Source organism: Chionomys nivalis, chromosome 14 (assembly GCF_950005125.1).
Source record: "Chionomys nivalis chromosome 14, mChiNiv1.1, whole genome shotgun sequence".
Taxonomy (NCBI): domain Eukaryota; kingdom Metazoa; phylum Chordata; class Mammalia; order Rodentia; family Cricetidae; genus Chionomys; species Chionomys nivalis.
In genome coordinates this window covers 19,090,371-19,234,549 of record NC_080099.1, presented here as the reverse complement: position 1 = coordinate 19,234,549, position 144,179 = coordinate 19,090,371, and the positions used below count along the sequence as shown (strand labels likewise).

Here is a 144,179-nt window from a genome sequence, read left to right as displayed (position 1 = left end):
TGTTTTTATGCCAATAACAAGCTATTTTTATTACTGTAGCTTGAAGTCAGGGATGGTAATGCCTCTGGTGGTTCCTTTATTGTACAGGATTGTTTTGGCTATCCTGGGTTTTTGGTTTTTCCATACGAAGTTGATTATTGTTCTTTCAAGGTCTGTGAAGAATTGTGTTGAGATTTTGATGGGGAGTGCATTGAATCTATAGATTGCCTTTGGTAAAATTGCCATTTTTATTATAGGAGCTCAGTTCTTTAGGAGGTTGGAAGATAAGAACATTGAGAGCAGTGCAGAAGATGGAGGACTGGTTTCTGAAGTTTCAGAGCGAAGTTTAAAGACTCTTATTGGGGTCATTTGTTATTTTAAATTAAGATTCTGTGGTTCTGATTAGCCAGGGCTGAAGAAGCAGCTGTGATTAAGAGGATACCAGAACTACCAAAGCAAAGCTTTGCTTTGCTGGGATACGTGATGCTAGTCGACTGGAGCTAAGAAATTAGCAGTGATTAAGAAGAGGCCAGCATCACTGAGGTGAAATCTGGGAAGTGTTTCCTGAGAGTGCAGAGAAGCTGTGTTGTAGAGGCAGCCAAGAATGCACCTCGTGCTGGCAGTGGACTTGATAATGTGTAAGGGTCACCCAGGTGATACTGGTTTTAAAGGCATGAAAGGATCATGGGGAGCAGCTGAGACTTGGCACTGTGAGAGGCCAGGAGAGGCCATTAATGAAGGTACAGCCTCAGTGGCAGTTGAAGGCCTAGGACTGAGAGATCATGCAAAAATGTTGAGGCTTGGCACCATGAAAAGAGCCTATGAGAGGCTATTGGTGAAAGTGCCCCCCAGTTGCAGCAGAAGACCCCAGCACTTCGGAGAAGCCAGTACCATGGGATGCCCACCAAGAACAGCAGCAGTGGAGTGGAGCCAGCCGGAGCCTAGAAGACAAGCTGTGTGTGCTGCAGAAGGCAGAGCTGGAGAAGTGCCCCAAGGTCTTTGGAGAAGTCCAGAGACAGTGAGACAGCCATTGTACAGTTGGAATTTGGTTATACTTTGATTTGATTGTGACTCTGCCCCGATTTTTCCCTCTTGAAGAAAGAAAGTAATTTTTAAAGGAGCCCACAGATGAAAGACTTGAACTTTTAAAAAAGGTTAGATATTTCAGACACTGAAATTTTAATGTGTTTGTATTTGTAAAAGATGTGGGACTTTTGAGATTATTTATGATTTTAATGTGAGATCTTGGGGATAAGAAAGGAAGAACTGTGGCTTAATGGTGATGTGTTTGTGTGTCAAGTTGACAAGGGGTCAATAGTAATGCGTGGCTTTGAGTCAACTTGGCACAAGCTAGAGTCATCAGAGAGGAAGGAGCCTCAGTGGAGGAAATGCCTCCATGAGATGTAACTACAAGGCATTTTCTCATTTAGTGATCAATGAGGAGGGGGTAGGGGAGGGTCCAGCCCAAGGAGCATGGCACCATCCCTGGGCTGTTGGTCCTGGGTTCTATAAGAAAGCAGACTAAACAAACCATGGACGCAAACCAGTGTGCAGCACAGATCCATGGCCTCTGCATCAGCTTCTACCCTGGGTTCCAGTCCTGCTTGAGTTCCTGTCCTGACTTGTTCCAATGGACAATGGTCTGGAGGTGTAGTTGAATAAACCCTTTCCTCCCTAACTTGCTTTATGGTCATGGTGTTTTGTCACAGCTACAGAAATCCTGTGACAGTTGATCTCAATATTATAAATTTTAACTCCATTAAATTATAGTAGATTTTATGATTCCATTTTTTTTAGGATGAATAGTGTTCCATTTTATAAGCTTATCAGATTTTCATTGTCCATCCATCTGATGATGAACTAGATCAGTGCCATTTTCTTGCTACAGTGAATAGAGCAGCAACAGACAGGGTACAAATATGGCTATGGTAGGGTATGGAGTTCCCTGGATACATGCTCAGAACTGAAATTGTGGGTCACATAGTAGTTCTATTTTTAATTTTTTGAGGTCCCCACAAACTGATTACCATAATGGTTACCATTAATTTTCAGTCCCATCAACAGTGAATAAGGGCTCCTCATTCTCCACATCCTTTCCAGTACTTGCTGTCAGACTTTTTTATGCTGTATACATCACCATCATCATTATTATATTTTGTTATTTAAAATATTGATGACAGCCATCTTGACTGGGGGTATCTCAACATAGTCTTAACTGCATTGCTCTTATGGCTAGGGATGTTGAAGACTTTTTAAAACGACTACTAGTCTTCCTTTTTTATTTTTTTATTTAGTTCATTATCTTCTTGATTGACAGTTTTATTCTAATTTTTTTCAGTTAGATTCTATATATTATCCTTTTGCTGAAGTACAGCTGGTAAAGACTTTCGTCTAGCCTGAAGACTGTCTGGGCTTAACTGTTACTTTCTTTTGTTGTGTGGGTTTTTATTTCTGTGTTGTCAAGATACGTGGGCTAGTTCCTACTCTAGGGCTCCATTCAGAAAGTTCTGGCCTCTTCAGTAATCTTGAAGAATAATCCTTATTCCTTCACCTCAAAGTGTCAACATTTCAGGTTTTAAATTAAGCTCTTTTCTATATTTGGAATTGATGTTTGTACAAGGTGAAAGACACAGATTTAATTTCATTCTTTTGTGGTGGATATCTAATTGCTAGGACCATTTATTGGATGGACTATCATCTTCCCAATATGTTTTTCTCTCCTTTGTCAAAAATTAGTAGGCATAGCTTTATTGGTTAATTTCTGGGTCCTCCCTCTATCCTATCCCATTGGTCTACTTGTACATTTTAATGGCACAATCGCTATTTGCCTCCATTTGATATATCACTGGCTGTAGGTTTGTTGTATATAGCCTTTATTATTTTGCAGCATTCTTCATATATTCCTAACATTTCTAGGAATTTTATCATGAAGCCATGGTGAACATTAGTAAATGCTCTTTCATCATCAATTGAGAGAACTATGTGATTTCTGTCCTTCAATTATGTTTTTTATGTTATATTACATTTATAGATTAATATGTATATATATGTATGTTCACATATGAGTTCATATATATGTTCAATATAATATATATTGACCAAATCTTGCCTTTATGGAATAAAGACACTTAGTTATAATGTATGATTTTGTTAATGTGTTCCTGAATTTGACCAAAGAGCATTTTAATTCCAGATGTTCACCTTCCTGGAAATCCCAGCACCATTAGCATGCCCAGCTCTTCCTCATCTTCTTTCTTTCTGTAGTCTCCTATCTTAAACCTATATCCAAACTACAGCCAAAGGGGAGGAATACTCTGCTAGTTTCTTTGCACTTCTTATGTACTTTTCTTGGTCAGAAAGACTTAGGTAATGTCTGTACTAGGTCTCAGTTTTATAAAAGAACATTGTGTTTTATTTAATAAAGGTATATGCACATCCTACAGAAGCACATAGAAATAAAATAATTAAAAACACAATCCAGAGATGGTCAATTTGTTTCTTGCTTTTTATTTGGGGTGCTGTTTTGAGAAGTAGTGAAACAATGGATTTGAAAAGAACAAAGTGAAATTTCTGTCATACTCTTGAGCCTAGGAGTAATCAACCAATGTCTGATCTGAGTTAAGACCCAGTCCATGAGATGGAACTCATTCTCAACACTGCTCGGGTGACTAAGAGGCAGAGACTAGATAGCCCAGAGACCTGGGGTAAAACTAAATACTACTGGTCTAAAAATGACTCATAATGATACTATGCTAGCCTACAGAACCTGCTTTATTCAGCCATCATCAGAGAAGCTTCCTCCTATAGCATATGAGAACAGCTACAGAGATCCATGGCAAGACATCACACACACACACACACACGGTGGGGGGAGACCTTGGAACACACAGATCTAAGTGGAATATTTCTATTAAATCCCTCCCCTCAGAGTTCAAAGAACCCAATGAAGAGGAGGCAGAAAAAGTGTAAAAGCCAGAAGGGGTGGAGGACACCAAGAGACAGGGCCCTCTAAATCAACAGAGCAAAGCTCCCATGAACTCACAGAGACTGAAGCAGCAAGCACAGAGCCTGCGCGGGTTTGCACTGGGTCCTCTGCACATATATTATAGCTTTCAGTTTAGTATTTTTATGGCACTATTGAGAGTGGGAATGAGTGGGTCTCTGATTCCTGTGCCTTCTCTTATGCTCTTTTCCTTCTGTTGATTTGCCTTGTCCAACTTCAACATGTTGGGTTTTGTTATCTTATATTTTACTTTGTTATATTTTGTTGTTGTGTCTTAGAAACCTGCTCTTTTCTAATGAGAGATAGAAAAGGAGTGGACCAAGAGGGGACAGGAGGTGGGGAGAAACTGGGAGAAGTATGAGGAGGAGATTAATCAGGACATAGTGTATGAAAAAAAGAATCTATATTCTTTATTTTATTATTTATTTTAAGCAATCTTTTCTCATGTTACAGACCTATCTCAGTTCCCACTTACTCCCCTCCTCCCACTCCTGCTCTTTCCCCCACCCCATGCATAATCTGCTCCTCAGAGAGGGTAAGGCCTCCCACGGGGAGTCAACAAAGTCTGACACATCACTTTGAGGGAGGACCAAGCCCTCCCCCTCATCTAGCGGCTAAGCAAGGCATCCTTCCAAAAAGAATGGGCTTCAAAAGGTTAGTTCAAACACTGGGGGTACTGCCCAAGCCACACAACTGTCACCCACATTCAGTGGGCCTAGTTTGGACATGTGTAGATTCCCCACTATCATTCTGGGCCAGTGAGCTCCCACTAGCTCAAGTCAGCTGTTTCTGTTGGTATCCCCGTCATGGTCTTGACCCCTTTGCTCCTATTATTGCTCCTCCCTCTCTTCGACTGGTCTCCGGAAGCTCCGCCCAATGCTTAGTTATGGATCTGCTTCCATCAGTTGCTGGAGTTTTCTTCCTCTTCCTCTTCTCTTCCTCCTTCTTCTCCTCCTCTTCTTCTCCTTCTTCTTTTTTTTAATCCTTTTTTTGGTTTTTTGAGACAGGGTTTCTTTGTAGCTTTGGAGCCTGTTCTGGAACTAGCTCTTGTAAACCAGGCTAGCCTCAAACCCACAGAGATCTGCTTGCCTCTGCCTCCCAAATTCTAGGATTAAAGGTGTGAACCTCCAATATCCAGCCTGGAGCCTATTTTCACTAAAGGAAAAAAATTAAAAATCATCAACTTTGGTTTATTTTAATTTTATTTGTATGAATATTTGATCTGTATGGATATATGTACACTGTGTCTGGTGCCAGAAGAAGGCATCAGATCCCCTGGAACTAGAATTACAGATGGTGCTGAGACACCTCCTAGATACTGGGATTTGAACCCAGGTCTTCTTCAAGAGCAGGAAAAGTTCTTAACCACTGAGTCATTTCTCCATCCTCAAAACAATAAATTATTAAATGCACATTTTTATGTGCCACTGAAAAAGACAAGTGCTACCATTCAATTGTACTATATTTTAAAACATAACTTTGTTGTTTCAATTTATACCATTATTGAAAAGGCTTATTAGACATTTATTTTCTCTCTTTCATTGTGGTGTCTCACTTTCCTGTGAGTATAGTACAAAAAAATGCTAGTGAAATAAATTAAGTTTAATATTCTTGAAGCTTCTTCCCTCAGCCTCATTTTAAATAAAATTTTTAAAGGATTCCCCATAATATAGAGTGTCCTCCAGTGAGCCAACAGCATTGGTGATGTATGTGGTATTGGTTGCCTGACATTTGCCCTGCCTCTTTAATGGACATGCTCTGTTTGGCAGAGGCTATGGCCTTTCGAGGTTTCAAGGGTATTAGATTATTTTTAAAAGTCTGTCTAGTAGAATTAAAATGGATATGGGCTGGGAACCATCCTAAGCTCTTATGCTTCTGTCTCAGAAGGCACGGCATGATATTATCTGAAACAGCACAGCCAAGTTTTACCTCTGCAGCAAAAACCCTGCTTGCATTAAGTCTGGTATTACATAAATTTAAACTCTCAACATGGTGTTTGATATGCTGATCTTGGTGTACATATTCCTGTGACAGAGTTTGTAGTCTCCTGTTGGTGAAGCACAGGGCCAGCAAGTGGTACTTCTTTTCACTGTGCCCGCTCTTTCTTTCTTTTATTTTTTTTTTGGGGGGGGGCATCTGTTGAGACAGGATTTCTCTGTAGCCTTGGAGCCTGTCCTGGAACTTGCCCTGTAGACCAGGCTGGTCTCAAACTCACAGGCTTCGCCTGCCTCTGCCTCCCGAGTGCTGGGATTAAAGGTGTCTACCACCACTGCCTGACCACTGTGCTCTTTTCACCTCATCTCTTTGTCCCCAGCTCTGCTCCCAGGAACAATCACTCTACTCTTTTTTATGTGCTCCTTTTTTTAACCAGACTACACTTGTAAGTGGGATCACGTAGGACTTTTCTTCTTATGTCTGGTTGACTTATGTTTGCTCATTTCGCTTACACTGTCACTCTGACATGCACAAACATGCACACTAACATACACAGATACTATCATACACACATACATATATTAACACACACAAATGAATACACACTAATATAAACACTAACATGTATACTGACATTCACACACAGACACTAATAGACACTAACATACAGACACACATGTTTATATATATGTGTGTGTATATATAGACACACATGCACTAACAGACATGTTTATAATTTCTTACATACTCATCACCAACAGCCACTTGGCGATACCCAGATTAATAGAAATGGGTTAAATTAAAATATAAGCGTTAGCCAATAAAAAGCTAGAGCTAATGGGCCAAGCAGTGATTTAAATAATATGGTTTCTGTGTGGTTATTTCGGGGCTGAGCAGTCTGGAATGAACAAGTGGCCTCTCACTACAAATATACACATATGGATACACACTAATATACACACTGACATGCATACTGACATTCACACACAAACACATACACTAACAGACACTAACATACAAAAACACATGTTTATACACACACACATGCACTAACAGATATGTTTATAATTTCTTACCCATTCACCCTTGATGGACATTGTGGTTATTTTCATATCTTAGCTTTTGTAAATACTGTCCAGTGACCTCAGAATGCAGATAGATATCTTTATGAAGGGATGATTTCATTTCTGTATAGTGTATGCTCAGGAAGGAAATGGACCATAGGGGAGTACCTTTTAAATTTTCATTAGGAGCACCCTTGAGGTTTCCACAGTGGCAAACAATCACGGTAGCACCAGCAGAATGCCAGAGTTCTGTTTTCTCCACTTTTTCGCCAGGACATGTGCATGCGATCTGACAGCTGCTAGAGCTCCTTCCTTGACTTCCCCAAATGATGAACTGTAACCTGAAACGAGAAGCCAAATGAGTGAGTGAATGCTTTCTTCTTCTGTGATTTTTTTGGGGGGGGGGGCGTGTAGGGATATTTTACCACAGCAACAGAAACTAGAATGGTAGAAAGATTTGGGGCATACGTATCGGGTGTTTTCAGATGATGGCCAGTCCTGCAAAGGCACAGGCCACAGAACTGTATTCCTCCAGTAGACACCCTGTCCCTACCCTACTCCTGATTGCTTGAAGAAACATACATGTGAAAAATTAATGTGGTTGACCAATGTCTTACACAGCCACACCTAAACGTGAAGACGTGGTCAGAAGCAGAAGACAGCCAAATAGTCTAGGGAATGGATACACAAGAAAGGAAGAGGGAAGGAAATAGAGCTTGCTCATTCTTGTAAATTTACCAGGACAATGGTTGTGGCAAATAATCTTGATAGGAGCAAAAGATCCTTTCTGGAGAAAGAATTATTCTGTTATCACTCAGCACTTGTGCTGTGAAATCTAAATGCATTGCCCTGGGGAAGAAACAGCCTGAACTACTCAGAGCATGAAAATCACTGCTCAGTTCCAGTGGATAATCAGAATTTTAAAGTCTCCAGTATAAGAACGGCTTCCAGAGCCTAGATTTTTAGAAAAGAGTAGAAAATACTTCTTAAAAAAATCTCCTAGTTCCAAGACAGGGACCAAAAGCTACAGAGAAACCCTGTCTAGAAAATCAAAAAAAAAAAAAAAAAAACTCTATTTTTGAAGACCATCAACCCTAAGCCTAGAATAGTGAACCTAAAAAACAAACAAGCAGAAAGAACTATGGAGAAAATAAAATAACTTGTAAAATTTTGACTTCTCAGGAAGAGAAAAACTGATCTAACTCTAGAACAGAAGGTAGTGCTGGTCAAATGAGGATCTCCGAATTCCTGCCCCAGAGTCTTTCTCTATGGGAGAAGCATAGCTACCTAGAAAGGTTGGGAAACCAGGAAAGACTGGAGTCTTAGTCACTAATCTATTGCTGCAAAGCAACACCACAACCAAGGCTGCTCTTATAAAAGAAGCATTGGACTGGGGGCTTGCTTATAGTTTCAGAGGTTTAGCTTGTTATTATCTTGCAGGATGGCATGTTGGGAGGCCCTGGAGCAGTAACTAAGAGCTATATCCTGATCTGTAGGCAGAAACAGGGAGACTCTGGGCTTGTGTGGGGCTTTTGAAACCTAAAAGCCTACCTCCCAGCACTCTTCCTCCTACAAGGACATACCCCCAATCCTTTTAATTCCTTTAAATAGTGCCACTCCCTAATGACTGAGCTTTCAAATAGATGACCCTATGGGGGCCATTCTTATTCAAACAGCCACAGCTGGCATTAGTCATCCCAGGATGTGGCCTATAGCATCCAGTGTCAGATTATCACGTGTTCCCTATGGCATCCCACATGGCTCGAAATAAAGGCTTGGAGTGCCTGAGTATAATTGCCTCCTCATTGCCACTCACTGGGGCTCACTTGGAGAGGAATCTGTGACTGTTTAGGCTCTAGATGGGAGTGTAAAATACGGAGGGAACAGGGATGGGAGAGAGCAGCCTTTCAGCAAGTTCTCCCAACCGTAAGAGTTACGTTCAGACGTGTAAGAAGCCGCCAGACCCTCTTCTGAAGATGCTCTACCACTTGCCAGCAGTGACTACAAGTCCTATTGCTCCATACCTTCTCCAGCTAGTGACACTGTCAGGTCTTTCAGTGTTAGCCAGTCTAACGGTCCAATAACTCTGTGTGTGTGTGTTTTGCGTTCACCAAAGACAAGTGACTGGCAGTGCCCATCCTTTTAAACCTTATTTTGCCTTCTATGCCTTCTCTGAAAGGATCACTAATTAGTTATTTTCTTCTTTTGAAAATTAGGAATTTTTTCTATGTTTGAGGCAAATCGCCTTTATCCAACAGTGGTTTTGTACCTACCCTCTCCCACAAGTTTGACAGGCCTTGAGGTCAATGCTCATTGATTTGAATAAGAATGTCCCCCATAGGCTCACATATTTGAATACTTGGTTTCCAGCTTATGACACTGTTCAGGAGATTTAGGAAGTGTCCCTGCCGGAGGAAGTCCATCACTTAAAATAGGCTTTGGGAGTTTGTACCTCATCTTACTTCCAGTTTGTACTCTGTTTCCTGTTTGTGATCGAAGGAGTAACTCTCAGTTTCCCATCCCTGCCACCATGGCTGCTGCTTGCTGTTGTTATGAACTCTTACTTCTTCTGAAACATAAGCCAAAATAAACTTTTCAATAAGCTGCTTTTGGCCAGGGTACAGAAATGTCTAATACTCTAGGCAAGCCCTTTAGCAACTGAGATGCATCCCCAGACCCGGGATTTTCATTTTTGGTGACCTGTTTTGTATGAAATTAGCATTGCTACTGTAGCTCTTTTTTGTAATAAGATTGACTTGACGCAGCAAGGCCAACACGTATAAAGTCATAGAGACTATGGAACCATGCATTGTGGGTCCTGCATAGGTCTGAGCCAGATGGTTCCCAGTGCTGAGGGGGAAAGTTGAGACAAATCCCCATCTCTAACCCAGAAGCTATTGACAGCTGGTAACTATTCACAAATGTAAAATTAGTTTTTCCCAACCGAGTCTCAATGGGGATACAAACCACTCTGAAGGCCAGGCCCCATGCTAAGTAGTAGATGGTCAACACAAAACCAGTCCAATGGTATTTTGGGAGGGTTTTGTCTTTGTTTTTGGCTTTTATTTTTGTTTTTGTTTTGGTCTAACAATTCTCTGTCAGAATGTTTTCTTTTCTTCCTTTTTTCCTCTCATTCTCCATGTTGTTTGTTTATATATTATGCTTTCCAGTTTTGTGTTTTTATGGAGTTTTTGTGTTTGCCAATGCATGTGTCTCTGCATTTATGTGCATGTGTCTCTGCATCTATATGCATGTGTCTCTGCATCTATGTGCATGTGTCTCTGCATCTATATGCATGTGTCTCTGCATCTATGTGCATGTGTCTCTGCATCTATATGCATGTGTCTCTGCATCTATGTGCACGTGTCTCTGCATCTATGTGCATGTGTCTCTGCACCTATATGCACATGTCTCTGCATCTATGTGCATGTGTCTCTGCATCTATATGCACGTATCTCTGCATCTATATGCATGTGTCTCTGCATATATATGCACATGTCTCTGCATCTATGTGCATGTGTCTCTGCATCTATATGCATGTATCTCTGCATCTATATGCATATGTCTCTTCATCTATATGCATATGCCTCTGCATCTATGTGTTTCTTGTGCTTTTCGTTGGCTCTTTGTTTTTCTGTTCGTTTAGGTTTTTGTTTGTTCTATTCAGTTTTTTGAACCTTATTTTATCATTGCTTTTTTTCTTTTTAATCTAGATGCCTGTTTTTATTTTTTGTGTTTTCCTAATGAGAAAGAACAAGAAAGGATGTGGATTTTGGGAGGTGAGGCAATGCGGGAGAATCTAGGAGGAGTTGGGAGAGGGGGAATCATAATCAGAGTACACTGAATGAAAAAAAAATCTATTTTCAATTTAAAAAGAATGAGAGGAGAAAAAATTGGTTTAATTTCTCTTTCCTTATCTGGCTACCTTGAACTTAGACATTCTTATTCTTTTAATATAAAGTCCTGCACAGTTAGGTGCTGCACTTGAATCCTCCTGTGTTTGCCTGATGATTCATTTGTTCACATCATTATGTTTAAAGAGATTATCAGCAAGTACTGGATTGGGATCCACCGTGAACACGGCTTTGTTTACCGCTATGAGTCTTCCCTTCTGCTGATTCTGACCTTAGTTAAACTTTATGGTCCCATTTTGTGTTTTCTTAGGGACTATCAATTGCACTTTATATTTTATTATTTTGAGTGTGGATGGTAAATGCCTGTGTGCACATGTGTGCATGTATGCACATGTATTTGGAGACGAGCAGATACTGAATGCCCTTTACTGCTCTCCACTTTTCCCCTGGAATCAGGTCTTGTACTGAACATGGAATCCATTATTTTTATCCTTCAGTCAGGCTGATGTCCAACAAGCCCCAGCAATCTTCTTTCCAACCCTCCCCACCTAGGCCAGGGTTACAAACATTCAGAGTCATTCCCACACTTTTACATGAATGCTGGGATCTAAACTTGGGTCCTCTGCTTGTAGAACAAGAGCCCTTACCCACAGAAAACATCCCTGTTATTCTCCTTAATTCTCAAGCAGGAATTATAACATATATTTTTTGCTTACATTATTGCCTCCAGATAACACTATTCATTTCATGTGCAGTGTATATAGCTTGGAAAATTCTCAGTAGCTCCTCCCATTTCTTATGCCACGTCTACCATTTTACTTAATCTGTTCCCTATACTCATTAATCGCCAGATGCATTTTAATAATATTCATGCTGTCTTATTTTCTTTTACATTCCACCTACAGAGAAAACTGTAGAATTTGTCTTTCTGGATCTGGCTTATTTTGCTAAACTTAATGCTCTCCAATTTCATCCACTTTCTGCAAATGACATAATTTTTTTCTCCTTTTGACTATCTCTTTTTCTTTATTCATTCAATTACGGCACCTGCTTGATTGTGTAGCTCAGCTATTGTGAACATATGCAGGTTGATTGTATAACTCGGCTACTGTGAACAGTGCCAATGTGCAGGTATCGCTATTGTGAGCTGAGTCGGTCCCTTCAGTTACAAAGAAGCTGTCTAAGTGGAGCGTGGGGGTAGTGCTTTGCCCAGGGTTCTGAGACATCCATACGGATCCCCATAGCAGCTGGACTACATTTTCACCAATAGGTTATAAATGTTCCTTTCCCCTACCCTCTCATCAGCATGTTTGGTTTGCATTCACCATCATAGCCGTTCTAACTAAGGTGAGATGGAGTCTAAATGTAGCACTGACTTACATTTTCCTGATGCATACTAACAGAGCATTTCTTAATTATTGGCAATTTGTACATCTTTTTGAGGACTTTCTGTTTAACTCATTGTCGGTTTACTGAGTGGGGCTTTTGGCATCTCATTAAAAAAAAATCACGGTGCCTGGGCATTAGTCCCCTGTCAGGCATATACTTAACACAGATTTTCTCCCACTGTGTGGCAGGTTGTCTCTGCACTCTGATGGCTGTTTCATTCTCTGAGCCTCCTTTGCTGCAGATCCTTCTATATTTACTATTAACTGTGCGTGTGGTTAATACTGGGACCGCCCTCAACTTCCAAAAGGGTTTGTTTGAGCTTAGAGTTCCAGAGTGTGGGGTCTGTAATGGTGAGGATGGTACTACATGATACAGGAGCAGGAAACTCCCCAGTTTGTCCTCACACAGGAAAGAGAGCAGGGTAGAGAGATACACACCCTAGAAGGAGGCTATAAATACAGCCTGCCCCCAGTGACACATGTCCTCCAGTAGCCTGCATGTCCCAAAAGTCCCATAATTTCCCCCAATCAATGCCTCCAACAGGAGACCAAATATTCAAAGACATAAACCTATGGGCACAGTTCTCATCCAAGCCAACGTGCCTTCTGTACGTGTAGGTCTATGAAATTGTTCTTTCATATGCTACACCCTCTCCCTTATTTTATTCAGCTGTTTATTGACTTCTTTAGGGAAAATGATTTTTTTAAAACCATATTTTTGTCAAATATGCACTTCAATATCATTGGAATCTGTTACCAGAAGAACAACACATTTCTGGAGGCATCATGTTGGCTTGGATCCATATCTTTGGTTGTGTTACTGAGATTTGCACATTGGTTAGGATGAAAATCATCAGGTTTTTATGTGATGGTTTTTTAGAGGAAGCAGTTTTTTTCTTGGCATACTATAATAGGATACTGGTCTGTTGTGCAGTACTTAGTTTAATTTCAAGTTGGCTTTATTGTACAGTGTTCCTGTGTTTGGGTTTAATTGGTGGGATTTCATGTAGTGCTGTGTCAAAGCCTGAGTGATCTATTATTCCTGTGGGTCTTGCAAGAGTGGTGTCCCTCTGTAAATTAAGGCAGGGGTGTGGTAAACGACATTATATCTAAGGTCTATATTCTGTGGTTGTTAATCTAGATTTGTTAGCACTGTGGAGTCTGAATTTCTGAAACTTTATTATTTTCTTTCTTCCTGAAGAAAAACATTTAAGATGTCTTATAGTGAGACATAGATTTTGTTTTCTGTATTTCTTATTTTGAGGATGAACTCTGGTTTTTGTTAGGAACATCCTGCCCAGTTATTTACTGCTGCTTTCCAAGTAGCTAGAATAATTATTTTTACATAGATCTTCATTGGGATATTTACTGAAAAAAGATAAAAATATACATATATATGCATATATCTGATATATAAAATATGTATTGTGTACACGGGAATGGGAGGAAGAGAGCGAGGCTAATTCATTAAAAGTATTCAGTTGGATTTTTGTATGTTATAGTTCATAGGAACAAAACAACCTTGGCTGAAACACTAAGGAGAGTGTGTCAATCAAATAGAAACAGGCGATCAAGTCTGGGATCCTGGAGAACACATATGTAAGGGTCTCTAAAGGAAAATTCAGAGAGTAAAGTTGTGGAGCAGTTGTGTGGAGTTTTATCGGACTCATGGTGTAAGAGTGACCTGTGCCCCAGAGGTTCTGGTACCCAAGGATGGAGATGAGGCTGTGGGGTCCAGTGAGGGCCCTAGTGGATGGAAGCCTGAATCCGTCTTGTCCGTATGCCTCACGGGACTGTCACCATGTCTCAGAGCGATTGGATTTCACTGTTGAAAAAAATCCCACTGTTAAAAATCCTTACAAGAAACTGTTGCAGAAAAATGGCCTGATGACTTTACTCTAGCAGCTTTGCTAGTGTTTTTGATGGTTCTCTCCATGAAGGAAGCATGGGAGGTGTTTTAGAGGGGGTGCATAAAAACGGAAGCTTGCTGTGAGAAGCTGATATGTTTCCTCCTGACCCAGAGGCATAGCAGAAAGATTTAGCTTTCTGTGTTTCTGTGACTTTATTTCACTTTGTATTTTCCTATAATGATTAAATTAGGATAATGAAAAACTTACACATGTGAAATTGTTGGAAGAACAGCAGCGCATAAGAGGCAGTCACCCCAAACTCCTAGCGTAGCACTTAGTTCTGTGCTAAGTGATGAGTACACACTGGCTGGCATATGTATTTATCATTATTATTTCTAATTGTTATATATATATCATAATACATTTATCATTATTATATATCATTATCATTATTATACATAATCTGATTTATATTCAGAAATTTTCTGTAAAACAAGATAGTGTGGAAAAAAATTTATTATTGGTAACAGTTTCAATATCCAGAGGCGAGCTGTGCAAAGTTTAATCCTCCATAATTATCACATCCCACACTATTTCCTCTGTAAGCTCTACTCGCTAAACACAGGATGAAGCAGTGATGTTAGGCTGATACTTGCAGTAAGACCTCAGCTGTGACTGTGTCTTGTTTATGGGAAGGCTGCCAAATGTCTCTGAGTGCTTCACAAGACGGAAAGAGTTTTCTCATCAGAGGTGGAAGATTTGGTTTGGATTCATCTGACTTCCCACCTCACCTGCTTTGTGAGCCTGAGCCATGACTTGTGCAATTATACAAGGCCAGAAAGCCACTAGAGGACGGTACGCTCATTTGATGTGCAGACAATAAGAAAGATTTGTTGCATCTCACGCATCCCCATCCCACCCCCGCACCTGGAATTAGATTTTCACATAAGTGATTCGGCTTATGTGACAATGTAACCTATCGTGAATTATTGGTTTCTGTCATAATTGATTCATGAGCCGGTTAGGTGGATGAGATAAATGTTCTCTCTAGAATCTCATTTCGTGTTATCTAACGTTCTTTGCCTTTTACTTTGAATATTTGTTTTCTCACTAAAAGACTGCTTGATATAAGGATTATTTATTTATACAGCTAAAAAATAAAGTCAACAATAGATACCAAAGCTCTACTTTCCTACGAAAAATGTAAGCACAAAGCACGTTATTAAATGCCAGTGGTGTCAACTATAAACAGAAGTGATGTTTCCACATCCTGTTCCGTTCAACCTTTGTATACATCAACCTGCCTCCCCTCAGCCTGGAAACCTGGAAACCTGCCATGCTGCCTTGGCTCCTGAATCAATCACGGTAGATGGTTCATATAAGTGGAATTGTGAGTATTTGCCTCTCTGTGGTCGCTTTGTGTCACTGAACCCAGTACTCGGGGTTCACAGGCGTTACAACATATGACAATATTTCATTATGTGATCAGCCTGAATGAAATTCCGTTACGTATGTGCCACATTGTATGTTCATTGGTCTGTCATTGAGCACTGAAATTCTCTGTCTTGGCCCTTGTAAAAGATGTGCAGTTGGGAGTGTAGAAAGCTCTTGGAGATCCTGATTTCAGTTCTTTTCTAAAAGGACTCAAATGTAAGATTGCTTGGTCACGTGTCAATTCTGTTTTTAGTTTTTGAACGATATTCATAATGCCTTGCCTAGTGATAGTACCATTTTACATTACTTTCAGTAGCACACAAAGGTCCAATCTCTTTAATACTTTACTAACACGTTTGTTTGATTTCTAAAGATTTGTCTTATTTGTGTGTGTTCATGTGTGTACATATGTGTGCATGTGTCTATGGAGTCCAGAAGATAATGTAGGATCTCCTGGAGCTGGAGTTACAGGAGATTCTGAGCTGCCCAGTGTAAGTGCTGGACCAGAACTCAGGTTCCCTACAAGAGAAGGGTTCTTAGCCTGAGGCATCTCTGCCACCCCCATTTCTTTATTCTTACGGCAGTCGTGTTACAGGTGTGAAGCAATACTTCCTTGGAGCTTTACCTTGTATTTCCCTGATATTAGTAGAATCATTAATATGTCTGTTGACCAATGGTATATGTTTGGATGAAGGTCAACTTTTGATGGATGTTCCTAGAAGGCTCTCTTTCCTGAACTGTAGAGGCGCTGGTTTGTATTCCTTGTTCCCTTAGCACATGTGGTTTGGAGATATTTTTTCCTGTTTCAGAGGGTGCCTTCTCACTGTCCCATCTTTCTTTCTTTTCTTCCTTCCTTCCTTCCTTCCTTCCTTCCTTCCTTCCTTCCTTCCTCCCTCCCTCCCTCCCTCCCTCCCTCCCTCCCTCCCTTCCTTCCTTCCTTCCTTCCTTCCTTCCTTCTTTTTTTCCCTTCCTCCCTCCTTCCCTCCCTCCCTCTCTCCCTCTCTTTCTCTCTCTCTCCCCCTCCCTCCCTTCCTCCCTCTCTCCCTTCCTCCCTCCCTTTCTTTTTTCAATTTTTAAAAAATTATTTATTTTCCAGGTGTTGGTGACACATGCCTTTAATCCCAGCACTTGGGAGGCAGAGGCAGGCAGATCTTTGCGAGTTCAAGGTCAGCCTGCTCTACAAAAGCTAGTTCCAGGACAGTTTCCAAAGCTACAGAGAAACTCTGTCTTGAAAAGCAAAACAAACAAGCAAAAAAAAAAGTTTATTTATTTTATTTTCTATCCTGACCACAGTTTTCCTTCCCTCCCATTCTCCCAGTCCAACTCCCCCTTTCCTTCCCCCACTCCCACCTCCAATTCACTCCTCCATTTTTGTTTAGGAAAGAGCAGGCATATCAAGTTGCCCTGTAAGACTAAGCACCTCCCCATGTATTAAGGCTGGGTAAGGCCTTAATATGAGGAGTAGGGTCCCAAAAGCAAGCAAAAGAGTCAGAGACAGCCCCTGCTCTCACTGTTAGGAGTCCCACAAGAAGATCAAGCTTTATAACTGTAACATATATGGAGGGAACCTGACTTGGTCCCATGCAGACTCCCTGGTTGTCAGTTCAGTCTCTGTGAGCCCCTATGAGCCCAGGGTAGACGATTTCGTGTGTTTTCTTGTGGTGTCCTTGACCCCTCTGGTTCCTATGATCCTTCCTGCCCCAAGCGCTGACTAATGGTGTCACACATTTCTTAGGCTGCACAGATGCTATCTAGTTTGAGATAATCACTGGTCTCATTTTCTTTTGTCAGCTTTGTCATCGTGGATCACAGCTAAGAAACAGCCACCAAGACGAATGTCGTGAAAATTCTCCGCTTTTCTCCTAAGACTGTTAGAGGTTCTGGTTTTCTCACCTTTGAGCCTTTGCTCCATTTGAGTTGATTTTTGTGTGTGCTGTGCGGCAAGGGTGTAATCTTATTATTTTCCATGTGGATATCAGTGTTTACAACACCATTTTTTGAGTCAATACTTTACTCGTGTTCATTATATGTGTGTGGGTTTATTTAAGGGTTTTTAAAAAATGTTTTTATCAGTTCTTTAAAAAGGAATTCATGCAGTGTATTTTGCTCATACCCCACCCCCCTAGTTTTTCCCAGCTCTACCCAACCACCCCAGTCTTCTACATTCCTACTGGCACTATCAATCAACTTGAATTAAATGACAGCTCTTGAGTTAATTAAACAATTGAAATAATTGACAATCGAATTGATTACTCCATACAGTTGAAAACCCATTGTCATACAAGAATCCATGTCAGACTGTTATAACAGCTTTATTTCTAATAATCAAAATGTGAATCAAACTGTCCATCAGTAGTAAATTAAGAAATGAGTCCATTTATGGAATGGAATACTGTTCAGTGATATCAAAACCATGTGGAGGCTCAAATGAACCTACAATGACTACTGTGAGTGAAACAATCCATTCTAAAATGCTGTAACTACTATAGTCTTCCGTTTATTTATCTGATATTCTGTAGAAGACAAAAGTAAGACGGCAACACAGCAGTGGCCCCCGCAGCTTTGATGGGAGGAGAGCTGGGGTGAAGTACCAGGGCTTCTTCAGGATGATGAGATCATTCTGCATGGCACTATGCTGTTGCATATATCACAATGTTTGTCTTAAGGCATTTGTGCCACAAAAGCCATTTGAAGTTGCTAAAGACACCTCAAAAGCACAGAATTTCATGCAAACTGTGAAAAGATAGTCATTTAAAATCTAAAATCCATGAACATGATTCACCAGCTCATATAGGGAAATAGGAACTCATCTACAAATTTTTAAATCAATCAATTCTATAAATTGAAAGGATAGATTAACTAAATGTGAGCACTATATTCTGGTTAATAAATTTTTTCCCATTCATCTAAGAATTAACAACTCTGAAATAACTGTATCTGTAATGGAAATAAGAAATGGATGCCTAGTAGTGTTGACTGGATTTTATTATTGGAGTGGGAGAGCATGTGGAAATGGACTAAAACTGAACCAGTCAGTAGGAATTCAAATTTAATTCAATATAGAAACTGATGATCACGTACAAAAATACTCATAATTCTGAGATAGATAGATAGATAGATAGATAGATAGATAGATAGATAGATAGATAGATATGGTATGATATGATAGGTGGATAGATGATAGGTAAATAGATTAGACAGATGATAGATAGATAGATAGATAGATAGATAGACAGACAGACAGACAGACAGACAGATAGATAGATAGATAGATAGATAGATGATAGACAGATCCCCTTGCTGTATGAACTGAAGAGACCTACAATGTTCCAGTAGAAATTTTTATACCTTAAAATTATTTTTCTTTCATTTTTGAAACTATAATGGCATCATTTCCCCCTTCCCTTTTCTCCCTCCAAACCCTCCCATCCACCCCTCCTTGCTTTCTTTCAAATTCATGGCCTCTTTTTTCATTAATTATTGTAATGTGCATATATATGCATATATATGTATAGTCATTGTGCTGGCTAGTTTTATGCCAACTTAACATAAGCTATAGTCATCTGGGAGGAGGATACATCAACTGAGAAAATGCTTTTGTAAGACTAACCTGTAGGTAAGTTTGTAGTGTATTTTCTTAGTGATTAATGGGAGAGGGCCCAGCCCATTGTAGGTGGTGCCAACTCTAGGCTGGTGGTCCTAGGTGATATAAGAAAGGTTGAGCAAGCCATAATGACCAAGACAGTAAGCAGCACTCCTCTATGGCCTCTGCATCAGCTTCTGCCTCCAGTATCCACCCGATTAGAGTTCCTGCCTTGGCTTCCCTCCGTGAACTGTAATTCAGGTGATGTAAGACAAATAAACCCTTTCCTCCACAGCTGCTTTTGGTTATGATCTTTCATCAGAGCAGTATCAACCCTAACCAAGACAGCCACGTTGGTGAGACTGTATGGATATAGCTTCTGACTTTACTAGGAAACACAATCTTATAGCAAATTCCCTGATCCTCTGGCTCATAAAATCTTTCTGCACCCTCTTCTACAATAATCCCTGAGCTCTAGTTGTAGGGGCTGTATTGTAGGTGGATTAGTTGGGATTGAACTTCACATCTTTGCATTTTGATTGGTTTTGATTTTCTGTAATGGTCTCCCTCTGTTGCAACGAGGAGTTTTCTTGATGAGGGGGTGAGGACTCTTTATCTGCAATGTAGCTGTGGGTTATGGTGATTTAGTAAAGTGGCAGTTGTAGTCATGATCTTCCAAAATCTGTGACTTCACTAGCCCCAAATAGCTAGCTAGGTTTTCCAGTACCAGACATGGCTTCCCTTATGTTGAGTGGGTCTCAGATCCAGTTAGAGAGCTGTTGGTTACACCAATGTATCCATGATGCTACTATATCCTTACAGTTCTTGTGCTAGTCTGGTCATTTTTGAGGCTCAGATGCATCCTTTCTGGGTTGGACTATTGATTGCTTCTCTCCTTTGGAATTTTGTGTGCTGCCTTCCAGTACCAAGAAAGCTAGTCCTGAGAGGAGGCTTGTAGGTCAGTTCCGCCTCAGGGGCCTCTGATCCCCATGTCTAAAGTACATGATTTCTCCAGCAATAGGAATTTGTCTTTTACCTTTTGGGGAGAAACAGGGCAATACCAATAGTCTGTAATATTGATCAACAACTGAAAAGCAGGCTTCTCATGCCTAGAATTAAAAGTTTTGTTAGGTGGTCTTGGGCTCTTCGATCTGGGTATTGTCAACCCAGATGAGAAAATTTTTATTTAAACTAAATATGCATATTTATACATAGAATTATGTATAAGTTTTTATTTAGATTAATACTTAGTAGCATGATCCCTTTTGTCTTTTTAGACATCTTTACTGTTTTTGCATCCTCCTCCTTCCTTCCTTCTGTAGTTACCTCTCTCTTCCTCCTTTGAGAATTGCTTATAATGTATTTTGATCATGCTCACCCTCCTTTCTCTTCCAATCCCTCTCAGATCCACCTCACCTTCGTGATACCTACTTCATGTCCATTTTATTATTATTATTATTTGAGATTATAATATAATAACATCTTTTACCCCTTCTCTTTTCCTACCTGCACACCCTCCTATATACCCTTCCTTGCTCTCTTTCAAATCCATAGCCTCTTTTTTTTAATTGTTGTTACATGTAGATATGTATATGTATAAATAATTCATTCAGACCAATCTGTGTTGCTGGATTCTTTATTATTATTATTCCATTGGTCTGTGTCCATTTAATATTCTTTTTCCTGGTACCATACTGTTTCAATTGTTATATATTTGTAATATATTTTAAAATAAAGAAATTTGATGCCTTTAGCTTTGTTCTTTTATAGAGTTGCTTAAACTAGTAGGTGCTTTTCATAGTTCTCTATTAACTCGAAGACTTTTTTTTCTATTTATACTAAATCTATAGACACCTCTGATTAATATGTTTTTAACAATATTTAGCCTTTTATTCAAAAATGACTTTTCATTTGTGTCTTCTTTAATTTCTTTCAGCAATGTAATTTTATCACATAGATTTTCTTTCTCTTGTGTTATTTCCAAATTTGACTGCTCTCTGATAGCACTGCTTGCCCATCAGATAGCAAGCAGGTGACTTAGTCTGTCTGAACCTGGAAGCCTACACAGCATTCTTTCTGCCTCTCCATGTCTTCCAGCAGCCTTCTTCATCACTGTCAAGTCGCTGCTGTTTAATCTTGTTTCAGGAGTCCTTGTCTATACACCCAGAAGTCACCTTATCCAGGCACATTCCAGTATTCACTTCTCATGGATGTCACCTCACAGCTCTCTGGGTATTTATCCATTCTTAAAGATGAGGGTTCTGTGTCCCCTCCTCTCACCCATTTCCAGTACACTTCCAGCATGATGTCCTTTCTAAATTTCGTGCTTCTAGCGTCTTAACCTCTGCTTGGAATCGTTCTTTCTGTATTCTGTTACCCATCTGTTCTCAAAGTGATGAAGTTGACTTATTTTTGATAAATATATTTCTACTTCCCAAACAACAAATTTAGATTCTTTCTCTGTCCAGCCCCAGAGGCCCATCCTTCCAGTTAACTTGCCCAGGTAACAGACTACTAGTGAGCTGCTGTAGGAGCTCCTTCAGATAGTAGCCTTTAAGATACCAGCCCACTTGGGCGTGGCCTCTTATACTATAAATGCCGATGTAAAGCATACACTAGCTCTCTTCAGGCTGCGGAATTTGGTCCCTGTTCCCCGTTCATGCAGAAGACTGTGATCTGTGAATCTACCCCTAAATAAATAACCCTTTATTATACTCAATTCTGAGCTAGTGTGGGATTTCTTTTTAGCGTTCATCTTGACCTGATTCCACATCATTCTTTCACTGCGGGTACACAGACCTTTTCACTTGGTCCCTAGCATACTGATTCTTACTCTTGTAGTTCACTCTCCCAGCCCACTGCCTAGTGGTTAAATTTTCCTTGTAAACCTCAACCCTAGATGAACTCAACTCCATGACTGTTTTGTATCTGCCCACTTGTGTGGACAAGCACAATGAGAAAAGATAAATGCGTACAGTGGGACCTGCTATCTTAATTTTGCGTTTTAGATATGATTTGTATTAGCAACTTCTCTCATTGCTCTCAAGCACCTACGAGAAGCAACTTAGTGAAGGAAAGAGTTAGTTGTTTTGCTCCCAGTGTGGTGTGGAACGCATGGAGCTGATGGCAGTGGCAGCATGGAGCTGAGAGACCGTACATTTCAGTGTGTGAGGAAGCAGAGACGCAGATGAAACAGCTCCCAGGGATAAAGTCCATGCAATGGGGCCACTCACATCCCAGAAAGGCTCTTCTCCTTTAACCAATCATATATCCTAAGGTGTGGCTTACTGCTACTCTAGGTATTCCTTAATCCATTCGAATTTGCTAGCAAAACTAACCACCGCGGGCTTCCAATAGTCCCAGATAACCTAACATTCTTTCTCCTGTGTAATTTTTCTTCTTAAAAAGCTAAATATTGCAGAGAAAACCTGTCTCAACCCCACAAAAGGTTAACTATTACAATCGTTATTATCTATTCTTAGCTCCTTGACTTTTTTCTGCCTAATTTGCTTCTCTGATGCTGTGATAAACACTGACCAAAACCAGCTTGCGAAGGAAAGGATTTATTTCATTTTACTGCTTACAATCTATCACCAAGGAAAGACAAGGTAGGAACCTGGAGGCAGGAACTGAAGAAGAAACCATGGAGGAATACAGCTTACTAGCTTACTCTCCAAGGCTTGATCAGCTTGATTTAAAACAACCAAGAACTACAAGTCCAGGGGCCACAGAGCCCACAATGGGCTAGGCCCGCCCACAGCAGTCATGAATCAAAGAACTGGCCATACAGATGCCCACAGGCCAAGGTGATGGAGAGCTCAGCTGATGTTCCCCCTTCCCAGGTGACTCCCATTTGTGTCAAGTTGATAAGAATCAATCAGTGCAGATATCAAAACTGAGAATTCTAGTCTAAACTGAAAAATGAATTACAGAATAATCACCACACAGTATATTCTATTTTGGCACAAATTTTTAACTTATTTATGTTTGTGCTGTTTTATTTTTCAGTACAACTGAGGGATTAACCTTTACACAATACTTGTACAAATCTTGTACTCTTTTAAATAAATTTGTTCTTATGCCTTTTCTTGTTTTGAATGCAATGCTTCTTTAATAAGAACTGTTTCTAGCTCAGCTTGGTGGCCCAAGCCTTCAATCCCAACACAGAGGTCTGCAGGTTTCTGTGAGCTCAAGGACAGCCTGGCCTACATAGTGAGTTACAGGATGGCCAGAGCTACTAGAGAGACCTTCAAAAAAAAAAAATCCAAAAAACAAAAGCAAAAAAATCAAAATCAACAAAAGAATTTTTTTTTTTATTTTCAAGCTGATAAGAACTGAGATGACACAAAAAGAGGAACATGGGATGTACTCACTCATATTTGGTTTCTAGCCATGAATAGGGGACGTTGAGCCTATTATGCGTGGTCCTAGAGAAGCTAATTAAGAAGGTGAACCCAAAGAAAAACATTTAGGCGATGAAAGGAGACAGAGACAAAGACCCACATTGGAGCACCGGACTGAAATCTCAAGGTCCAAATCATGAGCAGGAGACAGAGCACGAGCAAGGAACTTAGGACCGCGAGGGGTGTACCCACACACTGAGACAATGGGGATGTTCTATCAGGAACTCACCAAGGCCAGCTGGCCTGGGTCTGAAAAGGCATGGGATAAAACCGGACTTACTGAACATAATGGACAATGAGGACTACTGAGAACTCAAGAACAGTGGCAATGGGTTTTTGATCCTACTGCACGTACTGGCTTTGTGGGAGCCTAGGCAGTTTGGATGCTCACCTTACTAGACCTGGATGGAGGTGGGTGGTCCTTGGACTTCCCACAAGGCAAGGAATCCGGATTACTCTTAGGGATGATGAGGGAGGGGAAACTTGATGGGGGAGGGGGAGGAAAATGGGAGGTGGTGGCGGGGAGAAGGAAGAAATCTTTAATAAATAAATAAACAATAAAAAGAAAAAGAAAAAAATATTTTTACAAGGGAAAATAAAAAGAACTGAGATGAGACTTGTGTGTGTGTGTGTGTGTGTGAGAGAGAGAGAGAGGGGGGGGACAGAGAGAGAGAGAGAGAGAGAGAGAGAGAGAGAGAGCAAGCGCAGGAGAACTGAAAGGAGAACGGGGGGGGGGGGATGTGAGAGATTAATCACTTTGTGTCTGATTCTGCATAAGATCTCCTGAAGGGATGAATAATATGGCTCTTGTAGTTCTCCTAACTTTAAAAGTTCTCACCCCATAAATCAGCCAAAGCGATCAAGTGAAAGGTTGCTCTGCTTTTGACTCCTGTGTTACTCAGCTGGAATGTCTAACTTGGTGCATCGTTCTCAGTGTGCAGTTTTGAACTCTCTTCGCTTACAACGCTGACTTTGGAAGTAACCGCCTCCAGGTTTTCATAGGGAGTGGGCAGCACCTGGTGATGAAAAGCCGTGATTGAAACGCTGTATGTAATCAATGCTAATTTTTTTGATTAAGTACTGTACCTCCTGCCCCACTGGAAAGAAATTTTAATGAACTTTTTCAGTGTTCACTGTTTGGTCCTTGGTCTCTGATGTGCTGAGATTGTTCCCTCGTTATTCTTTGTGCATCAGCCGAGAAGCTGAGAGACTGAAGGTCGGATTCAGAGCACTGCTTCCATCTGAGGTGACAATGAACAGATAGATTATCTCAGCAAGGTTAGAAGGTTTACAAGCACACAGCAGAAACAATTGTTTTCTTTTACTGCATATTTCAAAAGGGATGAGGAAATGCACTGGATCAATTAGACACAAATGTTTCTTCTCATAATGGCAGCAGGCTCAACTGCCACATTAAAAGTCCCTATACTGATTTAGGAATAGAAAGGACTTGCCATCCCCTACAACACAAGCTCACCCCCACAGAAAGGCCTTTTCTCTGTCATGTCTTTCTCTTCATTTCATTTCATCTGACTCCTTTTCTCAGGATGCTATCTTTACCCTTTGGTCCTGTCCTTCCTTTTCATGGATCTGAGTCTAAAGAGCACAAGTCCTTTATTCTTACTGAGGACTGGAAGATTTCCATTCTCCCAGATGACTGACTCAAGGAAGCCCCTCAGATGAGTTTGAAGGAAACAGAGAATATAACCGATATTGAAAAGGAGAGCACTTCTCTGAGCCTTGGAAACAAAGCTTTAAAGAAAAGGCTGCCGGGATCTTTCTTATAGCTTCTCATCCATTGCTCCTTACCGTTCATACCTCATCTCAAAGAGAAGGAAAAGAGCAAGCCTGGGAGTGTACTTGAAAGATTTTTTTAAACCGATTTTAAAGGAACAAGCACATATGAAAATGAGAGAAAAGCAGGCAATGCATTAGAGGCTGTGGGCTCCTGAGCAGAGCATGTACAGAGTGTAGATGGAAGTCTCTGTCCTTCCTGGTTCCACTGTCTGTCATTCAGCACCAAATAAGCACACAGAAGCTTATATTAATTATGAACTGTTTGGCCTATTGTTCAGGCTTATTATTAAATACCTCTTACAACTTAAATTAAGCCATAATTCTTGTCTATGTTTAGCCTTGTGGCTTGTACCTTTTCTCAGTAAGATGTTCTCATCTTGCTTCCTCTGCTTCTGAATGATGACTGCATCTCTGCCTTTCCTCCTCTCAGAATTCTTCTAGTCTGGTTGCCCTGCCTAATTCCTGCCTGACTACTGGCCAATCAGCGTTTTCTTAAATCAATATGAGTAACAAATTTTTTTACAGTGTACAAGAGCATTGTCCCACAGCATTTCTCTGTTTTTCTTTTCAAAACAAGAACCCTGAATCTAACCTTTTTTTGTTTAGCCTTTTTCCTGACCGTTATCCTTAACAACTTGTAACCAACAGTCTAAACAAAGACAAACACCCATAATTCATTTTGGGGGGAGAATATGGGCCTAGTTTTCTAGGCTACTTTCTGCTAATTAGGGGTGCTGGTAATCTTTGGGGATCCAAAGGAAATTTAGAATTATGGTCAAGTCCTGATTGGAATATTCTGTGAGGTTTGATCATCTCAGCTAGCAGCCTTGAAGCTGTTCTGGATGCAGAACTCAGAAGAAACTGCAACAGAGGTGCTCTGAAACAATCATCTGGGCCATCTGTTCCCATTGCATATTTTTCAAGGGATCTTCCTTGATCAAATTTTATTTTTCTTAAGCAAGAAAAAAATCCACAGTCTCTCATTTCCTGTGGAAACAAATGCAAAGCCTCTTCTCCAAAGTAACATATATTTTGACTTAAATTTTGAAGTCAAGGCATTTTCAAAATATATAGGTTAGATTAATCCAGCAGCATTTATAATCAAATTCTTTTAGCAACTATTGCTCCTTCCTTAGCAGTCAAACAATTTAAAGACAACACAAGAACATACAATATTCAGATTCCATCTTTATGGGTCTTTAAAAAATTATTTCTTTTACTTTTATTTTTGGTTTTCTGAGACAGAATTTCTCTGTATATCTTTGGTTGTCCTGGAACTCACTCTGTAGACTAAGCTGGCCTTGAACTCACAGAGATCCATCTGCCTCTGCCTCTGCCTTCCAAGTGCTGGGATTAAAAGCTTGTGCCACCAGACCCAACTACTGTATTTCTTTTTTTAAAGAACTTTATCTTTTTTCTCCCAAGCCTACATATATTTTTAAACATACTGTAAATTGTTTAGAGGTTTTTTTTTTCATTTGAATCTGTCTTTACTGTGTATCACTATCTTTTTCTGACCACTTGAATCTTTAATCAGCTAAGCAGTGTGACTGGGATTGAAGCTGTGGCTTTAGCAGCTGGCTCCACCCCATTTCTTAGCTTTTTGAGAGTCTAGCTTCATGGCAGAGGTACTGGCAGGAGCCACATCTATTGATACAACTCTGTGGAGTTTCCAGGTCCATGCAACCACCAAGAAGCCTGATGCCAGTCACTCATAAACACCATTTAAGTGTTTTGTGGCAGAGCCTCTTAAAGGAGCTGCAAGGTTTTTGCCACTAACGCTGAGTCAGGAAGCCACTCTTAAAGGAGCCGTGTCTCTGCTCGCTGCCAGCAAACAGAGCCTACAAGATGGTGTGCAAGATGGTGTGCAAGAGGAGATGGCTGTTAGTAAAGCAAGAGGCTCCCCATTAGGAAGTGGGAAACAACACTATATAAAATATTAACAGAATGAAGCAACAAATGTTCACCAGAATTGGCACAGAAAAAGCATTTGACAAAATCCAGTGACTTACATGATAAAAATCACTCAACAAACTAGAAATAGAAGAGACACTTCCCAGCTGTACGAAGGGCACTATAACCCACAGGTAACATTCCATGCCAAGGCAAAGAACTGAGTGCTTTTAACCAACGATCTGGAGGAAGAAAAGAAAAAGAAAAGGCTGTCATCACTTTTACTTAACATTGTGTTGTGACGCTCTGCCCATGGTTATTAGGGAAGGAGGACAGACAAAGGGCAACAAACTGCAAAGGAAGGAGCAAAAGCCTCTCTACTCAAAGATCATCGGGTCCTCTGGGTGGAACTATGCCAAACAATCTAAACTTTGACAGGTGGGCAGTTAGTAAAGTGGACGTTTTTCTTTTGTCCTTGTTTAGTGGGAATGAGCTGAGATTTAGAGGGAGTGGAGGGTGTATCTTTGAATTTATCAAAGTTTTGAGATATAAGCATGTGAAGATCAGTAAAATTCTTATGTACTTGTTCCCACGTGAATTTTATCTAGAAAACACTTCTTGCTTTGATTATTTGACTTCACTGGTATCTCTGCCCTCTTATGAACGTAAATAATGACAGCAAGGCTGGCAATTAACTGTGATTCCAAAATTATATCATACGCAAGAACCTAGCTGGTAGTCTTAAGTGATAAATTAGGAGTTGGAGATGTTTCAATACAACACTTAAGTTTTCAAAATGGGCAGATGCGGGCTCATAAAGAAGAGCAAACCTGGGTTCTTTCAAAACCTACCACTTCCAGCACGCTGCTTGTGTATATTGATCTTTGGAGCTGAAGGCACTCGAAACCCAGCAGATAAGGAAGGATTTTCTGAACTGCCTCTGTAGACTTTACAGGCAGGTCATTACAATCACAATCAGGAAGATGTGCTACCTGAATGGGAAGAGAACATTTGTTGCACCAGGGAGGGAGTCTCCATAGGACCTGTGCACACAAATGTGTAAAATATATACCCATCAGAAGTCCTTCCCTTCAATAAGCACTCCACAGTTTACTGTGCCTAGCACAAGCTTTTCTTGTCCAGCCTTCAGAATCATCGTGTATGTGTGTGTATGTTAGAAAATGTTTTTGCCTTTCCTTTTAGGACTACCTGTATATATTATAAAAATATACCTGAATCAATATGGATTTCCTTTTATGCCAATATTTTTCCTTTAGTGTACTGCTAACGCCCAAATGTGGACATTTTCCTTCCTATGTACTGTTCTGGTTTGAGAGATTAGTTATATGTGGTTAATGCTGCTTGCAAATTCTCTATTAATATTTAGGAAAAATTTCAAACAAAAATAAAATGTCCACAATGTAATTATAGGGGGATTCATGTTTTGAGAAATACTTGTTCATTTTTTTGTTCCATTCATTCATTGGGTTGGTTACCTTTCTTATTATTTAGTTTTTTTCAATACCTTATGTATTTTAGAAATGGGCCCAACAATGGATATAAATTGGCTTTCATATTATAGTGAGTATGACTGGCAAATTTTCCCTGGCATGCCTTGGACCCTAACACCTTAACTCTGTACTTTTGTGGAACTAATGAGTCTCGTGTCAGTTTGTGGCTCGGACAAAAGTCCCCCATGTGTTTCTGACATAGGATTACTCCCTCTAGATAAAGGTATTTCGTATTTCAGGATGACCTTTTCTGTGGGTTCCCAGGATGTACCCATGCAGGAAGTAACCTATGTCTTTTAAATACATTAAATTGTCTTTTAAAAATGGCTTTATATTGCTTCTTGCTCTATTCAAATGCCTAGAGGGGAGGATTTTGCTGGTATCTGTATATGCCATCTTCAAAATTTCTGTCTGGTTGGAATGCAAATTGTCTACCATTGCTTGTGCTTTTCTTTAGACTTACTATATTTATTTTTAGTTTATGAATATGGATGGTTGTCTCTATGAAGATATGTGTGTCATGTGCTTGCTGTGTGCCCAAAGAGGCCAGAAGAGGGTCTCAGGCTCTTACAAGCCACTGTATGAGTGCTTGGAACTGAATCCTCAGCAAGAGCAGGGCTCTTAACTGCTGAGCCATCTCTCAAGCTCCCTGGTTGTGCTTCTTGAGTTTCTGTTTTGTTTCTGTTTCCAATTTGACCTCTTTCCTTCTCTTTACTTTCCAGGGTTGTTTATTTCATTCTCTCTTTCTCACTCTCAATCCTCTGTAAGTTATCAATGTTGATTTTCTGAGCTTGTCTGCTGGCAACCATGGTTCCAATCCTCTGATGTTGCACTCTGAGGCAATTGGTCCCCTGTTGAACCTTCTGGAACATAACCCTGAACTCCCTCCTGTTCTGTTTTCTAGAGTTTCCATTCTCTCTTCACTATTGAAACATTTTTCTACCATCACCTTCCTCATAGGACACCTGTTTCCAACCACTGCATAATTCACTGTCCAGCAATTCTGGTAGTTAATATGGTGGGTGTCATGCACTATCTTTCAAGCCCATGCTTATTGTCAGTATATTCAATTCATGGTTACTCACCCATATGATTTTTCTGTAACTACCTCTGGCCCTCCAGTTCTACTCATACAGTGTCACGTGACTCTGATTCTGTAGCACCAATGTATACTGCTAGAGAAATCCTGCCCTTCTATCACCATTGCATCCATGGACCTTAAAGTTGCAGCTCAAAAAAAGTCACAGCTCCAAGGAAAGGTAACTTGGCCTAGTTTTGTCTCAGCTGGGAAATGCTTCCTATACAAAATGAGGGCCTGTACTCAATCCACTACTCCCACATAAGATGGGAATGGTACCACACACTTGCCGCCTCAGACAAGAGCTGGGAATGTGGAGAAAGGAGGATTCCTGAGGCCCTCTAGCCAGCCAACCTAGCCTAATTAGAGTAACAGGTCTCCGTGAGAGGCTCTGTCTCAGAAAACAAAGTGACACAGTAGAACCCAAGGTTGTTTTCTGTCCCTTCCACACACACACACAAGAAGAAGAAGAAGAAGAAGAAGAAGAAGAAGAAGAAGAAGAAGAAGAAGAAGAAGAAGAAGAGGAGGAGGAGGAGGAGGAGGAGGAGGAGGAGGAGGAGGAGGAGGAGGAGGAGGAGGAGGAGGAGGAGGAGGAGAAGAAGAAGAAGAGGAAGAAGAAGAAGAAGAAGAAGAAGAAGAAGAAGAAGAAGAAGAAGAAGAAGAAGAAGAAGAAGAAGAAGAAGAAGAAGAAGAAGAAGAAGAAGAAGATGATGATTATGATAAGCTTTATGCTCACAGCCTTTTGCTTACTTCGTGGGACTTCAGCATTATCCAGACACTGGGTTTGTTGACAAAAACTTAGAGATAGACAATGTAAGGTAGGAAAGGTCTGTGGTTGGCAGTCAATATTTTGTTGGTTTGTTTTGAACTCCTGATTGTTTATGCAGTAGAGGGGAGTTGTGATGTAGATAATTCAAACACCATTTACTTTTGTCTTTCTAGAGGACATTGGTGTTACAGGGCTACGGACAAGTCAGATTATTCTGAAATTCAGAACTGTTTGGAAAGTATATTCTATTTACTTCTACTGTAAAAAAAATATTTTTGAGGAAAAGATTTATCCTACTAACCCAAATTCTGTTTTCCACATCAAAAGTACAGTGGCTTGGAGAGTGTCACCTTCCACTTCCTTTGATTCTTCCTTTAAACTCACAGTCATTTTAACCCCCACTGGCCTGGCTGTAGACAAACTCACTGGCTCTAACTTACAAGGTTGAACCTGGTAGTAGTAGCATTAGTAGCCAAGCTTGCACTATCCCTACCTCTTGTCAACTTGACTTAAATTTTTACTTAAGTTCAAACACAGTTCTTATTTAACAAAGACTTCACATAAGTAATTTCTTACATAAACAGCACCAAATGTTTCTCTAAGAAGAGGAATGTACCTTCCATTGTTTCTTCACCAATGTGAGCTGGATGCCTACTGCTGGGTGCTGCTGGGGCTGTGGAGGTGAGCAGTAGACAGTACCCCAGGCCACTTGTCCTGATTGTGTCTCTTGTGGGGGAGATAAACAAGGCACTCAGCACTAGAACTTTGTCATAGTACCACAGGGGTGGGAAATGGCAGAGAAAATTCAGCATGCGCAGAGGATGAATGGCTGGTTAGGATAATATTTTAGAAAGGGGGTACTTTGGAGTACTTTGTAACAAAGGCATGAAACTCATGGATACCTGGATAAAATTATTTCCTTAAAGGGGAATAGCGTTGTGCAAAGCTACAGGGGACAGTCCCCTCCTCTGTAGGGAGGCAGCACAGGCAGGGCTGGGATAAAGCTGCAAGGTTACAGAAACAGTGGTCACAGATGGTCTGTTAAAACATTGCAGGGATACACATTTTTTTTCTGACTAAGATACACCATCATCAGGATTTTAAGGGAGAGAATGAAAATGTGTAAGAGATGTGTCAAAGATCATAAAACCAATATTGTCTAGTCCAGCGTCCTCTCGTTTCCCTTTTCTCTTTTTCTCTCCTTCCCTGTCCCCTCTTTTCTCTCCTCTGTATTCTCTCTCTTTGTCTTTTAAATTCTGTCTTGTTTTGTGGCCCAGGATATCCTGGACTCTCAATCTTCCTGCACCAGCCTCCTGAAGGTTAGATGTGTGCCACCATATCCAGTTTCCACCATTCTCTTGACTCTGGGATTCATACAAGATGTGGTGCTGAGGTAAATTTAAAGAGAAACTCTTTTGCTGAGCCTTGGAGGAATCTCATTAGAGATTGGCCAGGCCACTCTTGTGGTGCTTGAAGTCCTTTCTTAATTCTGCCAATTAAGAAGGGTTTTCTTTTGCTTTTCCTAAATGTGAGACAAGAGGTTTTTTTAATCCCCCTGTGATACTTTCAATACTGTAATCTATCTGTATAGTAGTGTAATAAGAGACTGCTTGTTAGTTCCTGACTGCTCAGACCTGAAATAACCACACAGAAACTGTATTAATTAAAATCACTGCTTGGCCAATTACTTAAGCATATTGCTAGCTAGCTCTTACATCTAGAATTAACCTATCTCCATTATTTTATATTTTACCACAAGGCTCATGGCCTACCAGCAAGGTTCCAGCATGTCTGTCTCTGGCACTGGCTGCATGGCTTCTCCCTGACTCTGCCTCCTTTCTCCCAGCACTCAGTTTAGCTTTCCCCACCTAGCTTTATTCTACCCTATCCCGGGCTCAAGACAGTTTCTTTATTAACCAATGGTATTCACAGCATGCAGAGGGGACTCCCACATCATAGTAGTTTACCAGAGTTGCCACACATACCACAAGCCCAACAACCTAACAGCTGACACTTACTCTCCAGTAGTTCTGGAAGCTGGAAGTCCAATGAGATGTTGTCAGGCATTCTGAGGCCTCTGCCCTGCTGTCCTGCTGTATAGATGGCTGTCTTTACTCTGTGACTATAATCTCTATGTATGTGTTTATAACCTAACTTTTTCTCATGGGAGATACCAGTTATATTTCTTTAAAGACCTTATCTCCAAATAGTCAAATTTGGAGGTACTGAGAATTAGAAGTGTGAGCTTTGGCAGGGTGCAATTCAAGCCCCAACAACCTGTAGTCCCTATTTTCTTACCTACATCATTCTTGCTATGGTTCTAATGTATAAGAAAATGGGGCTGGGGGCTGATAACCACATCTCCCTGCTTTCAGAGCAACATTCTGGAAGTGTACCTGGAAAAGGATCATGATGTGCCCTGAGATCATCACTTGAACATTTGCCCTTTGTGCCTCTTCCTCGGATCAATCCTTGCCCCACCTCCAGTTCACTGATGCTTCTCATACAGAACTCCAAGGAGCTGCCTCAGAGGCACTGGTCACACACTGCCCACCCTTCCCCATGAAACCAGCGCAAAGCACATGGAGGCATGGAGGCATGTCACACCTGTTGAGGAGATGAGGCTGATACCACTGAGCTATCCAAGAGCAGAGAGAATGAGTGGAGCATGCTTTCAATGAGACACCGAGAGTTCAGGGTTTTCTAATTTGGAAGCCCCAGCGTGGAATCATGGTATGACTCAGAGTCTGAGGTCTCGTGCAGACTTCCTAGCTCCTTAAGTCTCCATGGAGAGAACTGTGAGCTGAAACCTCATACCCCTGCCTCAGTGCACACAATTCTTACAGCTCCTTGCCTGGCCTACTTTGGGGTTTGTTCTCAGCAGTGTCTGTCACAAGACTTTTCAAATATTGACTGTAGCCGTTACATAATACAATCTTCTCTGGCTATCTAGAAAATCAATTTTAGCTAAACTTGCCTCAGAGACAAAGCTAATGGTATATAATTTTATAGGGGAAATCTTAACATAAGCTTTACAGCCTTTTATGTTAATCATGATAGTGTGATCATTATAATAATTTCAATAATTACAGTATTTTTGTGGAGACTTAAATGATAAATTCTTGTGTCTCTTTTGTAGATCTAGATAAACCATAATTTCACTCAGCAAGAACCCTGATCCTATTTTATTTTAATTTTTGCAATAGGTGGAATTTAAGGTACTTATCTGAAGAGGAAATTAAAACAATATCTTGAGCAGAATTTTACAGTTTTGCTTTTGATTCTGTAATTTACACTGTGATAGCATTTATTGCTAAACCACAAGACAAACAGTAAAGTTGTTTATACGTTATGGTATTTATTATTTTCCAAACACAGTACTAAGTCAGATTTAATAGTCACATCAACCAAGGATTGAAATTTATTACCCTTCCGTTACAGATAGGAAAACTGAAGCTTTGGTAGATAAAGTACCTTTGATAGAGCCACTAAACACATAAGTAAAAGAAGGCAAACTGTGCAAGGCAAATCAAGTTGGTTAGACTTCTCCAGGATGTGATGGTACCTAGTGAAAGAAGTTGGCCACTGCTCTTCTGTTATCCGGAAGGCTGAGCCGACAAATCAACAGGTAAAGCAGGTAAGAGATGTAGCCAAACAGGCAGCGAATGCTGTAAAAAGCAACCAAAAGCAATGCCCCATTCCCAGTGTGTGGACAGCATTGCAGGGCAGGTGAGCTGTGGAAAACATCCAAGTGGAGCCGATTTCCCACTTCATCCATGAGTATGAAAATAGAATGTGTTTTGCTGCCAGGTGCTGTGCACACACAGGCAGAAAATGCCCGGATGACTTGTCAGTAGCCGGTAATCATACTGGACAACAGATAACTGGACTATGGTCATTCTGAAAAGAGGGAGCAAACCAGAGCCCTAGTTACCAACGCTTAGAGCCAGAATGCAGAGAAGACAGGCCACCCTCAAGAATGATTTGTGATGGCCATCTTCCAGGATCCCCTTGCTAAGGTTGGCCTGTCCTCCAACCCAGGCTGAAGGTAAGCCTAGGCACAGGATTGAGTGAAGGAGGGAGAATCTCAGAAGTAGAATTCCTGATAATCTAAAATATGAGCAAAAATAAATTCAAGACTGAATGAAAGGCCTTTTCAAAAGTTTTGATGTGAGATAAATAGTCTTTTGAAAACATGTCAGATGGCTAATAACTGAAAATAATCAGGGCTTTATGATCCCAGAAGAAAATTTAGTATCTGCCCTGAGATTTGTGTTTGAGTTTGGGAGAATCAGGAAAAGCTTAGAAGTAAGAATTTTATCTTCTGTTCCAAGGACATTGTGACAACGTGCCTAGCTTGCTCTGTGAATGTATTTGGAATCTAAATCTAATCACATGCAGACTTGATGATAGGTTTTCTAAACATTCAAAATGGGGTCGATTAAAAAAGCCCTTAAATGATTAAATCTGTATACAAAAAGAACAACAAAGGCACCGCAGGCTGTGGCTCTCTGCACCTGCTAGCAATTCAGGATGAGCACGAAGGGGGCAGAAAGGGAAACAACACATTAAAATCACAGCTCAATAGAAGTTAGACAGCCTGAGCAGGCAGAAGCCATCTCTACCACATGCATGGGTGCTGAAAGCATCTCTAATAAGTTACAAAACCTGCTACCACCATTTCTACACCAAACTGAATCATCACTTTCTGCTGACAGTATAGTCAATAACTAATGAATCATTTCTGTCATTACTGTGCTCAGATGAACTAAAGAAGTTATTCTGCATTATTCATATTTGTGTGCCTGTTTTCTAATGTGCATCCAAACATGTTTCTTGAGAATTTTGCATTGCACGATTGCAAACAGCCTTCGAGTGCTATTTAATTTTAATGTAAACATCACATAGTTGGGATAGTGGTTGCTTATCATGGTTGTTGAACAGTACAAGGAAAAAATTGTTAAATATATTTATAATGCCTACCGAAGAGGTTTTATGACTCTTAAGAGAGTCATACTGAAATGTGTTAGCATGAGGACCATCTGTGTTACCTTTCTGAAAGAAATGTGAAACCAGTCACACTGCTACTTGATTGGCTTTCTGGAGGCTATGCTGAAAACTCACAAGAGCTGAAAGTGGATAGAGGAAATAATTTTGGTTCCCTAAAACCATATTTATTTGGGTGAGATATTTTAGAAGCACACCATGTTAGTGGCTTGCATAGTTAACTGAGACTGCCTCAGCTTCATTCTATAACACACATGTTCCTCTGCCACAGTTTAACAAGAAAAAAAGAAAAGTAGTTTATACATTATGGTATACGTTCTTTTCCAAACACGGTACTAAATCACCTGATTTAATAGTCATATCAACCAATGATTGAAATTTATTACCCTTACTTTATAGATAGGGAAGTGAGGCTGTGGTAAGCATTAGACATGGGGCATAGGAGAGACTTGCAGATCTTGGACACTTCTATAACCATTAAAATTTTTAACACTAAGAGAGATATACATAGATCTAATCTACATGGGAAGTAGAAAAAGACAATATATCCTGAGTAAATTGGGAGAATGGAGACCTTGGGAGAGGGTTGAAGGGAAGGGGAGAGGCAGGGAGGGGAGCAGAGAAAAATGTAAAGCTCAATAAAAATCAATAAAAAATTTATCACTAATATGTATATTTGAAAATATTAAGAAGATACTGTGGTAGAAGATCAGAAGTACTGAACACGACAACCCTCTGCAGTTCAGAGCATAGCTCTTCCTCATGGGGACTCTATATTTACACAAAGTCTGTGCTCTTTGCTCCCTGAATCTGATGTGCACATTGTCACACTCCTGTCCCTCCTCCTCTGTCCCTAGTCTGTCCTTCTGACCAAGGCTTCTACCAAGGTACCTTGTCTGCTCTCTTCTTGTGTTTTTAGGATTTAAAAGTTTTGACCTTTTCTTTGGAAAGTAGATGTCTGTTTTTCCATAAATTAAAGAAAATTTTAACAGAACTCTCCTTAAAAGAGGGGTGTTAGAAACAACACCCTAGGGTTCATTTTCAAAGGAACCTTGAAAGCTACAAATGAAGTCCAAACACCACAGCCCTCCTAATGCCTACTGGTGTATCTATCCACCTCCTAAATTCTCCTAAGCTATCCCCTCACCCAAGCTAGAAGTTTAGAGTCAAATCTTGCAGCCAAGATTGCCTGTTGGTTCATGTGTTTTAACATTAACAGGATATAAAATGTAGAGGCAAACTTGGAAGTAGCAATAAATCATGTTTGAAATTTTGTTAATTTATTGACCATGGACTTGACTATCATATGAATCAGTTCTGAGTATCACAGTTGTGTGTAGCATTGAAATACTGGGAACAAATACCCAGGCTATTCTAGTTTGCATCTAAAAGATATTTTCTGACAATCTGTCACATTGTACACTTTATGAAGCCAACAAAAAAAATATGTAACTAATTGAAAATACAGTTTGTACTTGAAATGTTTGCTTAACTCATAGGGGAAGTTATTTAACAACAGCTCTCAGTAACTAGATGAGTTTGCGCCATTGTTACTTTTAAGTGAATGAGAAATAATGAACAGAATGATTGCATGAAGAGCCTTGAACAATAATCAAGAAACGTTGAATTCTAGGTGCTTCCCGGAATGCCCTAAATCCCAGCATACGGGCCTCTTCTAATCTCCCTACATAAATCTGCTAGGTAGTGGGAATTGGAGAAACCAGTTCTGAAAAGCTGGTAGAACTTTTAGTTTCTAAGAATGTGAAACCCGATACCTGTGCTAGATCTGTTTTCACTAAGACAAATACCTGAAAAGATTGTTTTCAGAGTAGAAGGATTTACATTTCTCATGATTTCAAAAGGTTTGGTCTATGCTAGCCTAGCTCCGTTGTGTGAGGTGATGTGAAGGTAGAACATCCTAGCTGAGAGGACTTGGAGATGAGCAGCTCATCTCTGGCATTTGGGAAGCAAGAAGTAGAACAGGTAGGAGCCCGAGTCAGGGTTTGTCTTTCCTGGGCATGTCCCCATCCATCTGTCTTCATTTAGTCCGTGTTTCTTGTTTTCTTCTACCTCCCAATAATACTTCATATTATGTATCAATCAATGGATTAATCCTTCTATGAGGTTGTTGCTAGGGTAAAAAGTAAATGCCTCAGGTCCCTGAGTGGCAGCAATGGGCAGCAGACCATGAGACCATGGTGGGCCATGAAAGCAGCCAGTCCCATGACCAAATGTTATGGTTTAAGTAAAATGCTGCAGTTCCCTAAGAGGCACAGCAGCAGGACACGAGGGCCAGCTGGTCTAGGAAGGAAAACACAAGGCAGGTGAGAGACAGAGACCTACTAGGCACTCCATGCAGAGAAAGTGGGTATTTATTTAGTGGGTTATGGAGGGGAGAAGGGAGAGGGGAGAAGAGCAGAGAGAGAGAGAGAGAAACAGAGAGAGAGGAGGGGGGAAGGGAAGAAGTAAGGAGAATGGAGAGAAGCAGAAGCTGCCTCTTTGGGAGAAATACAAAAGGAAGGAACTCAGGCTAGAAGCAAAAGGAAGATCCACTTGCTTCAGCAGACTGCGGAGGTAAGCAGGGAGGGAGTGGGCGGGACTTGTCTCTTAAAGGGACAGAACAAACCATTACAGTTGTAGCTCTCATGATCCATCATCTGTCAGTGATAGGATCCATCAGCTTGGGATGAAGCCAACTTCCATGAAACTGGGCTCCCACTGTGACTGGTATTATCGTGATTTCTTGGAGGGACTGTTTTCAAAAGAACACAGTTGAAACCCTGATGGATCCCTTCAGTGCTTCTGTGTACAGATTAAGATAAAGCCAAACAATGTCAATATTAAGCCATAAATAATTTAAGGAGAGATATAAAATTGCAATTCTAGTTAATGGGATGGTTTGGGGCTAGGCACGCTAGAGATATCCATTTGTTGTGAAAATTAAACTGAATGTTACTTTGTTGGATGGGAGGATTTTTGAGGACATTTACAGGACTTTTGCTCATTAATTTCTGTTCCTTCTGAGGGTGAAATTTTAGCTTGTTTATCAACTTAAAAATTGTTCTGGAATTCCTTGTCATTCACTTTTATCTCATTACTGTGTTTTCCAGGTCATCTCTAGGCACAAATTCTACTTGACATCCTGTCTGATTATCCAGTGCTTCCCATGAAATAGCAATTAGAGAGAAAAGGGAACTTAACATTAGTATTCAGAATTGTCACAGGAAAAATTAGCAACCACTGTAGATACTACTCATTTGGCTACCCAATGTATTAGATCTTTGCAGTTCCACTTCCAAGATTTTATTTTGTGTTCTGAAACCTCCAACCTTTTCGTTTTCCTTTTTTTTTTCAACGCTATGCTCTTTAGACATGGTAAAAGTACTATGAAAACATTTTTCATACTTGGCTCTGAAAATGGATGGGTAATCATTATCATCTTAACTGCATTTGCAACTAAGTGGTGACACTGTCAGCATGCTTGTGAGAATGTTCCCAGAGACGTTAATGGAGGAGTGCAGAGCCGCCCTCAAATGTGGGTGACCTCAACTTATGCACTGGAGACAGTAAACAGAGTCCTAGCATTCATCTCTCTCTGCTTCACACTCTGGCTGTGGCAGGATGAGCTCATGGTAGCTAGAGTGGTTCTTTTGCCCAGGTCTTCCTGTCTTGATGGTCCATACCTTCAAATTAAGGCAAAATAAACCCTACCTTTCTTAAGATGATTTGGTAGAGCATTCTGTCATAGGAACAAAAGTACCTACCACACACTTACCATGTTTTCTTCTTACAGAAAGCTTTTACTTCAACCCATAACGTAATTAATTGCCAGTCCATGTCCCTTCAAAGGTCAGATCATACTGTATGGCACATGCAGGGTCACTGGCAGTGAGATCACACAGTTTCAGTACAAACTTCTCCTTTAATTTTGTAGTACTTAGCTTCCCACATAGTCCTCTGTAAATTCAGAGGGGAAATACAAAAAAATCTGATATCATTCATGTGATAAAAAAGAAAGAAAATAATCAACTGTCATACCATTTGAAAAAGAACTTAAGGAATTCTAGTTCTGGTGCATCATCTGAATGCATTCTCTTACTTATAAATAGCATCAAAATGAAGTAAGAACAAAAAATGAAATAATAATTAGGAACCAGTACTGCCCCTCCGACATTTGCTTTAACAGTGAAAATGCAATGAATTGTTTCCAAACAAGACTTCAGAGGTTCTGAAACCAGATGTACAATTTAAAAAATGTGTATTTTCTAACCATGTTGTCTCCAAGAAACTGCACTGGACCCAGAGTGGAGCCTGCATTTACATACATAGATCTAATCTACATAGAAAGTAGAAAAAGACAAGATTCCTCCTGGGTTTGCAACCTCAGCTGATCCAGGTCAATATCTGACCTTAAGAGGAAGACCTGAGATAGATACTCTCTGTGGTCCTAAATACCAGTCTCATAGAAAGGACACCTCAACTCAGCTAGGATGTAGACTTCTACTGAACACCACCTCTGAAAGATAAAAGGGGATTTAAATTTTAAAAATAAGAAATATGAAAGAAACAAGAAAAAACTCAACCAGTGAACTAACTCCGGGTACAGAAACCTTAGTGAAGAAAGGAAGCAACATGAAACAAGCAAGACAACATGTCTACTTCACAAATAATTAACCTCTAATAATTGTATCTAATGAAAATTATCAGGAAGAAATTCCAGACAATGAATCAAAAGATGTTTATGGATCTGTTCAAACACTTAAAAAAATAGGAGAGACAACTTCAAGGGAACAAAAACAGATGACTGAAATAAAGAAGTGAACCAAATAAGTGAAAATAGACTCAGCAAGGCTGAACAAAGCCCAAGTTGGAATGACAGTGGAAATGAAAAACTCAGTGAGCTGAGTAAAAACCCAAGTTCCAACCTCAACTAGAACAGGTCATGCAGGAGAGAGAAGAAGAATTCGATCGCTCATAAAAGTTAGTAATAACTTTAAAAAATATGAACAGAAAGTGAGAAAGTCTGGAAAACTGTGTTAAGACCTAACCTCCAGATTATGGACACGGAAGAGCAACACCATAGCAAAGGGAGGGAGAATATTTTCAAGATAATCATAAAAGAAAGTCTCCCAAGCCTACAGAAAGAGATGCCTACTTACATGCAAAAGGACCACAAAACTCCTAATAGACAGAACCAGAAAAGGAAGTCCCACCACATGTTACAATTAAATATTAAAAGGACAATTAAGCATGATTAAGAAAAACTTAGAGAAAGATATTGGGGTTCAACCTGAAGGTTAGAAAAGCAAAACAGCCAGACACTGGCTCTTACCTCTCCTTCAGTTTGAACTGGCAATTCTGGCTCCAGGAATCTCAGAATGAGACTTTGAGAGCTATTTCCTCCTGTCCTATAATCCTCTCTAGGATTAAAGGTGTGCACCACTAGGATTAAAGGCATGCACTGCCCAGTTTCTATGGCAACTAGTGTGGCTGCTGGGATTAAAAGTGTGTGTCATCACTGCCTGGTCTGTAAGGCTGACCAGTGGGGCTGTTTTACTCTGACTTTCAGACAAGCTTTATTTATTTAAAAATACAAGTGAAATGCCACTACAGGACAATAAGAAAATTATTTAAAGCCTCGAAGAGAAGGGTCAGCAGAAACTCTTAAAGCCTGAAGGAAATGGGAAGTTATATCACAAGTTCAAAAAGACCACAATTGCTAACCCAGACTCTATACCCAGCAAACTATCTACTGAAAAAGGAGGAGGATAAAAAACTTTAGGGAGAAGTGTACATTTTCTATGATTAAAAATTAATTAAAGGGATTTAAGGTCACTAAGGCTGATCTACAGAGGCTACTGGAAGGAATACATTGATTGAAGACAAGTAGAAACACAAGCAAGCAGCCACTGGAAGTAAACAGCTACAGAATGTTGACCAAAAGAAGTCTAAGAAAAAAACACCACCGAAACAGCAAAATGATGAAGCTCTACATTGATTTCAATAGGGGTTGCACCAGTTTGCACTCCCATAAGCAGTAAATAAACATTCCCCTATCTCCACACCCTCATTGGCAACTGCTGTCATTTGTTCTTAACAGCTTAATTATATTACTCTGTGTAAATGTACTGCATCTTCATTATGCATTCATCAGCTGATATATGGGCGGTTTCCATTCTCTGGCTATTATAAATAGAGCAACAGTGAGCAAATCACTATAATAATAGTACGTAGAGTCCTAGTACAGAGAGCCAGCTCAGCAGGCAGGAGCACATGCTCTTGCAGAGGACTCCCCTCTTCTTGCATCCTTGCCAGCATCTACTGTCATTTGATTTTTGATCTTGGCCATACTGTATAGGGCAAGATGAAACAGTGTTTGCAACTGATGACTCAGAATGTTGAACATTTTTAGAGTTTCTCGTTCTCTTCTGTTTTATCATTTGAGAACTCTCTGTTTAGCCTACTTTAAAGTTGAGCTATTTGTTTTCTTGATGTTTAGCTTTTTTATTTGCGTATTCTAAATCTTAACGCTCCATCAGATTTATAGTTGGCAAATATTTTTTCCCATACTGTGACTGCTTCTTCACTTGAATAATGGCATCTTTTGCTGTACAGATACTGTTTAAGAGGTTCCTGTGGTCCCATTTGTCAGTTGTATGATCTTGGTGCCTCTGTTTCTGGCCATACATTCAACCCCCATTTTCTCTTCTCAGATTCTGGGTGTCATGTTTTAGGTTGAGGTCCTTGATCTGGATTTCTAACACGGGTCCTGGTTTGGGGTCCATGCATTTCTGGGGCCCAGCATTGGGTGGGGTGTTGGTCAGGCAGGAAGGTGGAGTGGCACCTGGAGTACTAGCCTTCATGAGGTCATAGGTTGGGCTCTGTTCAGCCCTGGGGCCCAGCTGAGTAGGATGGCTCACAGTCTGGTGGGAGGTGGCCTCTTCTTAAAACACTAATAGCAGCTCCTAGGGTATGTGTGTTTGCCCTAATGGGCTGACTAAGCTGCTGTTCTCTTCCTTTAGGAGTTTATACACAGCTTCAGCTGAAATGCCAGAGGAAGCTGGTATTTTTAACCCATTCATTTGGATACTTTGGTAATTGTTTCTGCATTAGTTCATTACATTTTCATACAAGCATGACATTCTATGATAGTCACATAAAATTATATAAAAATATAAAAGCTTTTAAAAGTAGAGTCCTACTTTTCTGTGATTATTTCACACGACAAAAAAAAATAAAAAATAAAAAAAAAATAAAAAAAGAAAACCAATTCGGGAAGCCTAAAGTAGAGTAATAGAGAATATTGACGGTTCAACAAGCAATGTAGTGTGCCACAAAAAGCCTAGGGATGAACAGGACCCTGTCCTTAGTGACATCACTGTATCCAGCTAACAAAGTATTGCACCTTCCTCATTTGTAGAATGAAGAAAATCATAAATAGCACCAGGGGCTTCTGTCAACATTAAAAGAAGAATCTACCTGCTCACCAGACTCTGAGCTACTCAACCAAGCTGGGCCCCAGGACTGAACAGCCTACCCCAGAATTTCATGGAGTCTAGTGCTCCAAGCAGGAATTCCAGAGCCACCCTCATGCCTGTCAGTCACCTTACCCAATGCTGCCCCCCCCCCAAACATATGGAACTCAACCCAGGACCCTTGTCAGAGATCAAGTTCAAGGACCTCAATCTAAAACATGACACCTCAAATCTGTTAGAAGAAAAACTGGGGCATGGATTTGAATGTATGGCCAGTAGCACAGGCACTGAGACCCAGCAATTGACAAACTGGACCACAGGAACCTAACCAGCATCAATATAACAAAAGATGCCATCATTCAAGTGGAGAGGCAGTCTACAAAATGACGGGAAGATCACCAACTACATCTGATAGAGGTTTCGAATTCAAAACGTTCTAGGAGGGTAGTTGACGCCACTGTTCTGTTAAGCAAAGATTCCTTCCAGAGCATCCTTCTCTCACACTTGCCCATGTGTATGAGTGCATGCCCACATACCCCTTGCTTTGCCAACCCAATTCCTGTCACCTCATTGGCTATTGCATGTGTACTGTGCAACGCTCCTCCCTTTTTGCTGCATAAACATGGCTATGGGTGAGTCAGCAACCCTCCCCATGTTTTAAAGACTACTTTCTTGGTAACTGATGCTCCAGGTCTCCTGTTCAGAAAACAGGTAGAGCATATGAAGGAGTTGGCCTTGGCAATGTGAAGACATGTTAGCTTTCTTACATTCTTAAATCATGGAAAGGGGTATCTTGCTCTGGACAGAACAGAAGTGAGGCTAGACCTTCCAAATGTCCTAAACTGTCTTCCTGTCTGTGCTGAGTTACTCAGCTTCTTTCTGGCAGGCCAAAGCTGGCAGCTACAATTCACCTCCTAGTGCTTTGGCGCTTTTGAAAGTTCGGTTCTTCAGCATAACTTTTCACAGAGGGACTTCTTTGTGTAACTAGGGGGAAACTAACTTAATAAAAACAGCAACTACTTACTGAAAATCCGAGGGAAATGATTTAGCTGTACTATGGAGGGTTCAGTAAATATTCTGTGTCTTCCATCTTTTAGCCCGTATTGGTTTTTTGCCTCTGGAGATGCTCATCTCTAAAGCTGGCTCATTTTGAGGAAATGATCCTTATTACTCTGAGCGTCTACTGCTTCCGTGCAGCTTGGTTTTTTTTTGTTTTTTTGGTTTTTTTTTTGAGACAGGGTTTCTCTGTGGTTTTGGAGCCTGTCCTGGAACTAGCTCTTGTAGACCAGGCTGGTCTCGAACTCACAGAGATCCGCCTGCCTCTGCCTCCCAAGTGCTGGGATTAAAGGCATGTGCCACCACCGCCCAGCCCACCGTGCAGCTTGTTAATGTGAGATCTGAATCCTGTTTCTAGATCAGTTCCCATTTTACTTCTCTGTTCCCATATGAGAGCCAAGGAAGCTGATGTCACTTCCAGTGGTTTACTGGAAACTAGCTCTTGCTTTTAGGTGTCTATTCTTTCACAAAAATCTCAGCTGTCTTCAAAAGTCCAGTCTCAAATGAAATACACCAGATCTCTAGTTGGAAATTGGCTGAATTCTGTTCATGTCTTTCGTTGCTAAAATGATTGACATTTCATTCTTTAGATCTGACTTTTCATTTGGTTGCAGTCATGACACCACCTTCCCTGGTCTTTCTTTCTTTTTTCTTCGTTTCTTTTTTCTTTTTTTGAGACAGTGCCATGTGTTCAGGGTGTCTTCGCCATGTAGCCAATGCCAGCCTTGAACCAATCTTCTCATTTCTGCTTCCCAGTACTGGGATTATTTGCTACCACACGTGCCCTATCGTTTCTATTAATTCTATGATCGTCACTTCATGACCCACTTTAATATACTCTTAAATTGTATTTCTTCTCATAATAGTTTGCTTGTTTGTTATTTATCTATTTCCTGTGTGCAAGAGGGAGTGTGCACACCACAGTGTGCATGTGGTGGTCAGATGACAGCTTTCAGGAGTTGGTTCTCTCCTTCTGCTATGTGGTCATGGGAAGTGAACTCACTTCATTAGACTTCTCACCAGCCTTTAACCAAATATGTTTCTAACAAGGCATTCCACCTGGTTTCCATGCTTTTTTTTGTATGTGTTTTCCATTTGGATGCCCTTAGCAAGTTTCTCTTAAGCTCTTACCATAACCGATTTCCATTCTAGGTCCTTGGAGTTCATCGTGGAAGAAGATGAAGTTCGTTGCACTCTCATGTTATTAGGTGTACATGAATGGAGAAAAACAATAAACAGGACACCTTGGTGATCAATGTGCTTCATTGATCATGGTGGAACAAAGAGTCGAGAAAGGTAAGGAGCGACAGAAGCATTGGACTCTGATAGTGGCTTGCGACCTTAGAAAATAGTTCACGTGACCTTTAATGAGTGTCTATCTCAGCAAAACGTGGAAGAAGTGGGAGTGTCATCTGTGTGCATATTTAGGGCATAGTTTTTCCAATAGACAGTGGAAGAACAATACAGAACTCTTAAAGTAGGTGTGGCCTGATCTGTCTGCTGCAACCAGGAAGTCCTGCAAAACCCCTGCTGTTTTTTGCCATAAGAAAGGGTGAGAACTGTGGGCATTCATTCAATAGAGAGGTAATGTGATCTGAGGTATGGCTCAGAAGAACCCTTTGAGGTTGAAAATAAACTATCAATCATCAGGCTTAGAAACAAGGGCCTTTCTTCCAGTTGACCGTCCTGTGATTGAGTGTTGTAGCAAGAAGGTGACAAAAAGAGGCACAGGTTGGGTCACCCAGGTCAACACCCTGTTCCTGATGTCTTTGAAGTGGAGTGGAAAATGGAAAGAAATCAGTGGTGACCTATTGAGTTCTTTTTTAAAGATTTTTTAATTGATTTTATTGAACTATACATTTTTCTCTGCTCCTCTCCCTTCCTCTCCCCTCCCCTTCAGCCCTCCCCCGTGGTCCCCATGCTCCCAATTTACTCAGGAGATCTTGTCTTTTATTACTTCCAACTGAGTTCTGACTGATGAACTAAAAAGACCCAGGTGCCCTCGCTTACTATGGAGAACACACTGAAGCAGACAGGTTCACAGAAGAACTGGGTTCAAGGCAGATTAGTCATTTTAGGATTTCCTTGGGAAATCCAAGTATGGAAGTTCAGAATGGAATTGAACATACATGTCTGTTGTTGGCAAAGCTGTCAAATGTGAGCGCTCTTAACCTATCAGCAGTGTTTTTTTGAGACCTTCAAGGTTATCAACTGACTGAGCACAGATAGAGTAGGAAGTGCGAAGCTATGGAAAATTCATTGAGTGTTGAGGGGAGAACATTCAAAAGAGAAGGATGTTTGGCACAGAGGTCAGACCAGGGGAAAAGAAGCACACACAGTTTGGAATCATGATCATTGCGGCTGGTAGTTGTGAAGATTTTGGTCATAGCAGAAGGAGCAGTTACAGTGCTGACTTAGTCAGGGTTTCTATGGCTGTGAGGAGACACCATGACCACAGCTACTCTTATAAAGGAAAACTTTTAGTTACGTTGGCTTGCTTACAGTTTCAGGGGTTTAGTCCATTATCGCCATGGTGGGAAGCAAGGCAGCATGCAGACAGACACGATGCTGGAGAAGGAGCTGACATTTCTTACATCTTGATAGGCAGATAACAGGAAGTGGTCTGATATACTGGGCATGGTTTGTGTGAATAAAAGACCTCAAATCCTCCACAATGACACATTTTTTCTAACAAGGCCATAACTACTCGAGCAAAGCCACGCTTCCTAACAGTGCTACTCCCTATGACTTTATGGGGGCCAATCACATTCAAACTACCACAAGTGCAGAAGTGGGATTTACATTTCATTGGGACCTCAATGGGAGGCAATAGACAGGACAACAGGCTGCAAGGTTTTCTGAGGGATCGCTTAAGTGCTGATCTCCTATTTTCTATCACTATACGTGTGTGTGTGTGTGTGTGTGTGTGTGTATGTGTATGTATCCCAGACAGGTATATGAGGTTAAACAGTTTCTCAAAAGGTCTACTAAGCCAAATCAAATCAATTCCATATTTTTCTTCCTATATTTTCTGAACATTATAATCTCATAGAAACTGGGTTTCTTTTTATGCCTCCTTAATGTGCATCTCAAAACTCACAGACTTACATGCCAGGCTTCAAGTACCTAACCTTCATTCACAAATCACACTGATTTAATTCAAGTGAAAGTGTAAAGCTGCTGAAGTTTGGAATTGTTTCAGGAAGGATGGAATAGAGAATGAATGGGGAGGACAGAAAGAAAATAAAAGGGAACAGATTCTTATGTCTTTAAACATTTATAATTATTAATGAAAAACAAACATATAAGTTAATGAATTTCCCTGTAATATATTGATGCATAATTATGTTATGCTAATTCCACTAAACCGGCTCTGAAAACTGGAAAATAAGGGAGCTCTTTCAAACCCTTTCTACAAGGTTGTTATCCTGATCTGAAGCCAATGAAAGACACAATAGAAAAAACAAATCATAGATGTTTGCTCTGATAAATACATACACAAAAATTCTGAAACATGCTAACCAATAGAATTAACCACCCAACAAAAAGATTATACCCCATTATCAAGTTGTTTTTTTAAAAAACAATTAAAAAACAGGTGAACACCTCAAGACATAGGAATATGCCAGACCCCTCAAAGCACAGGCTACAAAAGCAGAAACAAAGATTGGTCTATCCATATAAAAAGCCTCTACACAGCAAAGGAAGTAAGCAACTGCATAAAGACACTGCCTATAGAATGAGAAGAAAATTTGCCCTCTACATCTGACAAAGCTAAACATCCAGAATATATAAAAAGCTAAAACCTTCAACATACAAGCCCAAATAATTCGCTTAAAATGAACAGCGATCTCAATAGGTGCTCCCCAAAAGACATGACGCAAGTGGCCAATAAGTATGTGAGAAGCACTCCCATGTGACTAGTCATGATGGAGATGCCAATTAAAGCTACAGCAGCATCTTACGCAAGTCAGATGGCCATCATCAAAATACACAGTGAAACAAAAATGTGCTAACAAAGAAGTAGATAAGAGGGAACTTGTCCTCACAGTTGCGAGGATACAAATTAGTGCAGCCATTTAAAGACAAATATGGAGGCTCCCCAAAATACCAAAAACACCACGAGCATGTGATACAGCTTTCTCCACCTGGACGTATTTCTAAAGGAAATGAATTAGCACATTAAAGAGATATCCACATTTCAGTGATTATTGTGACCTTATTCCTCATAACCAAGATATGCAATCAACTGAGGTAACTCTTGGCAGATGAACAAAGAAAATGCAGGATTCATGCATAACAGAATAGTATTCAGCCACAGAAAGAAAGAAATACTATTGTTTGTGGAAAAATAGATTGGAGCTCATAGGCAACATATTAAGTAACTAAATCATGGAAAGGAAAACAAATGCACCATGTTGCTATTCAAATGTGAAAGCTACAAAGGTAGCTTCATTGAAGGGAGAAGAACAGTGATTCTGGGAGTCCGGGAAGGAGAAATGAATGAGGGAAGGAATAGGTAACGGATTTTATAATATAGGTGAAGAGTTCTGTGGCACAGTGGGGTGTTATCCTGAAGAGCTAACATCAAGTTTTACTATGTTTATTGAAGAGATGGAACGTATCTGGGCTGGAAAGACTAATTACTCTGATTTCGTCATTACACATTGTATGTATGTACGTATTGAATATGACACACTATACCATGCTATTGCCATGCTAATTACAAATAAAATTTAAGTGTGAGTGTGATTTCTAGCAAATATAGAAGACATTGTGATATTTACAGGAAATAGGAATGTGTTGCTGGGAGTGGTACGTGTGTGTGTGTGTGTGTGGTCTGTACTTATCAGTGTAAGTACACATATATGCACATGTGGGTGCACATGAGTATGGAGGCCCAAGATCAACACTGTTTGCCCGTTCTTACTCTCCATCCTTGTCTTTTGGGATAGGGTCTCTCTCTGAACCTGAAGTTCACAGATTTGTCTGCATTGGTTAGTCAATGAGTTTCTGCCCCTTTCATGCTGGGGACACAGGAGCCCACCCCACCCCCTGCCTTTTATGTGGCTTCTAGGACTCTGAGGGACTCACATCCTTGTGCTTGTGGGCACTTAACCAGCTAAACTAGTTCCCACTCCAGTAATTATTATTAATTTTGAAAAGTCAGTATACAAATTAGGTGCATTTAAATTTATAGCAAAATTTTAGATCTTCTTTTCTCTAGTACAATTATGACCAAATCTGTTGTTATCTTTTCACTTTTGAGTTTTGGTCCATGGTGATGTGAGTCTCACAGTGAAGTGTCTCACTGTGCTGTGTTAGGTTTAGTAGCAAACCGTAACTGTCGCTTGCAATGCAGCCCCTGACCAGACCTCGCTGCAGAGATCAATAGCTAAGCTGCTGAAATTTTCCACTTGACTTCATATTTGAGGCTCCTGTAGGTGTCTCTTGACAGTGAAAACACTCCATAATTATAAACGGTGATTATTAATTCGCTAACCCAGGGGCCAGGTGTGACCGTTTCTGCCTCGAACAAAGCTCCCCTTCTGTCTCTTCAGTGGCAGCACTGAATGGCTGTATCTTTAGGAATTCTTTATTTGTTGCGTCAAATATGACTTTTTGGTTTCCTGCTGGCTAAGAACATTTTTTAAAACCAAATGCATTGTGTTTACTCCTCAGAGAATGCATGAGATAGTGTATGTGACACCCGTATGAGTGTGGTGAAGCAGGACACCAAAGTAGGCGCTAAACCCACCAGCGAACAGCAGCCGTCAGATGCTCGTGACGGGCTGAAACAGCCTGGCTTCCTACCAGATCTTATTCTTATCTCAGTTGGATGTTTTGGGAAAGTTCAAATATTCTGCATATTTCAAACAGACATAAAAGGCTTGCTTTTATTTATCCCACTTTCTCTGTGATGGATAATCAGGACATCCATGTCCCTCCCTCTGTCTCAGCTCTTCTAGGACCAACAATCAGAAAATCCTTCAGTGTGCTTTGATTAGTCACTGTAATATGGCTGCCCATAGTAAGAAACCCTACGCTAGATCTACACCACAGAAACATCTGTATTTCCCAATGCCTGTGGCAGCATGTGATGAGATAGTGATTAGAACCTGCATGTCAGTGTTAGGAAAGTGAAGGCCAGCATGCAGGAGCTGATCAGCAGTAAGGATATCTGGGGTTCAAACCAACAGTCCTGGAGATGCTCTTTCTCTCCTCTCGTGTGTATCTTGAATGCAACTGAGCAATATCAACTTATATACTGACATCTTATGTTAACACTTAAAATTCATGCTGAATTAATGAGTTAATGAGTATTAATTAATATGGTTAATCAATCATTTTATTTTGGTGCACTTTGTAACTAGATTTTTGTAACATTGGAATTGATATTGCAAGTTTCAAAGCAATTTGTATTAATGATGATGCAGAATTGTCCTGTGTGTTCATGCATACCCCTGTATTCAAATTAAATTATCATATGTACTTAATCCAAATCTCAGCATGTTGACCAATGCGTGGTGCAATTTTTAGTATATCTATCTACTTATATTTCAAGCAGTAATTGTCATTATTGTGCTGATTTTCAGTGCCTGTGTACATCAGCCACTATTTTGTTGGATCTCTATATCCTTAATCTTATTTAATTGTCTTTTGTTCTTTTGAGATACGAATCAGGCAAGCATTCTGCTGCCCAGCTGATGATAAGGAAACTAACCAGTAAAATCCTACAGAAAAGAGAAGTACACACATTTCAGGGCTAAATCTCTGTGTCTGGGTAACATGGGCTGGACAGATAACAATGCATAGTTTTTCTGTGTATACTTAGATGTTGTCACAGCGAATATTTAAGATCTGCTCTCAGACTGGGTTAGACCCCTCTCTAGCATGTCCAAGCCTCTAAGCTCAATTCCCAGCACAGGAAAAAAAGATCTGATCTCACTTAAAATAATTTCATTAACATTTATTCTTTCCCCACAAGCTAACAGTAATACAATAAAAGTGGAAAGATGAAAAGATGGATGTGTCAGATACCAGAAAATTGTTGTGAGATATTTCCCCACTTCCTGTCTGCCAAAATTTTTACGACGGGCTAGGGATGAAATGATATATAAACATCGGGGTTTTCTGGTCTAAATATGTGGGATGTTACATTGGTGGCCTTTAGATTGCTGGTCCCAGAGAGCAAAGTATGCTTTTCAATATCTCAACTGGACAGTCCCACTTCTACAATAAATTATAATGACAAAATCAAAAGACAGATATTTTGGTTCATGATACATGTCCCATACACTCCTTGGAAGCAACTGATCAATTTACATTTGGAGGTAAAAGGACCCAGACAGAGCCTTTGATCCTGCTGCTTTGTGAACAAATTTGAACACTTTTCTTTAGGAACAACTTGATAGACTGATGTTTTTGGTGAGCATTCCTCAGTCAGTGCTCCCTATAATGCTATAATTAAATTCTTAGTGATTATTTTGTGGGAAGCCTTTCTTCTTCTTCTTTGGAAATATTCTCGGAACACATACATGTTTGTACTTCAAACTGCCTGATTTGAGCAAATTTTCTTTATTCGTTTATTTCTTTTCTGATGCCGTACTAGGGAGCTGTGATGAAAGTGCATTGCCGGGGTCTTGATAACTATGCTGCATTATTTCTGCAGCAAGTGGACTGTCCTTCTGCTCTGCTTTGATTTCTAGCAGATGCAAATTCTGTCCAGGAGGATTCTGTGCAGCTGATGGGCAGCAGGATATGTTCCTATCTCAAGCCCACTGAAGCAAATACTGGACTAAATCTGTGAACTAATGTGACTTTTTACATTTAATTTTGGTTTACCGTTTTGGTTTTGTATTACTGTATCACAACAGAACAGACTTGGTAGAAGAAAAAAAAACATGAAAAAAAGTAAGAAGCATAAAGCCAGTCAGAGGTACTAATTAAGACTCTCCACCACGTACATCATTGGTGTTTAGACTGGTAGGAGAACCATTGAAGGACAAAATAGCCTGCAGATTTTAAACAGGTGGTAGAATAACACTCAGTTAGTGGGCTGATAATGAGCAGACTAGGATCCCGTATCCTTTCTTCCCTTCTCAGCAAACAGAAGAGAAGACGCTTACATAATGGAACCAGCCCTAATGCCCATGCTTCCTAACTGCACCAATGCCGTGGAATCTCCCTCCGGAAACATTTCAAGAAGACCACAGTGCAAGTGAAAGATGAGAGCTAAGCAAAAAGACTGTGCGCAGTGCAAGTGAGAGATGAGAGCTAAGCAAAAAGACTGTGCGCAGTGCAAGTGAGAGATGAGAGCTAAGCAAAAAGACTGTGTGATGCATTTGAATCACATTGTAATCTCTAGTCTCCACACACAGAAATTCTGGAGCCAACAATCAGGTTGGTCGCTATTTAAATAAAGTCTCTGCTCACGCATGCGCATTTTATTGATTTATTTGTTTATTTATTTATCTGTCCATTTAGTTCTTTTTCCCCAGACGGGCTAACATAACTGATACATGACTGACAAGCATTCTTTCATTCTCTTTCTCTTCTCCACGCATTCCTTTTACTTCCGTCTCAACTAGGACGCTTACGCCCTCATCCCGCTAGTTCAATGCTCGGATGCTTCCAGCCTGTAAGGTGGACCCTAGACTCCAGTTCACTTTTCTAGGAGGCGCTTTATTGCTGCAGAAGAGAGGGTGTCGCAAACAGAAAGTGATACCTGGAGTCCCACTTCCTCAAGCCCGTGTTCTCTCTCTCCGACGCCATAGGCACGATGCTTCTCGTTTGTGTTAAGTTTAATTCCATGCAGTGTCCTTAGAGACAAACAGCTCTAAATGCTGTCACTGCATGGGTCAATATTGAATATTATAGTAAGAACAATTACTGACTAATTTTTCCATCTCTAGTAAGGTCAGGATGATCTGATAAGGCAGACCTTAACCTTATTCACCTGAGCTGTGATTTTGTATCTATAATTAATTAATCGTGGATTTTTCTGAAGGATAGCTACCATTTGCTTTTGCTACATTCCTGTGTGAGGCTCAGTTAAACCCAACTCATCTCCTCTCCAATCAACCTCAGTGACTTCTCTTGTCCTGCCAGGAAGACCACCCAGGAGGGCGAGGACACAGGCAGCACTAAGTAGTCACACTACAGGAAGGTTCAGTCCCAACTGTAAATAGATGGAGCATTGAAGATTCCAGGGTGAGTCTCCCTGGGAAGCCATTCCCAGAAATCAAGCTCACTTCTTATTTATTATTTGTATTAGATGTATTTTCATTTATCTTATACATCAAACTCCATGGGGAAAATGAGCATGAAGAGTCCTATTTCCAGGAGAGCTTACATGACAATATGGGAGGTAGAGCATGCAGAAACAGTCTGTAAAGTGAGCCGGAAGTATGGACCTGTTCAGGGCATGGGGATCAATCTGTACTCTAAATATCACGATTGGGTAACATTGTTTCAATGTGCTCCCATTAGAGTCAGGGGCACAGACACAGTGTGCTTTCCCCATTGTGGTGTTTTCCCTGTGGTTCTCTGAAGAACATTCATCCACTCTTAATATATTTAAAGTCCTCTAATGGGAGCAAGCATACCCCCACATCTCCTCTATTCAGCAGAGTACTGTCGTGTCTTCATTTTAGGCAGGTCAAGTTTCTTAAGCCCCCAATCTCCATCTCAATTCTTACCCTACGCTCTCCCCTGCTAAGATATAAGTGTATTTGCTATAGCCTAGAATTTCAACAATGAGATCATCACAATGATTCTATACCAATTCAGTTGGAGAATCTGGAACTCCAAACTTCACTGGTAGTCAGCTAGCCATCAGGGGTCACTTGAGTAACAACTGTCTCTGTGCAGAAATCTAGATTTTTTTTTTTCTTTTTTGGTTTTTTGAGGAGGGTTTCTCTGTAGCTTTGGTGCCTGTTCCGGAACTAGCTCTTGTAAACCAGACTGGCCTCGAACTCCCAGAGATCCGCCTGCCTCTGCCTCCCGAGTGCTGGGATTAAAGGCGTGCGCCACCACCGCTCGGCTAGATTTTTTTTTTTAAGAGAATGAGGGAAAAATGTCCCCAGGCATAGTTTGGAGAATAGAACAAGCTAGAAAGAGATGTTCTCAGCATGGGAAGCTCCTGAAGCCCCACAGTATGCTCCAAACATCTGGAGAGCCTCGTGGTGCAAAACTGGTTCACAACCAGTGGGTGTGCTAACGCTCCAGACAGCTCTAGAAAAACCATGTGAACATGAAGGAAGAATCAGGACTTCAGGTGCTGGAGAGATGTCTCAGTGGTTGGGAACACTGACTGCTTTTCCAGAGGACAGGGGTTCAATTCCCAGCACCCATGTGGCATTTCACAGCTGCCCGTAACTCCAGTTACAGGGTACCTGACACCTTCACACAGATATATGTTCAGGCAAAACACGAATGCACATGAAAGAAAAATTAAAAGGATTTAAAAAAAAAAAGAGTCAGAACTTTCTTCTGAACATCTGAGATGTCACCTGAAGAGGTGTAGAAAGAGAATAGTTTGGAAGGATCAATGCTCCAGAGACAGGGTGTGCAAGGGTGTGCATATGTCTTTATATCTATAATCTCTGCATCTCTCCAGGCCATTGTGTGAAACATAGAATGATTACAGTTAAAAAAAAAAAAAAACCGGGTACTCCTATTGTTTTGAGCTCTATGTCTTACTCACCTTCTGATTTCTATTTTTTAAAAAAAGTAAGATAATTTGTAAGGTGAAAAAGTTTCAAGTTGACTGATAGTGTGGGAGGTTGTAGTTCAGGACTGACTGGCCTGCTCGTGCTGGCCCTGTGGTGAGGCAGCTCCTGCTGGGGCAAAAACACTCATCTTAGGACCTCAGGGAGTAAAGGAGAGAAATAGGAGTGAGCTACAGTCCACTATCCCAGCCAAGAGTGCACTCCTAATGACCGGAAGTCCTCCCACCAGGGCACATCTCCACTTTTCCAGTAGCAGCACCCTGGAGAGCAAGTCTTCATGCACGGGCCTTTGAAGGGCATTCAGGACCCAACTTCAGCAGGCTTTGTTGGTTGTATAAAACCTGACATGCATTTTTGTTTTAAAATAGAAGCATTGGGACACGGTGAAAACCCAGCCTTGGAACCACTCTCCTTTGATTAAAGGTTTTACTGTGAAAATTACCTCCTGGGGGAGATGTGAAAAACATCTACCCCTTCTTCCGATGAGCCCAACCACAGATGCACATACAATTCCAGCAAAGTTTACCCTGGGCCCCAATGAGTTTATTGGGCTTCCTCAGAGCTTGAGTGAGGAGTTACAGGATTATGAGAGTGACCACAAAGCGGTCACACTGGCAAGTCTTCACCCACCTTGGAGGACATCTTCCCCATGGGTGCCCAGATGGTGCTCGTTCCCCTTTTCCTTCTCAGCCTATATACTGCCGCCTCTGAATTCTATTGGACCAAACTCTGTACAAATGCCTGGGAAAATTATCCATCCAGATACTCAGTTGAAGAACCAGTGACACACAAGCTGATGGTGATGCTACCTGTGTGCAAGGAAGCACAGCTAATCTTATGAATCTTTGGCAGTTTGGCTCTGGGGACAGCACCTTGAAACAATTAGCTTCACCATCATACTCTGATGTGTATTTGCACTTAAGGGCCTTCAGTGTTTCTCATGCCTATAATCAATATCTCAAACGTTTAGATTTTAATTCAGATGTTCTGCTGTGCAGCATCTTTGCCTATGAGTCGGAGATGCTACCAATTGGGTCACAGGGAAGTTTGCCATTAGTCCTCGGCCTAACACAGATTTTATCTCTTTGATTTTTAAAGTATACACAGATTAGAAAGCATAGATTTGGTTGCTTAGTGACCACACCTATAGTATTATTTTGGAGAAAAGCAACTATTCCCATCCCCAAGGTGCGACTATAAAAACACCAGATACCCTTTAATTATACACCTCAGGACCCAGTGTGTGCCTTCCTTCCATCGTATCATTTGCCAGCAGCACAGGGTCCCACACTTTAGCTGTTTGCAAACACTGTCCCAAAATGTTTTGTGATGTGGACTTGGTTTGAAATGTTAAATGCTTGATCTTCAGCACTAATACTCCAGCTCAAAAAGTAATCAGAAAGTGAACAGCAAGCCCCCTGCATATGAAATGTGTAAATAATCATGGACAACTCTAATATGAAATGCTGCACCTCTCGATGCAGTGGTCACTTTTCTGGAGGTTTCTGTGGACTGGATCTCTGGTTAAGGGGTCGAAAAGAATTTATTCTGTTTTGTCACGTATGCTTGGGGATCATTTGCCACAAGGGATTTCAGCAAAGCTTGGGCAGTTTAGATTTGTCAGGGCACTTTAATCTTAATAGTGAGTGGACATTTCTCCTACCTCAGCTAAATTGCCTATGTGTACTATAAGGCTATTGCCTTGGAGAAATGCATGTGATGAGAAATTCTGCCTTGGAGAAATGTATGTGACCCAAACCTCACTTTTTTCTCAGTAGCTGCTTCTTTTCCTTTTCTCTTTCTTTTATTTAAAGAGAAGTATCAGTATATTTAAACAGAAAGGATAATAGGTAAGCTTTTATTAAGTTGCTTGAAATTTCACAGAATGATCAAACATTTAGTTTTTAAACATTTTCCTCATAAATAGTGGAATCAAGCTTCTGCAGTCCTGTGGGGGTGATGCATGAAACAGTTGAGAACATATTTAATAAGGTTCTGGCTTCTGTCACTACAGAAAAGACAAGTGTTGAATCTTGATAAATAACAGGAAAGAGACATTGGTAAACTTTTAATAAGGATGTCTCCCCCCCACACTTTTTTTTGTAAATCCACAGCGCCCACAATATAGAACATAGATTAGCACTTGACAATCCAAAAAGTAGCACATGACATTAAAAATAACAGGTTTAGACTTTTTCATATCAAAAGCCATAAACTGAAACTTAAACAGTAGACACTTTCAACCAAAGCAATACACAGGAGAAGCAGCTGTTGCCAAAGCACATTGCTCAGGTGTGCCAGCGTGAGAAAGTCTGCAGGGTCCCAGTATGCCTAGTATGCACTCAGTCCCCACTTAATACCTGCCAGACAAGTCGCAGGTGCCTCCCAGGGGGTAAAAGCAGATGATTTCTTTGAAGGTTTTCCTCAGTTCTTGACTCCGGAGGGCATAAATGAGGGGGTCAATGACGGCATTACACATGATCAGTATGAGATACAGGTTAAAATGAGACATGAAGCACACACAGTATGGATTCTGAGGACAAGAGATATAGAACAGTAAGTGGAGGAAGAAAGGGGCCCAGCAGACCACGAAGACCCCAATCAGGATAGTCAGCGTAATTGCCCCCTTCATGTTGGCACCCTGACGGATGGTACCAGTGCCGGGGAGGACAGCAATCCTCTTAATGTGAAGCCTCGCCATCAGGAACATGTGGACATAGAGAGAGGCCATGAGAACCAGCATGGTGAAGAACATGGTAATGAGGCAAATGATGACAGCGCTGCTGTCCGAGTATATGATGAAGAGGATGCCCGACACCGTACAAGCCGCCCAGATACAACTTATGATGATCGCTACCCGCTTAACCGTCATAATGTTATGGTACTGGAGGGCGTAAAAGATAGTGAAATACCTGTCCACGGCAATGGAAAGGAGGCTGCAAATGGACGCGAGCAAGGAACTACAGATCACAGAGTCAATGACATTATCAATATTCACGGTGAAGCTCTGCGCGTCCGTATCTGTGCTGTTCAACAGGGTGATGACGATGGTTTCCGACCCGTTTGAAACGCTCACCAGCATATCTGCCACAGCCAGGCTACAGATGAAAAAGTACATGGGTGAGTGCAGGTTCTTGTTCTTGGCGATTGCCACGATCACTAGAATGTTCTCCAACAGGCTTATGACACCCAGAGTCACAAACACCTCGGGAGACACAAAAAGTTGCTCATAGCATCCTCCATCAGAGTACCCCTTCCCCAGGGACTCGCTGGTATTGCCGTGCAGCCCGTAGCTGCTGCGGTTCCAGAGGTGGAGGGAAGTATACATGCCATGGTGGTGGGTGGAGTTCATCTTCCTGCAGCAGCTGGATTCGAATTCTCCTTGAATTGATCCAACCTCCTGGGTCAGGGAAGCTCCGGTGGTGATTTTCTCCCAGGCTGTTTGTGCGTGTTTGTGGAAGTTGGGAGGCTGCAGTTGGCGCCTGCTGTGAGCGCAGTCAGAAGCAGCCGCGGGGTTTGCAAAGGAGTTGTTGGTCTCTTCTGGGCTCCGCTCTGCTCCTTATCTCTTTAGACACCCGGGCTTCTGAATGTTCATTCTCAGTTGACCAGTTCGCCGTTTGCTTTTGTTCTCGCTGCAGTTTTCGTTTCAGCCTTATTCATTTAGGGTCTTTTCAGAGTCCTTTTCCTGAGAGTCGCTGTACAGCTGGGAGCCGCATGTGCGTGCCCATACTCACACCGGAGCCTCTCAGAAGTTCAGTTTCCAGCGGGAGCATCCCTGTGAGCTAGAGCAGCCTGGTGCTGGCTGTTGATTTCTTACGGTTATACTGAGAGGCGAGACTGCTCTGAATGGCTCCGCCTCTGCTTCCTTCTGACCAATCCATGTTCAGTGGTTCTGAGACAATGATCCTGCACAGAGAGCTTATGGGGGCAACTCAGTGGCCGAAAAAGACGGGGTGAGAAATAGGCAGCATGTGAGACACTGGATTTTCCTTTTCAGGTTTTAAGAAAAAATGACTTGATTGTTTGAGCACATTCTGTGATATCACCAAAATCATCGGGAATCGGCCCAGGCTCATTCTTGCTTCAGACGGGGCTGCCTGTGTGCGTAAGGGTAAAATCAAACGAATAGCACGCTGTCCTGCACTCCTTAAGGAAACGCTGCCCCTCTGTCCAGGATCCCCCTGAATGAGTGAAGGTTCAGTTTAAAAGATGCAGGCAGCACTTAGTAAGATAGGTAGATACACTGGATAATTAGAGCTCAGCCAGGAGTTAATGACGGGTTCACTTCTTGAACGCTAGCAGCAGTGTTTCTCCATTGCCGTTTCTGCTGTAACATCGGAAAAAGCTTTCGTTTAAAGTATTTCAAAAGTTCAAGTGGCATTAATGAGAGCATGACCGTGAACAAATAAACAGTTTTGTGTGATGGGGGGGGGTGGTAGTTGAATTTGTTTCTGTTGTTTGTTTTTTAAAGGTAGCGTTTTGGATTTTTGTGTTTGTTTGTTCTTCCACAGTTGGAAGTATCACAAACTGAAGCTGAAGCTGTAAATACTCGGATTAGGCACTTGCTCAGGCCAGGTCTGGTGGGTGTGTGCATATTCCCGAGTGCTGCTTTGGAGAGATCACAGGAAAGTCATGTGCTGTTAATTAAACTCAAGGTTAGGACATTTACCATGTATTTTTCTTGTCATGATTATTTTGGGTTTTATCTGTCAGTAGTCTGTAGGGATCGACAGAAAGATATAAACCAAGACAGAATTGTTCAGAATGCATGCTTAGTCCTTGCTCCTTAGCTTCGAGCTGCCCTCCACCCCACTTTCTGTGTCAGAGACAATACTAAGCATTGCTTCTGAATATTTTGCTAAATTGGTGTCACCACACAGCTCTGGAACTGAGTAGGGCACACTACTGAATTCTGGCTAATGAACAGTGTAGAAGCTGCTACCCACCAGTCACCTTCCTCTTGATTCTGCTCTCTCTCCTTCTGACAAATGGCTGCATAGTGTCTAGAAGCCTTGTATATAGCTGCTGGAACCTCACCAGAGAAGACATGTCTTCTCTTTAACTGTGCAGAATAGAACCACCCTCTACATTTCTTCCATCTTGAGCCGATCAACTGCCAGGCATGTGCTAAGAACAAGGGGCAGCTTTTGCTATTGTAAACACCCAGGTCCACTGTTCAGCTGTTACAGTACCTGGTAATCAGTACCTCCAGACACTTTCCTAGAGCTGTTGGGAAGCACTAGAATGAATTACATAGAAATCTATTTATTTTATTCTTCATGTTTCTTCAATAGTGACTTGTCTAACCAATAAGCAAGTAATACAGAAGAAATCCACAGAGTTGTCTGAACACCACGTAGTTAACTGAATAGCCTTTCTAAATAGCACTTGCGTCTATACCACTTCTCTCTGTTGCATTTAGTGCACATGGTTTTTCCACCTACCTCGCAATGCCTACCATGTTCAATTTATCAATCTGGGGGATGTACTTTTGGGGTCATTGGAGAGAAACTATTTCCTAACCCAGCATCATGAAAGATTATATTGCTTTATTGAAATTGCCTGTGGTGAAATGTTACTCCTATAAGTATGATATTAGAGGTGTTCATAGGAACTGAATGAATCCTATAGCTGAATTAAAGAATCTCACACAGAGACTTTCCCCAAGAATAACTTTTAGTGGTCGTTTCTTTTTCTTTTTCTTCTATGTATGGTCATATTTACTTCCCTACTTTTTATTGTTACGTTTTACTCGAAACTAGACATACTAAATAATATGTTACAGACATTCTGGAAATCCTATTTCCACATTACCTGATGCTTATTGTTACTGTTGTTAGTTATTTATCATTGTTGCTTATTCGATGACTTTGAGTCCGGGTACTCAACGAATATCTGACTGTGATCTTATTAGTCAGTGGGGGACAGACTGAGGCAGCCACAGCAGTAAGTCACCCAGTCCTGCATGTTGAAGCAAGCTGCAGTGTGCCACCCTGCCACTGTACTTCACCAAGCTTTACTTTCTGCAGAAATCAAACAGAGGGGAGAATTGAGGGCATTCTTGGATCTTTTATGACCTTCTGCATAGTTTTCCAAATAGCATGTCTTTCTATATTCTCAGCACTCGTTTTATCTCTTTTTATAGAGACCCCGTTCTCTCACTTCCCTTTAAAAGTTTTGGACTCTTTTGTTTTGTACCCAATATGTCAAACAACCATGGGATTAGCAGTTGCTTCTAGTGCCACTGGGGAAAAGTCTATTTTTAGAGGGCACATTCTGGGTCAAGAAAAAGCCTTGGAGGTTGGTTTTCCAAGGGGGTCCACCAGACAGGTAAGATGAGCGGTTTCTCCCGTGAAGGGGCTAGGTAGGCTTCTAAAGACTTTCAAGTCAGGCTACCCCTGTCACTTCCCTGGAAGAGATGCTTTTTTCTGGCTGTTGATCTTCAAGGATGTGAACCAAGCTGGCTAAATGCCAGGAAGTTCATTGTTTAAACTTGCTGTAATTTAATAATTTCCTTGAATAAATTCTCCCTGGATGGCTTGACACAGTGGTTAATTTTTTTCATGTTGTATGCATTCTAACAGTAACGAATGTTGCCAGTGTGTGGATTTAATTGGTGAGAGATTTTTCACTCGTCCTTGCTTTAGCATTTTACTATGATCATTCCTCATTCATTGCCTTTTATCTTAAAATAATTAAATTAGATAAATCCCTATCAACCCTCTCTCTTAACAGATTTTTTGATGAATGACTAAAACATTTTGTACTTTTACTACATCTTTTATAAAAGCTTTTCATATGAGAAATAAAGTAGTAAGAAGATAGCTGAAAATTTGAATAAGATAATGTGACTTTTGAAATAACAAAGTACATATTAGTAACAAAAATTTGTAGACTCCATTATTTATCTTTTCATGATAATTTAGATTTATAGTAAATCATAACTATTACCTCAAAGTGGATTTTTACTCATCATCTAATTTCCCTTTCTGCTGTGAGACAGAACAATACAACCGACAATGTCAAAAACATCAAGATTATTTTGAAAATTTTATTGCAATTAAAAAAAAAAAGAAAACAAAACTGCTGGGCGGTGGTGGCGCACGCCTTTAATCCCAGCACTTGGGAAACAGAGGCAGGTGGATTTCTGTGAGTTCGAGGCCAGCCTGGTCTACAGAGTGAGTTCCAGGACTGGCTCCATAGCTACTGAGAAACCCTGTCTTGAAAAACCAAAAAAAAAAAAAAAAAGCAGCAAAACTTAGGTTATAACTTATTAACTTATTTCTGTACTAGGAAGACTATAACAGTAAAAATAAAACATTCCCATAGAAAAATATTTACCCAACCACAGCACCCATCAACCCTATTTTTAAATGATGTTTAAAGGTTTTTCACCTCAAAGTAAAGGGTTCAGAAGTCCAATCATTTTTGAAAAGGTTGCAGACTCCCCTTTGGGCTGAAGTTCAGAGCTTGCACGCATAGCCTTCCTGCTGTAGAAAGTCGCTTAACTCCATCCCTTCTCGACCACTGGAACCCAGGGCCTCTCCTCACTTTGTCCCTCAGGTGGGTTCTGTCACACTCTGTTCTGCTACTGCATTTGTCCCCAGATGTAAATTTATTCCAAGCTTGAGGGATGTCAGGGAACATTTTGGGCAGAAGGCAAATTTGATTGTATAAGATGTAGAAGACAGTACCCAGCTAACTGTGAGAACACCCACACATCAGTGGTGACCTCAGCTAGCACAGTCTGTGCCACAAGCTCAGTCAACATGGATGGGCTGAGACCCGATGTGAGGTCTCAGGTGATCTTCCATTTATTCTCCCATCACAGACCCTATGTGAGGTCTCAGGAGATCTTCCGTCTATCCCCCCCCCCATTGTTCTCAAGCTATAGGCCTTCTAAAACTTCCACAGGCAACGCCCAGGCCTTTTCCTTCCCAGAAGGTGTTACAGTGGATTGTGCATGTGTAAAATACAGTTGCTCTTTTTCTTTGTTTCTTTAAATGTATCCATGATGGTGATTTTAAGTTTTCTTGGAATTTTGTGCCTTGTTCCATTTTTCCCATAAAACCCTCATTTTTACATTTTTTAATATGACTGTACAGCACATAATTATTCTAGGGACACATATGTCATGTGACAGACACAGACAGTGTAAATGTTCCATGATTTGGAATATCTGTTCACTGAACCAGTTTGGGACACATTGGTTAACTTATTCTAACTACAGAAATGGTGTTTACTGAAAAGTGCTCAGCTGAGCACTGTGGCTCACATCTCTAATCCCCCACTCAAAAGTTGAGGCAGGAGAAATAACATGAGTTTAGGACCAGTCTGGACATATAGTGAGTTCCAGGCTAGGGCAGATTGTATTCATTAGACTTTGTTTCAAAAATAATTTCAGTGTGATATCTTGATAGTAAAGATGTTTGCTGCCAAACCTGACAACTGAATTTGGTCACCAGAGCCATATGGTAAAAGAAAATCCACTCCCATGAGTTGTCCTTGACCACCACATGCACTGCTGAACACACACACATGCACATACATGTACACACATGCACACATGCATACACACATATGCAATGCACACACACATATGCACATACATATGTACATGTACACACATATGCACACATGTGCACACACACATACATATACACATGTATGAACACACACATTCACTGAATGTTTTGTAGGTTAGGATAAAAGTTTCAATGAAATATCATAACTCAAAGCAAATATCCTAAATTAATTCTCACTTCCAAGTTCCATGGCTTCTGTCTTGGGACTTTTACCTTTAAAAGGTCACTACAGACAAGAGACAGGAGGCTTACAAAGGAGGAAAGAAAAAATATAGTATCCTATGTTGTTCTAATGACGTCAGCCCTCACTCAGTGTAAGTTTTTTTCCTCTGATGACAGTAGAAAATTCTAATTTTCACAGCGTGCTACTCTTGACACTTTTCAAAAAGATTCTTTTCATTAAAGATTCTCCCATGAAGTGTTTATCTAGGAGCTGGGAGGCTAAGGTGCTTGAGTCAAGGCTCTTTAGTGAACTTAACTGTGTGATGTTGAACAAGTCACTTAACTTCTCTGTGCTTTCTTTTCTTTCTACTGTAAAGGATGCAATCCCTACTTTACAGGGTTGTTATGTGAGTAATAAGAACTGAGTAATAATATCTTCAAGGCATTTAAGGTTCCTGAAGAAGCAGCTATATAAACATAAAACATTTATGAACCGTTTATAAAAGAAAATGTTAAAAAAAATAAAAACAGAAGTGTTTAATGAGCCCTGTTTGCACTACAACTTTAACTGTTCTTTATAAACACTGTGGGCCCGTAATGGACCTGTGCAGCATCCCAGAGCACCGCTGGTGACTCCCAGCAGCCTTTGGGGTGTGAGACTAGGAGCACTGTGGCAGTATAATTGAGAGTCTGAGACCTGGGCATCATGGCAGCTACCTGAAGATCTCCAGGTACATTTTATTACTGCTGTGGAGTTCAGCCAATAACCAGAGTGGTAGACAAAAAGAAAAAGAAATAGATTCAAGACGATGTACAGTCAAACAGTAAAGAATCTAAAGGACAGAGAACAGGTAACAAGTCCTACCATATAAACAGCAGAGGAGATGCTGTCAGCCATTGTAATAAGATCAGAAATAAAAAAGTTAAAGGGCAGCTATTACTTGGCATTCATGAACTGAAGGCTGAGAGAGAGTCAGGGAGTATGCACACATATAATGTTTGCCCAAGAACTTTTGAGCTTCTGGAAAAGTAACAAGAACAAAGCTTTGTTCATTTAAAGCTCCCTGTGGAGCTGGGGGGGTCTAGCTCAGTTTGTAGAGTTCTTGTCTAGCAAGCATGAAGCTCTGGGTTCAGTCCCAGAACTGACTGAATGGATGCACTCCTATAATCCCAGCACTAGGGAGGTGAAGGCTGGAAGATCAAAAGTTCAAGGTTATTTTTAGCTAATAGCAAGTCCAAGGCCATCCTGGGCCACATAGATCATTGTTGGTGAACATGAATAAAGTAATCCCACACGAGGTTCTTTATTTAGGGGGAACACAGATCACAGTCCTCTGCACGAATGGGGAACAAGAACCAAATCCAGCAGCCAGGTGAAAGAGGAAAGAGAGAGGGCATGCAAACGCGCATGTTTTTGGTACCCAAGGCTTTGCCCAACCTGGTCCAGCCTCTCAAAGGCCATTGGCTATTTCAAATAGGTAAAACGGGGAAGAAAATCCCCTATGGCTCATCCTTGGAACAATACCTTCAGAACAGCTATGCCTGTCTGAAGTGCTCAGCATCCAACAGCCTCTTACAAAGAACTGCGGGTTTCCTTGGCTCTCTTCCCAACTCTGCAGCACAGTTGTACTGCGATGGGCACTAATTTGTCACTTGCTGCACATACATTTGTCTTTTTGGCAAGCATATGCATTTATTTATGGCAGGAAACAGTAGCCACACTTCAGGGTGCTCCCAACAATGCCCACAATTGGTGAGAGTGGGAAGACAGACTCCCCCTGATTGATGAATTAATCGGGATTATTTTTAAATTTCTTTATTCCTTTGATGTATTTTTAAATTTTAGTTTTGGGTTTTAAATACAGAAAAACTCACCTATGGATTTCTTTCACAGATTCTAGATGTGGAACTGTTTCTGCCATACAGATTTGTTGTTGCTCCCTGTCTGAGGCTTGGCTAAACCCCTAGTGGGGGGACCTGGGTTCAGTTCCTATGTTGGAAAGCAATTAGTATGAATATACTGTGTTTAATGTGTATGCATAAAACTACCCACTGTATTCCTGCTTGTCAATTACATCTTGATATATTTTGTCTTTCACGTAATTGTTTTACTTTAAGATTTTGCTAAAATCACTTTCACTGTGTCTAGTGAAAATTATATTTTTATGACAATTAAATTTTAATTTAGACAAAAGTTTAATTTTTTATCTATGACATTGTTATACAAATGAGACTCAAAAGGATTGTTAGCTGTCCTGGCTCATACTCCAAATATATCAGAACTAAAGTTAGAGTTCACTTGCTATGATCCCAAGCATATCTATTTCAATATCATATCATATCATATCATTAGAGATACTGAACCTGTTAGTTCAGAGACGTGAGCTCCTAACACCAGAAACTCCCTGCAGCAACAGCCAAGCCCTCCTCACTCCCAAGCTAGAGTCCAAAACCACAGCCCTCTTTTTGGTGGAGCAGAAGTCTAGTAAACTTACAAGAAAGACCTTTGGAGAAAGTGGCTTTCCCACTTGATTCTTTTCTTGGTTCCTTTCTCAGCAGTCAGTGTGGCTGCCTTTTTTTTTTTTTTATAGATATCTGATTTGTTCACAGTATTTCCACTGGTCAAAACTTCATTGTAAAAATGTAGAAATACAATTTTCATTAGATAACCATAATTTTCAGAAACCTTACACATGCCCCAAATGAAATAATATTCTGCTAGGGTCCATAATGATTTGCTGTATACAGGCAAAAATTTAACATATGTCTCAGCTTCCTCTCTATAATATTAGAATACCAATTGTCATCTCAATCATTGCAAAAGACTACTGTGAGTGTTAAATGAACTAATATCTAAGAGGTACTCTGAAGTGTGATTTATGCAGAGACAGTGTTGCGGAAGCTATGTTGTGGTTTCCTGACTGAAGCCTCTAGGAACTTGTAGTCTACCCTGGGGATTGGATGTTATGTTCAAGATCTTACATTCTTTCCATACTTTGGTCATGGAAGTGGTTGGTTTGTTTTATAGAAGAAAGAATTTAATTGGAGGCCATTATCATCATTGTGGGTAGTATGGCAGAAGGCAGGCATGGTGTTGAAGTAGCTGAAAGCTCACCTTTGTGTTGCAGGCAAAAAGGAGGCTGAGTCCCTGGTTTGCAGGCTAATCTAATAGATATTCTCTTGTAATTTTATGCAGGTAATATACAATACATTGTATCATGATTTATATGCACACACATAGCCGTGACTAAAATATTTCCTCTCTTGTTTCTTTTACTCTTCCTTGATATCTTCCTGGAACCTTTCTAGTGAAACGTTAGTTCCCACCTCCATGTCACACCTCTCCCAACAAGACCACACCTCCCAATCCTTATGGGAGCGTTTTTTAAAGACATCCCTGGCTATTAATTTTTTTTTTTGCTGTTTGTTTGTTTGTTGAGACAGGGTTTCAGTATGTGTCTCTGGATATCCTGGAACTCTCTATATAGTCCAGGCTGGCCTTGAACTAACAGAGATCCACCTGCCTCTGCCTCCCAAGTGTTGGAATTAAAGATGTGTACCACCATGCCCAGACCATCTGGGTATTAAATTCTTCTTGACAAAGACAATTCTTTCTGTGTACACATACTTCATATATCATTAAACTTCTGTTTTGGACAGAGCACTAGCCTAGGGTAGCCTGTCTATTCATCACTCTGTGAGCAAAAACATGCATGTTGCATCGCCCCAATAACTTCAGGAATACAAGTCACATATAGTGGGGAATCCTCCTTTTTAAGGAAGCCTTTGTATTCACAGCTCAAGCTGGGCAAACTTACTTCTTGCACATCAGTGGGTTCTCCTTAATTGAAGGGTATGGGAAAACGAATATAGGTTATATACAACCTCTTCTTGATTTTATGGGGAGATAGATACTGACAGAATGTCTCCTTTCATTAAGCCCCCACCTGTAAATATTCTAAACATATGAGATACATTGAAAGTTCTAGGTATCCATATATACTGCCTCAACAGCTTTCTTATAAAATTAATCTTTACAAATTTAACTAGTTTTTTTAGTGTTTTCTGCCATTTCCTGCAACAACATTTCTGTTTATCAGTAATCTGTGCTTGAATATTAATAGGAAAAACTCTACCTGGATAAAATCATAACAAAAACATTTCTAATAAACTTGGTATTCCTCCTTTTATTGTCTCATAAATTTGGATTTTTTTGTATCACTGATCTTTGATTTTCATTTGCGCTTCTTTTTTAAACTGATTTTCATTCTTTCTAAAGAAATTGAGTAGATGGTTTGGGTACAATAGCACAGCAGACTCTTAGTTGTTTGTAGCATTTTTCAAAAATAAAAAAATCAAATAAAAACATACCTCTTTACGATCCACTTGACCCTATTTTGTAAGAAAGCAGTAATGCAATCTCATGATAGCGGTAAACACCCTCAGACGACCATGGGATGTTTTGAAAAGTCAAATTCCACACAGGATGTGGTGGCTAATCTTGGTTGTCAACTTGACACATTTAGGAAGAGGGACTTCAGTTAAGGAATCACCTCCATCAGATTGGCCTGTGGGCGTGTCTGTGGGGCATTTCCTTGCTGTTAATTGACTAAGAGGGCTCTATAAGAAAAGTAGTTGAGCAAGCCTGAGGAAGCTAGCCAGTGAACAGCATCCCTCCATGATCTGGGCTTCAGTTTCTGCACTGGTTTCCCTCCATGACGGGCTGTCACCTGAAAGTAAAATATACTCTTTCCCCCAAAATTGCTTGGGGTCATGGTGTTTGTAATAGCAAAGTAGGAGGCAATCTGAATTTGGCTGTGAGACCTTAAGTCCTGCAAACCCAAAATCAACTGTCTCGAAGTTTCTTTGATAAATTACGTGTGCATCTGTTGTTTTTACTTTTGTCTAGGCAATCTTCAATGTCTAAAGGTCTGTAATAACTTCAAGGATGCGTGTTAGCTTTCCATTGTTAGGATGAGTATCGGAGAGAATACACTTAAGAGGAAGAAATATTAACTTACAATTTCACAGATTTTGGTTTACTGTCATGAGACTCTGTTGTTTCAGGACCCGAGGCAAGGCAAAGCCTCAAGCTGGGAGCACATGTGAAGGGCAGACTGCTGGTCTCATGGTGTGCAGAAAGCTAAAGAAGAAAGGACTGTTATGACAGCATCTTCTTCAAAGGCCTCTTCCCAGTGACCTCACTTCCTCCCATTAAACCATACTTCCTTAATAGTCTACCACACACGGATGGCCAATGTTCAAGTTCATGGCATTTGAGCTTTGGCAGACATTTAAATTACAAAAGGTGATAAGAGAGTTGATGTATATTCTCTTATTTGAGCTAAGCAACTGCAGTTTTTCCCAGAGTGAGGAGGCAGAATGACTGCCAAACTTTGTAGCGCTTTTAATGAAAATGACTTTCATGGGCTAATATATTTGAGTGCTGGGTCACCAGGAAGTGTCACTCAGGGTGGGTTTTGAGTTTTCAAAAGTCCACACTAGGCCCAGCTTCTCTCTCCACCTCTGCTTACTCCTTATGGATCAGAATATAAAGCTCTCAGCTACTGCTCCAGTACCATGCCTGTCTGCTTCCCACCATGATGGTAATGAACCAACACGCCGAAACCATAAGCAAGTCCCCAATTAAATGCTTTCTTTTATAAAAGTTCTTGGCCATGGTGTCTCTTCACAGTAAGAAAGCAGTAACTATGACACCTTTCAACCAAACACTTGCCTGGCAGGAATGCAAAACAATGTTGGGGAAATTTGGCTTTGTGCCCAAGTAAGAGATGGTAGACTTTGCCTGTGTGAGGTCTCCTATACCTTCAAAGGCAATTTCGGATAAATTCCAGCTTAGAAAGGGATTTAATTATAAGACTGTATCAAGAGCTGAGCTCTGTCCCCAGACAACCCTTGGCCTTGCCACTGTGTTTCAAATGTTGTCATCGTTTTCTTTTCTGCATCCTTAGTTTTGTTTTTTTAAATCTAGGTTTCCAATCATCTAGCTCCAATATAGCCCAGCATTAGATTCTTAGGGCACCACACAGCTGTGTCTCTACCTTATAGACCCATGTGTCCAGCGCTCACCATCTACTGTTCAGATATTTCCATATGCCAGTTGAGCTCCCTGACATGGTGGCTTGTGTCACAGCAGGCCATAGTTAAATAGAAGCAGCCAGCACTTGGAGAAGATCTTCCTGGGTCAGGTGCCATCTCCAGGACCAGTTCACTGTAGTGGACACAGGGGGCAGAGACACTAGAGGCCAATGAGCAGAAGAGGTGGTGGCCTGGAGACTTCATCATTCAGGTTATTGTTGAGCAGGCACCATGCTCAGGTCCCATATGCTGGCCACAACCTCCCCTGCACCCTTTCTAACAAGCTAGTCAAAGGGGCAAGAAGACGGTTTTCTCTTGGGATTAAAGTTTTAATTGAGACATGGACCAATTTAGGGAGTCCTTTCTCCACTGAGAGCAGACCTCGGGGAAAATGAAGACCCAGCAAATCCTCGCTTCCAAGACCTTTGGCGTCAGCTTCACTGTGGTCCCTCTTTGCTCAGGGACTTGCTTCTTTCCTGCTTTTACAAGTCTGCATAGCAACAGAGTGGTCTGCTCCCAAGATCTTTTTTTCTACCTCTGCACTTCTGGATTCTGTGAGACAGCCAAAGTACACCACACTTCTGCCTGCCAGTTCAGAGATGAAACAAGTTGGTCCGAATAGCTGCCATGTCATAAATAAATCCTTAACAAAGTAAATAAGAGATTTGATATTAAAATACCCCTTTTCACCTTTCATTTCCAGAAGCAATCTACTTCTACAATTATTTATCACTCCTTCCTGTTATTTGTTATATTGTTTGGACAGTATGTCTTCCGCCTTAAGATGTGCATTTCCAAGTTTCCTGTAGATAACATTTTGTCCCTACAGACTCAATTAGAGTATTTTTTTTATTGGCATGCTACTTGTTTGGAAAGATAGAAAATGTGCCAATAATTACCTGGCAAGGTGAAAGGGGGCCCAAGATTATGCAGATTGGATTCTGGAGGAATATGCTGCAAACCTAATTGAAATATTCCAGATACAAAATGGATTTGCCTTCAGCTCACACCCAAGATGGCCATCTTGTCAGTATTTTAAGTAGATCTTCCCTTCATTCCCAAACATCATTCCATTTAATGTCTGTACAGTCCTCAAACTTCAGTTTCTGATAAAAAGTAGTAACCGTGCTTCCGTAGAGACCTTGTAGCCATATGATGTCTCGACATGGTCATACAGCTTGTGACTAAGACCTCTAAAGTATAAACAAATAGTTGGAAGATTATTTTGGTTTCCTTTATACTGACTAATTTTAGAAAATTTTGGATAAAAACATTAGTATTTTGTTCATCAACATTTACCATCTTGAAGCAGGGCACTCATGGAGCAAAATAGATGACTCGGTGATTAACAGCTCTTGATGCTTCCGGGGACAGGGAACTCAGATCCCAGCACCAACAGAGCAGCCCACACAGACTATAACTTCAGCTTCAAGGGATCTGAACCCCATCTAGTCTCTATGAACACCCAATACTCACGCATGTGTGCACTGGTATTCACATCTGTACGTGTACACACACAATATACCTTTTAAAGAAAGGATTAAACATTAAATTTTTTAAAAATGAAGTTGAAATATATTCTTTCTCTGAGCATAAATAATTCCTTGGTCAATATTATTTTCACTTATTAAGTCATGACAGTCTACATTTTTAGGAAAAAAAATTAAAATTCTTCAATCACTTAAATGATAATTGAATCCCATTTACCAGAACTCTTTTGAGTTATCATTTCTTTTTTTTTTTATTCTTTTTTACTTAAAATTTCCAACTGCTCCCCGTTTCCCATTTCCCTCCCCCTCCTCCCACATATTGCCCCCTCCCCCCGCTCCCCTCTCCCTATCCCCACTCCACTTCTCCTCCCCCTAGTCCACTCCCCCTCCCTCTCGATACTGAAGAGCAGTCCAAATTCCCTGCTCTACAGGAAGACCAAGGTCCTCCCACTTCTATCTAGGTCCAGGAAGGTGAGCATCCAAACAGGCTACGCTCATTTCTACTACTAATTCTTCTCCTTAAAAAAATTAAAACTCAATATGCTATTCCTAATTTTAAATCTCTATATATTTATTTATATATTTATATATAATATATATTATATAGATATTTATTTTGCTGTGTTTTATTAACATGATTTCAGTGTACATATGAATGGGAGTACCATCCTATCTGAGCACATCAGATATCATGCACTAACCAGTTGGCCCTTCTTTGTTCACACTGCATTCTTCCCACCCTGCCCTCCAGAATAGCCACAGCGCACGGGTTGCCGTGGGTCAACTTTCATGCATTATAGAGAGCATACAGTTGTTTTTAATGAGTTCTGAAGAGACTCTAATGGGTGCATTTAGGCAACAATCTAAAGCATTTAGGAAAAACAGTAAAACTTCAGAAGAGAATTCGAGGGAGAAATAAGGTCATGGCAGTAATAATAATCCACCTTTTCTAAAGCTATTCACTCTCGCTCGTTCACTCAACTCACTCTCCCAAAGGTCTGAGACAGAGCGGCATTGTGCCGGTGGCTTCAAAAGAAACCTAAGTTAATGAGGCGCTGCCTGCCTTCTTCCAGCTGCTCTTTCTTTACAGGAGAATGGAAGGCTCTAACAGTAAGTCCACAGGTGCTGAGGTGGCTAGCCTCTGACCCCACTGAGTGGGAAGCAGGGTTCCTCTGGAGCAGCAGTTCTCAACCTGTGGGTCACATATCAGATATCCTGCATATCATGTATTACATTACAATTCATAACAGTAGAAAAATTAACGTGTGAAGTGGCAACCAGGCCACCACAGTATGAGGAACTGTATTAAAGGCTCATAGCGTTAGGAAGGTCCTAACTGCCATGGACCACTGCTCTGGAGAGTAATCAGCACCACATCTTAAGCTATAAGTAGGAATTTTGACAGGGAAAGGAGAAGCATGGGGATCTCCTTCCCATAGGGCAGTGTTGGCGGCTGTATCAAGATAATAAATGTCAGGAACCCCATGGGGATTAGTACAATATAAAACAGGACTCAGACCAGGGAGCTAGGTTGGCAGGAATCCAATCATAGAAGATTTTGCAGCTTGATGAATGTATTGATGAAATAATGATTATAATGGAGATATTGTTGGGTGTGAAGTAAACTAGAACTTGACATTGCAAATAGGATTGTAAATAAAAATACTAAATGAGTCAGTATAGTGAAAATTGTGACAGGTTGATTTATTTTTCTTTATTATTGTTATTGTTTATTTTGATTTTTTTTTTGAGACAGGGTTTCTCTATGTAGTCCTCGTTGTCCTAAAATTTACTCTGTAGACTAGGTTGATCTCAAACTCAAAGATCTACCTACATCTGCCTCCTGAGTGCTGGGATTCAAGGCATGTGCCCCCATACCCAGCAATACATTGATTTATTAACATGAACACTAACAAGGAGTCAGTATGAATCCATGTTCCCAAAGTGGTCAGCTAGATGGATGGATTTGATATCGACTAAGCTGATTTGAGAAAAAATGATAAATGAGTTTTGGACATTATAGCTTTGATATTCTTTTTTTTTTTTTTTTTTTTTTTTGGTTTTTCGAGACAGGGTTTCTCTGTGGTTTTGGAGCCTGTCCTGGAACTAGCTCTTGTAGACCAGGCTGGTCTCGAACTCACAGAGATCCGCCTGCCTCTGCCTCCCGAGTGCTGGGATTAAAGGCGTGCGCCACCACCGCCCGGCTAGCTTTGATATTCTTATGAGTTATAACCCAGGAGTAAAATTATAAGAGCCAGGCAAGACTGCCTGGAGATGAAGAAAGTCTGGGACACAGGTTTAGGAGCTAATAGGTGGGTAATTTAAGCCTATGGATTATATACATTGAGAGAAGCATGAAAGTAACATGATCACATAAGACATTTAGCTGCTATAACACTCGCTATCTGGATTGAGAATCTTGACAGGTAAGAAGCTCCCTGTGGCTTTGGAAACACTAGCCCAAGCAAGTAGTTCCCAGGTAACCACTATTATGGTGATTTCTGCTAAAGTTCCTGCAACTCAAAATATGAGAATATGCCCATGGTATTCTGTATCATATATACTTGTTTGCAATCTTCAGCTTGAAAACTTGATGACCTCAAATAATTAGTTCTATGAACATTTTGTTGCCATATCTTTTAGTCTAATACAGCAGTTCTCAAACTGTGGGTCACAACTGTTATGCCCAGATCCTCAAAGCCCCCCAAAACCAACAAGGAGAACGAGTCCCATATGTAAAAGCAAAGAGCCTTTGTTTTATGTAAGTTTGCAAACTCGGTCTCTCTGCATGTCCAATGTATTGGAATAAACAGAGAGCCCCAAGCTCGGTTAGAGTTGGGTTTTTGTAGTAGTAAAGGTGGGGCTTTAAGTCCCTGACAATTAGTCCTTTGGCCTCAGTTGCTCCCTACGACTTCTCCAGAAAACCATTTAGTGTAGAATCTGTAGCTTTGGGATATGACTCTTTTGTCTATAAGTCAATGGAACTTTGAAAACACATTATCCTATGAGTGATTCAGTTATTTATAGCTTTTATCATGGAGAAATTTCCACACACTAGACTCTTAAGTGAAGGGTATATTGAATGTTTATGTGTAATAATTTTTATCCCTGCGTGCCCTAGATATAAAATCAGAAGAGATATTTTACTCTCCCCAAATATTTGAAGGCCATTTTTTTGTAGCAAAATAATCCTGGATTTCCAATTCTTCAATATTCCACAAAATCACTTATTTCTGTCTAATAAGAGAGACCAGCTGCTCTATGAAAGTGAGACTTACTGACTACACACACGCTCATATCTTAGGAACCTGTGTGCTGGTCAGCAGTACCATTGCATGTGCGTCATGCCTTCAGTTCTTCTGGATCTCAATCATGCATCCTGATCCCACTCATCTCCCTGTCCCGTCACCCCTGCCTTCTGCCCTTGTGACCTCCCCCAATAAACAAAACAATATTTAAAAGTATAGCCAAAACAAAACAAATCTCCGTGTGGAAGCTGTAGTGCGGCCCAGTGAGCCACACAGCACATCCCTTTGTCCACATATCTTTACTCGTAAGTGTTCTTTGCAATGTCAGTCTGGCTCAAAGCCTCTGGCTTCTGCTACTCTGTAGATACTAAGCTCTCACTGGGACTCCTCCTGGATATCCCGTGTTGCCTTGTGTCATGGAGATCCTGTAGCTTTGGATCTGCAGATCCGGCCCTTCACAGCAGTTCATACATAAGGCAGATGTTGGGGTGGGCTAATTCATAGCTCATAGGTTCTGGGCCTGGGTGGAAGCTGGGTTGGTCAGCCTGCCAGCTCATCATCACCACCAGGGCAAGCTCTCCAGTACTGCTCCTACTGGCTCACCCAATACAGCAGGCAGCAAGGAGCAAGACCAGTTTTCCTGCTCTCAGGCCCTTGGGTCTACCTCTCCTACACTCACACCACCAGCTCCAGCTCTGCTGTTTTGCCCAGGTGAGATATATGACCTGCTCTCCCAACTGCTGCCATTGGTGAAGGAGAGAACCAGCTCTTCTGTTCCCATGTTCCTGAGGCAGGCTCTCCCTCCTGTTGTAGTTGGCAAGGGAGGGCACATATTTCCCCCCCACCCATGCTACCACATGACATACAAGAAAGGGGGTGCCACTCTCCTGCTCTCATGTCCACAGGACCAGCTCCCCTTAGCCCCCAGCAACAGGGTCAACTCTAGTACGCTCCCCACAAGTAGAGTCAACTTTATTGTCCTGGCAAGATGCAGGGTCCTGCTGCCTCAAGTGCTGCATTTTGTGGGCGGCAGGGCCAATTTTCCTTACTGCTGCAGCCAGTGAGGGATGGAGCCTGCTCTGTGCAGCCCTATCCTCGGTGCTTTCAGTGGCAGGACCCACCCTCCTGTGTACTACAGCTGATGAGTGGCAGGACCAGTTCTCCCACCAAGGCCAGCTCTCCTGCCCACCACAGTTGGCAAGGGACCAGTGAGGAGGGTATTTTCCTCACCCATGCCACCACATGACTAGTGAGGGGGTGCAGTCAGCTCTTCTTTTATACCTTCCAGGCTGGCTCACTTTCACCCCATCTCCTGCCAGAAGGTCAGCTCTACTGTGCTGCCCAAGTGATGTGCAGTGCCAACTCTCCCACTCTCATGACCCCAGCGCCAGCTCTTCTACACTTCACAGGCATTGAGGGGCAGTGGGTAAGGGAGGTCTCTTCTCTCCCTTCCCCATTCCACCATATGGCAGATGAGGGGTGGGGCCAGATCTCCCACAAACTTTCAAGGGGGTATATCACCTGCTCCCTGCTCCATCATCTAAGTCAGCACTACTGTGCTGCTTAGGAGAGGTGCAAGGTCCCAGTGAGGGGCAGGGTCAGCGCTCCACTTTCAAGATTCTGGGACCAGTTTTTTCTGCCTATTATAGGTGGCAAGGAAGGAGGGGCTAAGGATCAGGGGAGCATCTCTTTCTTGCCCACACCACCAGATGATAGTGGGGCCAGATACTCTACTCTTACTTCTTTAAGATCGACTCACCTGTACCATGCCAACAGGGCCAACTCTACTGCCCAGGCAAAGTGCAGGACCCGCTGTCTCAAGTGCTGCAGTTGGGGGGGGGGGCAGGGCCAATCCACCCAGTGAAGGGTGGGGCCAACTCTGTGCAGCCCTATCCTTACCACTTTCAGTGGCAAGAGAAGTCAAGGACTCAAAGCCTTCACTTTTGTTTGGGATCTAGTCATTGTAAATGCAGTGGTTTCCTCTGGATTGGGCAACTGAAATTAGCAGGTAATATTCTGTTTATGTGACCATTAATAATGATTGTTTCAGAATGACAAGGTTTGGCGGTTTCATAACTGTTGTTTTAGCACCAAAGGGATAAAACCAATACCTTGAATTTATCCTTAGAGACCAAGACCAGTTCCATGCTTATAGCTTAAGTTCTGCTCATACTAAATCTGATATTTATCAAGTAATTTTTTTCTGAAACCCTCTGCATTTATTATTTTTTCATTATATCAGTATAAATACTAGTTTTTTTTTTTAGGGTTTCTATAACAAAATAGTATAAACAATAGAAATTCCTAGCCTTACAGTTCTGGAGGCTGGAAGCTCAAGTTCAAAATGACACTAAGTTAGATTTTTCTGATGCCCCCAGCTTTAAATTGTCCTCTTCATGAGTCTTCATATGAGCTTCATATCCAGTATGTTAGCCTGCGCCTTTTTATAGGTAAGTTGAGTCCATTTATATGAAGGGATACTAATGACCAGTGATTGCTATCTCCAGTTAATTTAGTTTTCATTGTTGGTGATGTTAATTTGTGTGTTTTTCCCTTCTTTGGGATTTGCTGCTATGAGACCATCAATTGTCTGGGTTTTTGTTGATGTAGCCAACTTCCTTGGGTTGGAGTTTTCCTTCAAGTATTTTGTGTAGTGCTGGGTTTGTGGCTATGTATTAGTCAAATCTGGTTTTTTTTTTTTTCATGGAATATCTTGTTTTGTCCTTGTATGGTGATTGAACGTTTTGCTGGGTTAGTGGTCTGGGCTGGCTTCCATGGTCTTTTAATGTCTGTATAATGCTTGACTAGGACGTTCTGGCTTTCATTGTCTCTATTGAGAAATCAGGTGTAATTCTGAAAGGTCTACATTTATAAGTTACTTGGCCTTTTCCCTTTGCAGCTCTTAATATTCTTTCTTTATTCTGTATGTTTAGTGTTTTGATTATTACGTGGCAAGGGAACTTTTTTTTTGATCTAGTCTATTTGGTATTCTGTAAGCTTCTTGTATCTTTATAGGCATATCTTTCTTTAGGTTGGGAAAATTTTCTTCTATGATTTTGTTAAATATATTTTCTGTGCTTTTGAGTTGAACTTCTCCTTTTTCTATACCTATTATTCTTAGGCTTGGTCTTTTCATGCTGTCCCATATTTTCTGGATATTTTGGGTTAAGCTTTTGTTAGATTTAATGTTTTCTTTGACTGATGAGTCTATTTCCTCTATTGTATCTCCAGCGCTAGAGATTCTTCCTTTCATGTTTTGTATTCTGCTGTTTATGCTTGCATTTGTGTTTCCTAATCGCTTTCTCATGATTTCTGTTTCTATAATTCCCTTGGCTTGTGTTTTCTCTATTGTCTCTATCAGTTTTCAAGTCTTGAATAGTTTTTTTCATATGTTTGATTGCTTTTTCTTGATTTTCTTTAAGGGATTTGTTGATATCTTCTAATTTTTTATTTGTCTTTTCCTCCATTTCTTTGAGGAAATTTTTCATTTCCTCTTTAAGGGCCTCAAAATTTCTCCACAAGTTATTTTTTAGGTCATTTTCTTCTGCTTCATCTATATTTGGTTGATCACGTCTTGCTGTTGTAGGGTCACTAGTTTTTACTGGTGTCATGTTGCTCTTTGTAGTATTGCATGTGTTCTTACCTTGCCTACCCATCTTTTCCTCTGATTGGTATAGTTGGGGCTGTCTGTGACTCTGGCAATCAATCTTTCAGTTGTGAGTGGATCCAAGGCTATGATAGTTGCTCCTCATGGTGCAGTGAGTGCCAGGGTTCCAGTAACTCCATTTGTCACTCCGTGATCCTGGAGGTCGCTTGGTGCTCCTGGGGTTTGCTCTGTTCTTGTGGAGTACACCATCTCAGGCCTGATCCAGTCTAGGTTGCCAGCTTAGTCCTGTCTCTGGTCTGGATCTGCTCCTGCTCCTGCTGAGCCTGCAGTCTCAGGCCTTCTCTGGCCTAGGTTGCTAGCTCAATCCTGCTTCTGTGGAGTTTGCTGTCCTGGGCCTGCTCCTGCCTAGGTCTCTGGCCCAGTCCCGTTTCCGTAAATCTTCCTGGTCTGGATCTGCTTCTGCTACTGTATATAAGGTCTTAGGTTTGAACTCCAGCATGGAAAAACACAGCAGGGGAGAGAGAGCAAGAGTGACAGCTACCATGTGGAAGAGAGAGGAAGGGGAAATAGAGAGCATGCATGAGAAAATTGTTTCCAATAATAGATGATTATTGAGAGATGGCAAGCTCCATGGGAGCAGTACTGAGCCAGCGACCTAGATTGGAGTGGGCCTGAGATGGCAAGTTTTACAATACAAGCAAGGAACTCAGGACCGCCAGGAATGTGACCTGCTTAGCTTGTTGGGTCCTGATTTACAGAAGCCATAACAACAAACAATCAAAATATTAAATACTAAAAATACCTGTTTCTGCCTTTTAACCACCCCAGCCCTTGGAAAGGGACAAAAATAAAGGATTACCTCACCTCCAATATGGACTATGAATGCAAGTGGGTAAGCCAATCAAACTGTTTGCTCACAAAAATCAACTTGAGTTATTAACCATTCAATAGAATGGCACAGTTAAATATCCAAAAGTTTGTGTTTTCCATGACAGCTGTTTGGAAAGCATGTAATTACAGTGATAAAAACTGACTCATTAGCATAATCTGTTTTCTTTTAAATATCGTGGCCAATTCAGATACTTCCTTGTATATAATTAAGAGCATTTTAAGAGTCTCATAATGCTTTGGACAATATATCTCTATTGGATGTGGTCAAAAAGTCTTCTAAATGTATGTTATTAGTGGCTAACCCTAACCTTAAACCTAACCTTATTATTCTCAGCTCATTGCCTCAATAGCTTAATGTTTTTATGTCAGCAATTTAAGTGACTGCTACTAAGTATCTATGGAAAATGAACAAGAATTATCATATTGCTCCTATTATATTGCCACCCCACTTTCGTAAAATGTAGCAATAAGATTTTTTTTCCATTGGCTAGAGAGATGGCTTAGCAGTTAAGAGCACTGGCTGCCATTCCAGAGGACCGGGGTTTGATTCCCAGCACCCACAAAAGAGCTCATAACCATCTGTAACTCTAATCCACCCCCCTCTTTTGCTCTCTGTAGACACTAAACACTCCACTGGTACACAAACATGCATGCAGAGAAAACACCCAGACACGTAAAATAAAATAGAAATGAATATTAGAAAAATATTTTCAGAATCTCTGCCATGCCATTCATGTGCAAGTTATGTGACCTCTGCTAAAATAAAGCAGTAGAAAATTTCATGTACAAGTTAACACGAGCTAAGGGTATTAAGTATGCACGTCACGTGAAAGCATTCTGTCATTGTTACCTTTGATTACTGTTACTGTCAGTCTGGGTAGACAAACACTGTTTCTCAATTTGAACTTGCCTTGAGTAAGAGCCTTTTCAACATTCTACTTGCTAACTTTTATAGGCTTTGTAGTTTGCCTTTGTTCTTACTAGAACACATTGTCCTGGAACTTGACAGGAAATATTTGATTCTACAATGCAGGTAAGAATTGAGAATTTCCCAAGCACATATACATAAATCAAAATAATAAGCACTCGCAGGAAAAAGTCATTTTTGTAACTTTTTTATTTCATTTACTTTTTCTAAAAGAGAATTTGTCATTGTGATGAGATAGAAATTGGATTTTTCTTTAGGTATTGGATTTTTATGCCAAATGTTATAATTCCACTTTTGTATTTAAAATTGAGGAGAAGCATTGTATTAGTCAGGGTTATGTATCATTCTAGAGTAACAGAACTTATAGAAGTAATATGTATTATATGCATATATACATTATTAGAATAACTTACAGGCTACCATCTAACTAAACCAATAATGACTGGCTGTGAATTGAAAGTTCAAGAATCCAGTAATTGCTCAGTCAGCTGATCTTCTGTACACACTGGGGTCCCAAATAAGTAGGCTCTAATACCAATGAAGGGATGGATTTTGTTAGCAAGGCAAGGGCAAGTAGGCAAAGGGCAAAGCTTCCTTCTTCCAGAGACTTATATAGGATTCCAGCAGAAAGTGTGGTCTTCCTGCCTCAAGATTCAGATTAAAGGCATGTGTCTTCCCTTTTGGGATTTTAGTGAATTACAGATATAATCAAGTTAACAACCAAGAATAGCTACCACAAACATGGAGTGCCATGTAATTAATTATTTGATTATAAATACTCATTGATCAATAACTGTATGATCTGGACTTAGTAATAATTTAATATGTTGGTATTGAAATATGTAATTCTGAGGACTCATTACAATGTTAGCTCCAAAATAACCTCATTTGCCTGCCTTCTTAACTCTGTATTTTCAGCACTATGTGTTATGAGAACTTCAATAATCATCGAATCAATAAATGGCCAATAACTGACTATAAGTACTGATAATTTTCCAAAGACTCTGAAATGTTCCAGGAATATAAAGAATACCTGCATAATGAGACAGTGCAATAGGAAAACTGAAAGTAAGCAATGGTAGCTCAAGGTGATTAGGACATAGCAGACAGGTGGACAGAGCACAGCCACGGCTCAGCAAAGGCGCCCTTGACTCAAGGTGATTCGGACATAGCAGACAGGTGGACAGAGCACAGCCACGGCTCAGCAAAGGCGCCCTTGACTCAAGGTGATTCGGACATAGCAGACAGGTGGACAGAGCACAGCCACGTCTCAGCAAAGGCACCATTGACTCAAGGTGATTAGGACATAGCAGACAGGTGGACAGAGCACAGCCACGTCTCAGCAAAGGCGCCCTTGACTCAAGGTGATTCGGACATAGCAGACAGGTGGACAGAGCACAGCCACGTCTCAGCAAAGGCGCCCTTGACTCAAGGTGATTCGGACATAGCAGACAGGTGGACAGAGCACAGCCACGGCTCAGCAAAGGCGCCCTTGACTCAAGGTGATTCGGACATAGCAGACAGGTGGACAGAGCACAGCCACGTCTCAGCAAAGGCGCCCTTGACTCAAGGTGATTCGGACATAGCAGACAGGTGGACAGAGCACAGCCACGGCTCAGCAAAGGCGCCCTTGACTCAAGGTGATTAGGACATAGAAGACTCGTGGATGGAGCACAGCCACGGCTCAGCAAAGGCGCCCTTGACTCAAGGTGATTCGGACATAGCAGACAGGTGGACAGAGCACAGCCACGTCTCAGCAAAGGCACCATTGACTCAAGGTGATTAGGACATAGCAGACAGGTGGACAGAGCACAGCCACGTCTCAGCAAAGGCGCCCTTGACTCAAGGTGATTAGGACATAGCAGACAGGTGGACAGAGCACAGCCACGTCTCAGCAAAGGCGCCCTTGACTCAAGGTGATTCGGACATAGCAGACAGGTGGACAGAGCACAGCCACGGCTCAGCAAAGGCGCCCTTGACTCAAGGTGATTCGGACATAGCAGACAGGTGGACAGAGCACAGCCACGTCTCAGCAAAGGCACCATTGACTCAAGGTGATTAGGACATAGCAGACAGGTGGACAGAGCACAGCCACGTCTCAGCAAAGGCGCCCTTGACTCAAGGTGATTAGGACATAGCAGACAGGTGGACAGAGCACAGCCACGTCTCAGCAAAGGCGCCCTTGACTCAAGGTGATTCGGACATAGCAGACAGGTGGACAGAGCACAGCCACGGCTCAGCAAAGGCGCCCTTGACTCAAGGTGATTCGGACATAGCAGACAGGTGGACAGAGCACAGCCACGTCTCAGCAAAGGCGCCCTTGACTCAAGGTGATTCGGACATAGCAGACAGGTGGACAGAGCACAGCCACGGCTCAGCAAAGGCGCCCTTGACTCAAGGTGATTAGGACATAGAAGACTCGTGGATGGAGCACAGGCACGTCTCAGCAAAGGCACCATTGACTCTGTTGGCATGAATATGGTCAGCAAAAAAGGAGTTCAAAGAACTGGTAGTTCTGTCAAGAATCCAAAGGCATGTGAAAATTCACCAGCACGTGGAAGCATAGGAATGCAGTCAGTGGGAAACATCTACTTTAAAAAGAAAAACATGGGCCAGGCAGTGGTGGTGCACGCCTTTAATCCCAGCACTCGGAAGGCAGAGGCAGGCCTTGAACTCTGTTACCAGTGACACTCCGCACGCCCGCCCTAATGGACACTTTGTAGTCTTCCGCTCACAAGATTCGTTCAATGCTTTCAACCCTGTCAACTTTTATGTCTTATCTTTTACAATTCCTTTGGCTCCTCACTGAATTCTTCACGGGTTATTCTTATTCACCAACTGGAAAAAACTAACTGTTGGTTTTCATATGTCTCCATCTTCAATTCTAAGCCCTCCCAGTTTCCATGGATAAATTAAAATCAAATGTGCCATCATCAGTCACGTCTGTCATTTTAATATTTAAATTTGATCTCTCTTGCGAACACAACAGTGTATCCTGGATTCTCTAATAACAGTTACACTTGACCAGCCTACATCGGGTGCTATCTAGTTTCTAGGCAAAGGTTTTATTTGTAGCTGTATTGCTAGTCTAGCTACTTAGGTGATACCATGAATCTAAAACTGTTCAGAACCTTCTTTATATTTTATTTATTTAATCCTATTCATTCAAGTTTGTGGGTCTTTATGGGATGCCTGGAATCTATGTGATTTGGGGAATGAGGAAATTCCCTTACATTTCTATGTGATTGCACAGCCTTGGGGCTTCATGTATTCCCACCAGCCCTCTTTGCTACAGCAAGAGAGATCTTTCTGGAAACAACTTGCCCTACTCTTTCAAGGGTTTGTTGATAAATAAGGTTTGAATCCTTTAGTACGGTACATGAAACACTTTAAAGTTTACCATTTTTTCTTTCTTTCTTCCTTTCCTTTCTTTTGTGGGGGTTTGGTTTGTTTATTTATTTATTTATTTTTGGTTTTTCGAGACAGGGTTTCTCTGTAGCTTTGGAGCCTGTCTTGGAACTAGTTCTTGTAGACCAGGCTGGCCCCAAACTCAAAGATCTGCCTGCGTCTGACTCCCCAGTACTGGGATTAAAGGTGTGCACCACCACCACCCCGTTTAACAAATACATTCTTGATATTTTTCCAAGCTAATCATAAGGAGAAATCATTGAGAAGATCAAGAATTTTCAAAGAATAAAGAGAACAAATTAGATATAAGAATAAGGGTAAAAGCTTCGGGGCGAAGAGGAGAAATTAGAGGGACCCACGTGAAATCTCTTAAAGATCCAAGGTGTGTTTGAAACACGGGAATCTTGAAAAGAAAGGAGGCATTCAGCAAATACGTGTGGAATTAGCGAGTGTGCCCTTCGGTGTCTCGAGTGTGGCAGGAAGTATAAGTGATAAAATATTTACCTTCAGAAATGCTGAACTTGAGCTCATAGAACATGTTTATCAAAACACCAAGCAGGCAAGCAGAAAGCTGTGGTTCAGTGTAGTTGGGAAGGTAAGACTGGGCTGGCAGTGAGAGTGTTGAGACAGGGGAAGGAAAAAGAATCTGGAATTGGGGAGAACTTCCCAGAGAGAAAGAGAGTTAGTTATCAGCTTCACCAGACAGCCTGTGGGTGCCCAATCATATTTGAGTATTGATAAGCAATGAAGATATTTTTTCCACATCAGGATGTTCCACATAGTATTTGGTAGTACTAAATAGATAGTGTCTTAGTTAGGGCATCTATTACTATGAAGAGACACCATGACCATAGAAACTCTTATAAAGGAAAACATTTAATTGAGGTGGCAGCTTACAGTTTAGAGGTTCAGTTCATTACTGTGGTGAGGATCATGGCAGTGTGCAGGTAGACATGATACTGGCTACATCTTGATCAGAAGGCAACAGGAAGTAGGCAGGGACACTGGGAGTAGCTTGAACATAGGAGAACTCAACGCCCATCCCTCACAGTGACAAACTTCCCCCAACAAGGCCACCCCTCCTAATAAGGCCACTCCTTTTGGGGGCCATTTTCTTCCAAACCACCAGAGATGGAAAATGTGGAGAGACGGGAGGCCTTACCAAAAGATACCGAGTAAAAGTTTCAGAGAGACTTTTTGTTCTCTAAGAGACAATTCTGAAAAGAGAGAAAAGAACAATTTCTCTTTGCTATGTTTAGAGGAAATGGATTATTTCAAGACTTTTTGAGAGAACAAAAATGCTTCAGCAGCGTTTCTACCTTAGCAGAAGAAATTCTACTTTACGGAAGATTTGGGGAAAGACAGGTCAGTAATTTAATTTTGTGAACCGTTGTCCTTCCTCCAAAACTCCTCGTCCTCTGCCTTGATCAAACATTGTGATCTTGTTTGAGCCATAAATCATACAGTAACACAAAGTAAAATGATGTGAGGTTGCTCAGGGGTTTGAAGTAGCCATGCTGACTAAACAGCTAACAACGAAAATCATCTAAACCCAAAGCCAGCTGCTCACACTGCATTTATACATAAAGGAGCCCGTGGTTTCCATTTGCCTGATGTAAGCAACTGGATGCTATAATTTATTTGGGGAAATGATGTAGAGTATCTGATATTTATTTTGTAAAACATTTTGTTGTTCTTTTCTGTTTGCTTGCCTCAAAACCATCTGTTTCAATTCTGAAACGGATATTTTTAATTCTTCTGGAGTTTCTATTGAATATCGTTCTCTGTAAGGAACATTCAGGAACTTGAAAAGAATGACCTTCAAATCCTGGGCCACTCAAAGGGCAGAATGATCAGTGTTTCCTTCTGGCTTTACATTTTCTGTCTGCTGCTGCAAAAATATGGCATGGAACACACCCAGAAGAAATCATCACTGTTCATCTGATATTCAAAATTGGCTGGCATTCTGAATGTTTATTTGGTGACATTTAGTATACATGTTACAGACATTTAATATGCATGTTACATTGTATTTTTAAGGTCCTTAGGGATTATCAATGACTGAACAGGGCAGGATTTTAATCTAAACTGTAGAGGCCATACCCTTTATAAAGTCTTTTTCTTCTTTTGTGGGAATTTTTATTATTGCAACTATTTATAGATGAGTTCACACTGCCTTGAATTTATAAAATGTCACAATTATAATTATACTTCCAAGACTATATTTTTGATGTTAGACCCTTAACCTTCAAGCTCTCTACCATTTTTACTGTATTGGCTATTTGGGAACACTCTAGAGAAAGCCCATCACAGGCCCTGGAGGAAACTTCAGATCAGGCAAGCATCACTTGACCGAGCATATTTTCCTCTATTGTATCCTTTTAACCACAGTAGAAAAATCCTCTGAGCCACTGAAAACTTTAAGATGTGGGTTTTTGAAGTCAGTGCTCGTGTGAGCCTGAACAATACACCTTTAGGGTGCGTATATAGTGTGGAGATGGAGGTGGGAGGTGGAGGGGAAGAGGGGCTGGAAGAAAGTGAGGGACACACCAGTTCATGGAGAGTGGATTTGGATTTGTATTTTATTGTTTTAGGCTGTTCGGGTTTCCCAAAGAGACACCGAGGCTACAGCACTTAGGCAAGAGGATCCAGAGTTTCAGGATAGCCTGGGATACATAGAAGGATGAGAAGGATCAACAGCACAAGGCTTCTGGGGACTTTCCCCACACGTTCATGAACCATCGCATGCTGCTCGAGTGGTTCTTTTGTTGTTTGGAGACGGGGTTGGCTTTGAAGTTTCTGAGAGCTGTCCATACATGTGGCCTTCCTGAAGTGATGCTTCAGCTAGACTAGCTTCCTGTAGTTAAGCCCCTTGGGGCTCTGTGGATGCTCCACAGAGCATTGCCATGACTACCAGGTGTTCTCGTCTCTCTTGAGGCATTGCAGAGAAACCAAACAGCAAAATGGAAACTATTTTCAAGTATCATTCTTTCTTTTGTATTCTCTCAAATTTAGTACCACTAGACAAACTCAAACATTGTTTACTGTTTCAAAGATGGTATCTTTCTCTTCAGTACACTGGCAGTGTGTATCTTTCATTAGGAAATTAATTGTGTCTGGCAATAAATTGTGCTTTACCAAACTAGACTGTTCAATTTCATATAATGTAATAACATTGAAACGTGTCCAGGATGTCATTTTTTATATTGTAATTAAAATGATTATGAAAAATAACATTTTGCTAACAGACTATATAGTATTTTATTGTATCAGTTTCATTTCTCAAATAACTAATATCTATATTTTATTACATATATCATAGCTGATGGTTATAATAAAAATTTGACTATATTAATAAACTATTACTATTAATAATGATAATTTGTATAATTTTTGGTATTTTTCATCTGTTATAGTCTGTATATTCATATTATTTAGTAATGCACACACTCTAATTTTTACATATTTCTTAAGAAAAGAACTGAGATAAAATAATATTTAACCTAACCACAGCTATGTAATTTTGACAATAAAGGTGTATGTTACCTATAATCGCTTAGATCCAGATAGCACTGAATAGCATAAACCAGAGACATTATTTACAAAAGATGCAATTTGTTAAAAATTGTTGAGCATGGCTAGAGTGGGGTTAGAAACTGTTACTTCCTAAAGGGAGGGGTGGAAACGATTATGATGTCTATCGAAAAAGACTTCCGCAAAGAAGTTTTCACAGGACCAGGAGCCCCTGTGTAAGTTGCAAAATGAGGAGAACAATTAGTCAACAGTTCTACCCAGCGGTGGTACCTGGAACTGTAACAGTGACCAACATAGCAAGGTTAGTGGTACTCACATCTTGCTGTTAACCAACAGCTCTCTCGTTATAATTAAAGCCCTCTCGACAGGAGAGAAAACACACCTGGTACTGGAAACCTAGACAACTTACTTAGATCTAGTGAGGTCATGGATCATAAAGACCCTAATGCCACCACTTTACTAGACCAACATAGTTGCCAACTGCATTCTAAATATTTATCCTTGCACTCACAGATAAGTGTAGTTTCCAACGCTCATTGAAGAAGCCTTTTTGCAGTAGATTGAGACTATCACAGAAAACCACAAGTGTTCAGAATACAGAGACCAACTGTTTGCAAGGTGCCCATCCCTGATATATCTCCAAGTCCTGAGCCTAAGGTTCAAGGTGCATCAAGGAAGAGGGGGGCGGTGGGAGAGACTGTACGAGCTAGAAGACCTGAAAATCTGCTGTGAGACTGTTTCTTCTTAGAAATGACAGGGAAATTACACTCAGATTACTGCAACTATGTGGCTGCTGCAACAAGATCCATGAGACTGATAGACATGGTAATATACAAGGGGAAAGTCTCAAGAAAGCCCTCCTGGAGAAAAAGAGCTACAGGTCACTGAAGACTCCTGGGAGAGGATGAGCCCCTAGTGGTCAGCTCTGAAACTGTGCATACCAACAACATGCTAAACAAACTCAGCTGGTATATATATATATATATGTGTGTGTGTGTGTGTGTGTGTGTGTGTGTGTGTGTGTGTGTATACATATATGTAACAATAACAAATAACAATTAAAAGAAAAAGAGGCCATGCATTTGAGAGAAAGTGGGGAGATATGGGAGGGGTTAGAAGGAGAAAACAAGGGAGATATAGGAGGGAGGCAAAGGAAATGATGTGATTATACTCTAAAATAAAAATATTTAAAACTATTTTAAAACGCTACTGAAAATCAATAATATTATTGTGATAATTAGCGATCATCGGTAGAGAGAATTCCATATTCACAGCTTCTAGAAAGTGATTTCTCTACTTTTAATTAGTTTTGCCCACTGACAATTCAAACATGTAGATGGTACATTTTGATTATTCCCCTTTCCACCATCTCTACCTCCCTCTCGCTCCTATACCCTATAAATATCCCATATCTGTGACTTTCTCCATTGTTTTGTGACTCACTGATTTTAACAATGCTCATCTGTGCGAACAAGGGTTTGCAGCTATCCATTGGTGTCTTGGTGGACCCTGCTGTGAGATAACCCTTCTGTGCACTGGAATATGTGTTTCTCTCATTGGCTGATAATAAAAGCTGAATTGGCCTATCACTAGACTAGACAGGAAAGCCAAATTAAGATCCAGGGGGAAGGAAGGGTAGAGTTAAGAAAGACACAAGCCAGCCGCCCAGGAAACAGGATGCCAGCAGAATGGTAAAAGCCATTGTCATGTGACAATACATAGATTAATAAAAAAAATGGGCTAATTTAAATATAAGAGCTAGTTAGTAATAGCTTGAACTATATACCAAACATTTTGTAATTAATATTAGGCATCTGAGTGATTATTTAGAAGTGGCCACAGAATGGGGTCAGACAGAGAAACCTCTGGTTACAAGGTTCCACAAAGTGTACACAACTAAAGACAATATTCTTCATTTCCCAGAATCTGACAGTAGCCTCTAGTTTGTCAGTAAGCAAGGGTCCCAAGAGTCCCTCCAGCATTTGAGACTGACAATTGGCAGAGCCAGTCGTATGCATGTCTAAAGCTAGTGACCACAGCTCTCTGGTGGAAATAACTGTGCCCTGCCTAGAAACTAGAGTTTCACAGCCCTTCTTCCTTTCTCTGCCTCTTAAATTATTTGTGACATTCCACCAAGTCTTAGATATTTCCTCGGGTGGTTTGGGGATTGCAACAAATTTGTAGCTTGTTTTATGAAGGATGGTTATTTTCATATTATTTTTCTGATCCATGAGCATGAGGAAATCTTGCCATCTTCCAGTATCTTCTTCAGTTTCTTTCCTTTAGTATCTTAAAGTTTTCATTATAGAGGTCTTTTCTTTTCCTTGACTAAATTGATTCCCAGGTATTTTGTTTTTTTCTTTGTTTGTTTATGGTAGCTATTTTGAATGGCATAATTTCCTTAATTTCTTTCTTCAGTGTGCTTGTATTGGTATAAGTAAGCTATTGTGTGTTGATTTTGTAACCTGGCCACATTGATGAAAATGTTTACCAGCTCTTTAGGGTCTTTTGGTGCAGCCCATAGGGCCTGCTGTACAGAATGAGATAGTCTGTAAACAAGAACACTCTGTTCCTTTTTTTACTTGCATCCACTTTATTTCCTTTTCTTGTCATTTTGTTCTAGCTAAGCCTTCAACCATGACACTGAATAGAAGCAGGGAGGGGTAGCGCCTCATTTTCTTCCAGATCTCAGTGTGAATGCTTTGAGGTTTTTTTCCATTTAGCGTGATACTGACTGCTGTCTTCTCATATGTGGCTTTTATTATGTTGTGATGTGCTCTCTCCATCCTTAGCCTATCCATGAATTTTATCACCGGGAAATGTTGGGTTTTGTCAAAAGCTTTTGCTGTACCTACTAAGATGATCACATGATTTCTTTCTTTAAGTCCATTTATGTGATGAATTATATTCACCTGATTTACACATGTGAACCGTCCCTGAATCCCTGGAGTAAAGCTAACTTGGTCATGATAAATGATCTTTTGGCCATGATTGTGAACTTGGTTTGCAAGTGTTTAAATATTGAGAATATTTGCATCTTTGTTTATCAGGAAAGTCAGTCTGGTCCACACAGGATGGAAACAGGCATTCTGACTGCAGTATCAAATATGTCAGTGAAGACTTTCTTTTATCCAACTCATGTAGGCCCAGGACTGGGTGAAGGGTTCACCTTGATGAGTGAATTAAAGATAACAACACTTTCTAATCCTTGCTTAGCTCTCTATAATATAGACGATAAATGGAATCTCTTCGGCCATAAGGGACTCCATTCTTTATGTGGAGTTGTTGCTGACACAAGATCAATCACAATAGCTAAAAACTATATACAGAGTGAAACTAAATTAATAAAGAGATTCAAAATTCAGGCTGTGATTCAGAAGGAGGAGGAGGATGTCATTGGGTACAAAACTGTCCCTGGTCTGAGCCTTCACTGTAGCAGCCGGGTTGGGAGGATGGAAGGGAAGAACCACAGGATGCAATGAGCATCGCCTTACAGATGTCTTGGATAGGCAAGTCTAAGTTCACCGATCACTCAGCTCACCTGTGTGAATCCAACACAACACCATGTACCGAGTAAATGAGAATCCCTACCTAGGTAGGCACAGCTCCCATCCTGATGCAGGTTAGCGTCTTCTATGAGAAAATAGAACAGCAGTATGTTCACCGGGGCTGTGCATGCTTACTGAAGTCTGAGTGACTGTTTCTGCAGTTGAAGGATGAGGCAGAGCAGAATCTGAAGTCTGGTCTCCATGGGCATTCACATGCATATACCCACACACTGACATATACACATGGTTAAAACAAAAATAAACCTTATTTCTTTAAAGAAAACTTCAGCCATCATTTTCATGTAAATGAAAAGAGCCCTAATAACCTCATTATTCTTTTAAACCAGAACATGCACACCAGCTCCTTCTCAGTGTCTTTGGGAGGCAGGGCTCCTGGATAAATGGCACCCCAAAGCTATCCTAAATGGAAATGGGAATTGATGAACTTGTAAAGACTTGAGACATCAGAGCACACTGCTAATGTTTAGGTGAACTCTATTCCAAAACAGTTTTGTTGTTGTTGTTCATGTAAGTAAATCTAATAAGAATCCTTTTATTTTACAATAGTAACTAAGAGAGTGTAAAAAGCTTTTCTCCAATGATTAATGAATGGAACACTTAGAAATAAACTAACAAATCAGCACTACCCCCCCGCCCGTGATGTTTTCAAATGAGAAATTCTGTCTTTAGAAAATTCCCAGGGTTAGTGTGTAGAAAAATAGATCTTTCTTGAATTGCATATTAATTTCTCCTTAGGGAATAAAACCTCTATTCATTTTTTGTTGTGTAAAATAAGAACGTTCAAGATCAGTAAAATTTAATATTTTAAAGCACTATATTACTTAGATTCTTAATTTCTGAATATAAAATTGGAATATAGTTTTAAGATGTAGCAAACTGCCTTATTTATGGTACAGATTTACTGGAGTTTCTCAGAGAAATGGCACAAGCTATTATTTGGACCTGTTGGGGGTTATGCCACATGCTTAAGAGTGTATATCATAGCTGGGTGTGCATGCCTTTAGTCCAAGCATTCAAGAGGCAGAAGCAGGTGAATCTCTGTGAACCTGGTCTACAGAGCAAGTTCCAGGATAGCCAAAGCTGTTACACTGAGAAATCTTGTTTTGAGAAACCAAAAAATGTATATTCTATAGCAACTGGATAAATACAATGTGTTTGGAAGCATGGTTCACATTAATAACGATGGGATCTTTATGTACTGGATTTAGTTATCTTTGTTTCCTTGAGTTACAAATATTACATATACTTAGTTACATTTATCAAGAAAACAATAAAGGTAATGATATTTTATTTGTTAACCTCACAAAGGAAAGGGCAGATCTGTGTTTAAATAACACAATTTAATGGAAAGTTTTAAGGTATAGGAGAACCTCTGTCTTTAAAGATGGATATATTCCATTTCTTCCCAATTTGAAGGAACATATCTGTTGTTGCTGGATTCTTCTCTTATTTTCCAGCGAGTGAGATGAGAGTGTCTCATACTGACGGCTACACCCTAATTGTCTGGCTTCATAATGCCCCTAACAAGTTTTGCTGTTTCAACTATAGAACTTGTTCACATGATTCCCTAATAAATACAATCATAAGATTCTCTGGTAGTCCCTATTGAATATTACTCAAAATATTTTCCCTGGTATTTCTGAGCATATCCCTGACTCTCATCCTATACCAAATAAATTGGATAAAGGTTAGCAGAATCCAGGCATAGCTGTGCCTTTAAAGCCTTCAAGGGATAGCATGTGCAGCCAAGATTAGAATACACCGTGCCAAGCTTTCAGGCTCCCAGCCTGACCTAGAAAGTGCCTTACTCTGCACCGTCTTACCCCTGTACATGTCTCCAGAGCACGCATCCCAATAGCCCCTCCTGTGTAATCTGCTAGAACATTCAACAGGTTTTTTCCCCCCAGGACCTGAAGTTTAAGAGAGAAATTCCTGAAACATAGTGACTGACTAGAATTCTTTCATCTTTGTTTCTAATTAAAAACTGTTCCAATGAGCTGAGGTCATGGTTTACAGTTTCTGAGAAAGTCATTTAAACCCCAGTGCTTGAGAAAACAATTATGGCGTGACAAAGGAAGAGATACGAGGAAGACATAAAGCAGAACAGTAGAGAGGGCTGAACAGACGGCTAACAGGGTAAGAGCACCGCGCTGCAAGGGAATCTGAATCCCAGCATCCTCATCAGCTGTTTCACAGCCACTTCATCTCCAGCTCCAGGGCATCCAACACTTTTTTCTGTATTCTGCAGGCACCCACACATCCGTGGCATACACCCACACAGACACACGTGCACACAAAGGTGAATAGCATGTGAGACTAGCTCTGGGCTGCCCATCATAGCTAGAGGGTAGGATGCAGTTCAGTTTCAGAACATCAAGAAATCACTCTAGAATCAGCCAGGAAACTATCTCCCTGCCGGCTAGCATTTGTAGTGCTGGAAAGAGTTACACAGGTTGCAGAGGGAGAAAAGACATTAATGTTTTCAATGTTAGGAGGTCATTTTTGACACTAGCAAAAATTAATGTAGGCTCATTGCTACACTGTGTTTCTTCATTAAAAGTAAGTGTTCTAAAGCCCACAGAATCAACTAAGCAGGGCTCATAGGGGCTCACAGGGACTGAAGCAACACTTGCAGACCCTACATTGGTCTGAGCTAAGTCCTCTGCATATATGTTATGGTTGTGTATCTTGGTGTCCTTGTAGGAGGACTCCTAACAGTGAGAGCGGGGTCTATCTCTGACTCTTTTGCCTGCTTTTGGAACCTTTTTCCTTCTACTGGGTTACCTCATCCAGCCCCGATTATGAGGATTATGAGCGTATATGTCTAGTCTCATTGTAAGTTGTTACACCATGTTTGGTTGAGAACCCTGGGAGGCCTGCTCCTTTCTGAAGGGAAAGGGAGGAAGAATGAAACTAGCAGAGATTGGAGGTGGTGGGGAGGGGCTGGGAGGAGAGGAGGAAGGGGAAACTGTGTTCAGGATGTAATATATGAGAGAAGAATTTAAAAAGAGAGAGAAAGTGTTCTGGAGTAGTCTAAATTTTAAACAATTGTTAAGTCAAAGAGTAATGGAAATAAAAACATTTAAACATTAATAATAATAATAATAAAATATATCAAAATTATAAAATATACTGAAATGGTCCTTCAAAATTTATAATGTTGACTATTAAAAGGCTTAAAAATAATGAGAAGATTTCAGATTAAAATTTTTTGTGTTTTTAAAATCATAAAAACGTGAAAGGGTGGAAGAGGGAGACAAGAGGGGAACAGAAAAGATACTGCAAATATTAAAGAAACAGAAATATGATGATCTGAAGAAACCAGTGAATCTGATAACACTCATTACTAATAACTAATTTAGAGAAAGAAAATGCCAGAAAAAAGCACAAAAAGTACAAAAATAAGAATGTGAAAATTGGAGAAAATATAATTTAGCATAACTAACTATGGAAGATAAAACAACAGAAGCATTAAGATAATCCAGAATTTTAAAAATGTTTATGTATAATTTTACTTAAAGAGAGAGAGAGAGCATTCTAAGGTATCATAAATATTTCCAGAAAATAGAAAATAATAGAATATTCTCTAGCACATTTTATGAGTCAGATGTAAGCATAATATAAAAAATGAAATAATAAAAAAGAAAATTACACACTGCAGTTGTTTGTCAAAAATAGATTTAAAATCGTGTTTAAATGTAATATACACGAGTCAAAGCATATTGAAATTGAAATTCATTATATATGAGTTGCTGACACATCATAACTCATCCCAAAGCTTTTAGATTAAAACCATAAACATTTATTGTTTCACATGGTTTCTGAGAGTCAGGGAACCAGCAAGCCCAGCTAAGTCATTATGGAGTCCCCTCTGATGGAAGGCTCTCCAGTTGAGGGTTACAGAGGTGGATGGTTGAGCCCTCATCACTCAAATCCGATTGACCAGATTGGCAGCTGCTTAGTTTCATCCTCATAGTCAGGAAAGGAGGACACTAAGTACCACAGAGTAACAGGTAAAGATTTAATTCATACAGAGTGAGCAACCCAAGCTGGTGTGAGTCATGTGCTGTGTCAAGAAGGTGGTGTGCCCATCATAGTTTAATGGCCCTGTTTGAATGATGCTACTCCCAATTGCAAAGCCCAAAGCTATGAGATTAACAGGAACTGTCTTTTGAGTCCCTTGATAAGGTGCCTTTGCTAAGATATTTGGTCCACAGGACCAAAGAGAGGAGGAAATCTTGAGGTTAATTGCTACCACCTCTCCAGAGTTCACCAAAGCATATAAACTTAGATCTTACACCCCAGTTTTTCATGGAATGTATTAAAGAAGGATGAGAAAAGGGGGCTGCAAACACCTACTCATTAGAGGTCTCATATGCCTTGGACGTCCTAGACTGCTCTTCGGACTGGAGAGGGAGGGGGAATGGAGTGGGGGACGGGGAGAGGCGTGGGAGAAGGAGAAGGGAAATGGGAGGCTGGGAGGAGGCAGAATTTTTTTTATTATTATTCAATAAAAAAAGAAAAAGAAAAAAAGAGGATCAGGAGAGAAAAAGGAAGAATAGGAGGCTTTGGAAATAGAAAGAATGGAGAAAAGAATAAATGAAAAAAGAAAATCTGTATATATTGAACATCTGGAACGCACATCTGAATCGCACATCTGGAATGAACATCTGGATTGCATATATGGAATGAACATCTGGAACAAACATCTGGATCTCACATCTGGAATGAACATCTGGAACAAACATCTGGATTGCACATCTGGATTGCACATCTGGATCTCACATCTGGAACGAACATCTGGATTGCACATCTGGAACGAACATCTGGATTTCACATCTGGAACAAACATCTGGATCGCACATCTGGAACGAACATCTGGATTGCACATCTGGAATGGACATCTGGATCGCACATATGGATTCACATCTGGAATGAACATCTGGATCGCACATCTGGAATGAACATCTGGATCGAACATCTGGATTTCACATCCCATCTGGATCGCGCATCTGGAATGAACATCTGGATCGCGCATCTGGAATGAACATCTGGATCGCGCATCTGGAATGAACATCTGGATCGAACATCCGGATTGCACATCTGGAATGAACATCTGGATCGAACATCTGGATCTCACATCTGGATTTCACATCTGGAGTGCACATCTGGATTGCACATCTGGAATGAACATCTGAATTGCACAACTGGATTCACATCTGGATCGAACATCTGGAATTGCACATCTGGATTTCACATCTGGAATGAACATCTGGATTCGCACATCTGGATTTTGCACATCTGGAATGAACATCTGGATTTGCACATCTGGATTTTGCACATCTGGATTTTGTACATCTGGATTTTGCACATCTGGATTTGCACATCTGAAACTTTTTTTTTTTTTTTTGGTTCTCTAATGGTATAATTTCCTGTGTCTTCTCTAAGTAGACAGAGAACTACTTCACCATGCCATTGTAATGGCAATCCCAGGGACCAGTTATGTCCATTGTGACTAGAGTTACTGATAACAAGGAGAAGGCAATAATGACTCTGTCTCACAAACCTAAATCCTCAGAACAGGTGTGGATTGAAGGCTGGAGGCTCCCTGAAAGATTATTTGTATGATTCTCGCATGGTCAGTCAGAATTTGTGAAAAGTCTATTGGTTTTAGATTATTCCCTCACAATATGAAAACCAAGTAACCCAAGAGTCTAATAAAATATAGTTCATATTAATTCTCTCATGAATAATAAAATAAATAAATAAATAAATAAAAATATTTATTAAAAAAAAACAAAGAGCTAGTTCCAGGACAGGCTCCAAAACTACAGAGAAACCCTGTCTCAAAAAACCAAACCTCCCTCCCCGAAAAAAAAAAAAAACACCTCACTAATGACTGTTGAGAGAAGAAGAATTAGAATTAGTATCCCCTTGACTAGTTGTCCAACACAAAGTCCTGAGTCATATATACATGGAAAGAGGAGACATGGGAGGGGTTAGAGAGAGGAAACAGAAAAGAAAAATGATGCAATTATATTTTAATTTTAAAAGTAATTAAGAAATGGCCCCTGGCTTTCTCCTAAGTGGGTCTACACTGAAAGACTGAACTCAAGCCCTGTCTTTTGTAGCAAATCTCAGGAGTGATGTATTACTTTATCCTATTCTGCTGCTCACTGGGAACAAGCCTACAGTACCTGAAGTGACGAGGTTGACTAAATGAGATTGCTACTGGGGAAGCAGGCTTTCACTGGGTCCAGTTAAAAAAATAACATAAAGCCGGGTGGTGGTGGCGCACGCCTTTAATCCCAGCACTCGGGAGGCAGAGGCAGGCAGATCTCTGTGAGTTCGAGGCCAGCCTGGTCTACAAGAGCTAGTTCCAGGACAGGAACCAAAAAGCTATGGAGAAACCCTGTCTTGAAAAATCAAAAGAACAAAACAAAACAAAAACAAAAACATAAAACAACACACTAAAATGCTTAAAAAAAACTAAAACTTGTCTCAGTTAATGTGGTTAAAATTGGTGAAATTCAATATCTGAATATATTAAAATAATGAAAAATCTATATAAGAGAAGCTAAAAATTAATTAGAAAATTTCAAAATGAGGAATTGTTTAAAAATTACAAGAAACAATAGGAAAAAAGATAACCAAGATTATATGAAAGGAGATAATAAAAGGCAGAACAGTGCTAATAAAGTAAAAAGTTCTATTTTTCTTAAAATGGTCCGAAAATTATCATCCAATAAGCAGTAATTCATTAAAAATGGATGTTCTGAAGAAACAAAGAGACTAGTGTAGAATGTGAATACATTTTAACTTCTTCTGGACAGCTTTTTCTGCCTAAAGTGCCCAGTGCCATTTCTTCTACAAAGAATAGCTTTAGAATTGAGAAATGTTCTTTCCCCTTTCCCCTTCTCTTCTTTTATCTTTTTCTTTCATTTCATGAAAGAACAACATAAAATGTGGCCATTTTCTCTTTATTTGAGTTGACAATAGGAAAGTTGCTTGTGGGTGTGGAGGAATTGGTCAATTCCAGCACTTGTGAAATGCTTTCTGGTTGATTTTAGCTGCAGCAGAAAGTACTTTCTGGTTTGCCTCGGGCTGGAATGTCTGTTCAGATCACAGTCAACCCCAGCATCCGAAGCTACTTCCTAATGTGTACTACATCGGCTGTGCATTCCTCCAAAGTCCTTTCACATTCTGCTGTGATTGTCCCAAGGCATTTTTATAAATATTCTTAGATTTGGAGGACATGGTATAGTTTCATATATCGAGCGCTGTTCCAAAGTCTCTTATTCTCTCTCTACTGGCCAGTTGTTGATTTTTTTTGTATTAATTGCTATCTTCAAGAAGCTTCTCTAATAATGGCTGAGCTGATCTATGGTTATAGCAACATATCATTAGGAGTCTTTTTTTTAACCCTTATGTTCACTTATCAGAATAATCGTAAGTTTTCCACCAGGTCCCATGGTCTATCTAGCTACAGATTCTTGGCCTCATTTACAGTGTCAGTTACAGGCTCCATCTTGTGGAGCAGGCCTTTAGTCCAGTAAAAGAGTGATTGGTTACCCTATAACACCCCTACCACTGTTGCGCAAGTGACACATCTTGCCAGAGAGCACACAGGGTTATACTGATGACTTCTTCTGTCCTCTAGCTGCATGCATAGTACCTTCAGCTAGATTTCTCCTGTTCTTTGTTTGAAATATGTGGCGTCCTCAGCAATAGTTTTTTGTCATCAATTTGTGGGGAGTAACCAATAGTATTAGCAATAGCCTTTAATGTTTGGGGAAAGGAGCTATGGGAACCTATTGACCAACAACCAATGAGGTAACTCATTCAAGGTACTGGGGGTTTTGTTTGGTACCATTTGAAATCTAGCCGGGTTCTTGGCCTGCTTTATAGGGTAACTCCATTTTAATATATATGTAGAAACTTCTATAAGAGTAGGTCTCCATGAAGTTTTACCAAATGTCCTTTAGTGTTGGTAATCCCTTCCCATATTCCCCCCTCTACTCTGTCCTCCTCTCCCCAAGCCCATTTGATCATTCCTGTTCCATTTTTGCAGCAAGTATGCAGGCATTATCTGCAGTACAATTATTTTATAGATCATCATGAATTATATTCTCATAATGTTACTTTGAATATTCCTCATGATACAAACTTTGAAAGAAAAAGTTTTCTAATAAATTTAAATTGTTTAAAAAATGAAAAGTAAAGCCGGGCGGTGGTGGCGCACGCCTTTAATCCCAGCACTCGGGAGGCAGAGGCAGGTGAATCTCTGTGAGTTCGAGACCAGCCTGGTCTACAAGAGCTAGTTCCAGGACAGGCTCCAAAACCACAGAGAAACCCTGTCTCGAAAAACCAAAAAAAAAAATAAATAAATAAAAATTAAAAAAAAATAAAATAAAATAAAAAAATAAATAAAAAATGAAAAGTAGATCATCACCCATTATACTTTTTTCAAGTATTTCATTCATTTTCATATTTTGTCATCATTTTAGTTCTACCTAAGAGTCGGGGAAAACTGGTACCAATTTTCACAGGCAAATGTCTTTTTGTGCACAAATATGACATTGCTATAATTTCAGCCTGTGAGTATATCTGGCATCACATCTACCAAATCATAGATACATATGACTCATGGTAGTGGTGTCTTTTCCCAGAAATCTGAAGAATATTTATGCTCTGCTTCTCTAGGAATATATTAGTAAGACATTTCATTGAGAAATAAATACATATAAGTCTTGTACTTCCTCTTTTTAAAAAAAGTATTAATTATTTTTCTGTTTCTGTGCTAAAACACCATGACCAAAAGTAACTTTTGGGGGAAAAAAAAGTCTACTTTGGCTTACAATTAGAGAGGGATGAGACTTCATCATGTAGGAGAAGCATGGCAGCAGAAGCAGGAAGTTCAAATAAAAGTTTGATAAAACTTCATGGAGACCTGCACATGTTCAAATGCAAGCAGGAAGCAGAGCGAACAAATGAAGTGGTGTGAGGCTATTAATCTCAAAGCCCACCCCTGCTGAAATTCTTGCTTTAGCAAGGCTATACAATCTAGACCTCTTCTAACACTGGCAGCAACAGGGGACCAAGTGTTCAAAAGCTTGAGACCATGAGGTACATTTTTCGTTCAAGTTATTAATAAGTAAAAGTACGTGGTCACAAAGATCGTCTCTATACTTTCAACAATTAACCAAAATTTAAACTTTTTAAAAAAAATAATAAGGTTTATTATTTAAAAAAAAAACTTGGAGATGAAAAACATCACTCATGGAAATTAACCAGACTGAGGGTCTACACATCTCAATGAGAATACATACAGTTAGGAAGGAGGCTATAAAGCTAATTGTATCTCAAGTTCTAGCTCTGTTGTTGGCTTTTTTGGTTTGAGTGGTTAAAAAATGTGTAAAAATACGTTCCATAGTGAAAGTGTAAAACCCGGCATGAAGCTCCATCCCTCCAGAGTGGCTATTTTAAGTGTATAAAACTTTACTGCTAGCAATAATTATTCAACTTCATTTCCTCCTAAGGCAGCCAAATAATAGCAATATCACTTGATTTATACCAAAATCCTTAAACTAGGGCTGCCCTTTCTAAATGTCTCAAAAATGAGCACATTGCTAGTGTAAGGTAAGCTATTGGGAATTGGAGTGGGACATAATGTCAAGGGTCTTTAGTGAAAGTTGCCCAAAGACAACAAAATCAGATTCTCAAAATTCCCAATTGCTTTGTATTTCCAGGTTTCCTGTTATTTCATATCCTTGTTTTTCTCTCATTATCTTTGTTCTTTGTTCTTTCTTTTTTCCTGAATTGGTCATAACTCATGAATAAGGTACAAGTTGCATTGTTTTAATTTTGTTGTATACAAGTGTGCTACTGAAATCTATTGTCTATTTTATTGTGGCTAAATTATTCTTCAAAATAAAGTAATTAAACTTACCTCTAGAGGTATTTGTATAAGAAATATATTTGGGTTTTTTGCATTTTAAAGGTCAACATTTAATTAAGAGATTACTTTTGCTTATTTTAGTGTTGGGACATACATACCCTGGAATGTGTACAGAAGTCAGAGGACAACTTTCAGTAGTCAATCCCTTCTTCCAACATGACATCATGGGGATCAAAAACAGGTCTTCAGGCTTAACATCAAGCTCCTATATCTGCTGAACCATATTGCCACCTTCCCCACCTTTTTTTAAGATAGGGTCTCTTATGGCATTGCCCTATATGGCCTAGAACTCACTATACATTTTAGGTTAGCCTCAAACTTATGGTAATCCATGTGTTCTTGTCTTTCTGGAATTACAGAGATGAGCTACCATGCCCAGCTATAGACCTTCTAATACACAGAAATGAGGATATGAATAATTAGAATTTACATAATAACATGTGGATTTAGAGAATAAAGGAAGATCTCAGCCTTCCCATCTTCTCTTCTCAGTGGGATAAAAAAGGCTATTGAGTTAAACTTGGTTTTGTACAGGGAAATATATATTGACATATAATACATGCATAAATATAAATGTAATACAATAACATATTGTATTAGAAACTGAGCCAAGTTTGAAGGTCTACTTGGGGTTGGCAATTATGAAGGTTTGTCGAGTGACCATTTTTTTTTTTTTTTTGGTTTTTCGAGACAGGGTTTCTCTGTGGTTTTGGAGCCTGTCCTGGAACTAGCTCTTGTAGACCAGGCTGGTCTCGAACTCACAGAGATCCGCCTGCCTCTGCCTCCGAGTGCTGGAATTAAAAGCGTGCGCCACCACCGCCCAGCTCGAGTCACCATTTTAAATATTTATTCATTCCCTTCATTGTATTTGTGGAGAATCTGTAGTTGGGTAATGAAGCTTGTACATATACAAATAATACAGAGGAGGGTACAAAATTTTCAAGACTTTCAATAGCATAAGAGGACTTCATAGAGAGGAGGAAGCCAACTTCAAACAGACAAAACCACTAAAGGACTCCATGGAATAGAAGCCTTGGAGACCTAGACTCATCAGAGTATAGAACACTCATCAGGGAGAGGAAGTTGTGGCCTGTTTGGAAGATAGATGCTGAATGTGGAACAATTGAGGGAAACAATTTATTCAGCCTGTGTGGTAACTCTGAGTAAAGAGGAAGAACGGAGACCTTTGAAGATGAGAACAATCCAGAGCCGAGAGGACGGGTTCTGTCTGTGCATCGCATTGGTGCTGAGTCATTTTAAGGCAATGTCAAAATGTGGAAGAATGAGGAAAATCTCCAGCCATCAGTTGCTTTTTTAAATGGATGACGGGAAGTGGCCATCAGCATGGAGGATAATAACAAAGACAGGAAGACAAATTGAATAGTTACCTTTTTAATTTTTTTCTCATATGAGGATTATAGAAAATTGTCTGTTTGATGGTTGAGTAGTGATTTATGTGCAGTTCAAAGGAAACAAAGAACACAGATCTTATCTTCAGATGCCAATGTACGACTTGATCAAATTTTATGAAATAACTCTGTTCTTAGATTTAATCAAAGCAAAGAAGTAGATGAGATAATTTCAGAAAGATGAATTTCATCCATGGAGTTGCTGTTAATGGTTCTGTATTTACCAAGGAACAAGCAGATGGCTGTCAAGAGTAAAAATAAATAAAGCTCTTCGAGGATTAATATATCACTAAGATCTCATGGTCAAGAGGATTTAATTTAGATGTTAATTTATGGGATCCGCTTTTGCCTGTTCTTAGTCCTGGCTCTGTGGTTTCCAGAACAGTTGTCTCACCAGGCTTTAGACTGTGATTTGTCCTGGAGGTTGAGGTCTCTTCATATGTAAGCTGAATTATGAGCAAGTATAACATCTTTGCATTTTCTTTCCAGTTGTACCACTGATTGCCCTTTGTTCTGATAGTACAACTGAGTGGAGACATTTTTTGCCCTTTTTCAAAAGTCTTGTGAAAAGGTTGTCTCTTCTCCATGAAACTGAAAATGGTATTTTTAGCTTCTAAGACCAATCCACTGAAGCTGTTAACCAGAATCTCAATGAATTTATAAACAACTCTATAGAGAGTTTTTACTTTTATGAGATTTATTTTAATGTAAAATTAGATATTGTGTTTCATATGTGAATTGGCTGGTAAATATTTAGTTAATATGTTGTGTGATGGCCTAATTTTTCTGTTTATTTTGAATTTTCACTAATGTTTAATAAATACCATAGTAATAAAACTTCAATAGTATTTTTATATTTTCTACATAGACAATATGTGAGAGATGATAAAGTTGTCAGGACTCCTACAATCATATGTCTTGGGCACTTTCTCAGCAACATGGAGGAAGCCTAGCTGTAGATTTACTTTTAAAAATCAGGGTGATAAGATCATAATTGAATAACATATTGTTTGTGCTACTGTTGAACCACAAAATCTTGTACAGTTAATGTCTGTGTTCTTGTTAATTTCCTACTAACATATGTTCCCAATCATATCATAATTTAAAAGACTAGCTTAATAATTATAGACTAATAGTATGGCTAATTGGTTAGAAATCACAAGACCAAATGTTCTCATTTTGTGGATTCGGAAATAGAGGGAATACAATTGACCATATCTAAGGAGGCCTATTGTAGGATATTTTACTCTTTTGACTTTTTGGAGGGCCCACTACCCAGCTCCCAAATAAATCACACACAAAGGCTATTCTAAGTTATGAATGCCCGGCCTTAGCTTGGCCTGTTTCTTGCCAGCATTTCTTACCTCCATTACCTTTTGCCTCTGGGCTTTTATCTTTTTCTATTTCTGTATATCTTTCTTTACTTTTTTCTTTGTGGCTTTCTGTGTAACTGGGTGGCTGGCCCCTGATGTCCTTCTTTCCTTGTTCTCTTGCTCATCATCCTCTTCTCAGTTTTCCTCCCATTTCTACTCTCTGCCTGCCAGCCCTGCCTATCCTTGCTCCTGCCCCACTATTGGCCTTTCATCTCTTTAAGACCATCAGGTGTTTTAGACAAGCACAGTAACACAATTTCAAGAAGTTAAGCAAATGCAGCATAAACAAAAGTCACACACCTGAAAATATTCCCCAACAGAAGCCCACATGAGAACCAGAACAAGGGCAGAACAAGGCTGAATCCTGAGCTCCTAGCTCCCACTCTGATCCTCTTCTCCACAACTTAAAGCACTATGTAATAACTGAGGAAACATGAGTTCATAATATTATCTGGAAAAGTTCAGGGCCAGCCTGGTCTCCAAGAGCTAGTTCCAGGACAGGCTCTAAAACTACAGCGAAACCCTGTCTTGGAAAAAAAAAAAAAAGTTTCTTTGCCGGGCGGTGTGGTGGTGCAAGCCTTTAATCCCAGCACTTAGGAAGCAGAGGCAGGTGGATCTCTGTGAGTGCGAGGCCAGCCTGATCTACAAGAGCTAGTTTTAGGACAGGCTCTAAAGCTACAGAGAAACCCTGTCTCAAAAAAAAAAAAAAAAAAAAAAAAAAAGAAAGAAAAGAAAAGAAAAAGAAAATATTGCCTGGAAAAGTAAAATTGGGAGGCTATCAAATGAGCTGAGAGCCAGCCTTCCCACATACAGGGAGAGTGCTTCCTTTCAAGTTTGAAATTTAAAAGATCTAGTTGGGATCCACAGATTCTTGAACAGACAAATGAGATAAGAATTTTTATGAGATATTTTGCATCCCACGACAGGTATTCCACATATTCAGCAAGTTCTCTAGTTTGGCTCTGTTATATTACACGTTTCAGAGCTGCAATGATAAGGTACAGCCAAATGTTGCTGCCTTTTGTTGGCAAAGTCAAGAGGCTATGTTCAGAGTTCCACCAGTATTGAAGGTAGCACTGGAGGAACTGAGTGAGGAGTCGTGATGTGGGATTTCCCTCTGTGTGCTGTGATTACCATTAACGAATAAAGAAACTGCTTTAGACCTATAGCAGGGCACAACTTAGGTAGGCAGGGAAAGCTAGGCTGAATGCTGGGGGAAAGAAGGGCAGAGTCAGAGAGAAGCCATGGAGCCCCACTGGAGACAGACGCTCGGAACTTTACCCGGTAATCGGAACTTTACCCGGTAAGCCACAGCCTCATGGCGATACACAGATTACTAGAAATGGGTTAAATTAATATGTAAGTGTTAGCCAATAAGAAGCTAGAGCTAATGGGCCAAGCAGCGATTTAAATATATGGTTTCTTTGTGCTTATTTCAGGTCTAAACTAGCCGGGCGGTCAGGAACTAACAAGTGGCTCTCACCTCCATGCAAGAGAGTCATGTTGCCTACCACACAGAGAGAGAAAGAAACATTGTATTCTTCCCTTTAAAAATTATATTGTGACTTCTATTTTTCTATTTTTCTTTTATTGGAAATGGACGTTTTCCATACAATATATTCTAATTGTAGTTTCCCCTTTCCCAATTCCTCTGAGTTCCTTACCACCTCCCCTCCCATCCAGATAGATCCACAGCCTTTCTGTCTCTCATTAGCAAGCCAACAGACATCTAAAGAATAATAATAAAATAAGATAAAATAACAACGAACAAGTCAGAGTAGGACAAAGAAAAGAAAAAAAACCGAAAAAAAAGAAAATCCATCCACAGATGCTGAGACACAATGTTCACACATACAGGAATCCCATGAAAACCAAAACTGGAAGTCATCGCATATATATAAAGGACTTGTAAGCTAAAAAAGAAAACAACAACTAAGAAACCCTAACAAAGCATTCTGAGTCAGAGATACAATGATCCTGTGATTCCCCAAGGACTTTAATGGAGCGTATGCTTTTAAAATTTTAGTGAAATGGCTATCAAACAATATAAAAAGCTAAGCACAATAGAAACACAGGTGAAGGATCTTGCTGCAGGTAGAATTACCCTTAGGTAAATCTTTAAAATATTTCTTTGCTTAAAAAGAAGATGTGTCAAAGAAAAAAATTGTTTCCCCCTCTTTGAAAAAATAGAAAGTAAATTTCAAGAGAAGCCTGCTGGAGCAAAACAGCTTGAAAATGTGGGGGTGAGTGTTGACCCAAAGTTCCTAGCTTTTGGGAATGGTGTGGGGGGAGGAGAAGAGGAGTGGGGATAGGGTGAGGGGAGTGGGGGCAGGGGGCAATATTTGGGAGGAGGGGAGGGAAATGGGAAACGGGGAGCAGGTGGAAATTTTAATTAAAAAAGAATAAAAATAAAAATTAAAAAAAAAGCAAAATAAGCAATTTTAACATTTTCATGTTTCTCGTATGCTTATAAGGGCAGTGCTTTGCCATGCTGAAAGTGTCAATCATAAGAGAAGTCATAATTCCAAAATGATTAAGAACTATTGCAACAAAGGAAGAAGAAGTTCTAAATAAAGGAAGAGCAGTTATATGCATTCTGAATTACTAATCTTAGCCGATAGATAACACCAACAGTTGCTAACTGCACATGTCAGCAACCAGCTGCTCTCGCCTGGCTTGTGTGCTGGGTACCTCAGAGCAATGCTATTGTCGAATACACAATATCTGATAGGAAGAGAAAGAAGGCAATTCATATTCCCTAGATATGTACGTGCACGTGACTGAAAACGGTCAGCGTTAACTTGTACAGGCGGTTACAAATGACATTCCGGAAGAATAACTCCCTTTTGGTCTACACAATTGATGCTCCATCTCGGAAAAACGATGTCTCAGTTTAAATTTACGTCACCTGCTCTCTTTTCAAACTGATCTCTTCTGTTAAAGAAGCATTGTGTGATTCTAAAATTAAAAACTGCTATTTACAAGCAAATGAGTCAAAGATAATATAGTAAAATAGGAAAGAGAAGATAAATGTTCAATGATTAAGCAAAACTAGATTTTCCTCCTCTAATATCAATAAAAAACAGGGGGCAAATTGCTGCTGTCTCAGTTTGCACGAGCCCCAGTAATGATGGCTACCTACTCGCTTTGTTTTCCCTTCCCTCAGGACAGGCTGACACAATTACTATGAACTTAATCAGAAAGTCAAAAATCATATGAATTTGCCATCATATTATGCTAACAATTCCATTGAAGATACAAGACACAGAGTAGCTTGTACGTTCATGAATCAGTAACTTCAAGAGAAAAAAATCGTTATAATTCTTAGCATCATGCCAGATTCCACACTTTCTAGTTCTATAAATTTTAAGTGATACAGTCCCCCCTAAGCTAGATTTAATGCTTTATTCAATAAATATTTGCTGATAAGTTCACTAAATTATTATAAACAAAAGACACGGTTGAATGTCACAGTTATTAGGACACAGTTATTAAGAACAGATAAAGGGGCCAGTGATGGGCTCAGAAAGTAGAACGCTTGCCATGCAGGCCTGACAACCTGAGTTTGATCCCCGGGGACCTATACCAGAAATTGTCCTCTGACCCCTTGCCTGCAGGCTGTGGCATGTGTTCACCCACACATAATCATGCACGAAACTGGGAAGAAAAGAATTCCTTGATTTCTTAGGGACTTGGGAGAAAACGGTTGTTTCCTTCCCTCATCGCCACTGTACCCTCGCAGGTGGCATCGTAACCGTGACAGGAAAGTCTGCAGCACCCGCGACTTTCTGGGGAAAACTGCAGTCGCTACTGCACTCACAGGTCAAACTGACGCCAAAAAAGCATCAAATTTAAGTCACTGTATAAATCAGATTGAGAAAAGAAATTTTTTATCTGAAGGAAAGATGCCTTGTTTATTGCCTTACAATACCCTTTTATTTGTTTCCTTCCACAAGCCACGCACACTCAAGTTTTGATGTCACTGAACAGAGCACAGAATTCTCTACCACGTCACTGTGTGTGAAGACAGTGATGTTCACATGTGACCCAAAGAGACGCAGACTCCTGTTAACACCATGATTTGTAAAAATTAAAGCAGAAAGGGCAGGCAGAATATTCTCGCTATTGGGATAGCTCCATGTACACCAAACCTTCCTTCCCCAGAGGTATTTCTCTATGTTAGCATTTTTAAGTATTGTCATATCAAAATATAGTTATGGCGATATGTCCATAAATGTCTTTTAAATCATTAGTCCAAATAGATCACTCAGTGGTTTCCTAAACGTTTTATTTCCCTTTATGTCTTTTATAGTGTCTATATATTTTCCAATCTTCAAGTGCTAGTCCATCACCAAATATTAGGAAGAAAGAAACTGATATTATGAAGCATTTCACCATAAATATAATACCTATGCGTGTTTTTTGCAGCTTCTTTCCACCTTCATCATACTGAAGAAGCTCGCCAATTATCCTGGTTCTTTATCTTTTTTGTTTTTATAATTTTTTTTTTACTTAGAAAGTCCTTGAAATTTCTTCCTTACTTTGAAGGCAATAATGTTATAATGCTAGCTCTTTCCCGCTGTGTCAGTCCCTGCAGTGCACCAATGTTTACTATCACATTAATTTATTTTAATCACATATGAACATGTGCTATGATGCATATGTAGAGGTGAGAGTACAACGTGTGGGAATTGGTTCTCTCCTTGAACCACATGTGTGCCAGGGATGGAACTCAGGTCATCAGGCTTGCCGGCTAGCACTCTTACGTGCCTCGCCATCTCTCCGGCCCTAATTTAGTTTAAAATGGTAGATGTCTCTTACATGATTCTTGTACTATTTTCTGTTTCCAATGTGAATATTTCCATCTGCTTTTATAAATAATGTAAATGACAAGTTACTTTTACAATATTTTGACTCTGTCCATATCTTAAAGGCACTAGTACATGGTCCTAGTACATTAAAAAAAAAATCAGTACTCTTCCCATTTTCAACGATGTGCTTTGGATTTTGTTAGATTAAGGTTATGCTACATCTAAGTTCCTGTAACAAGTTGTGTCTTATAAAGTTTTCTGAGCCTCAGGGCTGAAATTGAGTTTGTAATTTGATTTGATAAGCTTTTCATCTCTAAAATTTCAATTGGGTGTTTTTCAGTATACCTATCTTGTTCCTGAATTCTTCTTCTATATCCCCCATTGGTTTCCTTAATTCACTCAACCGTTTGTATTCCATTTGAATTCATTCAGAAATTTGTTTGTATCCTCTTTCATTACATTACATTTTTTCATAATTATTATTTTGAGTTGTATAATTTACCCTCCTTGAAATTCATCCCTGTGCAGCTAGTGCTTTTTCGAGGGGTTTCACCCCCTTGGTTTCTAACTTTTCTTGTGTTCTTGTACTGGTGCTGCGCATCTGGAATTATTTGTTAGCTGAATGTTTCTGCTTTCTTTAGTAAAGTTGTCTGCAGTGTGGGAATAGACTGGTGGTGTAGCTCAGTAGCTAACCCTTAATCCACAAACTCTTAGTGCCAGGTTCCATCCTCAACACCACTCTGTAGTGTAGAATATTCATTACCAGCCAACCACAGCTTCTAGAGAACTTTACTCTGCAAGAATCATCATAGTTAAAAACAGCTCTCCTTTTTTAAAAGAAAAAAAAAATGTATTCATTTTACATACCAACCAAGTTCTCCCCCCGCCCCCAATCCACTCCTCTGTGGGACATCAACAAAGCCTGGCACATCAAGTTGAGGCAGGACCAAGCCCCTCCCCCCCCTGCATCAAGGCTGAGCAAAACATCCCACCATAGGGAATGGGCTTCAAGAAGTCAGCTCATACACCAGGGATAGATCCTGGTCACACTGCCAGGGGCCCCACAAATAGACCAAGCCATCAACTGTCACCCACATTCAGAGGGCTTTGTTTGGTCCCATGCAGGCTCCACAGCTGTTGGTTGAGAATCCATGAGCTCTCGTGAACTCTGGTCCCAGTGTCCTTTTAACCTCAGGAATTATTGAAGAATAAGGGAACAAAAGTAATACAGTATACACTAAGATATTAGACACTAAAGTTAGAAAGAAAAGAAAAATGGAAAAGGCTAAGGATTATTTTAAATTAAATGAGAAAAAATGTCAAGCATGGAAATGTAAATGGGGTATGGGGACTCAAAATTGTTACGATCCACAGAAACCTGTCATAGTTAGGAAGGAAAAAGGAAGAGATGGAGAAGAAAGGAAGGGAGGGGAGGGATTTGATAGAGACACCCATTTAAGGCTGAGTGCTCTTTGGTCTCTCACTGGCTTATTGCCTGGCTGTGAGTCACAAGATTTGTTCCCACCTGCTGAAGGAGGAAGCTTCTCTAATGATGGAAAAACAAGGCACTGATCTCTAAATATAGCAGAACATCATTAGGAGTCATTTCATTGCTATGTTTTTGGGGGGTGTTATTTGTTTTTATTTTGTTTTAGAAAGTAGTATTTGGAGCTGGAGAGATGGCTCAGAAGTTAAGAGCACTGACTGCTTTTCCAGAGATCCTGAGTTCAATTCTCAGCAACCACATGGTGGCTCACTACCACCTCTAATGAGATCTGGTGCACTCTTCTGGCCTACAGGCAGGATACTGTATAAATAAATAAATAAATCTTTTTTAAAAAAGAAAGTAGTATTTGGTTTTATCCTAGGTTCCTGGATTATCTAGTCTCTGGTTATCTAGTCTCCGGTTATCTTATCTAGTCTCTGGTTATCTAGTCTCCTCTGGCTATCTAGTCTCTGGTTATCTAGTCTTGGCCATCCAAGCAGTGCCAAGTATGGATTCCATCTGGTAGAGTTGTCCTTAAATCAAATCAGATCATTTCTTAAAAGTTGATTTTCAAGCTTTTCTTGGAGGTGATTGTAGATTTTTATTGTGTATTTAATTTTTTCCTCACCCTATAGTGTGATCCATCTGTGAACCCCATCTACTTTCTTGTGTAATATAATTTCTTTCTCCTTTGGCTGGGAATACAGACTCCTGTCCTACATGACCCTCAGAAATTGTTGATCTTTGTCCGGAGTAAGCTCTCCATCTGTATAGCTTTGTGCTCTCAGGTCCCCTGCCCCACAGGTTCAAGTTACCATGTTCACTCTGAGCTCCTTGAACCCTGGAAACTGTTTCCTTGATTCACAAAGACCACCAAGCTCTGTTTCTGTGGCGTTTTTTTTCTGTCCAACTGTTTGGAAACGGTAAGTTTCCATTACCAAAAACCCATTCTTCTCTTGTCTGGGGTCCCAAAGCATTGTTTTATAGATTCTAATATTCCGGTTCTATTAGGCATTCATTTTTCGTGTGCAGAGACAAAACTATTTCACGATTTTATTCTGAACTTTAAAAAACAATCTTGGAAGGACTCAAAATTCTTGGACAGATAAAATATCTGAAGACTTTGTCCTCATCTTTCTTCTTTTGAAGCATAGGAGGTTAGGAACTGAATGTGCTTTCTGTTAACCTCTCCGTTGTGCAGTGTTGCCATCAATCAGCTAGGACATGCTGTAACTTCTGGACTGATGTGGCTCCTATTCACCTTCCCTGATGCTTTGTTGTTGTTCTCCGCCCACTACGACTCACCTTCCACCCTTCCCTCTGTAGGGCTGAAGGTATAGACTCCAGCCAGTCTTCATCTTTTCTCTGTGTCCTCTGTCCAATAAGTCACTAAAGCCCTACCAGAAAACTCTAATTAGGTCAGAAAGTTCCGGAGTCCTTCCTGGCTACTATGTGCAGGTGCAGTTTCTTTTCTGAATCTAAGTTTCTCTCTTCATTTCTATTCCGGGAGAATTTTGCTTCTCTGCTCCATCCCGTTTTACCACTGTAACACCTCTGTCAGTATTGTATCTGCTTTTGTTACTTTATCCAGGATGTATGTATCTCTTACCTGTAGCTATGTATGTAAATATCTGTGGGATGCCTGCATGCAATAGTGTTATGTTACATACCAACTCCAGGGCAGTGACTACACTAGACCCCACTGTCTTCTTTTGTAAATATGATGAAGCTGTAATAACTGATACTGGATTCTCTTCTAGTTCTTATATTGTGTCTTTCTGTGATTTTTTTTAACTTTGTGCGGTCAAGATGACCTTGATAATAATATGTCAATGAACACAGGTATGAAACTACTATACAATGGAATATCTAAACGCATATATAATGCATCTACATAGAGCAAGCTATGCATATACACACATTTATAAAATGTAGACAGTTGCTTGATAGTGAATCTAAAACATAGTTGGACACTTTGCAGACAGCAATTATATACTTACAGGTCACAGAGAGACTAATTGAATGTGGCCAGGGAAACAAACCTTAAATTTTTTATATTAAAAGTGTGAATTCTTAATTTAGTCAAAATTTTTTAAAAAATAATCAATCATTCAGGTACGAGAAAAAAAATATTTATAATGGCATCATGCCCCCAAAAGGAAAGAAGCAATTGCTGTGAATTTGCCAGCATCTGTGATAGGACATGTTTTCCAGTGAGTTGGGATAAAAGTTTTCCTCAGTGTATTTTCTTTCCATTGGAAGAGAAATATCATTCTACCTGCTCAGCAAAACAGACTCCAAGGAATAACAGAGTTCCTTATCTTCAGCCACAGCTTGAAGGGATCGTGAAGTCTAGAATTTGAGTCCTGGAAGGTCCCTCATTGTGATGCTGGTGTGCTTTCAGCCTTGCCAGACGAACAGTGAGCAGAATGAAGATGAACCCATGCAAAGGTGGAAGGAGAGCCGACTCCCCCAGGCTGCCTCCTGACTTCTGCTTTGTCTCCATGGTATGCGCGTGCCCGTAATCATACGTGTATACACAGCAGTAATAAGTAAAGTTTAAGTTCTAGTTAACAAATAAACACGTTAGCTTCTTTTTTTCTTCTAAGCCCAAAAATGTTTTTTTTTTTTTTTTTTTTTTACTTATTTATTTTTATTCTTTTTTAATTAAAATTTCCACCTGCTCCCCATTTCCCATTTCCCTCCCCTCCTCCCAAATATTGCCCTCCCCCCACTTCCCTCCCGCTATCCCCACTCCTCTTCTCCTCCCCCCACTCCATTCCCCCTCCCTCTCGATACTGAAGAGCAGTCCAAATTCCCTGCCCTGCGGGAAGACCAAGGTCCTTCTATCTACGTCCAGAAAGGTGAGCGTCCAAACAGGCTAAGCTCCCACAAAGCCAGTTCATGTATTAGGATCGAAACCTAGTGCCATTGTCCTTGGCTTCTCATCAGTCTTCATTGACCGCCATGCTCAGAGAGTCCGGAATCAACCCATGCTTATTCAGTCCCAGACCAGCTGGCCTTGGTGGGCTCCCAATAAATCAGTTCCACTGTCACAGTGGGTGGGTGCATCCCTCGTGGTCCTGATTTTTTGGTCATGTTCTCCCTCCTTCTGCTCCTCATTTGGTCCTTAAGAGCTCAGACCGTTGCTCCAAATTGAGACTCTACCTCGATCCATCGCCAGATGAAGGTTCTAAGGTGATATGCAAGATATTCATCAGTATAGGATAGGGACATTTCAGGTTCCCTCTCCTTAGTTGCCCAAGGTACCAGCTGGGGACATATTCCTGGACACCTGCGAACCCCTCAAGAGTCAAGTCTCTTGCCAACCCTAAGATGGCTCCCTTAGATAGGATATATACTTCGCTGCTCCCGTATCCATCCTTCCTATATCCCAACCATCCCAATCCTCCGAGCTCCTCCCATCCTCCCCTTCTCATATTTCTCATCCCATTTCCCCTTTGCCCCATGCCACCTCACCCGCAAGTTCCCAGTTTTTGCCCTGGAATCTTGTCTACTTCCCCCTCTTCATGCGGATGACTATATGATTTTCTTTGGGTTCACTTTCTTATTTAGCTTCTATAGGATCACACATTATATGCTTAATGTCTTTTATTTTATGGCTAGAAACCGATTATGAGTGAGTACATCCCATGTTCCTCTTTTTGAGTCTGGGATACCTCACTCAGGATAGTGTTTTCTATTTCCATCCATTTGCATGCAAAATTCGAGAAGTCATTGTTTTTTACTGCTGAGTAGTACTCTAATATGTATATATTCCACACTTTCTTCATCCATTCCTCCATTGAAGGGCATCTAGGTTGTTTCCAGGTTTTGGCTATTACAAACAATGCTGCTATGAACATAGTTGAACAGATACTTTTGTCATTTGATGTGGCATCTCTTGGGTATATTCCCAATAGTGGTATTACTGGATCTTGGGGTAGGTTGATCCCAAATTTCCTGAGAAATCGCCACACTGATTTCCAAAGTGGTTGCACAAGTTTGCATTCCCACCAGCAATGAATGAGTGTGCCTCTTTCTCCACAACCTCTCCAGCAAAGGCTATCATTGGTGTTCTTGATTTTAGCCATTCTGACAGGTGTAAGATGGTATCTCAAAGTTGTTTTAATTTGCATTTCCCTTATCGCTAAGGAGGTTGAGCATGACCTTAGGTGTCTTTTGGCCATTTGAATTTCTTCTGTTGAGAATTCTCTGTTCAGATCAGTGCCCCATTTTTTTATTGGGTTCATTAGCATTTTAAAGTTTAGTTTCTTGAGTTCTTTATATATTTTGGTGATCAGACCTTTGTCTGTTGCAGGGTTGGTGAAGATCTTCTCCCAGTCAGTGGGTTGCCTTTTTGTCTTAGTGACAGTGTCCTTTGCTTTACAGAAGCTACTCAGTTTCAGGAGGTCCCATTTATTCAATGTTGCCCTTAATGTCTGTGCTGCTGGGGATAAACGTAGGAAGTGATCTCCTGTACCCATATGTTGTAGAGTACTTCCAACTTTTTCTTCTATCAGGTTCAGTGTGTTCAGACTAATATTGAGGTCTTTAATCCATTTGGACTTGAGTTTTGTGCATGGTGATAGATATGGATCTATTTTCATTCTTCTACAGGTTGACAACCAGTTCTGCCAGCACCATTTGTTGAAGATGCTCTCTTTTTTCCATTGAATACTTTTAGCTCCTTTATCAAAAATTAGGTGTTCATAAGTTTGTGGGTTAAAATCAGGGTCTTCTACTCGGTTCCATTGGTCGACTTCTCTGTTTTTATGCCAATACCAAACTGTTTTCAATACTGAGGCTCTGTAATAGAGTTTGAGGTCAGGGATGGTAATGCCTCCAGACGATCCTTTATTATATAAGATTGTTTTGGCTATCCTGGGTTTTTTGTTTCTCCATATAAAGTTGATTATTGTCCTCTCAAGATCTGTGAAGAATTTTGATGGGATTTTAATGGGGATTGCATTGAATCTATAAATTGCCCTCGGTAGAATTGCCATTTTTACTATGTTGATCCTCCCTATCCAAGAGCAAGGGAGATCCTTCCATTTTCTGGTATCCTCCTCAATTTCTTTCTTCATTGACTTAAAGTTCTTGTCAAATAGATCCTTTACTTCCTTGGTTAGGGTTACCCCAAGATATTTTATGCTATTTGTGGCTATCGTGAAGGGTGATGCTTCTCTGATTTCCATCTCTGCTTCCTTATCCTTTGTGTATAGGAGGGCAACTGATTTTTTGGAATTGATCTTGTATCCTGCAACGCTACTAAAGGTGTTTATCAGCTGAAGGAGTTCTTTGCTGGAGTTTTTGGGGTCGCTTATGTACACTATCATATCGTCTGCAAATAATGAAAGTTTAACTTCTTCCTTTCCGATTTGAATCCCTTTGATCCCCTTATGTTGTCTTATTGCTATTGCTAGAATTTCAAGCACTATATTAAAGAGGTATGGAGAGAGTGGACAACCTTGTCGTGTTCCTGATTTTAGTGGAATAGCTTTGAGTTTCTCTCCATTTAATTTGATGTTAGCTGACGGCTTGCTATAAATAGCTTTTATTATAGTTAGGAACGACCCTTGTATTCCTAATCTCTCTAAGACCTTTATCATAAAGGGATGTTGAATTTTGTCAAATGCTTTTTCAGAATCTAATGAAATGATCATATGGTTTTTTTCTTTCAGTTTATTTATATGATGGATTACATTGATAGATTTTCGTATGTTGAACCAGCCCTGCATCTCTGGGATGAAGCCTACTTGATCATAATGGATAATTTTTCTGATGTGTTCTTGGATTCGGTTTGCCAGTATTTTATTGAATATTTTTGCGTCGATGTTCATGAGTGAGATTGGCCTGTAGTTCTCTTTCTTGGTTGTGTCTTTGTGTGGTTTTGGTATCAGAGTAACTTCAGCTTCATAAAAGGAATTTGGCAATGACTTCTCTGTTTCAATATTGTGAAATACATTAAGGAGTATAGGTATTAGGTCTTCTTGGAAGTTCTGGTAGAATTCTGCATTGAAGCCATCTGGACCTGGGCTTTTTTTGGTGGGGAGGTTTTTTATAACAACTTCTAATTCTTCGCGACTAACAGGTCTATTTAGATTGTTCACCTGGTCCTGGTTTAACTTTGGTATATGGTACTTATCTAAAAAAGTGTCCATTTCTATGACATTTTCCAATTTTGTGGCATACAGATTTTTGTAGTAAGATCTAATGATTCTCTGAATTTCCTCTGAGTCTGTGGTTATGTCTCCCTTTTCGTTTCTGATTTTGTTAATTTGCGTATTCTCTCTCCGCCGTTTGATTAGTTTGGATAGGGGTTTATCAATCTTATTGATTTTCTCCATGAACCAGCTTTTTGTTTCATTGATTCTTTGGATTGTTTTCTGTGTTTCTATTTTGTTGATTTCAGCCCTCAATTTGATTATTTCCAGTCTTCTACTTCTCCTAGGTGAGTCTGCTTCTTTTTTTTCTAAAGCTTTCAGGTGGGCTATTAAGTCTCCAATGTGTGCTTTCTCCGTTTTCTTTAAGTGGGCACTTAATGCTATGAATTTTCCTCTTAGCACTGCTTTCATAGTGTCCCATAGGTTTGAGTATGTTGAGTCTTCGTTTTCATTGAATTCAAGAAAGACTTTAATTTCTTTCTTTATTTCTTCCTTGATCCAGGTGAGGTTCAGTAGTTGACTGTCCAGTTTCCATGAGTTCATAGGCTTTCTGGGGATAGCATTGTTGTTGAATTCTAACTTTAATCCATGGTGATCTGATAAGACACAGGTGGTTACCGATATTTTTTTGTAACTGTGTAAGTTTGCTTTGTTACCGAGTATGTGGTCTATTTTCGAGAAGGTTCCATGAGCTGCAGAGAAGAAGGTATATTCTTTCCTATTTGGGTGGAATGTTCTATAGATGTCTGTTAAGTCCATTTGATTCATTACCTCCCTTAATCCTCTTATTTCTCTGTTAGGTTTCTGTTTGATTGACCTGTCCATTGGTGAGAGAGGAGTGTTGAAATCTCCTACTATTAGTGTGTGTGGTTTGATGACTGCCTTGAGTTTTAGTAACGTTTCTTTTACATAAGTGGGTGCTTTTATATTAGGGGCATATATATTCAGGATTGAGATTTCATCCTGGTGAATTGTTCCTGTTATGAGTAAAAAATGTCCATCTCCATCTCTTTTGATTGATTTTAGTTTGAAGTCAACTTTCTTAGAAATTAGTATGGCCACACCTGCTTGTTTCTTAGGTCCGTTTGCTTGATAAACCTTTTCCCAGCCCTTTACTCTGAGTAGATGTCTGTCTTTGTGGTTGAGGTGTGTTTCTTGTAAGCAGCAGAATGTTGGATCCTGTTTTCGTATCCAATCTCTTAGCCTGTGCCTCTTTATAGGTGAGTTGAGTCCATTGATATTAAGTGATATTAATGACCAGTGGTTGTTAACTCCGGTCATTTTTCCTTTCTTTCTTTCTTTCCTTTGGTAGTAGAGTTTGTGTGTTTCCCTTCTTCAAGTTGTGCTGGTGAAGGGTCTTTAGATGTCTGAGTTATTGTGGGCATTGTTGGACTCCTTGGCTTGTGATTTTCCTTCAATTACTTTCTGAAGGGCTGGATTTGTGGCTACGTATTGTTTAAATTTGTTTTTATCCTGGAAAACTTTGTTTTCTCCATTTATAGTGAACGAAAGCTTGGCTGGGTATAGTAGTCTGGGCTTGCATCCATGGTCTCGTAGTTTCTGCAGTATATCTATCCAGGACCTTCTGGCTTTCATGGTTTCCATAGAGAAATCAGGTGTAAGTCTGATAGGTTTACCTTTATAGGTAACTTGACCTTTTTCCTTTGCAGCTCTTAATATTCTTTCTTTATTCTGTATGTTTTGTGTTTTGATTATTATATGACGAGGAGATGTTTTTTTTTGATCCAGTCGATTTGGTGTTCTGTATGCTTCTTGGACCTTCAAAGGAATATCTTTCTTAAGGTTGGGAAAGTTTTCTTCTATAATTTTATTAAATATATTTTCTGGACCATTGAGCTGTACTTCTTCTCCTTCTTCTATCCCTATTATTCTTAGGTTTGGTCTTTTTATTGTGTCCCAGATTTCCTGAATGTTTTGTGATGAGAATTTGTTGATTATGCTGTTTTCTTTGATGAGAGTGTTTATTTTCTCTATGGTATCTTCAGTGTCTGAGATTCTTTCTTCTATCTCTTGTAATCTGTTGGTGGTACTTGTCTCTGTAGTTCCTGTTCGTTTATTCAAATTTTCCATCTCCATCCTTCCCTCGGTTTGTGTTTTCTTTATTACTTCCACTTCGTTCTTCAAGTCTTGAACCGTTTCCCTTACCTGTTTGATTACTTTTTCTTGTTTCTCTTGGTTTTCTTGGGTATCTTTGAGATATTTATTCATTTCCTCTACCTTTTTGTTTGTAATCTCTAATTGGTTGTGGCAGTTTTTCACCTCCTGTTTAAGGTCCTCTATTATTTTCATAAAATTCACTTTTGAGTCGAATTCTTCTAGTTCTTCTGTATTAGGGTTTAGACTTCTCATTTCGGGACTCCTGGATCCTGGTGATGTCACGTTGCCTTTCAAGTTGTTGGGGGAATTCTTGCATTGGCGCCTGCCCATCTTTTCCTTCAAATGGAGCCAGGAGAGGCCTGATGTCTTGGACCAGTCTTTGCTGTGACTAACTCTCTAGGTGTATCTCCTCAGTGTAGGGGCAGGAACCGTTCCCTTCCAGGTGAACTCCTCAACACCAAAACATGGATGCGTGGTATTCCAATGACCCGCGTAAAGAAGGCCGAATGCAAGGGGTCGGGCGGGGTCCAGTAGAACACAGGCGACACTGCAGTACAAGCTGGAGGTGCCTGCGCTCCCTTTCGGGGGTTGCTGAGGCCTGCCCGCTGCTCTGGTTGGGTAGCCTTAGTGTAGGGGCGTTTGTGCTCTCTACCGGGACCGTCCGCCCCAGGATAGCACACACTCACCCGTCCCGATGAAACTTCTTGGCACCTACACAGGAACTCCTGGATGCCCCAATGAGCCAGGGACTAATGGAAGTAGGGCGCAGGCAGAGCAGGTCCAGCAGATCACAGCAGAGACTGCAGCCCCAGCAGCAGGGGCCCGCTTTCCCTGGCGGGGACCTTGAGGCCTGCCCTCTGGTCAGGGACTCACTGCTCTGGGTTGGTAGCCTTAGTGAAATGGCAGGAAACTGTTCCACAGCTAAGGACCTTGCAGACAAGGCAGGTTTGGGGGTGGGGGTGGGGGCGGGTGTGTAGGAGAGCAAGCCCTGCAGCAGGAGCTGGGGGAGGGGTGTTTGTGCTCTCTACCTGGACAGTCCGCCCCAGGATAGCACACACTCACCCGTCCCGATGAAACTTCTCGGCACCTACACAGGAACTCCTGGATGCCCCAATGAGCCAGGGACTAAGGGAAGTAGGGCGCAGGCAGAGCAGGTCCAGCAGATCACAACAGAGACTGCAGCCCCAGCAGCAGGGGCCCGCTTTCCCTGGCGGGGACCTTGAGGCCTGCCCTCTGGTCAGGGACTCACTGCTCTGGGTTGGTAGCCTTAGTGAAATGGCAGGAAACTGTTCCACAGCTAAGGACCTTGCAGACAAGGCAGGTTTGGGGGTGGGGGTGGGGGCGGGTGTGTAGGAGAGCAAGCCCTGCAGCAGGAGCTGGGGGAGGGGTGTTTGTGCTCTCTACCGGGACAGTCCGCCCCAGGATAGCACACACTCACCCGTCCCGATGAAACTTCTCGGCACCTACACAGGAACTCCTGGATGCCCCAATGAGCCAGGGACTAAGGGAAGTAGGGCGCAGGCAGAGCAGGTCCAGCAGATCACAGCAGAGAGTGCAGCCCCAGCAGCAGGGGCCCGCTTTCCCTGGCGGGGACCTTGAGGCCTGCCCTCTGGTCAGGGACTCACTGCTCTGGGTTGGTAGCCTTAGTGAAATGGCAGGAAACTGTTCCACAGCTAAGGACCTTGCAGACAAGGCAGGTTTGGGGGTGGGGGTGGGGGCGGGTGTGTAGGAGAGCAAGCCCTGCAGCAGGAGCTGGGGGAGGGGTGTTTGTGCTCTCTACCTGGACAGTCCGCCCCAGGATAGCACACACTCACCCGTCCCGATGAAACTTCTCGGCACCTACACAGGAACTCCTGGATGCCCCAATGAGCCAGGGACTAAGGGAAGTAGGGCGCAGGCAGAGCAGGTCCAGCAGATCACAGCAGAGAGTGCAGCCCCAGCAGCAGGGGCCCGCTTTCCCTGGCGGGGACCTTGAGGCCTGCCCTCTGGTCAGGGACTCACTGCTCTGGGTTGGTAGCCTTAGTGAAATGGCAGGAAACTGTTCCACAGCTAAGGACCTTGCAGACAAGGCAGGTTTGGGGGTTGGGGTGGGGGCGGGTGTGTAGGAGAGCAAGCCCTGCAGCAGGAGCTGGGGGAGGGGTGTTTGTGCTCTCTACCGGGACAGTCCGCCCCAGGATAGCACACACTCACCCGTCCCGATGAAACTTCTCGGCACCTACACAGGAACTCCTGGATGCCCCAATGAGCCAGGGACTAAGGGAAGTAGGGCGCAGGCAGAGCAGGTCCAGCAGATCACAGCAGAGAGTGCAGCCCCAGCAGCAGGGGCCCGCTTTCCCTGGCGGGGACCTTGAGGCCTGCCCTCTGGTCAGGGACTCACTGCTCTGGGTTGGTAGCCTTAGTCCCAAAAATGTTTTTTTATGTTATCCCATAGGCAACCTGCAAAGGGGCGCCTGTTCATTTTCCCTAGTGGCAGCTAATTTATATGGTTCTTGATATAACACACATATAAACTCCCTTCTTGTGCCTTTAAATTTTTATCCCACATAGGAAAGCGTGTATAAGTACATTTTTTTGGCTTCATAAAATTATAAACAAAAAGTTCTCATGCTAACTCATCTCAAAGATGAAAGACTTTGTATAACTAACATCCCATACAAAAGAGACACTTTTGACAACTTCACACAATGGTAATTGAGAAACTGGAGAGTCTTGAAGTTGTTCTGTATTTAAACTATCCCTGTAAAGATATTTGAAAGAGGATTTCATTAGTGTTCAGACCATTTTCAAAGCCAGATTTACTCACAAAAATGATCCAATTGGAAACCTGATCAAATTCAAGGTCCAAATGCAGGTGATGGGCCACATGAAACTATCACTACCATCTGGGCCCACGCAGGTGGGGCAGTGCTAGAAGGAGAACGGACACCAGCAGACAAGAAAACATACAGCACTATTTTTGTGGTTAAACAGGACATAACCAATAAGCTAGTGAGGACAGATGGTTTTGCATGCGGCAGGAGACATTAAGACTGAAGACTGTCCTCCGTCTTGCTGTAGCTTAGATAGCTTCTGAAGCTAGCCGAGGAAATGAAAGCCCACCCACGTGAGTCTGACCACCTGGTCAAATGACATTCCCAGCTCTGCCCCTCCAGACAGCACCACAAATCAGACTAGAGGCCTCTCAGCCTGCCCTGCACGCATTGTGAGCCAGCCCTGCAGAAGTAGGAGTGCAACCAGGTGTTCCACATGGAAGAGCTCTTAAAATGAACAGACTGTTACTGGAGCCTCACATTCACTCAGGTGCGCTCATGTTTCTAGGCTATATAGAAACAAACCCTCTCACGTATATTGTTGCATTTTGAGACCATTATTGTACCCAATTATTGTACTCAAGTTAGAGGCACTTGTGTCAAATGCGCTGCTTTTTTTTTTTTTTTTCAGCGTGTATCAGAGGTCTCATTTACAAAACAAGAGTGAATACAGGGCAGGTGTGCTGACCCGTGCAGAGATGAACCATGAACTGAGGCGGGTTTTGACAAGGAGAAGCAAAGAGAAGCAAGCAACATATACCCATTCTCCTAAGGCCCCAACAACAAACCTAAGCATGAATCTATGAGGTTTCATTACAGAGCTTAGGTGAGTGGCTACTTTCAGGGGTGTGGGTGTTCCCCTCTCCAACAGACCACCCCTGGGAAAGCCTTTGCCAAGCATGGATAAGTGCTTCCCTGTAGCCACATAGATGAAACACACACACAGACAGACACACACACACACACACACATTCTTATTCGCCAACTGTCTTTATACTCTAGCCCCTCTCCCAGGCCATGTGCAATTAAGGCAGAGTTGTCTACGACAGGTGGTAAGGAGTGGCTGGGTACTCAGATGAGGGTCTCACAGAGCTCCCCAATCCTCTGTGAGGGGTATAAGCAGTCATCAAGCCTTGCTGAGACAATCCTTTTTAGAGGAGGTACACCTGAATGCCACAAAATGGCGGTTGCTTGGCTTAGAAGACAGTCATTCACAACAACGGGGATTTTTGAACACTGGAAAAAAAATCTTTTTTTTTTTTTTAAGATTTATTTATTCATTTATTATGTATACAGTGTTCTGTCTGCATGTGCATCTGCAGGCCAGAAGAGGGCACCAGATCTCATTATAGATGGTTGTGAGCCACCATGTGGTTGCTGGGAATTGAACTCAGGACCTCTGGAAGAACAGCCAGTGCTGTTAACCGCTGAGCCATCTCTCCAGCCCCTGGAAAAAAATCTTAATGTTACCATGCAAAATCTATTCTAGAGACAAATTGTCATGAATTAAGGGCACATAAAGGCATAGCTATCTCTTGAAATGGTTTAAATCAATGCTTCAATGCTTAAATTACTGACGTTAGACAAGAAGCCACTTTAAAAGGCAAAGGAAACTTTACAAATGTATCAGCTGACATGAAAACTACCCTTTGCTTCCCTGCCAACGATCTCTGCTGCCTTCTATGTGCATCATCCTGCTTCATACCTTCTCATCATCGTTACACACACCGCAATTTTCGCCCAGGAATGATTTCTTTATCTTGGGTGCTAGTTATAAGTATTGCTTTATATGCAGCAAAACAAAATCCAGCTCCGCAGTTAAGAGCACTTGCAGCTCTTGCAACAAACCAGAGGCCCAAGACATACTAATTCTTTCTAGGTAAAAATTGGCTCCCAACCATCTTAACTCCAGCCCCGGAGATTCAATAAGCTCTTCAAGTTTCATGTGCAAGACATGCACCCACTTGTATTCACATGTATGACGTACACATGCAGGGACACCCACACATACACATAAAAATAAGTTGTATGCCTGCGGTGTATGTTTTAAATAAATAGTATCACATTACAGGTGTTATTCAGTTTGTTTGCTTGAAATGCATTTGGCTGCTTCTCCAAATGTGTATACATAGGCTTGGTTGATTATGAAAATTGCAGTATCAAGGTAGATGCGGTGTAGAGGTAGATGCAGGGGTATCAGGTGTTCAAAGTCAAACTCAGATTCATAATAAGCTCAAGATCAGCCAGGGTCCCATGAGTCCTTGTCTCAAACAAAACAAAACAAAAACCAAAGTGACCCCCTAGCACAGTAGCCTTTGATGTGGAAGCCTCCCTGTTCTCTGGAGAGTAAAGCAATTGCAATTACTGATGACTTAAGAGAGAAGCAGCTTTCAAAGAAAATAAAGTCTTATTACTGTGTGCCGATTCTCTCTTCTCCAAAGTCGGCATTATTTGACAAGCCAATGATAAGCCCTCCTTCATCTGGTTGTATTTTCTTACATGCAACAAAACAGAATCCAGCTCTTTCTAGTAACCGGTGGTCACGGTGGTAGTGGTCTCCCACTAGAAGCAGTGGGTTGAAGGGTTTAGAAACTGTGTCTCTCAGCAAATATATATATATAGCCTCTTCACTTTTCATCTGCCTCTAAAAGTCCTACCTTTTAAGAGCACAAATGAAGTAGTTCTTTGCAAGGAGACCAACACTGAGAGTGACTGAATCTCCTGTTATTTTGTGTAATTTCCTCTGATGAGTGGTTCAGAGTGGCCTCAGAAACTGCCCCAGGACTGGTCATCTATGAAAAGTAATGTCAGGGGTATATTTTTCTCATCTCTCTATTGAGAAGGTGCCGCCCTCATCCTTTCTCTCTTCCTCCCATATCATTGCTAAGTATAAGGTGTTTTCGTTGCTGTCAGAGGAGACTGGAAGGAAGGAGAGCAGGGTGCACTTTCCACTTAGCAATTGTCTAGTTAAACCGTTAAAGCAGGTGGTTCTTTAAAGTCATGATAAATGGATATGCTTAGAAAAGTGCAGAACTGTTCATTATTTGGCTCAATTCCCCTAAGTTTTCAAGTTATAATGTAATGTTGTAATAACTGACATTAATTTACTACTTTCCATTTCTCAGGCATTGCAACAATAATACTAACAAGAAGGTCCTGATATTATTGAGAATTTTTAGAGCTAAAATGAATGAAATAGAGACTGGCTAAGTAGCTTGTAACTAGCACTGCACGGCTAATAGGCAGTAGAGCCAGTATTTAAAGTCACATTTTTCTCATAAATTACAAACTCAGTATTCACATTTTTCTATTTCAAACTTAATGAAGCTAATAGGTGGGTTCTAGGGCCACAGAAATAGTCATTGTAAATAGACATGTAAATCTTTGAGGGCTTTTTATTTTCTACACAGAAGAATTCATTTTTGAGGCAGGATCTTATGGAGCCCGGAGACTGGACTTAAACTTGTCACAAAGGAACTCCTAATATTCCTGCCTCCATTTCCCAAATATGATTATAGACACGCACCAGCAACTCAACGAATGACCTTGTATCCTTAAACTGGAGGGCCAACCTGGGGCTTGGAGCTTTACCAGATAAGTTCTCTACCAGGGTGCATATTCCAGGCCTTCTTTGATGTTTTGCTTTTGTTCTGTTTTGTTGTTGTTGGTTGAGTTGAGGAGGAGAGTTGGTTTGGTCTTTGGATAAATGTTCTCATGTTGATGAGGCTGACTTGGAACTTACTATGGTGCCAAAAACGACTTTGTACTTTAGATCTTCCTGCCTCCACCTCCTGAGTGCTGGTATTCAAGCATGTGCCACAATTTCCAATTTTATGTGGTGCTGGAGGAGAGATCCGAGGCTTTGTTCCTGCCAGTCAAGCGCTCCGCCCACTAAGATATACCCTAAGACCAATGAAAGAAATCTAATAAAATAAATAGAATCCATAAAAAACAAAAACAAAATAAAACTGTGGCCTCTGGTATTCATCATGTTTTAATGTGTTTCCAGAGAGAACTGTGCCATGTTTTGAATTCACTCTTCTTTCTGATCTCTATGCATAACTATGGAAATTGAAAATAAATAAATGATCAGTAAAATGGAGCATGAACCATTTCAAAGATAGCTCAGATTAATATGTTTGTGATAGACTGCTTTTCCTTTAATAGAATAATGAACTATGAAACACTAAGAATGGAAATACTTTCTGAACTTCAGGATGGAAAATACATTTCATTTCTGTCCTTTTTCTTTATGGCTTAAGAACCAAATTAAAATTAACTATGTGCAATTCTCTGTAGCTTTTTGAATATCACTTTTTTTAACTGCAATTATTTTCCCACAATAACTTAATCATGGGCTTCTTAATTTTAGACTCATTTCTTTTCTTTGGCCCAACATAGAGTCTTTTCTGGCACTGCCAAGCCAGGATCTTAGGTGAAGGATTTCAATATTTAATTGTATTTGTGAATACATTTACAGGTCACTCTGAACTTGCCATCAATCTTTTTATTTCAAAATGTTACATAAAATCTAGGTTTTAAAGTAGAAACAGTGATTTTTTTTAATCCAATAAATTTATCTGATTTTATGTAAGTAAATTCACTTTTGAATTTTTTTTACACCTCTTAGTTAAAACTGCCCAACACTGATATGAGACCTGGATCCTGTAGAGGAGGAAAACTGAGATCAGCTTGCTGCTCAGGGGTGTCCATATTGCTCTGGATGTTTCTCCAGTTTAAGTGAGAGAGTGAACTCTGTATCTCCAATGATGTAATTCTGACGCAAGCACCATTTGATGTTCCTCAGTCTCATCAAACCCAATTTCCCCTTACAGCTCTGGTCCTTGGTATCTTCTGTCTGAGCGTAGAAGCCTGCACAGGGGACAAAGACTCACATTAACATGTATGAAGTATCCTTTTGTGTTGTTTCTGTTTTATATTCTACGGGCTATTTTATTATCCTAAAGCACAGAACAGGCTGACACAAACACTCTTAGTCGTGGAGGTGGGAGATTACGCTGACTGCTTACACCTGCCCGTCTCTCTCCGCTCAGCGCACACGGCCAAACTTTCCTGCGCACAGGAAGATAAGTCTCTTGCTTTCCGTTCTAGAGCCAAGTGCTCTGTGGCCATCATTATGTGACCACTGGCGACTGCCACAGTTTCCTAGTGGCCAGTCTCTCTCTCTTGGTCGCTTACAAAATAATCCTCTGATGCCTAGCAGAAGTGACGATTTTAACAACTCCTTGCTCGTGTACGTAAGTGCTAAAGTCTGTTGTCTTGGTTTGGGTTTTTATTGCTCTGATGAAACACCGTGATCAGAAGCAACTTGGAGAGAAAAGGGCTTGTTTTGCTTACGCTCCACATCACAGTTTGCCCGTGAAGGGGGTTATGGCAGGAACCTGGAGGAAGTAGACAACATAGAGCCCATGGAGGAGCACTGTTAGCTGCCTTGCTCCTCCAGGCTTGCTCAGCCTGTTTGGGCCCTCCACATCAACGACTAATTAAGAGAATGTCCTATAGGCGTTCTACAGCCCAATTTTACAGAGGCATTTTCTCAATTAAGAGTCCCTCCACCCAGATTACTCTAGTTTGCATAAAGTTGACATAAAAAGTAGCCAGCATGACCTTATTTTATTCAACAAAGATATCATCAACTTGATGAAAAATACCACCATGTATTTCCAGCTGTTATTGTTAGAGCCCACGGGTTGGGGCACTAATCCACTCTTAAAGCACGCTGACATGTGTTGTGCATTTTGGAATTAATTAAAAGCTCTCTTTAGACTTCCACAGATATGAACAAAGAAGTCCACACTAGATTGTTCATAGCAATGCTGCATCTCTCACTAACTTTAGAAATAACTTAAAATGCAACCAGCAGTAATGTGGCTAAATAAATGAGGGAGTAGCAACAGAGAGGAGCATCCTACTCAGTAAAAATAAGGACACCAGAGAGTTACTGAATTGCACAACCACAAAGATGAGTGAGGGGTAAAGCAAGTATCAAAATATAGACATGAGCAAATATTTTAAAATCTAATTTTAAGTTGAAAAAGCAATATTGTATATTGTTTATTGGCATATTTATATATAGTCAATTTTTGTTGTCAGCAAAAAGATGACTCCTGTGTTTGTGGATGTGAGGAGTGATGTCAGAGAAATACTCACAAGGCATTTACTCTATTTGTAATGTCTCATCTTCCAAGGTTTGTCATGGGGACCTGTTAGTTAATATTCACTGGGCACCTGTGTGTCTGATGTAATTAACATATGTTATTATGTAGTTGCAATCTGGTACAATTGCAATTTGAAAAAAAGAATAACTAAAGTGAATACATATTCCCTAATGGTTCAAATCAGTGATGTGGTGATAGGGATACAGGGAGGAGGAGCAAGGAAATGAATGTGGCCTGGAGGATGCTCTACCACAAGGGCATGTATGCAAGTTACAGAAGGTCCTCCTTCTTCACTGCAAACAGACTTCACTGCGCTTCAGAGAACAGCAAAGTGTTCTAGTATGTGATGCTCGTGGGGTGAGAATTTACCCCTGGGACTGTTAATCACTACAGTTAGTTCTGAAATAACTGTGCATAATTGTGTGCATAATGATCCTACTTAGTCTTAATCTCTTGGGATTTTATATCAATATCAAATTACTATCATATTAGCGGGAGGCAAATTTTTTATTATGAACTCTTACAGAGAAATGTGTGCTGTGTTTGGCATATTTATGATCATGTAGATCAAGGGATTTTGCTACATTTATTTTATAATCAGACATACTTAAGGTGAGAAAAGACTGTATTATCTGCAGAAATGCTAGTGATGAGAGATTTTTGCTAAATTATCTATTTTTAAGGTAATAGCTGTAGAACACCATGTATTTTCTACATGAATTTTCTATTGCATGTAGGCATAAATTAATGCATACAGAATGATGCATACAGCGCTATGCAGATGTTTTTCTTCATAATGGCTTACTATTTTTCTATAATTATATAACAAACCAATAATTAATTTTGAGAAAACAAAAGCCATACAGATATTAATGATGTTCATCGTTATACCTATGGGATAAACATGCTAGGGTTTCTTGCACACTTGCAACATTCCTTGTGTTAGATGCACAGCACTAGCATTTAACACAAGTCTCTTCTACCGCTTTTCCCCTCCCCCATGATCACTTTTTAAAGGTGGCGCTTTCCTCTTTATTGATGGTTCTCCTTTTGAACCCCAATCTTCCACTCAGCCTACCTCTGTTCCTGGATAGTTCTGAACTTCCACAGAGTCACTTTTATTCATACAGAGTCCTCCAAGTTATGCAGTTAAAGAAGCCTGGGCAACGCCTGTTTCTTCTATAATCACTAAAATAGTCTAAATGCCAGCTGAGCAAGAGACAGAGAATCCTAGTTTTCTCAATCAGACAGAGCCCGAGACCAGGATGGCTTATTGCTACAGCGTGGAACGACCTTTGTCAAATTTTCCTTTTGCTATATTCCAACACTTCCTGTGTTTACCAAGTTAATCTTCTCTAAATATCACTTCCGTTATACATCATCTCTGGTAAAATGCCACTTGCCTCATATATTGGCATCGTTTGTTTTCCAGCTTTACTCTGCAATACTGAAGCAAAGTATCATCAACAGGGTTGGAGATGCTGCGAAGTCCTGACCACCTGGTGACATCTAGGGATGGTGATAAGGCTCTGGCCCTGGCTTTTACACCATTAAAGACAAGTTAGGTACTGTCTTTAAGAACAAGTATCAGACAATAGTAGCTATATAAAGAAGGAGATGAGGGAAGCACATTTGGAATTTAGGACATCAAGAGGACCAGAAGAGCCAAAGGAGATCTTCAGGACAAGATAATGGCATGGAAGCAAACCTCTTTCATCTATCCCAATCAATACCAAACAACACTTAGAAACAAACCCAAACAAAAGTGTCCTTTGCTGAAATGTTCCATGCAATAACAGGGGTTGAAATCCATAAGATTCTTGGGGTGAAGGCCTAGCAGAAGGATGGGGCAACTGTGTCTTTTCTCTGATAGGTCATCTCATTATGGATAGTCCACCAGTTTCTGTTTCCCTGTTCTTCCCTGATCCATTGCATACTGGAAGAGAAGGAAGCCAACAAAAAAGGGAAACAGAGGGACTTGGTGCTCTCCAGGGTAGTGATTGGTTTGCTAATAGTAACAATCTAAACAGTGACCAGTATTTAATATGTTAGAATGGTTCTGTCACTGGTTCCAGGACCACAATCTTTTTTAACCCTGTACATATGTTCAAGCAACACAGTGTTTAACTGCATTAATACAATGTGGAACCCACCAAGTCTAACTACAGTGAAGTGAATTGTCCTCTCATGCACTAACAAATAAACAATCTGTCCATTGCTATTCTCCATTCAGCTCTTGCTAAAGTCTGAATGTGCCTGCCAAAAAGCATGTGTTGGAAACTTATTCATAACCCAGTGGGACTGCATTCTGATGACGATTGATGCTAATTATGAAAAGACTGGAGACTGTTTGCTGTCCTTCTATGCTGTGCCTTCTACCTAGGAGGAAGAAGCAAGGATACCCTCACCAGCTACATCCCCTCAATCTCGGACTTCCCAGTCTTCAAGACCATGAGCCAGAAAAATCTTTTCTTTGAAGCACGATTAATAAAAACTCAGAGAGAGAAATTGGGGTTCAACCTGAAGATCTGAAAAGCAAAACAACCAGCCACTGACTCTTACCTTGACCTAAGTCTGAAATGGTGATCCTGCCTCCAGGAATATCAGAATGAGACTGTGTCTGAGAGCTGTCTCCCCTACCCCCACCTTACATTCCTCTCTAGGGCTGGAACTAAAGACATGCACCAATGGGATTAAAAGCATGTACCACCCAATTTCTATGGTACCTAGTGTGCTAGTGGGATTAAAGGTGTATCTTACCATAATCTAGTTTATAAGGCTGACCAATGTGACTGTTTACTCTCAGATCTTCAGGCAGTCTTTATTTATTAAAATACAATTGAAATGCCACTACATCTCTGTAGCAGGAGGCCACTTGTTTGTTCCAAGCTGCTCAGTCCTGAAATAACCACACAGAACTGTATTAATTAAATCACTACTTGGCCTATTAGATCTACTTCTTATTAGCTAGCTCTTACATCTTAATTTAACCCATTTCTATTAATCTGTGTATTACCATGTGGCTGTGGCTTACCAGCAAGGTTCTGACTTTTCTGTCCCCAGTGGCAATTACATGACATCTCCCTGACTCTCCTTTCTTTCTCCCAGCCTTCAGTTTAGTTTTCCCTGCCTAGCTCTGTTCTGTCCTGCTATAGACTCAAAGCATTTTCTTTATTCATTAACCAATAAAAGCAACACATATACAGAACAACTTCCCACAGCATTTCCCCTTTTCTGTTTAAATATAAAGGAAGGCTTTAACTTTAACATAGTAAAATTACATATAACAAAACAGGTATCAAACAAGAATTACAGTTACATATTTATATCTACTTTATCTTTTATCATAACTAAGGACAACTATAACTATATATTCTTCAACTCCATCAAACACTCTAGAAGAATATAATATTACCTAAGTAAACAGGAAGTACATTGTAAGCAATAGAATTTACAGAGACATCTTGCTGCCTGGACAGTCACCCAAAGTTCTTCTGTATTATTGGAGCACCCATCTTCAGCCCATAGTATTCAGCAGACTTTTCCATAAAGCAGGAAATTTGAAAATCTGTTCTGCCTTGTAATGACAAAGTCCATCTGTTGCTTTCTTCTGTGTCCTGCAGAATGTCTAGCAGATTCTTTTATGAAGCAGGAACCCCGAAGGACTGTCTCTCCTTCTTTAGGCAACTTCAGCAGTCATTTCTCTGTAGGTTCTGCATGTCCAGTTCATATGGCATAATATCAAGCAGTCTAGGCAGGAGTAGTTTCTTGCCCAAATGGCTAGCAAACTCCATAAAAAGCCTCTTTGGTGTTCATCTTCCTCTTGAAGTAGATGTGTCTCATTGTCATGAAAAGTTTCAGTTCCTAAAACATTTTAAATGCCATATTCTGAAGGTCCCTGAAAGTTTTGAAGAATACCTATCTAACTGAAATATATCTCTATATATCTGGAAAAACCTAACTAACATGACTACAAACTTGACTATTATAGATTATTATCTATTACCCTATATTTTTTAATTATACATTACATTTTTAAATGAGCTGCACAATACCTTAATAAGGAGCAAATATATATAAACATATATATGTGTATATATATATTTATATATACATGCACATATATATATAACAAAATTGACCTTAAATTTGTATCAACAAACCAAGACCCATACCACTGCAAATCTCTATAGCATATCCCCCTTTAAATGTAAACAAACATTTATAAACAATATTTGGGAATTTGGGCATAGTTCTCTCCAAACTGCTTCCTGCTTTTTATTGGGTGAAGTAATTTTTAGGGGTGTTCATGGTGACCTTTTGGAGGATCTTGGTCCATCAAACCACACTAGTCTGGAATTAGGCCACAGGTTCTTATCTTCTGTGGAAACAAAAACAGAACCACTTTTTTTCAAAGCAAAAATCCTTAGACCCAAAGTTTGGAATCAAGGTATCTTTAAAATTGGTCAGTTTAGCTTAGCAGCCCATACAATTAAATATCTCTCTGTACTTAGCTCCTTCACAGTAAAGAAAACAAAATAATATACATAATCCAGACTCTCTGTGTGTACTTCATCTTTACGTGGCTTATTTTTCTTTATTCCTTTACTTTTTATACAAGTTTTCTCTGTCTCTTTAAAGACTTTGTTTTATTGTTTTGAAAAACTGTTTACTTATTTTTATAACTCTCTATACTCTTTTTCTTCTCTCTCCCAAGCCTACATATATTTTTTAAACACACTTTGTCTCATTTAGAGGTCTTTTATATCTGAATCTGTCCTATTGTGTATCTGAAATTCTTTTCTGTCCAGGAGTGCTTCTTAAAATGCTAAATGGCCTTACTAGGAATAAGTCTGCTTTGCCTTTTGGCTCCGCCCAACCCAACATGGCAGAGGCATGTTCACTATCTCTGCGAACCGTGCACACTGCCCCAGTTCCAGGTATGCAGCGGGTCTATGTCACATCATTAAACAGTTTGTAACATGCTGTTCACAAACCCCATTCAAGTGCTTGGCCTCCTGAAAGAGCCAGAGTTCATGCTGACAGCACAACCCGAAGACCACCATTTTGAAACCATGCAGTTTTATTTCTTTCTTTCACTACTACCACTGAATCAGGAAGACCTCTCTTAAAGGAGTTGTGGCATGCCACCAGCAAAGTGCTGGCTACCAAGAAGCCATGCTTAACTCTGTTCTTTTGTGTCTAGAATTACTTTCTAAGCTCTCTCAGGTTTCACATGGATATAGTCGACCACGTAGATGTGCCAATCTGTTGTTGGAGGTTTTTGTCCTGGTCCTGCAATAAACACATAGAAACTATATTATTTGCAATACTGTATTTCTGTAATTTCTTCAATACTGTATTGCTTAAGTGTATTTCTGGCTAACTCTTATATTTTAAATTAACCCATTTCTATTAATCTGTGTATCACCACATGGCTGTGACTTATCAGGTAAAGTTCCAGCGTGCCTGTCTCTACGGGGGCTACATGGCTTCTCTTACTACACATCTCTAATTTACAAATCATCCAGTCAGCTGTATTTTGATATAGTACCACAAAAGATACTATGGTAGTTTGAATGTGATTGTCTCCCATAGGCTCATAGGGAGTGACATTATTAGGAGATGTAACCTTGTTGGAATAGGTGTGGCTTTGTTGGAGGGAACGTGTCAATGTAGAAGCAGGCTTTGCGGTTTTATATATGCTTAAACTATGCCAAATCAGACAGTTCACTTCCTGTTGCCTGCCCATCAAGGTGGAGAACTCTCAGCTCCTTCTCTACACCATGTCTGCTTGCATACAACCATGTCCCACCATGATGATAATGAACTGAACCTCTGAAACTGTAAGCCACCCAATTAAATGTTGTCCTTTGTAACAATTGCTGTCATCATGTGTCTCTTCGCAGCCATAGAAACCCTAACTAAGACAGACACCAAGATACCTCCCAAGTTCAGATAATAAAGACAACAAAAACAAAATCTAAAAATGGTTTTTAAAGGAAAGCTCTTCCCTGATCATGTCCTTGCTACACTTTGAAATGGCAGGGCATGTCTCACAACAGTGACATGTTTTTAGAACAAAAAGTGTGATAGTCTTTGTTAGTCATCCGGAAAACTCTGTGACTCAGAACCAAGTCTTTATCCAAGAGTCTTAACAAGGCAAGCACATCATTTGAAACAGCATTGAGCATGGGGTGGGTTGTTTTGGGGACACATGGTCTTTTGACAATTCTGAAATTGCTTAGTGGAGAAAGTATAAAGTCTTAAACTGATATTTCCCCCCTGGGCTTGGGGATTTGTGTTGTGACTGTTTGGGGAAGGTTAAGATTTCTGGTAGAGCATACAGCCAATGAAGCAGAAGGATTTCATTGTCAATAAAATTGATAGGCAGTACGTGAATCCTCTGTTCTTAGAAATGCACAGGGTAGAGACAGCTGAGCTATCACCATATAAATATCAGTTATCCATGCAGATATCTACCCAGGAGATGGTGGTGTGCTTTTAAAATAAGCCAGAAAGTGCAGGGTACGCACAGAAGCTAAATCAGCTCAATTCTTTCTTGCGGTGTCCCCACACATCGTGTCTGCAGCTTAGTGCTTTATTTGGCCAGCAAAAACAACAAATAAAAAACCTCATTTGTCATGCTTTCTATTACTGTATAAAAAGGAAACCGTCCTTGAACTGGTAGCAGCGATGTAAAGTGACAGTGCATTTAATGCGTGAGTCATTTCTGTTCTGAAACCCCGCTGCTTTAACTCTTTTCCTTTTCCTATTTTAAAGACACTACGTAGTATAAGATGTATGTCAGATTCTGCAGCCCGAGTTCTCGGTGTCATGGCATGACTTTGTACAAACACTGTGTAAATGACCATCATTACTCAGTACTATTAGTCAATATCTCTGCTTTAGTTTCCAATCCTGTAAAACAGGATGAAACTCTTAGCAACTATACTAATAAATTTTAAACTTCTTCAACAAAGCTAGGGCCATATATGCTTATATGCATTCAAATAACGTTAGATATCTTTCTTCTTCTTAATTTCTTTCTCTGTCCAGGGTGATTCTCACCAAAATTGAAACAAAGAAATATAGTCGTAGGTTATCTTTTATTTTTTTTTTCTCCATCTCTGGATATTTGTTGATTTCTCTACACTTTCAGGTTTAAGAGTAGAGGTAAAGACAGACTTTAACAAATAACAGTTTGAACATATGTGTGACATGTGTGTATTCCAATGTTAGGATTTATGCTGAGAAAATGAACCAAAAAGGCACTGAGCTCCATATCTGAAAATGTGTATGGTAAGCTACTTGTGAAGAGAATTTCAGGATGTGTAGATGACTCAATCAAGTCCTCGGGGCAAGTATGAGGAACTAAGTTAGATTGCAGAATCCACGCAAGGATGCTAGGCATAGTGATGTACATTATAATCCCAGTGTAGGAGAAGGAAAGAAAAGTAAATTGCTGGGACTCCCTGGTTACTCAGCACACCAGTGTAACCCACTGGCAAGTTCAAGGCCAATTAAGAGATCTTTTCTGAAAAAACAAAATGAAATGCTTCTAAGAAATGACACTGAGCTTGACCTCTGGACTTAACACTCATGGACACACATTAGCACATTCTTGCATCCACAATGATGTGTGCACATGCCTGTGTGCGTGCGTGCACACACACATGCACACACACACAAACACACACACACAGAGTCTTGACTATCTTTGGTTCTATAAAATCCTCCAGATCTCATAAATGTGTGACAAAGCAGAAGAACAAATAGTAGAGTCTTTTGCTACATATTTATAAAAGAATAATAAAGGTCCTTTGTAATTGGTTAATAAAAATAGTTAATTAATTATAGAAAATCTATTTCAATGAAAAAGGGTGACATTTTTGAAAAGTACATTTCTTTTTACTGACAGGGAAGTTCTCACTGATGCAGTTTAATAAAACAGCAAAGCAAATGGTATTTGTTTTGTTTTAATTGTTTTTATGAGCTATATATTTTTCTCCATTCCCCTTCTCTTCTCCCTTTCTGAATGAAGGATTTTAATCTCTATTCTATTCTATTCTCATTTGTCAAGAAGTTTCTTCAGGTGTCAAGAAATTTATAGAGGATGAAGTGAAAATGCAAGGGAGACTGTCTTCAAGGCTGTTGCAATGGGAAAGAGAAACTAAACTCAGTTTTGCAAAACAAGGGATGAGAAAACTTGTGAACAGTTGGAGCGAGCTAACAGAAAAGCCCTGGAGTGTGTCACCAGGCTGTGTGATCAACGCAGGGGCCTTCCGCGCTCACTAATGGCTGCTTATTAACTTAAGCTACCACTTGCCCTGTCACACAGCTGCTGATTAACTGAGCTTGAGAAGCAGGCGCTGTCTTTCTTGACGTTCAATTTGAAAGAGATGGCTTCCAGGCTTTGCTGAAAGACTGGCCTGGGATGTAAGAGGGTAAGAGACTGTGAAAGATTTGCAGAACAAAGAAGAGGAGAAAGAGATGGACAGGATAAGTTCCTGCTGGTGGTTCAGACAGTGGTTACTTTGTAAGGTCATCTTCTTGGTGTGGGCAAAGAGGGAAGGCAGACTGAAACAGAGTCTGGAGTTCAGGACGAGGGAAGCACTGTAAGCGGGGTACAACTGATTCAAGTTCATTAAAAATAAACAAACATGATTTCTTTGATGAGGGTTCAGCTCATGGGAAAGCATATGCCTCACATGTACACTGGCCTGGGTTTCCTGTTCATCACTCTAAATTTTTTAAGGAAAGAGAAGGTAAATAAATGCAAAGCATCATTTATATAAATTAGATGAAATATTATTGACATGAATATGAATTTTCCAGATTTTTTCCAATGGTTTCTGGTGCATAAACAAGAACAGTACAAGAATCTAGACCATGCAAATAGTAAAGTATGAATTAGTAACGTGGCAATTTGTGAAATGAATACTAATAATGCCACTTGCTTTCAAAGTGTATTTCGAAATCTCAATATTGGCATGATGTAACACAATTCACGTCTTCCTTTTTAAACTGGAAGGCTGGTACCAGGCCTGGGGTCTATGATCAGGAGTTCTGCTATATAGACCCCTGCTAGGAAGACAGCTTTATGGTTCTCTGTCAGGTGCCACAGTTAAACTATGGCTCCTAAGGTTTGGCTTTCATATCATACCAAAACAATCCCCCACGTAACCATGAGCACAGCAGCAAAGACCACCCTCCACTGTGGGCAATCACCCAGGATGGTGGGGATGCATGCAGGAGTAGATATGGTCATCTCCTAGGACCCAGACTGCTCCCTGAGGTGGTGGCAGTGAAAGCAACTTTCCCGGAATCCGTTGTAGAATCAAAACTGAGAAAACCATGAATCAGATCCTTGGTCTGACTCAGACACCTGCTTCGTCGGGCACGTTTATGCCAAATCCTTCCTTAGTGCCCTTGTTGACTAGTCCCTTGGGGACAGACCCAAGGCCACCAACCCCTGTGAGGCCATGATTAACCCTTTCTCTGATCCTCACCACTGCCTCAGGTCTTTGTGAAGCATGCTGGTGCAAGGGACTGCCCCTGACCCACTAAGATGCACGGAGCTATGGGCTCCATCCTAAAACTCCACGGTGTGCATGAGTTGCCACCCCCTTGATCTTCTTGGACCTTCTGCACCTTCCTCTGCCATGTTCTCACACAGGAAGCAGAAGTACCCCTTGTGCTGTAAGTGGGCAGGCTCCCCAAGGCTTTGGTAGCTTCATCTTCCCCCACGCTTCCTTAGCTGACTCTCTGAAAGTCATAGGCCTGCCAGGTTAGAGCAGGGCATTTCATTAACTGCGTGCGGCCGCTGCTTCCGACTTTCTTCTCTGGGGAGCTGTGTCTCAGATACTTTCATTTCCTTCAAGTGCCCATTCAAATATAACTGGCAGTCGTTTCCTTTCAAGTGAGTCATCTTCTTTTATATTTTATTTATCTCCAATGAACCCATCATTGTTTGCTATACTACTCTCTATCTTCTATCTATCTATCTATCTATCTATCTATCTATCTATCTATCTATCTATCTTTCTATTGACACAAAAGTAATAAGGTCCATCAATGAAAAACCGTTTCCTTCTGGTCAAGAAAATGGCATCTGGGTGCCCTGAAAGGAACCTAACGTTACAATTGTGCCTGTCAATCACCTGGCTAAGGGACCATCCCTTAGGGAGGTAGATCTCCTGTAAACCAGGCTAAACAAACGGGAGGAATAATTTTCACCTTAATTAGGTAACATACCTTCTTTCCCATAATCCCTCCTCTCTCTGAAGTCACTTACAGAGGCACAAACGTGCAGCTTTGAAAGTCAGCCAGCTTTTCCGAATTACTCAGAAAAGTATGGCACTCCCTTCACTTTTTCTGTTTCCCTTTTAAGCCTGCTTTCCCTAGAACTTTCCTTCACCCTTTCATTAAATACCCCTCCTACTAAGTAACTGCTTCTATTACATGCAGTTAGCTCGATGTTAGCTCAACTCAAATGGCTTTGGCTCTTTCTCTTCCCAGTCCTTCTCTTCAGGCAGATACCAAGATTCTTGGCTTGCCTACTGTGGGGTTTTTCTTTTGAACACTAGTAAGATTCTCTCCAAGTTTTCCTGTTGAGTCCATCCTTACATTATTTTATTAACAAGACTAATTACATCCAGGAGGTGCCCCAGTTTCGTTGAAAACATGGTAATTCTACCAGAACCCCTCTATGTCTTATCTATCCCTGTATCTTTGTGTATCTATGTCTGAATGCACATGTCTGTCTGTCATCTCTATACACATCCATCTATTCATCCTCCATCCATCTATTCCGAGTGAAGAACAAGGTAGATGATGGTGGAGGTGTTTGCTTGTTCATTTGCAGAATCCATGCCTGTATCTAGCCAGTGATGGATGATTCAGTGTACTTCGCCACTTCCACAGCTTTGGTACTCTGTTCAGGCAAGTTTATGCTTAGTATATGGAAATGATCTGAGAGGTTGAGCATTAGAGAACGCCGTCCACTGGGCTTTGGAGATGTGTGACCCGGAGCTTTCTAGAAGTTTATTATGCTTATTTACAGCGGGAGAGTTTTGTGGAGCTGCGGGGGAGGGGGAGGTGACAAAAAATGTTGTATGTGTGGAATTTGACAGAAGCAAGCCTTAGGGAAATAAAGTGCCTCTTCGCTCTTCCTCTTGCTCTTGGCTCTGCAGAAGTGGCATCGTCTGTTCTACAGAACATCTGTAACACTTTGCATGATGATCTAGGTGGGAAATGTGACACTTGTCACATAAAAAAACATCAGCCTGAGCCCGTGGGAACCCCTTAGTTCTTTCTCCAAGGAGGCAGGCACTAAAAGCCTGTGAAGGGGTGAGTTCCCAAAGGGCCTTGAGATCATGTGTCATTTTGCAGGTTTAGTTATTTGCAAAAATAATTCTCTGCAGGCAACAAATACTTGGAAACAATAAATGAGAGAATGTCTACAAGGTTTTAGTCTTAAGGTTAGAATTTATGCCATAGTTTTTGTGTGAGGGACAGTTGGAGAGGGAGGGTTTTACTCAGAGCCTCACAGATGCTAGACAAGGGATCCTCCATTCCTCTATGTCCCCAGTGCAGTCGCTATAGTGTTTTTTGATTATCAAAGCAATTCTTTTACATCTTTCTCCTTTTGAAATTCTTACAATCACTTTCTACTCGATCTGTGTTAACAATGAATAAGAGTCAACTCCCACAACCAGAAAGAGACTTTGTAACATTTCAATTTTGAAGTTTTGTTTCCGTGATTTGTTTCTTTATCATCTATCTCTTCTCCATTTCTTAAACCTTTGGCCAGACATTTCCAGACAATGTCAAGGAAAGGTCATAGATAATCCAGATTCAAAGTAACCTGTAGATACCTTACCAGTCTTACTACAAGGATGATCCTGTTTTTAATGCCTTCGCAGAGCGATGTAGCAGCAGTAGTAACTATTCGTGTCTTTCTCCCACAGAGTGTCCAAGCAGCACAGCAAAGGACAAATGGCACTAAAGTATGACTGTCGTCACAGAACCAGGGTAAGTGCAGAAAATGAAAACCTGGGAGAGAAATATATATACTACTGGCCATAAATGTCATATGGCTATCTCAATGAAGGTCAATTTATTTCATTTTATTGTTATTTTATTTTAGTATTGAGGACTTAAGGCTTTGCACATGCCGGCAGCTGTGCTACATCTGAACTATATCCATAGGTCTCTTTTTATTTTTAATTTTGAGATAGTCTTGCTACAGTGCCCAGACTGACCTTCAACTCACTCCATAGAACAGTGAGGCCCTGACTTCAGAATCCTTGCTTCCCAGGTTGTTCATATTACTGCCCTGTGCCATGAAGCCTGGCTTTGACTTGATATACAGAGAAATGAGCCCTGTGTTATTTAAACAATATTTACTATAGAGAAGCAGTCTAAAGGTTATTGTTTGATGCTATAAATTATTTTATAAGCACTCTGAGTAACTACAAAAAAAGAAAGAAAGCAATCCTCTGGCTGAATGCTAGATTGATACAATGGCGTGCACAGCACAGGGAAGCTTTAGAAGTGGAAGCTAGAAGACTTTTTCATTCAGCAGGGCAAGTTTCTGATGAATATCACTGGTGCGTTTTTATTGATATTAGTGGCTATCATAATTACACAGCGATATTAATGATAAAATGGTAGCATTCATAGCACTAAGTTTTTGAATGTATCTTTTTAAGCACTGTCTAGGCTAAAACACACACACACACACACATTGAATTCCTCCAATAACTCTCATTAGATTGCCTATTTTATAGCCGAGAAAATAGACATAGAGCAGCTAAGTGTCTTGCTGGAGAAGTCACTCAGATGTAAGACATCTGTCAAGGTTTATTATACTCACAACTTCATAGAGCCACCTTCGTGATGAATATAACTGGAAGAGAAGAGATAAAGAGAGCTGCAGGTGTCGCTCAGTGGATAGAGTGTTTGCCTAATGTTCGTGGAGCCCTGGGTTCACTCCCCAGACTCCATGAAGAAGGAGGGGTGGAACGCATCTTACTCCCAGCACAAGGCAGGTGTGCGCAGAAGAGCCAAGAGTTTGAGACCAGTTATAGCTACATGGTGAATTCAAAGCCAGTTTGGGGGCTAGCTGAGAACTTCGTTTAAAAGGGAGAAAGGGGACTTTGGAAATTATCCAATAGTTAGAGACTCTTGCCCCCACCCCCAGCCTGGTGAACTGAGTTTGATCCCCAGAAGCCTTGAAAAAAAAAAAAAAAAAAAAAACAAAGCCGGGCGGTGGTGGCGCACGCCTTTAATCCCAGCACTCGGGAGGCAGAGGCAGGCGGATCTCTGTGAGTTCGAGACCAGCCTGGTCTACAAGAGCTAGTTCCAGGACAGGCTCCAAAACCACAGAGAAACCCTGTCTCGAAAAACCAAAAAAAAAAGTAAAAAAAAAAATAAAACAACTGGATGTGGTGGCGTGGATATGCAATCATCCTCATCTCAGCTCTCCCATAAGGGGAGCAGAGACAAGAGAACAACTGGAAGTTCTGGCGGCCAGCTAGCCTAGAGTTCACAGCAGGGCTGAAACAGCCAGAGAGAACCCGCTTCAGTGATGTAGGAGAGAACCAGTTCCCAATACTTGTCTTCTGGCCTCCACATTCACATTCACACTCCTGCCTTCTCACACAGATAATGAATAACAAACAAATGAGAGGGGGAGAGGGAGAGACAGAGAATGAAATATAAAGCAGAAGAAGTGACATGCCATTATTATTCCCGTGGTCATTCACAGCCGAAGTCTGTTTTGACATAGACTCTACATTTGCTAAGGCTGGTAGGATTTCCTCTATCTTTCCAAGCACCCAAGGCAGGGTTAGAGAGTGCGAGAGTGAGTACCACTGTGGGTGGTCACGCTGATGATAGGGTTTGTAACTCTCAGGCATGCCCTTGTAAGAAAGCACCCTGCACCTGTGAGTGTCTTCTGGGAAGCCTTGCCCAAACTTTCCATGGGAGGAGCAGTGTATCTGTTGGTGCTTAGCAACTGTAGAGATTATAATGTGAATGAGTAAGGTGTGCTGCTCTGAGAACCCAGGCACCATGCTGGTAGCTAGCTTCCATGCAGCACTTTATTCAGCACTAGGCAGGATCCACAGCAAAGAGCACCATGCCTTCCGCTCCATCAGATCACCTGCCTGGTGCCTCTCAGGGAAATGAAGTCACGGGTCACGTCACGTGTCATTCCCCCAATAAACAGGTTGTATAAATTATACATAAGGCCTCTTGTTTAGTTTTCAACTTTCATTTTTCTACATTTTAATACTTTATTTAGAGCACTTATTAGTGGGGCGTAAAAAATCTCCATTAAACATTCATGAGTTTTCCATCTGATCCTATAATTAAAAATCATTTTTGAAAAGCGAGTGATTGGTATGAGATTTTATAAGTGGTGCATTTTTTTAGGGTAATCCTTTAGCCTCTGTTTTTCTTAACAGAAATGAGGTTTATGGCATATGTAGTGCACAATATAAAATGGCAAAATCAGATTGGGGAGAAAAGAAGCAAATAAAGCTTTGGCAGATGTTGACACTGTTGCCTCGGCTGAGCATACCATTTAGCCCTTATCTTCCAGTAACTATGGCAAAACATGGAAATGTAATTACTTATACAACTTATTTACTTGTTGTCTCCATAGCAACCTAGTTTTCTATATCTCTAGCACTAAAGTTATGGCACCATTTGGAAATTAACTTTCTTAGAGTATGCCTCTCACTTAATTGAGTTGCTTGAGGTTAGGGACTCAGTGCACAAACTAGTTTCAGGGAAGGGTCTCCCCACCCCATCCCACATCAAAGTCCCTGACCAGCAAGAGAGAAAAAGACGAGTCTACACAGGAGATGCATATTTTTTTATTATTAAATCAGAAGGGAAATTTCTTGCTTCGGTCCCCTGGGTGATGCATCAGACAGTGTCCTAAACAGCTTTATTCTAAGTGCATCAGTGAAACCCCGATGTCTGTTTCCATGGTGAAGTCTAATATGATTTTGAGCTGTAACATTAGTGCCCCCGTAGGAAAGTGCTTAGCTGTTGCTCATGCGGACTTCTGGCGATATCTGTTAATTTGTAACTGAAGCACTGACGAGAATTACATGTTATGGATTTGCCACAGTGGTCCATGAACCCCAGGGACCTTGGAGGGTCACAGAGTTCACTAAGCTTCAAGGCAACAAAACAGGAGTTGTTGATCAGATCATAAATTATTTTTGAACCAGAGTACATGTTGTGTCCAACTTGTGTGCTGTTTTTTCCCCAAAATGATCTAGAAAATAATTTTAATGGCTAAAGAAACTAACAATCAAAACTGAAAGTTGTGGAGTTAGAGAGTTAGAGGGATACTGGGTCACCCGCCTTGAATGTGGGGTGTCAGAACTTGGCCAGTCCATGAGTTGACCTGGACTTTTTATCAGACCCTGGTTGTGGTGGGACTATGGACCCAGACATTGTCCTCAGTAGCAGCCCAGCCCTAATGTCACCAATGGCCCTGGTGGCAGCACAGCCACCCAGATCAGTATGGTCCCTGAGACAGCAAGGCCCTCCAACACCAACAAGGTCCCAGGTGGCAGTCCAGACCCCTGGCATTGGCATGGTATCAGGAGACACAGACATCAGCACAGACCTTGGCTGCTGTAGAGCCATGGATGGACCCAGACAGGGCCCTTGGCAGTAGCCCTGGCCCAGACAACACCATGGTCCCAGGTGACAGCAAAGGTCATTCATATCAGCATGGCCAGGCAGTAGCATGGCACTTGGCAGAATGCTATTTGGGGGGGTGGGGGGCAGGGGGAGGTGTTCAAGATAGGGTTTCTCTGTGTAATAGCCCTAACTGTCCTGGAACTAGCTCTTGTAGACCAGGCTGGCCTTGGACTCACAGAGATCCGCCTGCCTCTGCCTCCCAAATGCTGGGATTAAAGGCGCGCACCACCACCCAGCTGAATGCTATTCTTAAAAGTAAGAGAACAGTTAGGTTTTACTAGGCTGGAAGCAATTTCTACTTGTCATATACCAATGCTTCTTGTGTGGTTTGAATAAAAGCGCCCCCATAGGCACCAGCATTTGAACACTTGTCCCCACTTGGGGACTTTAGCCGTGTGCCTTGTTGGAGAAAGTATGTCACTGGGGATGGAGCTGGAGGTTTCAAACGCTATACACCATTCCCAGTTTTCTCTCCCTGCTCTCTGCTTGTAGTTTAAGGTGTAAGCTCTCAGCTTGCTGCTCCAGCCACCATGGCTGCCCATGATGTGGTGAACTCTTACCCCTCTACAACAGTGGTTCTCAACTTCTGGGCCACACCCCCTTTGGCAAACCTCTGTCTCCAACAATATTTGCATTACGATTCATAACAATAGCAAAATTACAGTTATGGAGTGGCAATGAAAATAATTTTATGGTTGTTGATCACCACAAAGTGAGGATCTGTATTAAGGGCCTCAGCATTAGGAAGGATGAGAACCATGGGTCTAGAACCTTAAGCCCATATCGTCACTTCCTCTGCAAGCTACCTTGGTTGTGCCATTTTACCGCAGCAGCAGGAAAGGGACTGACACACTTCCTGTCTGGTTTTCAACTTTTTGTTGTTTCATCTTCTAATATCTCCTAGTTAGAACGATGCTTAAGATATAATGGTATCACTAGTCAAGATTTTATCAATCCCAGTTGTGACCGGAAAGTAAGTTCTGTTTGAAGGGTTGTTGTTGTTGTTGTTTGGTTGTTACTGTTTGTTTTTCTCTCTACATTGTGACAAAGATGTTTGCCTGTGTCTTATAGAACTCAGACAGGATGCCAGTTTGTATTCACTTAACCTGGAAGTAAAATGTAATACACAAAATGAAAGATTTTTAAAAAGAGTAAAATTACACTAAAAATAGGATTTTAACCTAGATTGTGAGTTATGACAACCTATGAGTATATAGTATATATAGTGTCTCTTATTCCTCTTAACAAATCAGAGACATAAACAATAATTAGAACGCATTGGCATCATACTCCTACTCTTGGCAAAGTCTGAACTAAGAACTAATGGATACATTAATATTCCACACTCCATAAAGTTTCCATTATTGCAGGTGAGCCTCTGTTGTAAATCACAAATATAGATGGAGCAAATATACATTGTTTCAAGTAGGAAATTGGAAACTTAATAATATTACCCTCTAGCCCATAGAAGCCAACATGACAGCATGTTTATGACCTATAATGTACTGAGGAGATGAAGTCAATGCAATGGCACCATTTTATTATTAATTATGATGCTTACATGAATTGTACATGTAGCTGTCGTGAACAATGTGCTGAATGCTTCACATATGCTCCACCCATAATCCCCATGGTGACGTTCGGACATAGATGTACTGTTATGTTCCCAAATTAATAACAAGGACATCGACCTTTGGAGAAGCAAACTGACAAATGGCAAAGTTATTATTTGAATAGATGTGGCGTCTTGATAACTCACAGGGGAAAATACACACCTAAGCAGAACTTAATGATTATGGCTGC

General features: G+C 40.6%; 1 protein-coding gene across 1 annotated transcript; it reads right to left on the bottom strand.

The window, feature by feature from the left end:
• Positions 1–56,907: 56,907 nt before the first annotated feature.
• Positions 56,908–58,495, bottom strand: Mc4r (melanocortin 4 receptor). The gene has a single exon (XM_057789046.1). The coding sequence runs from the start codon at positions 58,162–58,164 to the stop codon at positions 57,166–57,168; it is 999 nt and encodes a 332-aa protein (XP_057645029.1). The 5' UTR covers positions 58,165–58,495; the 3' UTR covers positions 56,908–57,165.
• Between the last annotated feature and the right edge of the window lie 85,684 nt (positions 58,496–144,179).

Excerpts from the sequence above, each read along its gene's own strand:
- Mc4r (XM_057789046.1), bottom strand. The coding sequence starts at position 58,164 with ATGAACTCCACCCACCACCATGGCATGTATACTTCCCTCCACCTCTGG.